Genomic DNA, 142,676 nt, shown 5'->3' on the forward strand with positions numbered 1-142,676 from the left:
CACTGAGTGTGGCAGGATTAGGCTGGTCTTCAGCTGCACTGGCACCCGAGCTGGGTGGGGGTTTCTTTGAGGAAAGGGAAAAGAAATACAGTAATAAAGGGCCTTCTCTCGGACCCCTGGGCACTGAAGATCAGCAGCTCTATTCAATTTCTGTCTTACCTAGCGAAACACGCGGCTGCCCTGCAGTAATCAGGTCCCCAGCTCCCCCAAAGGTGAGGGCAGCAGGAGTGCAGGTTGCACAGGGTCCAGGCAGACTCGTGCTGAGAAGGGTGGTGTGTGAGGAGCCAGGGCCATTTCATTGCACCTCCAGCCCCAGCTCTGCAAATCTCTGGGCTGCCTTTGGTTTCAGAGCATCCTCGGAGCTGCTGCCCATCCGCATGGCTCCACGCCTGGCCAGTTTGGTGCTGGACCCCCCTGAATGGCCTCCGTGGGGCTGAACTCCAGGCTGGCTTTTGCAGGGGGTGGCATAGCCTGGGAGCTGCCCCGGGTGCACAGAGCCACGGCCCCAAGCAGGAGGCAGCTGGCCTGACTGCAGTGCTGGCACTGCCGGGACTCTCCCCAGACCTTTCCTGGGGATCAGCAGCCTGCTGGAGAGCCCTGTGGTGCAGTGGCCAGGCAGGAGCTGGACCTGTTCCCTCCGTGGCCGAATGATTGAGTATGGTGGAGCGTTAGCTCCTGTCACGCTGCCTGGGTATATGGGTGCAATATACTCACACGGAGCGAAGCTGGGTAGCAATTACAGCTCCTTTTATCTCCTCTGCCCGAAGGAACAGAAAGAAAAGCAACTTTCTGTTCTGGGCTTTGGTGCTCTTTAATTTTGTGCAGCACTTTATTACTGTGGTGAAGGTGCTCCTTAAAATCCCTCAGGAGACAGATGAAGGCTCTCAACCCCACCAGCCGGGTGAGCTCCCTCTCCCCGGACAAGGCAGCAGCAAGCAGGGAGGTGTTCGGGTCCCCCTCCCGACGCAGGGCAGCGGGCACCCCGGCCCAGGTGTCCCCGACCCACCGTGGCCGTTCCCAAGCAGCCGGGGGCACGCAGCAGGGAGGTTGCTCACTGGGGAAAAGGCTTTCTTTGTCCTGGCGTGGGCAGGAGCTGCCGGAGAAGTCCAGCTCCCTCGGGGCTGCCCGGGCTTTGTCTGCTGCCGCCGTGGGAGGCTGCTGCCCTGTTTGTGCCCCGGGTGGAAAAACAAAGGCTGGTCCTTGGCCAGAGGCAGCTCCACCTCTCCCAGATGCTGCGGCTGGCTGCTTAGAGCTGCCTGTATTTAGGACCAGCCACTTGCCTGCTTGCCTGTTTGATTCCTGAGCAGCAGGCGACGACGCGCCTGCTGTGATAGTTCAAGTTGTGTTTGTTTCTGCCTTTCTTCCAGCTGAGAGATTCACTCCATGAACTTTTCATCCTCTTCTCCTGGGGAAGGAGAGGCCGTGGCTGGTGCGGCAGTCGGTGGCGAGGGGTGTGTTTGGTGGCTGCTTGAGAACAGCTGCCCCCGAGCTGCCTTCCCATCAGAGCCTGGCTGCTGGGGGTACCGTGGGGGGGTACCTTGGGGAGGTACCTTGGGGAGGGTACCTGCTGGGGGGCACCTGCTGCTCACGCACGGCCGGGAGGAGCGGGGCTGGAGGCTGATTAGCATTCTTGTCCCTTCCCTGCTAATAGATGGGGCTCGGGGAAGCACAGAGCCCGCACCTGCCGTTTCATTACACTTTGTTAAGCACCCTGTAACTATGACCGATGGCGCTTCCCTGGGCTGCTGCTGCTGTGTGTGTCTCAGCCGTATTTTTGCTGCGCTGGCAGCACAGAGCCGAGGAAAGGACAAGTGTAGTTGTGTAGAGACATTGACTCGGGCTCCTTAAGTAATACCAGGGGAACTGCAGCAAGAAAAGCAACAGCTTTGTAGGGAAATCCGGAGGCGGAGAAAACATCTCCTGACAAAGCCATCGTGGCACAGCTCGCTGAGCACCTAATGAAGCCTGGCTTCGTGCTCGGGCACCTCGCCCTGCTGATGTGCTCCTGCCCGCCCCATGCCATACCTGCCAGACCTCCTGGCCCGTCCCCATCCGAACACCCACCATCAGAAACGCGAGGTGACCGCATGCACACCCTTCCTTAGCTTTCCTCCCGTAACAACCAGAACCGTGTCTTGCCCCAGGGCACGTTGTGAATCCAGCTCCTCGTGCCATGGTGCATCCATGGCATCCCCTGCCCGGGGGACAAGGACCGTCCATCGGTGGACATGTGCCCGTCCATCCCCAGGGAGCCAGAGCCCCCCTGTTAGAGAGCAAGTCCCAGCGTTGCTGCCATTGCGAGAGGGAAGCTGCTAACATGGCACTGGATGCTGTGGGAGCAGGCTGTGCTTCTAAGTTCAGACCCGCTGAATTTGGGCAGTCTCTTCCCACGATACTGGTTAGATGGGGGGTGGATGCCCCATGTCCCATGGACGGTCACCTACTGGACGTAGTGCAGAGGATGTGCTGTCCTGGTTGTCTCGGGGACTTTGCTGCCTCACAGTGAAGACAGCGAAGCACCTGGTAACTCTTTGCACGCCAACACTTCTGGTACAAGAGGAAACAGATGGTGGTTTGCATTCACACAAGATGAGAGGAGAGAAGCCTCTTCTGGCACTTAAAGTGTGAGCTAGGAGAGCAGCAGAATTTTTTATCTTCAAAGAAAATCTTCCCCAAATATGTTCATGTTCTGGCAACAAATTAAAAAAAAATATATCAAATCTTGGCTGTACTTATTGGTGCATCAGCCTTTGCCCTTGTGGAACTGAGCTGCAAAAGTAGCAAGAAAGGAAGAGCAGTCGCCTTCCTGGGGTAACTAAATACTTTGCCCACCCTCACCCCCAAGCCCCCTCATACCTTTCCAAGAGTATCACAGTCCCTGCAGAGCTCCCAGAGCTGGCACCAGCCGACCAGCAGCACTCCAGTGGCCATGTAAACCTCCCTTTACCCCGAGGGCAGGTGGGGAGATCCCAACGCTCGGCCTTTCCAGCGGCACTGAGCGGTGGGTGCCGGGCCAGTGCCCACACGGCTCCAGCTGCACAGCCTCGTGCCTGCCAGTGCCAGGGCAGGGACGGCTCCCAGGCCACAGAGTGGCTCTCTGGTTTCTCCAGTGTCAAAGGGAACTGTGAGGGGACACATTGTGAAGGGAACACGTTGCTGTTTTATTTTCTGAGCAGCATCCTGCAGCCCCAAAGGATAAGATCAGGAATCTAGTGTGAGAATCATCAAGTCCTCTCTTTGCAATAAATCAGCATCTCTTTGCATTTGTAACTTATCTTATCAGCTTAATGCAATCCTTATCCAAAAACCACTAATCCAAGTCCTCTAGAGAGACGTGTCTGATTAGATTAATTAATCTGTTTGCACCAGAGATTTTCCTAAGACTTGAACTTCCTTGGGGCAAACTCCTCTCTGTACCCTGAGCTGTTTTGTCTGAGCTGGGGGAAAAAGGAGGAGAAGGGGCAAAGGCATTGCCGAGGTGGAAAAAAGGGCTGGTGCTGCAACTGCTCCAGTCGAACCAGGAGGGGGAACACTGCAGTAGAAGGGATTTCAGAAGCAGGAGCGCTGCCCAGGGATGCTGTGAGCCCCCCAGCTCTCCCAGCACCAGTGCTGAGCACTCCTGCGGCCACGGCTTGCCTGCCCATCGGAGCCGTGCCGCGCTCCAGCAGTGCCTCATGTCATCTGAAGCCTGCAGCAGCCACACAGTGCTGGGTGTCTCGGCGCCTGCCTGCCTCTGGCTTGGCTTGTCTGCTCGCGGGGCTCTAGCGGGATCTGCTTGCTGGTGCTTTTCTGAATTGCCCCATGTACGTGTATTACACAGATTTTGGTGAGTAGGTTTGCCCCATCAACCTGATCTCACCTCAGCAGAGCGCTCTGTGCACTAAAACGTGACGGAACCAAAATGCTGATGCTTTAGCTGTCAGGCAGGGTAGGCACACCTATTTTTAGTCATTATCTTCACAGCTGCCGAGATAAAAGCTTTGGAAAATTAATTGTTTTTGCTCAAATATTGCTTAATTACACTGTTATTATTGTGTTGGTCCGTGAGGAGCAGGCGAGGAGCTGGGTGGATGGGGCAGGAGGGCAGCCTGCGCCCCAGGGCCGTCCCAGGGACCGTCCTCAGCGAGGGCACCGCTGCACGCCTGGCTGCTGCTGCTTGGCAGAGCCTGAGCAAACGAGCGTGCTCGGGTGCAGGCACGGGGCATATGCCAGGCAGATCTTGAGGACAGCAACACATCGCTGAACACCGTCCCCGGGGCTAAGCCAACCCTCTGGAGAGGGCTTAAAAATATCTTTAACGTTTGTATTCAGATAGGCTCTTGCTGCCCCTTCTCACATACAGCAAGAGAGGTGATTTAAAATTTATCAGCAAGTGTCAAGATAACCTATGCAATTCAGAATCAAAGTGCAAAGACCAGCACAAAATGACAGCTGCAGCATCCATGGAGTCACATGTTTTATACAAGTAAGTACATGAAAATTGCAGTGTGCTTTTCTGCTATTCAGGCTGAAGGGCTCCTTTAACACAGACCATCTCCTGATATCAGAGTGAATGATTTCTTTCATTATTCCTGGTTATGAAGCCTATTTTCATGTTATTTGTCATTTGTGAAGCAATTTAGTTTAAAGATGGCTTGAAGCTTTTGTACTGAGCAATCAGGGAGAAAGTAGGGAAGGAATAACTAAGGGGAAGATTGGGATTCTTCATCTGCTCTTGCATAACCAAACGCAGAGGAGCTGCCCCATTGCAGGGCAGGGATCTGTTCCCTGGCAATTAGATTACGTGAGCACTCCAGGGCTCAACTGATTTGCCTCAACATGGGCGTGAGGGAGAGGGGGCTTGGCTGCGTGGGTTTCAGCTCGCTGAGAACTAACAGCACCTCTGGGACATACAGGGGAATTTAAGTGACTTTGGAGCCAGCAACTTTCTGCAACTCACAAATTTGGACTTAAGAACCAATCAATTGTGCAGTTGTTTTCATACCACGAGAAATGGAGTATGGATCTGCTGGAGGAATTTTAGAGGGACTTTTTATCCTCCCATCTGTGGCTGGGCTGCTATTCCTCACGCTGAAAAGCCAGCCATAAGAGCGTCCTGAAAACCAAACTCTGCGCTGCTGCAGGGCTGATATATTGCTCACCGAGGAGTAATACCATGGCACCAGCTAGGAGGGAAACAGGGGGCAGAATCAATTCTCCAGCAAGTGTTGTTTGATTTTGTCATAAAAAACTAATATTCTATATTTAAAAACGTAGCTGCTCAGCCTTGAGATGAAAGCTGTGGCACTGACATGCCACGGAGGGCACCTGCAGCCAGGGAGCACCAGGCCACCCCGTCCCAGGGGGCAGGGGGGTGCAAGGGGCACTGCACGCAGGGGCCTGGGGGTGCCATCGGGAACACCGAGGGGAGCAGGGGCCACGTGCTGGGAAGAGCGAGCTGCCTTCGCTGCCAGAGATCGGCATCTCCCCGTGCCTCAGCGCGCTGTGTCGCAGGCAGGGAGAGGCTGAGGGACCCCACATGGCCGCCGCTTGGTGGGTCACTGCAGCAGGGTCCTGGCTCTGCCCATGAAGCCTCAGCAGCTGTGGCAGCTGTTAGCCACTTCCATCTTTGCCAGCCTTTCTGGAGGTGCCACCGATGCCTCCGATATCAGGGGCTTGTCCTGTGCTTGGGGAGAATGCCGCTTGCCCCGGGGAGCTGCAGGCACTTTCCAGGCAACACAAGCAGCGTGCTCTAAATACAGAGGTAAGAACTGTATAGCTTCCAGGAGGATATTTTTATTGGCCGCTCACAGAGAAATGGTATTGCAAGTCTAAAATAGCTACTGATGTAAAAGCAAATATAGGAAATGTGCCTGCAGAAGCGCCCTCCCGGTGGAAACACAGATCCCATCTGCTCCAGCACCAAAAGTGTTTGAGAAGACTTTTAGTCCAGTTTCAAGGATTTTGTTCTGCCTCTTCGTACTTTGTGTTTTCTGACTGAAGCCAGACAGGACGACGTGTGCAGGGATTTATCCCACCCCTGCAGTCCCTGCTTGCTGTCCAGGTCCTGCAGGGGCTGGGACAGATGTGGTGTAGGCAAGGACAGAAAATGAGCTTTGTCCCATGCCACTGGGCCCCTGCTTTTTATTTGGGATATAAAACTGATTTTCGCAGTGAACACACAAGCCCTGTTCCTGGGTTGCTGCTCCCAGCTGCAGCAGCTCCGTCGGTCCTGCCAGCGCCCCACTGCTGGTACCAGGCTGCACCTTGGTGCTGGCCCTGCAGGGATGAGACCCATGAGGAGCCACAGGGAATGCAGAGCTGCTGGGGCAGGGCTGGGGCTGCTGCTGCTGCCTCTCCCCTGCTCTGCCTGCACCCACGGGTGGAGAAATGCCTTTGCTCCGTCCCTTGGCTCCCTGCGCTGCTATCGCACCTCCCAGTCCCGCTGCTGTCCCTCCCGATCCCCACATGAAACATTTGCTGAGAGCAACATAAACACAGAGGTCCCCTTAGAAATGTGCTTTATCAAGCTCACCCTTCTCCCAGCAAATCTGCAATTAATTCTGTGCTGATTAGAAGTCACTGCTAATGAAAGAAGCTGGTGGAGGTGGGCTGGGGCTCAGCAGGTAATAACCGTGCTGGAGCACTTGAGAATTAATTGTAAAGGCAGCAGAAAGGTAAAAAAGCCGCAGTAAGCGTAACAAGACAGAAAAGCAAAGCGCCAGCTCCCCAGTGCTGCCCTGGCCTCCCTGCTGTCATGTCCCATCCTTGGAGCTCAGCAGGGCTCAGTGGCACAGCATGGCACGGCACGGCATGGCACGGCCGCTTGGTACGGCACGGCATGGCACAGCATGGCACAGCACAGCACAGCACATGGCTTCCTGGGCACACAGCCCTGCATCCAGGCACCCTGTGGGGAGCCCAGCAGAGCACGTCCCTGGGCCTGGCCTGGAGCGCCGCCTCTCCATGAGTTTTCCAGACCCTGCAGCGTGGGCAGGAGAGCCCCTGCCCCAGGGCTGTGCGAGGCTGGGGACACAGAGGCGATCTGCACGCTGGCACCGCTCCTGCTTGCAGCCGTGGAGGGGTGCTCGGACCTCAGAGCTCCTCCTGCAAGACACGTGTGTCTAGTGGCTGTCTTCACGATCAGGTCCTTAAATTTACATCAGTCTAGAGACAAGAGGAAAGCCTATCCTGTGACCGAAAATTAAAGATACTGCTTCCTGATCATCATAAAATTAACTTCTAAAATAAGATACTTAATTAAATGTATCCATTCTTCTGACACTGCTCAAAAGAGTTAAGTCCAGAACTGATGCAGGAGATACTGTGGGATAATGCATTCATGGGGATGGTTATCTTCCTCATAACGGCATTATGAAAGTACCAAAAGTAATTGCATTATATTTATGTCAATTCTCTTATTTAACTTGGCTGCAAATGAAGTATTCTGTATTGAACTGCAACCCATTTTAATTTACAAAACCAGCCCTGCTTTGCTCAGTAGTATTGCCACTAATGAAAAATGACTCAAAGGAACAGATCTTTTCCATATGAATGCTCGTATAGACCCCAAACAGACAGACACGGTAGATGGAACAGCTTCCAAGTGCTGAGGCAATCTATGGGCTGAGGGAAAAAGATGCACTGAGCTTTGTGTGCTAAACATTGGGACCTGCAGGGTCTGAAGGGCCCCCCTTCCCCGCCAGGCCCCTCGCCTGGGGCTGGGGCTGGAGGAGCCCCGCACGCCGCTGCAGGGCCCCGCTGGCCTCCCGGGACCCATGGGTGGTGGGGGCTCCCCTGCTGCAGGTGGCAGCCAGCACACGTGGGGACACGGCGTGTCCTGGGACCCCCACGGGTTGTGGCTGGCACCCCACACACATCCAGGAGGAGCGGGGCTGCTGTGCCGGCCCATCTCGTGACAGCGAGCGGCGCCGCGGTGGGTCTGCCGCAGCAGCACTAATCCAGCCTGATGTTTCTGCACGCAGAAGCATTCCTGAGTGTGCTCAAACATGGTAATTTATTATTATTTATTTACAAGAGACAGAAAGTCTTCTGACCTTTGGGTCCCTGCTGGGCTGGCTGTGGAGCTGCTGCTCTAATAGCTTCTTGCACATCCAAGGAGCGCAGGCAGCACCTCTCCTGCCCGTCCCACTGTGGGATCCCTCCGGCATGTGGGGGCTGCCATGCCCGCAGGAGGCTGCATTTGCACGGCCGAGAGGAGCACTTAAGAGCAGGCAGTGCTGCCACGGGCAGCTGGCTCTCCGGCCCGTGGGCAGGGCGCGCTCCCCCGGGCCAGGCAGCCTCTGCCTGCTCCTCCCTGCCCTCCTCCTAAGTGCTCCGTCTCATCCCCGGGTCCCCAGGGCCTGGGCTCAGCCGCCTCTGTCAGCAGGTCCCCGCGCGTCCCAATCAATCTTACAGCCAGGCACTTTGCATAATATCTGACGGAGAGCAAATGGCCCTGCTTACAATGCAGGCTCTCCCTCTGCGATGAGCCTCTCCAGCACCTTAAATAACTCCCTCCCGTGCAGCTCCGCGCTTCAGTGCTGCATCAATCAGCCCCCCCCCCTCCGCCAGAGGCTGCAGATGCGGGTGCATGTCCCCGGCAGCTCCCTGCAGACACCGTGCCCTTTCCTCCTCCTCCTCCCCTGTCTTTGTGTGCCCTGCAGATTCCCGACACCTCAGCACTGCCATGCCCAGTGCCTTCAGTCTGGCTGGGAGCCTGGGGCAGCACACAGCGTGGGGGTGTTGGAGATGGGGCAAAAGGCTCTTTACTCTTTAAAATGTCAGAAAAGCTTTTTGCAGATAGCCAGAGGGACGTCAACACAAAGCCCCCAGGAACAGCGGGTGACCAGTGCTGTGTGAGCTTCCTAAACCCTGCCTAGCCCCACACACCGGGCTCTCAGCTCCTTGGCAAAGGCAGCACGGCCCCAGCCTGCTCAGGGCCCTTCTCACCCAATTGCTGTTGCAGGTGCAGGAGCCTGGGTGCTTATTAAGCACAATCTGAAGGCCACCAGTCACAGGTAGATGCAGAGATACCCGGATTCTCATTGTCAGTGACAGCATTAATGTTGCATGATTTACAGCCTCCTGAGCGCCTGCTATTCTGGCAGCAAAGTAGCAGCTCCAGACGCATCTTGGGTGCTTTAGATCTGTCCTTGAGGGCGTAATAGAGCTATTGAGAGGGCAGAAACATTGACTGATTTGTATTGATTCATTTGGCAGACAGTCTCTGTGGTTGTACAGCAGGGGGCAGCTGGACGAGGGGCCTGGTGTCTGCCATGCAGCGCCTGGCAGCTGGCCCTGAGCAGCAGGGTGCGGGTGGTGCTGCTCCGGCACCCGGCACAGAGGGGTCGTGCAGCAGGGCTCGTGCTCTCCTGCAAGCTGCCGGTGTCCCCAGGCACAGGCAGAGCACAGCTCCCTCAGCTCCCACTGCAGCAAGTGGGCGCCTCTCCCAGGGGGCAGCTGGGGCAGCTTTGCTGGCCTCCTCCCTCCTGCCCACCTTCTTGGTGGAGCATTTCCCACGGCAGCTGGGAGGACGGAGCCCAGTCCCTCGCCACATTAACAGCATCTCGCCAGTGGCAATGCCAGTGGCAGTGGAAGCCTCCTTCCTGCATGGTGCCGCCGGCCCTGGCACTGCCACGGCGGCCAGGACGTGTGTGCAGGGGCGTGTGTGTGTGCACGCACACTTAGCCCGAGTGGAGGAGAACGGCAACTTCCTTCTCCCCTTGGGCCAGCCCCAGTTTGACGTCCCCCGTTCTTGTGCTCCTCCAGCTGCCTGCGCTCTGGAGACACTCGGATGAATAGCGATGAGGAGAGGAAAGAGATGTCCACAACAATTCAGCCTGTTCAATAAGCTGTAGCAGAGAGACACCGAAATCCATCATCTCAGAAAGCCATCTCTATTTTAAAGCTTGCAGTGTCTTCAGGCACCAAAGCCCGTGGGACACTGCACATCCTGGGAAGCAAGGGTGAAGGCTTTCAGGCGGAAAATTCATGCAAATCCGACCAGCAAGAAGGCAGCGGGTGACAGGAAAGCCCTTCAGACCAGCCCGACCTCACTCACACGTGGCACACAGACATCCTGCAGCGGGGCTGGCATCCAGGGCAGCACTGCAGGGGCTCCGGCACTGCCTCCTGCAGCTGGGGGTGCTGGGGCAGCGATAACCCCACTGCCCCACAGCACGCTTCAGGGCCGTGGCAGCTTTGTTTAGAAATGCTCGGGGGACATCGCTGAAGACGCTGTCAAAGCAGCAGGTTTTGTCCATTCACAAGTGCAGGGACTGTGCGACTCAGGGACACCGCCTGGGCAGGGCAATGAGAAATCCTGCGGCGAACCCCGGCCAAGCTGACAGCACGTGTGGGTGGTGAGATCTTTCCCAGGATGCCAAAAAGCAGCAGCAGGTCTCACCACTGCAAGCTCATGTGGACATCCAGGGGCATCTCTGTAGGAGGGGCAGGGGGGCTGCTGCCATCACACCCAGAGAGCCCCCTTCACAACCGCTGCCTTGTAGTCCCCCAGGCTGCCCAGCTTGTCCCCTCTCCCCTCCTGTGTGCCTGTCACACAAGCCAATCCCTGATTTAAACGGCGTTTGAGCCAAGGCTTCTGCCATCCTGGAGGCTCCCTCCAGCCAGGGCTTCTCAGGGAGATTAATGGCTGGGCTCTGTTCATTAGGTGTCCCTCCTGTGAACCCTGACAGCCGATCCATCCCCATTTTAATGGCATGCTTTCCATTGTTCCAGCCAGACATCCAAGGCAATTATGGATAAGCCTCGGGTGCGCGGGCTGGAAGGGGCAGTGCTGGAGGAGAGGGAAAGTTGTGAACATATTTTCTGCCAGCACGACTGACTGAATGACTAATGCCCTGCACATCCTCTGCTCCCACCAAACAGCCCTAATAACCCAGCCGTATGCAAAGCCGCGGCCGCTGCAGGCAGCGCAGAGGTGGTGTAATGGGGTCCCACAGGGCTGGGGAGCAGCAGCCCTGCTGCCGGCAGGGGCAGGCAGCAGGACCAGCGCCTCCTCCCCAGGTGTTTGAAGGCACAGGGGCCAGCGCTGAGCACCCCCTGGTCCCAGCAGACCATGTCCTGCCCCCAGCACAGGCCAGCCAAGAGCTGACAGGAGAGGGACTCGGCTGGGCTGGGGGATCCTGCGCTCCTCTTGTGTGCCGCATGGCCCAGCTGCCCTGACAGGGTGCTGCCCCAGCTGGGTGCTGTCCCAGTGGGGTGCTGCCCTGGCTGGGTGCTGCCCCGGCTGCAGTGTGAGGGGATGAGGGGTGGCAGAGCACCGCCAGCACCCGGCCTGCCCACCCAGGGGAGCCCCCCTGCTCCCCCTGTCCCGCAGCTCCGCTCCCCTGCGCCCCTGCGCGCACCACGGCAGCTCCTGGCAGCAGCACCCGGAGCCGTAATTGAATTCACACTCTCGGATTTAACTTGTTATCCTGTCAAGATTTTGGCATTTTGAATGATTCACAATTGCTTCAATTATAAGAATTGGGGTGTTTAGACAATTCCGCCCATCCTGCTTTCACCCTTTCCCCATGTCTGGCTTCTGAGGTTGTCAGGCGTGAAATTCCTTCGCACCCCAGGCCCCCAGCTGTGAGCAGGCTTTTTTTCCAGCTGCTCAGCTCACCCCTCCGTGGACGTGTCTTTCCTGGGCACATTTTCGTGGCCCCCACAAGGTCCCTCCCAGGCACAGTGCAGCGTGCCGCTGGGTGCCTCCGGCCCCTGCGATGCATCTCGCTTCCTGTCCTGAAATGGGTAAAATTTACTTAAGGCGGCATCCATTCCGTAAGTGCCCTGCAGACTTGCAAGGAAATTAATAGCTCTGTTTCCTGCTTTTGTGGTGCAGAATTGTAATTCTTCACGGCGCTGTAAAGAGCTGCTGAGAGTGGTGCAGGGAGGGATAAACAGGAGCAAGCCCTGCAAAGGGAAATTTAGACCTGACCTCAAGAAAACATTTGTTTATCACAGCAGGACCAGCTAGAGTAACAAACGGCTTTCCGCAGGCAGGTGCATGGGCCGTGTCCGGGGGGCAGGCAGCAAACGAAGCTGCCCAGATGATCCTGCACAGGGCCAGGGCACCCTGCCCGAGCCCCCCCCAGCTCCTGCCCCCGCTCCCACCCCCAGGGCTGAAGGGAACGTGGTGCCCACTGTGGGGTGGGTGGCCCCCAGCAGCAGCACCCGCAGCCTCCTGGCCCCAGGGGAGCCCCCTTGCTTCTCCCCAGAGCGCTCCAGGATCTTCCCCAGCTCGTGGCCACAGACCCTGCGACCGTCAGCAAAGTCCTTCTGGCACCACCTCGCTCCGTGGTTGTGTCACCCAAATCACCATGCTGGTGCTGATGCGTTTTTAAATGCCCAGGATCAACTTTAGATTATTAAAAAAAAAAAAAAAAAAAAAAAAGGTAGAGCATTTGGGAGAACACATCTTTGAGACAACTGCAATTCCCTGAGAAAAAGGATACCCATTTACCCATTCCATAATGAACAATGCCCCAGCTCTGGGCCTGGCTCTTTGCTGCTCTCTGACCACCAGCCCTGCAGCTCCTGCTTGTTGCAGTTGGCCACCTCTGGACTTGAACTGTCCTGGAAGAGAATCTCCCTAACGCCCCCAGAAGTGCTGCGGCTGTGGCCTATCAGCCACGGCCACTGCCTTGTAGTGCTGCCCCAGGGCCAGGTGCTGTGGCCACCCCATCAGCCCTCAGCTGTGGAAAACTTGCCCAGATGGAAATTAAATATGACCTCTGAATCGAGTTTTAATGCTCAAGTCGTTTGTTTGGTTTTCTTCCTTCTTTTGCATGCCACCACTCCATTTTTCTGCTCTGAAAACACAAAACAACATCACAACACTCAGACTGCACTCTAACATTTATCAGTTATGCAAAATTTGTAACAGGAACACAATATTCATCATATAGCACACAGTAAATATTGTAAATATTTCCTATTTTGAGTTTCATGACAAAGTGTGCATCAAGATATATTATGCAAGGTTAAATCCAATTAGGTCTGAGTCAACATCAGCATTAAAAACTCAACTTCTGCTTTTCCTACCTTGTTTTGATTTTCAATCCATAACGTTACTGTTGAGCTAGGGTTGAAGAGATTGCTTTTGACACCTGTGGCCCCCCATGCTTCATGCAGACACTTCTGATATATTTCCTAAACGTGCGGGTACGTCAGTGCCCAGAACCCCCCAGCATCTCTTTAACAGCACACGCTGCAGTCGTACGTGGAACAGACTCGTTAGCTGTCCGCAGGTGTTGGCTTAGTTTCAAAAAGCCCGGCTCCTTGACACAAACAATTAAACACAAAAAAAATAATATACATTTTGGTATTTACTTCCAGCAGAAACCTCATCAAAGCAAACAGCCACTCTTGGGGTCTGTTTGGGAGCCTGGTGCTGCCCCCAGGCTCGCAGCGATGGGCAGGGCAGGCAGGGAAGAGTGGCTCTTCCTCAGGGGCTCTGCGAGGAGAACCCGGCCCCAGGCCTTGCCTGAGTGCCTGCAATAAGAGGCCTCATTTCTCTGCTGTCCTCTGCCCCCGTCTTTTCCACAAACCAGCTCCTCCCTCGCCTGGCCACCTGCTCCCGCTGTGCCGAGCACACTGTGCAGCAGCCTTGTGCTGCGGCAGCTGCGGGACATGGGGCCAGGGCTGTGCCCGTGGGGCTGCTGCTGCCCCGTGGGGCTGCTGCTGTCCTGTGGGGTGCCGCTGCCCCGTGGGGCTGCCGGGAGCCCTGGCCGGGGCTGTGGCAGCAGCCCACAGCACGTGGCACGCGGCACGCAGCGGCAGGGCGCTCCTCGCGTGCTGTTTGCTAAGGCGCAGCTTTGGAGCGCCGGGGAAGGCATGCCGCTGCGAGCACCAAGGACAAATATGTACAATGCAGAGGCAGAGCGTGGCATTTCGTTTGTGAGGAATCATGCATTAACTATTAGCTGTATACACACCGTCTCTGCAGAGTTCACTTCAAAGAGTCACGCTCAAGAGATTTGCTCGGAGGCTGTGTGGCCTGTTGGCTTGTGTATAATGTAAGAATCTCTTACATCCTTATAAATATTTCACTTGCTCCCTCATTCTCAGCCCCTTTTCCAAAGCAATACAGCATTAAACCTGCTTGTTGCCTTGCCCACTCTGCCCCAGGGGGGCTCATCATCCGCACGTGGGTCGGCACGCTGCGCGGGAGCTCTCCCAGGCGTGCTGCCCCTGATGCCCCCGGACCCGTCCCAGGCCTTGGAGGATCTCTGCCTTGTGCTGCATGCCAGAGGGTCCCTCCTTCCAGCCCAGCGGCGGCAGGCAGCGCCTCCTGCCCAGGATCCCCCCGGGGTGCCCCCAGCAGCTCCCCATCGCGCCCCGCCAGGCATGGGGGCAGCGGGAGCGGGGGCAGCAGTCACTGCTGGAGCGGGCTCTGCCTGCCTGTGCTCAGCACACACATGGCCACGTGTGCAGCCCCCGCAATGCTGCAGGTCTTGGAAATGCTGCTCGGGCAGGGCAGCACAGAGCGAAACAGCACCCGACCTCGGTGCCTGCATTTATCTGTGCGCCTCTGGGGCTGGCAGGGAGAAGCAGAGATCTTTCTCCAGCACCAAACAAGTTATCAGATTACATACGACTAATTTGCTTTGAGGTACCTACAGCTATCCGGCTCCATAACCCTTCTCTGTACCCAGCAGAAATACATTTATACCTGTGTATATTCCTTTTTGTTCTAGTAGCCAGGCTGCTATTACCCTGGAGGGTTTCCAAATGCCAGTCTGCTCAGGACAACACTTACACACATCTGCTCAACTGACAGTTAATGTTCTGCAGATTTTTTTTTAAACTGTAACTATAAATGTGTCACAGCATTGTTTTTTTCCCAGCCCCATTCAGGAGCACATTGCCTGCAACATGCACAATGCAGCAGCACTTGGTTCTGCAGCCTGTTGTGTGCTCGTGTGTGCAAGGAGGGGGCCTCCTGAACAAGTGTCACTCCTGACTCCCGCTGCCAGCAGCAGGCAGGAGGGCAGCGCTGGCAGGGCAGCTCTTTGGTGAGCTGAGCCGCAGCAGCTGGAATTCATCACATGTGATGCATCTTGCCTGAGGCTTTGGACTTTGCTCTGTGGCTGTATTTCCCCATTAACCCGATGTTCTGAATGCTCTGTGTCTAGGCTAGGGATTTGTAGGTGGTGGTTGCCTAACTATTCAGAAATCATGCTCTAATTTCTCCCTTGTGGTGCCACCTTTGTGCAGCAAGGCGGGGGCTCCCTGGGTGCCTGCCCTGTGAGCACACAAGGTGCCCCATCCTGATGGGGTCCTGGGGACCACTGGCACCAGGCATGCCCTGGGGGAACAGGGGCACCAAGGAGGGATGATCATAGATGCTGGAGTGCTTTGGATGAGCATTTGTGCTGCTCATCTCATGACCTTCCTCAGATATTTCAATTATCAGCACAAGCATCTGAATATTAGCACTGCAGCTCATTACACTGAAGGGAAGGGAAGCCAGATGGCAATAATTTGCAGCTCCTGTTCCACAAGCAGTGCCTGGCTTTCCCGATGACGAGCTTCCCCACAACCCTGCCGTGTCCAAGGGAAGGGCTGGCCACCCGCCCTCAACCACCAGGAGCTGCAGGCGGCACCCCAAGGCCCCTTCGTTGCCAAGCCTCCAGTGAAAGCCTGCACCACCAGCCCTCTGCCACACCTCTGCTGGAGGTGGCTCCGTGCTGGTCACGCCGCTCACCACAAAGCGCCCCCAGCAGCGCAGCCCAGAGGCACCAGGGCTACCACGGTTCCCAGAGGGGGTCTCGAGGCTGCCTCGTTTCCTGCTCCTTCAGGGCAATGCCCACGAGTCTGTCCGCCTTTGGCCATTTCATTTGCATGGCAGGAAGCACCAGGGTGACGTAGTGGAGGTGGAGAAATGGCCCTGTCCGCTTTTTGGCAGCACCAGGCACTTCTCTGCAGTCTATTATCTAGAGGCTTATTCAGTCCAGTTTGTTTCCCCCGCTAATGAGCCCAGAAATGTGTTTAACTGCAAAGAGCTTTCTCAGAATTAGCCAGGAAGGGTCCCGAGGTCAATGGATGCTTTCCTCCCGAGGTCACGTTTTGATGGAGTCATTTGCTCTCGCTCTGCCGTTGCCCAGGCACCTCGGCTGGAGGGAGCTGGGGGCTGCCAACACAGCAGGGAGTGGGGGCAGCAGGGACAGGGCAGAGCAACGAGCAGGGGCAGGGGCAGCACGCCCCCCTGGACTGCTTTGGATCCCTCCTGTGTCTGTGAGCAGCGGCAGGTGGGATGCTCTCACCTCGCGCTGACAGCAGAGCTGAGGCTGGTGCAGTACGTCCTGCTTCACTAAGGAATAACAGCAGCTCAGAAACCGATTTCTCCAATCACAAAGGAAAGCCTTCACCTAGAGAATATTAGCTCAGGCCCCCTGATGTAAGTGTGGTCGTTGAAATCCATCTCAACTCTTTAATAGAAAAGGTAAAAATTCCTCTGCCATTCATCTCCGGTATTTATATAACTAACCGCAGAGCTAAGGCACAGGCTGAGTACTGATCTCAAACAAATACTTATTCAAGACTAGAGATTTAATCATTACTTTTGAAAACACAGTTGTTATTTTTCTTATTATATTCTAGAGAGAGAGGCAGAGGCTTTAGAGCTGCTTTTTCAGAGACTGGGATCTGCTGCGGGTGTGCTCCAGTGACGTGCCCAGCGCAGACGGCTGTGCTCGCGCACCCTGACCACGCAGCCCTGCAGGAAAGCCACATCAAATCACTCCTCCCCTCGTGAGATGCTCTCAGCCAGCGGAGAGCAGAAGACGAAAATGAGAGGCAAAAGGCATCAGAGGTGAGTTTGCCACTCAGAAGGCAAAGCCCTAAGAGCTGCCCAGGAAGGCGTTGTGTCCCCCACAGCAGGTCACTGGGGCTCATCAGGAGCACTTCTGGCCCTGTGAATGCTGGCGAGGGGGCAGTGGCTCACTCCTAGCGAGCAGCCCTGCACGCCTGCTCTTGTGCAGCTTGAGGCGCCATCCCCCAGCGGGGCTGCCGGGCTCCAACACCACCGGGGCCTGGGGGCCACCGCTGCCACCGGCACACTCCCTCCTCGTGCACCGTCAAAGCAATAGGGCACCATAGCAGCTTATATTAATTAGGCCTTAAATCGTACCACAGCACAGACAGGAGTGCAGTTTGTTTGTTTTTAAACAGGGCACATGTCACAGTAAATGCCAGCAGTCCCAAGGCTTGGAATAATAAATGTGCAAATAGCAATTAACAGTTGCGTCTTCTGCTCACATGCAAAGGACATAATTAGCTGGTTCCATCTGCTAATTATACCTGCCATGGTTCAGATATTCATAGGGGGAAGGTGAGCTTGTGCAAGCAAAACTCTTGTCATCCAAACATTTAGATCCAGGAAAGCCTGTCTCTTCTCTCTCGGCTGCTGCTTGAAGGCTGCGTGTGCCTGCAAGGTGCACAGTGCAGCAGCTGCCCTTCCCCTGCTGCTCTGCCCCCCGCAGCCCAGCTCTGCAACACGCCCCTGCTGGGTGCTCCCCGGAGCCACCTACACCAGGCTGCAGGAGCCGGAGCACGAATCGTGCCTCCAGGTGAGGTTTGCTGGTCGGGCTCTTGCCCCAGCCCAGAGCCTCCTGGCTGCCCCACAGTGAGCGCACAGCCCCACAGGCGCCCGTCCCGGCTGGATGCGGCCGCTCTGTGAGGAGCCCCATGGCCCTGGGGCCCAGAGGCTGCCCAGCAGGGGCCCCAGGGCACCCGGTCCTTAGATTAAACCTGCGCTATAAACACGTTTAATGGATTCGCTGTTAACTTTATTTTACTTCCCCAAGCTGGAGGGCTCTTGCTGTGCAGAGGAGCTGTAAACTTTAGTGCAGGCAGTGGTGGTTTTTACACCTGATTCGACTGCCCCAGTGCGTGCACACTCCCAAAGGCCAGCTGTGCTTTCCTTGCCCGCCACGAAGTGCTCCTTGCCACAGCACACAAGCAGCAGCCCCGCGCCAGCCCCCCGCCGACCACCCCGCACCACCCTGGCACCGCCTCGCCCCCACCCAAACACGGCCCCCACTGCTGGGCCCCCACGGAGTGACCCGAAATCGGAGCGTGGAGGGCGAGGAACCAAGTCCTGGCTCGGCAGGCACATCCCCATATGCTAATTTCAAACAGACTTTCAGGATGTGCTCTCGTGGATCTAAGCAAGCAACAGAATCTTAACTATCAGAGCTCCTCGCTGCCTGATAAAATATGGATAAAGGAGCCATCACTTTATAACAGCAGGAAGAAAAATAATTGCCAAGGTTGGCTCTCATTTGAATATTGTTTAAAATCCTTGTAGCATGGAGATGACTGTTGCAGTTTCACTCTCCTTGTGTGAATAATTCCGCTGTGTGAGATTTCTGCTCAGTGCGGCGGGACCAAAAGGTAACGAGGGGTGCTCGCTAATTGCCCCACATAGACCAAAGTGATTCACGTGCTCCAGCCAGGGGCAGCCCCACGCGTGCAGCTCCCACCCACTGACGGCAGCGATGTTGGGAGCACCTGCAGGAACTGCTGTGAGCCACAAAAGAAATGAGCCAAGGGAAGAGGAGCTGAATCTTGGCAGAATTTGTTTTGGTGTTCACGTGCTTTTTCCTTTTTTTTTTTTTTCCTTTTTGAAATGAGCTGGTGCAGAGGCTCGCAAGGACAGTAAAGTGACACTGACTAATTGAATTCTGAACTAGCAGGAGCAATGCAAATATCTGACAAATTGATTTAATTGCATTCACGTACAATAAAGCTGAGATCTAAAAGGTCAGCTAGAAAATGGAAAGGGTCCCTGGAGTGCTAACAGGAGGAAGCTGACTTTAATACACATTCATCACATTTTATCATCTAATTAGTTCACACAATGCCAGACTGATAGACAGAGGCCTAAACAAAAGTATTGATTGATTATTAGCCACATATCTATCATATTGCCTTCAGCCGGCTGTCAGAGCGTGCTGGCAACTTCTGCTCGGTGTATCAGCAGAATGGGGGGGAGTGTGATAAATAGTTTTTCCATAGCAGAATTTAGACTCTGGAAAGTGTTTTACACAGACACTGAATGATAAAGATCCCGGCAAAAGCTCTCCAGCAAGACCGCGATCAAAGCCCAGCCAGCCTTGCCCGCGCTGAGAATATTTATGACCCTGCGGGCGCCCGGCTCCACTCCGCAGTGGCCACCGAGTGCCGGAGCCGCCACGCACGGCGTCGCCCCCGAGCCACGGGCACAGCTCCTTCCCTGCTGCGATAAAGCACGGTGACTTTAAACGTGCCAAAGGAGGCCTCCTTGCAACCCCCCAGTGCCTGCCTTTAATTGCTGTGCACAGTGCCAACACTCCTGCTCAGCGGCCGAGACGCGTCTCCTCTGAGAAGTAAATCTTGGGGCTCTCTTGCCTCTGTGTGCAGAAAATTGCAAGCACAGCACAAGCAGCCATGCAAAACCTGGCACCTGGCTGCTCCCGCTCCTGCAGGAAGGAGTGGGCCTGTGGCACACGGGCAGTGGGCTTGTGGCACACGGACAGCCCGGCTGCACCCGGCTGCTTACCCTGAACTGCAGCGCTTCGCCCTGAGCACACCCACAGTGTGCCAACAAAACCCTGCGAGACCCATGCCCCTTGCACGTGCTGGTGCTGGTCAGGAGCGTTTCACCTCTCCTGCGCAGCTTTTCCACCCCCATCCACAGGAGGGGAGCCCCCAGCAGCTCGGCACCTCCAGGCCGTGAGGCTGCACGCCACTCACCTTGGCTGCATCCCTGCCCAGCCCGTCCTTGGCAAATGCATTAGCCACGCTCCTTGGAAAGGCTCGGTGTGCGTTTAGTATTGATTTGTAAGACAGAAAATATTATGACCTGTAATTTCATTAGGCACGGGGCGGCAGCGGCTCCCCACTGGGCAGCTGCAGGGTGCGGAGCCGGCCGGGGCCGATCTCCATCCACACGGCGGAGCTGGTGGCGGGCAGGGAGCGCCCGGAGCCACAGGTCACGTTAATAACATGCAGCAGGGGTTCCTGGCACTGAGGGGAGAGACTAATTAATGGCATCTGGCTCCTTGCAATTTTACTGAATTTGCCACTTCCCAGCTTGTATTTGAATGTGCCCGGAGCAGGCAGTGCCTGCACGGCTGAAAGGAATCCCTTTTAAAGGGGGCAAACAGAGCGTTTAAAAAAGCAATGCAACGAGCACAGACAGAACAACATTTTGTAATAACTGCCATAAGGTTACACGCTTGTCTTTTGCCACACATCTACATCTGCATTTATTTGCATTATTTTGTCAGAGCATATGGAATGGGACCTCACTAAAGGGGCTTGTTTTTCCTTTTCCTCAGGCTTTATTCATTTGTATTCTGGATTATCTAATCATTTGAGCCTTAAATATCTGGAGTTAGATGTTTGACTATCGCCTAGTTTGGGAGAATTAAACAGCTTCTGGTAAGACTGACGTGTTCAGCAGCTGCCAGAATAACATCAGCGAAGAAAGTGAAGAAAGTGTCTTCACTGTTTTATAATTGTTAAAAAAAAAAATAAAAATGAGTAGAGTTAGTAACTGGAATGAAAGCATTTAATTGGTGCACAGAGTGTACTGAATCTATTTGTTAATTAGGCTGCAGATCGGGCCTTAGAAACAATCCTGTGCTCAGCCAGAATACTCAGTCAGGACTCGAGGCTAGAGCCAGTGCACCCGGGCTCAGAGCATTCCCGAGCTTTCCCCCCGGCAGTCGCAGCGCAGGGAGAAGCCCCCCGCAGAGCCCTCCCCGGGATCCTCAGCAGCACAGGGCCGGGAGCACCCCGCAGCTCAGCCCCTGCTCAGCGCCCTGCTGCCCGCACGCTGCTTTGTGCGAGGGCTGCCCCGCTGGGCGCTCTGCACAGCAGCCCCTGCCCAGGGCCCTGCCACGTGCGGAGGCAGCAGCACGCAGCAGCACGTCCCCCACGTGCATTTCTTCGTTACTCTTGAGGAGCTGTAGGAGGGCTCAGGCGGGGAGGGAGGGAAAAGGGGAAGGGTCCCCAGCGCAGAGATGTGCATACCTGCATGCGGGGCTGGGTCTGCAGCCCGCGTCAGCCTCGGGTGAGCCTGTGACTTAGGGAAGGTTCCTTGCATTCTGGTGTTTAGCCCAACTCTAATTATCTCTCCGAACAGACTACCACAGCTAATTTATTTTGAACAAAGCTAGAAATAAAAGGATAATCAGGTTATCCCAAATGACAGCTGCAACATCTGTATTTTCTGGTACACTGGGCACATTTGATGTACTGAATATTGTAATGAGGCTGAAAAACTTGTCAATGATATTTCTTTTGTCCCTTTCTCAAAGGAGCAATGGTTAGCTCTCCAAAAGAATATTAATCGCTGCAAAGTGTGGGAAACAGCATTTTTCTGCAACAATATTTATTATTTGCTTCTGACATGCTGCCCAGACCCCCCCCCGGCAGCCCCCATCTCGTGCCCATGGGAATGCTGCAGCTGCCGCAGTGCCCAGGAGCCTTCGCGTCCCTGCAGCCCACGGAGCTGCCCACCAGAGACCTTCGCTGGGCTGCCAGCAGCCCCTGGGCACGATCTCTGCTCCCCTGACCCTGCACCCTTCGGTCCTTCGCAGGCCAGCCCTGGGCAGGGGAGGCCGATGGGCTCCGACTCCGCTTCGGGGTCACCCAAGGACACCAGTGCCCCCCCCCCCCCCGCCAGGCAGGAGCCCCCCGGTCCACAGCCCCAGCCCAGCGCCAAGAAGGACGCGCTCAGAGGGCTCCTGGGTCTCACAGGGATTTCGGAACGGCCCCGGGACAGCGAAGCCTGCAAAACAGTTATGGTTTTCTGTTTACACTCATTTTTGCTTTCAGCTTTTCAGCTCTGCTTATTCTGCAGGGGGATTATGTGCTGTTCACCATCAGGTTTTCGCTTCAGTATTTAGACTTCTTTTTTGGCGATAAACCCATTTTCTACTCTCTTTCAAGGAAAGCCGCAGCCAGTACAGAGCTGCTGCTACCAGGTTTGTGCTGGAGTCAGGTCAGGTCTCCTCCGATCCGAGGTGAGCACCCTCACGCGAGGACACGGCAGCTCTGCTGACTTTAAGGGTGGATCTTCTTCCCTAAAGCCTGATAAAACCAAGGGGAGAGCTCCCTACAAAATGTTTCTATTGTAGTTTTTCTCTTCCCCAAAATTGTTGTTGCTTAGATCAATTTTTTTAGCACAGGCTTGACTGAGTCTCCTATTAAGACTGGAACCACCATGAGAGTAAGTCTATACCTGGAAATATTTATAGCCACAAAAGGCAAGCTGTGGTCTTCACAGACAGCCTCCTACCCCAAATCCCCCCCCCCCCCCCCAGCATACTCCAGCAGCTGGAGCACAAGGCAGCAAGGCCACCAGCTCAAACACGATGCTGCAAGGAAGACCCGAGCACAGTACAACCCTTCACCCTCTCCCTTCCCAAAGACAGAAGCAGGCAGCCGAAGGGAGCTGCAGAGCTCCCTTCCTTTTATCCTAATTAATGGTTATTGCTTTCCCCCGCGTGCCCAGCCGCAGCTCCTTGCCCTCGCTCTAAACTAAAAGCAGTTTGGTAACAGGATCCCCAGCTCCCGCATGGCAGCACTGTTCTGGGAACTGCTCTTCCCCCGGGAGGGAAAGCTTCCTCAGAGGTTAATATTTTATAGCTATTAAAAACGCTCTGTGCCTTCCCTCTGCTCCCTGCAGCAGTGGCAGCCGGCAACGCGCCCTCGCTGGGGGCACCGACGAGGCCCTTGTCCTTCTCGCCCTTGCCTGGCCAAACTGGGAGCGGGCTCAGAAAACAGCCCGTAATTTGCTAGTTTTCATTTAAATCGGGCTTTGTGCTGCTTTGATGAAGGAACATATTAAAGGCAGCGTGGCTGACATTTTTAAAATAAATTCCAAGATGAATTCCATGCATATCCTGCATTAATGTGTAAGGTGGAGATAGAGGCTGGGGTGAGTTGAAGCAGAAAGTATACTGTAAATTGAAGCTTGGCATTGAATATAAATGGCAAAGGTTGCTGACTGCCAATAACAGTAAATCAGGTTCAAACACCACTAGGCGATAAGGCTACGAGATGAATTGCATTTCGGCTGCAGTTTGGGGAGTCTCTCAGGGCCCGGCAGAGGAGGCAGTCGTTCACCCACCACAGCTGCTCCTCTCTCAGCCTGCAGCATGGCACGGGCTGCCTGGCACGGGAAGGGGCCGCAGCGATGCCCGAAGGCTGTGGCGGTGCTGGGGACGGGGCAGTGCCCGGGGGACATGGCAGTGCCTGGGCCGGCCCCCAGGATGGCAGCAGCGGGGCTGGCACCGAGCTGCTCCCCCTGCCCTGCAGCACAGAGCGAGCCGAGCCCCGAGCCCTGCCTGGCTCCAGACCCCCCGCTGCAGCTGGAGGCCTCCAAGTTGTTTATGTTAGGCACTGGCTAATTTGCTTGGGAGATAATGAAGATAATTAATATTTCCTTTATGCCTGAAATATAACTGTGCTGTCACAGGGATTCCTATAGTGCTGCAGGGGAATGTCCAGGGAATTTTCCTTATGGGTTAGCAGCCGACTCCTGGAGGGAGCGCGTGGCTCTTGCAGAGCTCTGCCACCAAGGCATTCCCCTGGAGCATCCAAAAATCACACACAAAACTCCATCTGCTGCCTGTGCCGGTGTTCCCACAGCAAGCAAGCGTGCCCTTGCTAGGCTCAACCCTTTCTAGGGTGGAAGCCTGGCATTAGAAAAGGAATTCCTCAGCTCCCTTCACCAAGCAAGGAGACAGCTCCACGGTGCAGGCACCGGGCACCCTCGGGCTGCAGATCTGTCAGCTCAGTGCCTGCTGCAGCTTCCTGAGGACCAGCAATGAGGCTGGCAGCAGAAAGACTGCAATTTGGGGGCCTGGATGAAAGTTTGTGAGTGAGGGACTCTCCGGATGGCTGGAGCTTTGCAGTGGGATCGCACAGACATTCTTCTTACAACGCGCACATCAAATGCACTAGGAGACTTCAAAGCTCTGCAGCTGAGCTTTATGAGGACAAAAACTCCAGCAGAGTGAGCACTGCAAAAGAGAAAGCTCAGAACCTGCTGGATATAGGGGAATGGAAATGAAGGGGGCTGTGGGCATCTCACCTGCCCAGGTGTCTGGGCACACAGGGGGATGTGAGGGGCCAGAGGAGCGGCTGGGCAGTGGCCCTCCCACCCCTCCCCTCGCTGCTGCCAGCTCTGCCCCACTGCAGCACACGGGGAGGTGTTCACAGCGCTGGTTTACAGCGGCTGCTGCCTCATGCCATGGCAGGGTCTGTAAGCACCTCTCCCGGGACACACCGCGCACGCAGGGAGGAGCTGCCCAGGAAGGTGCAGGCGTTGAGGAGTTTCCGAGGCTTTTGGTCTCCAGGCCAGCACACGTAGGGGAGGGTAATTTGTATAAGCAGCATGAGGTGAGTGGGGAGAAGAAAGAAGATGACCACAGAGAGACAGTTTGAGAAATGAGAAGACGGACCCGAATGTTTTTATAATGAAGAAGGAACCTGCGCTAAATTGTTTTCGATTAATCTGCAGCTAACTGAGCTCATTAAATTGAAATTATTTCATACAGGGCCACGAGAGAGCGCCTGAGAAAAGTTCTTCTGGAGAGCAAGGAGGTATTAAAACCCTGCATTGCTGGCAAAGTTTGGCCTCACACCCACCCCAGCAGGAGAGAGGGGGGTGAGATGGCTGCCAGCCCCTGCCCAGCCCTCTGCCCTGCAACGCCCCGGGTGGGCTCCCACTGCATGCCCCTCGCCACCACTGCTGGGCTGGGGCTGGTGGCACTGGGGCTGGTGGCGTTGGTGGCGCTGGGCGCTGTGCCGAGGAGCCGAAGCAGCTGCGGGTGGGCGCCTGTTCAGGACTTGTCCCGAGCGGTTCCTGCAGCCCGGGGAAGGGCCGTGATGGGCGGCAGTGAGGCAGGACGACAGCTCTTGCTACCAGGCCTCGGGATCTGAGCGGGCTCCAAGTTCTCTGTGGAAAACCAGCCAGGCTGGGGTGCTGCATGCAACACTTGGCTGCAGCACCGTCCTCAAAGACAAAGCAGCTTCAAGGTTACACAGGCAGAAATCTGCCTGGCTTACTGTAAGTACTAATCCCATGTCTGCTGCTCAGGAGCAAGCCCTGGTTTTGTAAAAGTATCCCCCAAATCACCACCGTCTGCGCCCTCTTCCCTGGCCAGGTTTTGCCTTGACAGCAGCCTGGCTCCTCTGACCTAGAGGATTATTCCACATTTGTGCTGGGATGTGAGAAAAAACAGGACTGATCAGGCCTGGTGGGAACAACAGAAGGCAAATCCCAGCTGTCTTCCTAACATGTCCCTAATAATTAAAACCTTTTAACATGATAATTTTGCAAACTGATTTATCTCAAATGGGTCTGACAACCAGTCTGCACATCGAAATTAATCCTCCCAGCCCCAGCCTGCGGGGATACCAAGTCAGGGGCTCTCACCCCAGCCAGGCTGAGTCCTGTCCCCTTGGTTTGTCAGCGCCTCCCAGGAGGGCACAGCAGGCGCGAGTGGTGCACGTGTGGGATTTGGGATCCATGGGGCCAAGCAGCCCCGGGGGGGCAGAAAGCAGCAGGGGGTGGGCAGCTCTGAGCCCGCAGCCAGCGGGGGCTCCCTTGTGGGAAACGATGAGCATTCACCAAGGCTCCTTGGAAGTGCCATTGCCTCTGCTCCTTGAGGATCAATTTCCACTCTTATCAGCACAGTAATGCTCTCTGCGAGGCAATATGATTTTCTTCTATGTAAACAGCAATAACTTCAGAATTACTCAGGAAAGACAGAGACCTCAAGAGATGTTTAAATTACTGGCTATCTCATTAATCAAACACAAATGCAAGACTAGCAAAGGCTCTAGTTGCTGAGCTAGAAAATGCTTAAATTCATTTATCGAGACAGCAGGGAAATCCAGAGTCCTGCCAAAGCCTGGGGGGTCCACGAGCCGGGAGGTGACTGCTGATGGGCAGCTGTTTTTGCTGGTTTACGGAGGCTCCCAAGCCTGCGCTGGCCCAGGTGCGAGTTTTCTGTGTAGCTTTGCACCGGCCTCGTCCTGGGCTGGGCTTGGCCCCTGAGGCCCAACACCCTGGGGACCAGTTTGGGTTTTCTGCTGGAACCAGCAGGAGCGCCACATGACGGAGCTGGGCTGAGCCCCAGCCGAGCCGCGCTGCATGCAGATGGGACAAGAGCCACGAGAGCTGTAGCAAGGCTGTGCCGTCTATCCTCCTGGGTTGCCATGCCAACAAAGAGGAGACAAGAACCGATTTAATTTGCAGAATCACCCTCTTGACACAAAATCCAAGCAGCTTGTGAGGAGTAGGGTGAAAGATGTCAAGGGAGCAGAGAGGGATTCTCTGTGCTGCTCTGCATCCAGTATATGGCTGTGTTTTGTTTCTCAGGGAGGTCTCCAACACCTCTGCTGCAGAGCTGGAGACACATGAGCCAGCTACGAGCCCAAGGGAAGGTCTCCCAGCTTGTCTTTGGAAAGCGCCTGGGAACCCACTGGAAATCTCAGCACAAAACACATCAGGAGCTGAGCTTTGCTATAGCACGGCTACATCACAGGCAGGAAGCGATACCCAAGGTGTGGAAGTGTCTTCAGCTCAGATTTTCCTTTCTTCTTCCTCAGAAAGACCTGTGTAGTGGGGAGAGGGGCATGGGCTTTCCTTTGCACAGTTTTGCTCTGGCCAGCTGTGGCTGCCTGCGTACTGCTTGCTCTAGCCCAGTCCTGCGCTTTCTCTGGCACCTGTCGATAGACCTTTCCTCTGTGTCACTGCAAAATCCAAAGGCTTTGTTCTGAATTGTCAGTGAGGATGAAGGTATAAAAAAAAAGAATTATTTCCTCAAACGTCCTGTGGCAATGCTCAGTTTTTGTCTGCAGTAGCTCTGCTCCACCCTTCCTCTCCTCCTCTGTTTGTGCATTCGGCCATCCCGAGCATCCTGCTCTAACCCAGACTGGAAACTCATTAAAGAGACCCTGTGATGAGACGTGTGTCCAATGTGCCCTGGAAGGGGCCGAGGTCCTGCTTGTGGATCTTCCATGCAGGTCTGATGGGTGTTGTTAACGAGAGTCATGGTGGGCGCAGTGCCCTGAGCAGCACAGCATTTAATTCTGTGTTCCTGCTTAAGATGCTGATGCAAAATCCGAAGAAATATAGATTGCTCTTGGAAGGGTTTTTGGAGCTTTCACAGTCATCTCAAGCACCTAGGTTCACAGGATCTGGTCAGATTATCTCAGCATTGGACTGTCATCATCACCAATCGATATCCCGAATTACCTCTTCATACAGAAGATGCTTTGCTAATTTTCATGGATCCCCTGTGTTTCATGCCCTTGGTGTCCTGTCATGCACTGCTAGTTTTAGTCCACAAGCTACAGCACAATATGCTTATGAGTAATAGCATCTTATTGGAGTGTAAAGATCTTCCTATTTCACTGATTTATCCTGCATTTAAACTAATTCAAAATTCACTTACTTCAAAAAGTACTGGAAGCAAAATGCTCTCTGTAAATAGCCTAGCTTTTTCTAAACTGATATCGCTGAAAGGGAAGATGGAATAACTTGCACTATCTATTTTCTCTTGAAGGTAGCATCGCTGTATTATTTTGACTGTTTTCCATAACGAGAGCCATAGCTGATTCTTTGCTTTAAAAGAGGCTTATGGAGTGGCAAGGACTGTTCGACCTTTATATCTGAGCCTGTAGGAACCCCGTGCAGATTAATCTGAAGTTTGCTTAAGTAGCCAGGTCGGCAGTCACTTTGTTTTCAGTTCACTGCATAGTGGATTTCTGAATCACAGAGTGCCAGACATCCAAACCCAGGCAGTCCCCTCTCAATCGTGTTGGTGGGGGGGGGTCGCTTTCCCTTTCTGCTTACATTTCAGATACTCTTTCAAGTTTATGAGCTGCCACTTCCCAAACCACAGAAGGAAAATGGAGCCTGGCCAGGACTGGTGACATTGCTCAGCTGTGACACAAGGCTGCAAAGCTAGAAATGTGGAAATGGAGGAGATAAGTCAAGGGAAGGCAGGCGCCAGAGCCGGTCACCAGGGCAGTTCCTGAGATCCAGAGGGCAGGGATGAGGAGAGCAGGGAGGAAAATCCTCACAGTAGAAGGGTCACAGTGATGCTGGCACGAGCATCACCAGTTTCCTCCTCTGCCCTTTCCCCTGTAGCCAGAGCCTTTCCTTCTTAGCCACTGTCTCCAGTCTGGCCCAGCCCAGGAGCACCCCAAACGCAGCCTGGAGATTTGGGGGCCCCAGAAATTGGGCTGGTGCTGCAGCAAGAGCGCCCTGTCCTGGCTAAGTGACACAAGCGCACAAAAGGTGCTCACCTGGCACACTGCAGGGCTTTTCTGTGCTCAGACGAAGGCAAATGTTTTACATGAGCCAACTCTACCTAGAAATCACACCTACGGCTGGACTAAATTGCAGGCTGGATACGTGTACTGTATTCCAGCACAGCAGAGGACAGGCTCAGATTGCAAAATTTATCGGAGAGGGTTGCATGCACCTTGGTGAATGGGTGATAACACCCGTTCTGTTTCCTGGCCCTTTTCTGATTCCCTTGACGCTGTGGCATGCCGGAGCAGGGCTGCTCCACCCTGTGCAGCAGCGGGATGTAAGCTGCTGCGGCGAGGGAATACTTTCAGAGGCAGGAGCCCTGACCACCAGCGGGCTCTGAGGCTTTACTGTGAGCTAAACTGCCCCCAGAGCTTTTGTTCCCTGCCTGCTTTCTCTCTCATGTTGCCTCTATCAAAGGCTCAGGTGTTCTCTGAGACCTCCGCTGGGAGGTGCCGCAGTTGCCCCCCTCTGAGGGATGCTGGGGGGCTGCATCCCCCCTCCAGCCTCGGCTCTCCCTGGGCCCGCAGCAGAGGGGCCGGGTGGCAGCAGGCGGCTGTGCCTCGCAGCGAGCTCCCGGCGGCTCTCGGGCTGTGCCTGCGGTGCTGCTGGCCGGGTCCCGAGCCCACATGGCAGCGAGCTGGTAGCCAGGTAATGCTGGAACAGCCAGGCTCATAAAATTTAACACCTCAACGATATTTCTAACAGGAGGAAACAAGAACTTCTCCTTTCTGATGGAGAAGAAATGACTTCAGACCTCGCTAAATGTCATCCCAGGCTACATTAACTGCTGTCTTGCTCAGAGGCTGCTGTCTAGCTGGCCACTTAAGGCTCGGAGCATAGTTCATTTCCCCGCTTGAAATTCAGGTATTGTTTGTGTCACAGTGGGTTAGGGATACATCAGCAGAGGTTTCTTTTCTAGACGATAGAGGATACCTGAACCGAGGAAGGCAGCCATGGTATCGAAACCTGGTAAGTGAATAGTCATAATCATCCATCAATCCTATTTCAATCCCAAGGAAGATCATTCAAAATCCTAAAAGAGTCCCTGAGCAGTCAAGAGAGCAGAGCCCCATGTAGGAGGTGGCATGGGTGTTTCTGAAGAATAAATCTTAGCACACTGGGTACCTCGTTACCAGGCAGAGAGTGATAAATTAGGCAGCTCACGGAAGAGCTACAGAAATGATGAGGGAGGTGGAGGATCTATCTAATGAGAACAGATTAAATTACTGAAGTTGGCAGGGTTTGACTGAGTGGCAGGTGAGGAGGGGAGGAGGAACTGTGCGGGAGGAAGGAACGCCTGAGTAAGAGCAGGGATGGTTTCCAGGGATCCACGCTGGGCATTGCTGCTGCCAGCGGAGGGAAGGAGATCGCGGGCTGGTCCTGGGAAGCCTTGTGGCTGCATCCCTGTAACACCTGATGCCCATTCAGCGGGGGCAACTCCGTGCCCTGGCAGTAGTCTAAAAGCCCTCCCGGAGAGCACCCAGCTGCTGCCAGGGCTGTGGCACGCGGTGATGGGCAGCACGAGCCGTGAGGAGGCCGCTGCAGCCGTCCCTCACTGTGAGATGAAGGACGTCGGGCGTTGAGCCTCGTCCAGGCAATGCCGGCATCGGGAAGGCTGAGAGGGGAGGATTGCACAGCCTGGCAGGAAGCAGAGGAGCTTTGAAGTAGAAATCTTTTATAGCCTGGGGCAGCTGTGAGCACACTGTGCAATGGCTCGGTAGCGGCCACTGAGCATGCACACGCTTCCAGCACAGTGCTTAAACCCCCGCCTCCCTCATCCTTCCCAGCCGCTCTGTAGCCATGGGCAGCCCAACACCCCGACTACGAACGTGGGCAGGAGCCGCCCGGTTCCCCAGCACACTGCACAGGCCCAGGCCAGTACCGAGGGTGCGGATCCTCGACTGAGGCTGTCCCACGCCAGTGTCCTGGAAACGAGATGTGCTCACAGAGCAGGGAAACGCAGGTCTGCTCTGCTCTGCGCCTCCACTGGCACCAAATGCCCTCTCTCTGCTGCTCTGTTTTGATCTGCGGCTCATTAGGAATGAATAAATTATGATTTTTAAAGAATTGGATATGAAGCAAATCTTCTTGGTTTATGGTTGAGGCCTTCTGTGCTAGCAGCTAAGCAGGCGTTTGCTGCCCAGTCACCATCCAGCCGGGTGGGTCCCTCTGCGGTGCCTTCCCTCCTCTCAGCAGCATCTGCAGCCCCTCGCCTCGTGGCTGTGCAGACCAGGGCAGCCAAGCAAAAGTCTCTCCGGGGCTGCTGCTCGTTGCTTGTGCTTGGGTAACACTCGTTCACAGGCATGGAGGGGTCCTCTGCCAGGCAAAGCCTTGCCCAGTGGAGTGAAGTTCTGCAAAGGCGCTGGTGGAGCGGGGGCGAGTTGCAGGTGCCAAAGCAGAGGCAGGTCCTGGGGCTGGCAGCACGGCTGGCCAGCAGAAGTTCTTCCACAGAGCGGGGCTGAAGCGGGTGAGGTGAGGCTGCCAGTGCTCCGTGGGCCAGGCCTCAGCGTGCAGCGGACGGGGAGAGGCCCTCAGCTGGCAGAGCTCTGGGCTGGGGCCCTGGGGGTGACGCATCCCTCTGGACACCGCTGCGGAGGCTGGGCTGGCCGCTTCATCTCCAGGCAGCCTCTCGGATTGCTATGGAAACAGTCCCATGACGAGAACCTCAGAGAGCAGCGTGAGCCAAGCTACCCGAGGTAGATCGGGGAGGCTGGCACGACTGTGCTGATTCGGTGGCATCTTGCCATGGACAATCAGCTCCGGGTGTGCGCCAGGGGTGCCCTGCATGGGGAGGACGGTGCAGCACCGTGGCCCAGCACATGCCTCGGGCAGCCCAGCCGCCTGGCCAGGGCGCTTTTCTCCTGGAGCAGGCTGCAGCTGGTGAAGGGCATTTTAGAAAGCGCAAAGTACGTTGGCAAAACACTTCTGATCCAGCCTCCTGATGCAATGCTGGCAGCAGGCTGCGCTGCAGATGAGCCACAACCAAGGCCCTGGGCTCCGTGCTGTTTGTGCCACCGCTCCCAGCCTGGGGCTCGTCCTGGCGATGCAGCAGCCAGAGGCTCTTCCAGCACCAGGTGAGTGGAGCATCAGCAGCGTTGGTCGAGGTGCTCAGATGTCAAGGGGGAGATGCCAGGCAGTCTCCTGGCTGTCCTGCTGATCGTGTCCTTGGCCGGCTGACTGCGTGACATGGCTCAGAGCGAGGTGACTGCAGTCAGCAGCGTGCGCTCCACGTCAGCCGCAGGCTGTGCTCATCCTGGCAGCTTGCTGCTCAGCCCCAGGTGCCCTGCAGGCAGCACTGTGTCCCGACCGCCAGGACCAGCTCTTGTGTGAGGCATCACCGGCCTCTGCGAGCCTCCAGCCCTGAGCATTGGGATGAGAGCGCATCACAGCTGGGGTCAAAGCTGCTCGGTGACAACAGGCAAACCTCTTGCTCCCTTCCTTCCTTGGTTTTCCTTTCTCTAGATGAGTGATTATGTACTCGGACACCTTGCAATCTGAGATGACTTCTTTGCCACTGCTGCCTTTCCCTTTCCTACCATCACTGCTACGTTGGCACAGGTTGGAGACAGCCAGTTGACACTTGTGTTCAGTGTGGCTTTGCCATGTTGTCCTGTCGTGTGATCAGCAAAGGGCTTCCTTTGCAAACCCTGGCACTAATTCTGCAAAAACCGAGATTAGAGCAATAGATTATCTCCTGATAATGTGCAGATAATGCCACTCACCTACTTACTCTGAGTAAGTACCTGACAGATGGGATGGGTCCCACGATGCCCTTCCTAAATGGACAACAGCCTGCTCCTGTGCTTGCCAGGGAGACCAAGGGCAACTGAGAGGCGACCTGGGAGCTTCAGCCCCGAGCAATAGCCGGGGCTTGTGGGACGAGAAGGGGCTGCTCAGGAGCAGTGGGAGGTCTGAGCCTCTGGCCATGGCAGAGGAGGACTTTGACGTGCACCTTGCAGCTCACGGCATTGGGCTGTGTCTCCAGGGGGCTCTGCCAGCACTTGGCACATGCTTTTCCTCCAAACTGCGGCACTGGTGACGCAGGTGGCAGAGGCCCCAGGGCTGGGCATGCTGCAAGCCCGGTGTCCGCAGCTGCCGTGTTTCTCCATCCCTGCCTCCTGCACACCAGCTCTCCGCCGAAGAGAAGCAAGGCCGGCTCTGCTCACATGCTGCACAGATCCAGGCAGCCAGCGGGCTGCTCGGTGGAGACGAGCAAGGGCAGACTTGTAGGAAAAGCAAGGGGGAGGAGTGGAGAGCCCCACCACTGCATGCCCAGGAAGGATTGGAGGGAGTGGATAAGCAATTCAGGTATTTAGCAATGGAAGGAAAACTCCTGGCTTCAGTCTTTTCACAGCTGTTTCCGAAGGGCAGGTTTATCAAAACAGCTACAGCAGAAACTAAAACGGACAGAAGCCCCTGCTTCCCCCAGCTGTTTGCCACCACCCGTCCGATCACACATACAGGCAGGGCCTGGGGGGTTTACGATCTTTGGCCCTACAGAGTGTACAGAAAGAGGCTTTAAGGGCTGGTGGGACCTTGAAGGGACATCTAGTTCCTTCCTGTGCACGTGTCACCTGTGACTGTCCCTTGTCTAACCTCTTCTCTTGCCTCCTGCCAGCATACACCTCTCAGACAAAATGGCTCTCCCTCTGGCTTCAGCCTTTTCAGAACTATTCACTGTATAAATCACAGGCCACGTATTCACTGCACATACACTTTTCCAAGTCTGAGAGAGCTCCAGCGTGTTCCCTTTTTTATAGCAGCTGTAATGATGCATCAGTAAAACGGGGGATTTGGTTTCCGAGCACCTTGCTCAGAGATGCTGTTCTTCCACCTTTTGTTAACTGTAGGTGGCAAAGGTGGATGTAGGTTCCTAGGATCTACAGTTTAGACCACAGGAGCAAGTGCTAAATGCTGTCAGAACAGGCATTTAGTCTAAACCTGAAGCTGTCTCCATGAATGGAAAAATGCTTTGACATTGTGGAATGCCACCGAAAAACATCTTGAGTGCCTTCTTGGACTAGAGTTTAAATGACATTGCATTTTTACTGTTTATTTTCTATTCAGTATATATTTACAGACTTCATTCATTCCCTGAGGGAGGTAAAGCTCCGTATGAATTAATCTACCTCATTTCAAGGTGTTCCACTGCTTCTGCTGACAGGTAAATAATGAAGAAAAATCATGGAAGTTTTGAGGTGTTCTGAAAAATATATTTCTAGGAATTATTATATTGAAAAAATGTTTGCAAAAGCCTGGAAGTAAAGGTGATAATCTGTAAAAGCTTACTCATTAACAGAAGCGGTAACTGGGATAGCAGCGTGTAGAGATTCACAGGCCAGAGACTTTCCTGCAGGAACCACATCCCCAGTTTATAGCTTGGTCCAGCAGGATCATTTCCTTTAAAGTTCTTCCAGCCTCAGAATGAAGTATTCCAAGGCAGGTAATTGCCATATCCCTTCACAAATTATAACAAAAGTAAATTACCGTCCTTGTTAAAAATGCACGCTTCTCACTTCACTCAGATGTGTCTACATCCAGCATCCCATCAACAAGCCTTGTTAAGCCTTTATCTGATAGATTAAAGAGCCCTTTCTTGTCAGAGGTCTTCTTCTCGGCTTGTGAATCACAACAGGAGCGTAGAACTGGAAGGGACAGCTTGGGCCATCAAATCCCATTTCCCTGCAATTGCTGGCAACCATGTTATAAAGTCCATTTCAAACTCAATCTTAAAACTAATTGCATGTCTTGCCCCCAATACTCCTCTCAGGAATCTGTTCCAGAACAACATTTCTCCCACAGTTAGAAACTATTTAATTTCCAGCCAAAATGTATTTGTGCCAATTCATACCTATTTGTTTTTGTGCCAGCACCGCCTGTTATCTGAGGCCATTTTCCTCCTTCCTCGGTGTTCATCTGCTTGTGCACTGCACTCAGACAGCAGGCATATGCTCCCCAGCCTTCCTTTCACGTGGCTAAGTGTGCCCAGGTCCCTCGCACAGGTTCTTCGGTCTGGAGGTTGTCCCTGGGGTCTGGCTCTCCCCTATCCCACTCCCAATTTATCTTCCTGGAGAAGAAGTGATGAGAATGGTAGACAATTCCACACTAACCACCAGCCAGACCTCACCCTTTCCTGCCTCGGAGTGCTCCTCAAAACTCCCTGCTTCCCCTTCACGAGCCAGGCATCAGCCTTGCATGGTACCCACCAGGCGCGAGTCCCTTGTGCTGACAGCAGACACAGCAACACCTCCAAAGGGGCTTCCCAGTCTATTATGTGGGGAAAAAACGCTCTGCTTAGAGTCTTGCCTTTAGTACGTGCAGAGTCAAGCCCTCCCAGCTGGCACAGGGAAGCGTTCCCAGCTGCCTGCCAGGACTTCTTGCCACACGTCCCCACAACCCAGAGCTCAGCATGAGTCCCAGCACCGCTCAGCCTCTGGAGGTGAATGCCACAGGCAGGTCCCGCAGGCTGGGGCAGCCACGAGTCACACAAAGCCTGTCGGGGGGGCTGAAAGGAAACCACACCTGAGCAGAGGCTGCTCCATGGCCGCCCACCAGATTCCTCCACCTGCCTCCAAAACAACCAGTCTCGATCCCTGCCATAATATGGGGAGGGAACTAGGTGGATGCTGACCTGTCCTGGCAACTCCCAGGTGGGGCCAACAGCAGCAGCTGGACTGGATGCTTCTGAATGCTTGGGAAACACTCCTGCGGCTAACGAATGTGAATGGAAGTGTGCAGGTATACAGTGTAAATACATGAGCCTTTAAAAACAGAACTGTCAAATAAAGTGTTACACTCCATCAGCTCCTATTGCATCCACTCGCCAAACACCAGCAGACGCTTGGATAACACTCAGATCTGCTCATGGATGCGTTTGACATCCATGCTGGAGAAATACACATTTTATGATGAATAAAAAGAGCCAGAGCCCAGGCAGCAGGTATTTAAGGCTAAACCACTTGTTTTAGAGGGCTTTACATTCTGGTTGTAAAATTTCCTCTGGGCTGGAAGCTGGTGCCCAAGAAGAAATATTCTTTCTGTTACGTATGATTTGCCTGCAAATCCTATTAGTCTTCTGCGCAGCACATCACAGGAGAAGAGACGCTAGGATGTCAGACCAGGGCATATTGCTAAGCACTGTGTTTTAGATGTGTGCTTGGTATAAGAAAGACCAAAGCACTGTGACTTCATTAAATGGTGTCTGTTTTGAGGTTCATCTTATATTTTTGGAATTGAAAAGGGTTTTTGTTGTTGCTTTTTTTTTTTTTTTTTTAGGAGAAGAAGGGAAAGAGGGAAGGGAAACACTCTTGCATAGTGATAATAGGTCACCCCACTGAACTGGTTTGTTATCTACTGTTAGCCAATGTTGTTTGGTGTGTTTTTCACACAGATGTGTTGTCATAAAGGAAAGTCCTGAATCTGCAGGGCTAATGGCATTAGCATGAATTGGCAAGCTTGAGAGCAGCCTTACTGACTTCACTAGATGCTCGGTGGATTCTCCAATTCCAAACAAATGTATCTCCTGTATGAGGAGGATTCCTCTCAGGGTAGATCTATATTTATAACAGCCATGTGACATATAGAACATACAGATGAGCTGAAGAGAGCAGCAGAGTGAACCCGTGCTGCCCAGGGCTTCCTGAGAACACGAGCCTGTCCCCAGCGCTGCAGCACATGCTCCCCTGCCCAGCAACCCAAGCTGCAGTTACTCTGGGTTCTCACTTCAGGTTCACGTCTGATCATTAAATTCACAGGAACCTTTCCGTGGGCTCTGCCTGTCCCAGGTGGGGACCGTGTGCCTCCCCACTTGGCTCCACGGAGCTCGGGGGCAGCCCAGGGCACCAGCCACTGGCTGCCTGGCAGTACGAGGGGAGGAGGCTGGGAGGGGGGGATGTGAGACTTTGCTGCTGCCAGCTCAGGTTAGTCCCTTAACATTCACATTACTGTAATGCAGTTGAAAAGGAATCCACTAGTTACAGGAAATGATTTACAGGACACAAGACGCTGCATTTCAGAGGTCTCATGTGTACCATAAAAAATATATTATAAAGGAATAATCTCTATCGGAACTGGAACTGCACAGAGAGAACACATGTCCAGCTGAGAGCAGCATTGAGCTTTTGTTCATTATGGGGAAAGTCTGCTCTTCATCTTATTTGATGAATATTTTTCCCAGCACTCAGTATCTAGTTAATATTGGCACTCAATATTTTTTTTCAAATGTTGCTTTTGCCATGAGATCAAGCACAGCTGAGACTCCAATGGTGTGTTGCTCTGAGGTGTTCCCTGCTGAGCTTCACAAAGCAACAGCAAGATTTGGAGCAAACCCTGGACTTCCCCTGCAAAATCCAGGCCACAGCTCATCAGCTGGGGAAGCACAAGGGAGTTCAGCCAGCTCTAGCCCAGCCTGCCTGTGCCCAGAGCTCCCCTGCACGGCGGGACGCACGGCTCTGCAGATCCCCACGTGGATATGGGTGGAGAAGGGTCACTGCCTCCAAGCATGCCTTCTGCTCGCTGGCAGGATGAGGTACCCAGAACTCACAGCCACATGAGGCTAGAAATGTACCCTGCTGGAGTCTGCAGTTCCCTAACACTTGCTCAGAAGCCCAGCTGTGGCCCTCGTGTAGGAGGGTTAACATGCAGCATCTCCACAGCTTTTGTCGCCCAGATCAGGTGCTGGCTCTGCTGGTAATCTGCAGCATCCAGATGGTGCTGGTGCTTTGGGGACAGCGTGTGCAAGGGGTTACATTTCTGCTCGTTCACCTGTGAGGGCTTTAGCAAATGACCGGGTACGTCCATTGACCTCTGTACCATGGCAATACCAGCACTGCCCTGCGGAGAGGGGCCGAGATGGTCCACACATCAAGAGCTGCAAGGTGCCCAATGCCCTAGTGCAATACCTGTGAGGGAGACACCCAGAAGACCCCAGAATGAGGGGCAGGAGGGGGCTGAAAGACATTAATGCATTTCTTCCCCTCACAAAATCCTTGCTGAAGCCAAAGCTGAGAACTGGAGGTGGGAAGTGCTGAAATGCTCAGCTGGGAAGAGACGGTGGCAGATCCGGAAAAGCTGTGAGGAGGGAGGCTCTGTCGGGCCCATCCTGTGCCACCAAGACTGGGGACACCTGGCTGAGCGCTGCGGCCAGCCTCGCCGGGCGATGCAGCTCCTGGCACCTAAACCGTGGGTCCTTCGTGTTCCCCAGGGCCCTCGGCTCTGCTGCACCCGCACACCAGCTGCTGCCTGCCCCTTGCCGTGGGCTCTCACCTCCCCTCGCCTCTCCCCGGGTGCCAGCAGCCGTCCCCGCGGAGCCCCCGCGCTCTGCCCGGAGGGACGGGGCCCGGGGACGCGGCCAGCTGCGAGGGGCTGTGCGGGAGAGGCGCTTCCCGGAGGAGCCGTGGGGGAGCCGGGAGACTCGGGCAGGGGCCGTGGGCTGGGGGCACCGGGCCGAGGGGCTGCCACTACGGAGTGCGTTTTGGGGGGCCCGCTGGGATGCACGCAGGGGCCAGGGGCTGCGGCGTGGCTCTGCCGAGGCCAAGGGGGCCGCGCACAGCAGCGCTGCCTCCCGGCCGGCGGCACGCACCCCCCGCGGGGCCGGGGGCGCAGGCACGCGGCGGGGGCTCCGGGGGATGCCGGCCGCCAGCCGGGGAGGGGGGGAACCCACCGAGCTGCCCGAGGCGGCGCCCCCGGTGCCGAGCGGCCGCTGCCCCCCCCCACCCGGCTCGGCGGGGCCGGGCGCGCTCCCGGCGCGGCGGCGGGGCCGGGGGCGGGCCGTCCCCTCCCCTCCCGGCGCGGGAGCGCGCATCTCGCCGCCCACCCGGCACAAAGTTTCGCGGCCGCAACTCGGCGGCAACAGTGCGGGGCCGGCGGCGGCGCGCGGCCGCGCTGAGTCCCGGCGCCCCGGTGCCCGGCGGGGGCCGGCGGCGAGCGTGCCATGCGGGGCTCCCCCCCCGCGGCGGCGGCGGCGGGGCGGGAGGGCGGCGGCGCCCCATGCGGCCGGGGCGGCCGGGCGGCGGCTGACACCATGTGCGCCCGGTGCCCGGGGCGAGGAGCGGGGAGCAGCCATGTCCCCCCCCGCCCAGCCGGGGGTGCCGGGCGGGCGCGGCTCTAAGGTGCCCCCGGCGCGGAAGCTGCTCTGCATGTGCAGCCTCTCGCTCTGCCTCACCTACCTGTGCTACAGCCTCATGGGGGGCGCCGGCCCGGCCGCCCTGCGCTCCCCGGCCGCGCTGCCCGGCACGGCGGCCCCCGCGGCCCCGCGCTCCCCGGCCGCGCCGCCCGGCTCGGCGGCCCCGCGCTCCGCCGGCAGCCCTCCGGCCGGCACCGGAGCCCCCGCCGCCTCCGCCGCCCCGACGCGAGCCGCCAACGGCAGCCGGGAAGCGGCGGCGGCGGGCGCCTGGCCGCGGACGCCGCTGGCCCCCGGGGAGGCGATCGCGGCGCAGAGCGGAGCCTTCGAGAGGGACCCGCAGGAGTCCAGCACCACGGACGAGGAGCTGAGCCGGGCCGGCAGCCCGGGCAGCCGCGGCGGCGGCGGCAGCACCACGCCGGACTACGGCGAGAAGCGGCTGCCGCAAGCCCTCATCATCGGGGTGAAGAAGGGCGGCACGCGGGCGCTGCTGGAGGCCATCCGCGCGCACCCCGACGTGCGCGCCGTGGGCACCGAGCCGCACTTCTTCGACAGGAACTACGAGAAGGGGCTCGAGTGGTACAGGTGAGGGCCGGGACGGGAGGTCCCGGGGCCCCCGAGGGTCCCGGCGGGCGAGGGGCGCGCGGCTGCAGCTCCCTCGGTGCGGGGCCGTGGCCGAGGGGCAGGAGCCGCGGGAGGTGTCGCGGCCCTGCCCGGGGGCACAGCGCAGCGCCCGGTGCTGGGCACGCCGGAACGGGTCCGGAGCTGCCGAAAGGAAGAGGAGCGGGAGCTGTGCCGGCGGCTGCTGCGGGTGCTGAAGTGGACGGGGATGCCCGCTTTGGTGCGCGCTGCATACTGCACCTCGCAAATGAGATGTACTCTTTATTCAACAAGTTCCACGTCAGAAAGTTGTTTTCCGTTGACAAGGTTTAATTCTATTCGTGAAAAAACCTCTGAATGTTGATAGCGTAACGTTTTTAGGGAATCTTAAAAGTTCTGACTACTAGAAAACCCTGAACTGCAGTAAGGAAGCGTTAATTGCCTTGGCAGGTTTAGCAAATCAATGAATTGTGAGGGCTCGGGGTTTTGTTGCTTGTGTTTTGGTTTTCTTTTCCCCCCCTGGCTTTTTTTTTTTTTTTCCTTTTTTTTCTTTTTAGTCTTAAGCTAAAAAGAATGTAGCATGTTAGTGTAGCTTGCGAATTACCGTGGTTCTCCAGTTTATGGTCAAAAGAAACCCATACTAATTTCTTTCCAAGAAGCAGTCTGTGGTTAAGCAGATGAAGTTCTGCATCTTTGCTGCATGTGTGTTCTGAAAATCAAGAAGGAATTATACCAGGGCTGCAAGTTGGTTACTGCATGGGTTACCTGGATGCTCTTCATTAGTGTACACAGTTTTCATGAGAACTGCATGCAAATCTGAGGAACTCTAGGCAACTTCTTACAGAAATTGTGGAAGCCAAGTCCTCATAATACTTGGTGTAGCATCCACTTGGCTTTGTTAAAATGCTGAGGGATTTTCTTGAGGGACTTCAGTAAAGTGGAGATCAGCACTCTGAAAGTATGTTAGTTTCTGAGAGTGTTTTTAGTATTCTGTACCAACATGGGGAAAGAATAAAAGGTTGACTAACGTCATTTTATTTATATTAATACAGTAATTTCAGACGTGGTCTTTTTTCTTTTTACTGTTTGTTTTTCTGCAGGAAAGCTTTGCCTTGAAAAATACGTGTAGAAAATTTGCTGGAAGAGGCTAGAGACTTGCATATAGATGGGTTTGGTTTTATTCAAAATCGGTAGAAGAAGATCAAGCACAGAATATGGCAAGCAGCTGCTTTTTCATCTTTAAAATCGTGCTACAAGAAAAGGGCTAGAGTGTGGGTGCAACTCCTCTCCTGGAGTATACGGTGCACACATGTTTTCGCTTACAGAAAGCATTGAAATTTTTCATCTCTGCAGTAGCTCTATGGTCTGCTTAGCTGATTTCCAGTGCTAGTGATGTGCTGCTCTGGTAGAGAGGTGTAAGATGAAAAGAGTGGGTCAGAGCTGGTTTGCGAGCTTCCTCGGCAGGGCTGGAGGATGGATTCTCTGGTCAGGGGATAAATAAATGACTTGGCTGCTTTAATTGTCACTGTGGCCCTGAGCATTTGCCCTGATTATTTAACCCGATCCCATCTTCACAGACAGCATTGTTTTCCATTCTCCTTGTAAAAGTTTTTCAGCCTTGCTGGAACAAGGTAGCAGGTGACGGTGTCACCGGCCCTCAGGAGCCACAGGCTGCCTTCGCCTTGTGCTGTGCTAGTGGGTCGCGTTGTGGCAGATCAGGAGGCTGCCCTGCTCCATGCTGTACAGAGCTGCAGAGCATGGGGGGGGGATCGCCACCCACATTCGCAAGAATTTCTTCCTGACCCTCTCTGATATTAACTGGGTGCACTAAGAAGGCTGACTGCTTGCAGCTGTGTACCAGGTAGAGTAACTGGAGACTTTTCCTTTCAATGGAAATGCCTATTATTTAAAAAAAAAAAAAAAAAGACAGCTATTGAAGTGTTTATACCAGCATCTCCTTACAGTGACTTTTATCAATTGTTTACATTACACATTTAACACTTCCTTTTATGAACTATAAGCTGTTAGTTTTTAATATGGTTGAGTTTCATTTTTCATGTGTAATGAAATAAGGAAATATCCGTCTCAGTGTTCCTTGCTTTCTCATTCACTTCTGAGAATGGCTTTGGGTAGTCCAGCAGGGTTGGGAAGAGAGGCTTATCATTTAGTCCAACCGCTGTTAATACAGCTAAGGGCTGGTCTTGCAGCAACTTCCTCACCTTAGTTTTTCCATGTGTGAAATGGAGATGGTACCTAAAGGCTACCAGTTTTGTTGTGTGTGTCCAACATATATGTTTTTTTTCTGCCTTGAGGTTAGTCAACCGTAAGCACTGTGTCCAGGATCTGTCTCGGGACAGTGTTCAGAGGCTGAAGTTAGTGCAAAATACAGCTTTCTGTGTGTTGGATGGTGCGGTGTTGGGAAGCCTGTTACACCAGCTCTCTGCAGTCTGTTCTGTTTTCCTGGTAACCTTTAGGAAAAGCTGTGCTGTTTGTCATTGCTTTAACTCTGCAGTCAAAGTTTATGTAGAAATTACAGAACCGAAGTCTTCCTACACATGTACTGTTGCAAACTGAGTTCAAGGCTTGTTTCGGTTGTTTTGTGCTATGCTGCCAGCATTGTTTGTGTGACTCCAATTTGTGACTCTATGCACCTTAATGTTTGTCTGTCTGAAGCACGAGCTCAGTGATTGAACTTTCTTTAAGCTGCACCTAATACCTGATGTGCATTAACTTTTGTTGATAACTTCCTAATTGTTTTTTTTTTTTTCCTAATGTAGATTTTAATTTGACTACTATTAAATTAACTTGACTGCTATTAAAGGTAGAAGGTAGAAGGGTAGGTGGAAGTGACTTTTAACCATTTCTTTTGTTAACAGTGTGGCATTACTTATATCTGGTGTATGTATTCCTTGCATATCTTCAGTTCTCTTTCAAGTCTGGGACCCCGTTAGCTGGCAGTAAGTACCACCTTGGGCAATGGAGGCTGACACTGTCCCTATGACACACCACAAGTCTGTCCCACTGTGGACATGTCAGGTTCTGGCAAGTTTATCTGCCTTTCCTTGGGAAGTCACTGGTGACTACCACGCTCTCCTTCCTTCTAAAGCACAGGATGTGCCGTTGTTCCCTGTCAAACTGCAGTTGGTTTTAGTCAGTGCCTGCGTGTCTGTGTGCCCCCAGCACGCCCAGGGCTGTGCCCGCTGCCCCTTCAGCCTGGGCACCGGGCAAGCCCTTGGTGCTTGCGTGGGGAAAGTGCTCCCCAGCGCGATGTTCCTGCCTCCATGGGCACCTCCCACGCTGTGAGCTCTGCCCTGAGCTGTCCTGCGGTTGGAAACGAATTGAGAGACTTGTCTGAGAGTGCAGTAAGGGCACCAGAACAAGGGGGAAGCTCTTAGAGGCCTCTGAGCAGTAAAGGAAGTTAGCTTACACCTACAAATGCTCATTACCAACTGAAGCAGCATCCAGGATATGCCCGAGTTCCTTGCCTGGCCAAGAAAAAACTGCAAATGAGCACAAGAGGATTTTGTGGATAAAGGGAACTGCCAGCTGCCCACGGTGTCTGACCCTCGGACAGATTTGTCACCTTGTAGTGCTGGAAGCCTCAGTTTGGTGTGTGCTGAGACAGCTTGGAGAGGCAGCGTAAGGGAGGGCAGGACCTGGAGGCTGCAGCAGAGCCCCGCTGGTCAGCGTGGTCCTGGGCAGCTTTAACTGGAGGGAAGCAGGAGGTGATCCTGGTCCTGCTGGCTTCGCACAGCCCTGCCCTCTGCCAGCTGTGTGAGCCCTGGGATCGCTTTACACCTGCAGTCTGGAGGTGTCAGGGAACACGGGGCTGAGGCTCGCAGTGCATGGGGAGGGAGAAGTAGCCTGAACAGACGGTGCTTAGCTGGGTTGCTCTGCTTGTGTGAATGACCAAAAGAGAAGATCTTAGCACTTTCAGCATGTCCCAGGCTCACTGAAAAGGACAGTCCAGGACTCAGACCACCAGCTCCGTCAGCCTGCAGGCTCAGGAATGGGAGATGGTTCAATTCCTTCCGTTTGCATTTTGAAGGCTATCTGGACATCCAATGTTTAGCAGAAAATTGAGGATTCATAACAGTCAATTTTGTAGTTTCAACAAAAATATGATGTCCATAAAGCAAAGAGAATGTCTGATAGTGGTTAACTTACATTTGGAGTTCTGAGGTTCACTGATTTGAAGGTTATTCCAAAACCTCACCTCAGGAGTTAAATTCTTTGTGTACATGCACGTTGCTCTGCTCGTTGCCTCCCTCTCAGTGGAGCCTTCCCCAAGAAGCTGCGGCAAAGTCTCTGTAATTAGACCACGTTCCTGTTACTCTGCCCCAGGCTTCCACATGCTAAGCAGTTATACGGGGTGTAGCTTTATGCGTGGAGTAGTCCCATTGCAGCCACTGCAGGGAGCAGTCACCATGACAAGCAATGAAATGGTTTGCATGTCTAATGCTATTTTCACTGCCTGTCTGTTTTGTATGGTGTTTTTTTTTTTTTTTTTCCCAAGAATAAACGTGTTCTTGAGCCAGCAGTTTCAAGAAGCAGCTGGCTGTGGCTGGGGAGCCAACGCTCTGTCATGTCCCTGTGGACATTAAACTCATCTGTATTTGGGAAGCTGCTGTCATGCATGGTTATCCCTGTAACAGGCTCCGCTCCTCCCGGGGCGCTGCCTGCGGTCTCATCTCCCTCCTGCTGTCATCTGGAGGCCGGTGTGGCACAGCCTTCTCTGTGGAGGCTGTACAGGAGCTGATCCTGCTGCAGAGTGCTGTGCCCTCGCCGCCACAGCTGCCGGCAGAAATGGCACTGGAAGCGCCCAAGGATGTGCGATGAGACCCCCTTCCAACATCCCTTAGCAGCTGTTGGACAGCAGTAGCTCGGGGCCGTTTTGGCCGTGGCCTCATGCAGTGTAAGCCTTGCTGTGAGATGTAATTGTGTTGCTGGGTAATACTCATGCCACTCTGATCCGTTCAGGATATTCAGAAAATCAAACCGCTTCCATCAGTGCTGCCATTCTGCGCTGATGGGCACTCCAGGAACACCTACAGTGGCAGGATAGATTGGGGTTTGCTTCTAATGACGGGCACCACTGCAGATGCCTGGCAGCTGCTGTGTTTCTCAGTAAAAGGCCTTCCTGGTGTACTGTGCCCTCTGCACTTCTGGTAACTTAGGGAAAGTGTATCGATTTTTTTTTTTAACTTTTTTTTTTTTCTGTCTGGGACCTGCTGTGAGTTGGCTTTTGCTGAAATGTAGTGACTCAGCTGCCCTCCCACCTCTGGGGATCCAATATATTGAGATTTATCAGGGTTGAAGACTGCACCAGTATTTCCATGTAACATAGCTCTTTCAGTACTTTGTCCATTTCACATCTGCTAAACCCTGGCAGAGCCGGCACCCGGCTCTCAGCAGAGCTGATGGTGCTGTCCTCACTTGTGGGCTGGCAGCTGTGAGAAGAGGGCCAGGCTGCCCGTTACTCTGTCCCTGCAGTTCACCCTTCTGGAGGCTGGAGAGAGGCCGGCATCATTGGCTTGGATTTTCTTCTGCACCCAGAGCTACCAGGGTGAACCCACCGTGTGCCAGCACCCGGCCTCTGCCCCTTCCCTGTGCCAGGGGAGCCCGCTCGCCACCCGTGTTTGTCAGCAGTTTCTCCAAGCTTTTCTGCTCTGTTTCAGATCTAGGGATGGGATGCGGAAATAAATCAGGCCTCTTTGCAGTGTTTTATCACCTGATGATGGCTAACCACAGGCTACTTGATTGTAGCCATGGGAATGGCAGCAGCTTTCAGCACCCAGCCTCGCCACGCTGCGCTCGCTCCTTCTCGCAAAGAGCTCGAGATAAGTGTGAGGGACAACGCGCTGGCAGGGGACAGCTGCCGGCTGGCTGCTCCTGCCTCCTGCTGCAAGGTGTCCTGCTGCAAGGTGCTCGCCTGCAGCCGGGCGCCTGCCGCAGCCTGCCCGCCCTGCTCGGAGCCTGCAGCTCGGGGGCAGCCTGGAGGCTGGGGGCTGTGTTCCCCCGCCGCTCGCTCCTGTTCCTTCGTGGTGGGCAGGGACCCTGCGGCTGGGGCAGCTCGGCACTTCCCAGGGCAGGGACGCCAAGGCTCAGAAGGCCTGGAGGGAAACCAAGGCTCAGAAAAACAGCCGAGCCAGGCAGAGGTGAGGCTTGCGATGGCTCTTGGAGCATTCCTCAGGGCACAGGGGGAACCACAGCGTGTCTCCAGGCCTGAAATAATCTTACTATTGCACTGTGCCTTCAAGATGTAGGGTTTCTCTAGGATTTTGCTCAATAACCCACTTACGTAAATGCCACAGTACTTTGCCTCTAATAGTTTAAATATTATTTGTAGTGTCAAAGTTGGTGAGCTTCACTCAGTGTGTGAAGGCAGTATCACTCAAGCACGTAGATACTACAGAAAATCCAAAAATAGGCCTTGGGGAAAAACAGCTGCCTTGGAAAAGAGAAAGGCAAAGAGTCAGCTGGTTGCATTCATGGCTTTAAATGATGAGTCTGACCCCCGCTTTGCTTTTTTTTTTTTTTTTTTTGATTTAGAGAGGCTTGTTCTGTTCTGTTAGAAGCACAGACTAGTGGTGAAGGAACAACAGGTTCTCAGAGAAAGTTATGGACAAAGCCTTTGATTTTCAAAGTGCAAATTCCAGTACAAATTGGTGACACCTTGTGTTGAGAGAGGTTTGAATCTTTTGCTTTTCATGGATTTCTCTTACCTCGTGTTGTCATGGGGACTTCTTTTCCCTGAGTTATTATATCATGCACTTCAGCAGAAATTTTATTGCTTTGGGGGCTGGAGAGGCTCATGTGGGACGTTTCTCACTGCTCATGGTGTAATACACAGAGGTAATTTCTTTCAAATGATTTTTGCTTGAAGTAGTTTCAATGAATTGAGAAGGGTAAGAGTGTGAATGAATGGCTGAAATGTTAGTGCTGAGTTCAGGTGAAGAACGTACACTATCAAACTTTCCAGAGCATTAAGTGTGGATATTATAATTTCACCGTGGTATGTAAGTAGGCAGCAGTCCATTTTACCCTTTAATTCACATTTTTAAAAGTATTATTTAGGGTTTGAAGTGGTTTAAATTGGTTCCCAGTCCCTTTTTAAAAGTTGAAAACAAAACCCTAAATTATAAGAGTCTTTTCAATCTCAGAGAGGAATTACTGTTTAGATCAGCCGCACAGGCTCACCCGCAGCAGAGCGTGGTGACTCGGTGACGCAGTGACTCTGCTGCTTTTGCTCCTGGGGTACGGAGGCAGAAAGCCCTGGGCAGGATCTGCCCCATGGGTTTCTCAGCCAGGTGGGGGTGAAGCCAGCCACAAGAGAGGTGTTGTGGGAATTACTCCTTGGATCTCTGCTTTAACAATAATTGTGTGTGGGGGCCTCCTTCCCTCGGACTTCAGGGGGCTGATGGCGCGGTGGCTTCAGTGTGCAAGGGCAGCGTGGCACCGACGGCATCCCAGCGCTCCCAGAGTATCAGGACCTGCCCCAGCGAACTGAAGCACGGCACAGTGTCTTGGAGTGAGCAGAAGGGAGGCGGAGGGGCCAGGGGGACAGCATGGGGCTTTGGTCCCTGGTGCTTTGGTCTGGGACCCTGGTGTGTGGGGGTGCCTGGGGGCTGCGGCTGCTGCCGACACTCTCCCGCCTGCTTGCTTGTTTGGGTAGCTGCTGTTCCCAAGCTGAGCGAGGGTATTCAAAAGGCAAGTATCTGAAGGCTGTGGAAAGGATTCATATTTATGGGGAAAAATACCTATTTTTTTCAAATTTCCCATTTCCATCCCCAGAGTCAACATACCAATTTAGTAAATGTTGCAAGGCACACTATTTTCCCCCTTGTCATATTATACATCCAAGCATCAAGGATGGATCATAAACTTGCTCTTTATGGCTTTAACATTTCAATTGCTAGTCACATTTTATGTAAATGAAGGTATTTACCTTGACAAGCTCTCCTGTGAAGTACAGTACTTCTTTAAAGAATTTATTTGGCAATATAAACAGGCCAAACGCTGAGGGTGGATGCAAAATTCACAATTGATTTCACAGCTATGTAACATAGGATCCTCCCAAAATATCCCCGAGTCTGTCTGGTCCAATCTCGTCAGTACCTTGGAGAAACTGAGGAAGGGAGGCCTGGGGGAAGAGGAAATAGTAGGGGGACGTCAGTTAAAGCCATGAACCTCCTAAACAGCACTGACTTTGGGTAAAAATAACTCTATCTGCCAGACTTTATTTTGTATTACGGAGATTGCTGTAGCACATCTCGAGCTTAAAATCTGATTTCCATTCCCTCCAGAGCCAGTCTGGAGTGGACTCGGCCCCTTCCTTTATTAGCGGGCAATCATTTTGGTTCCAAGTAGAGCAGCGATGCTCTGGTAGCCTGAGTTCAGAGCTCTCCTTTGTTTTAGAACATAGATGCTTTCATCTTGCATGGAGATGGGTACAGTAATATAATATACTTTCTATTAGTGTTCATCCACATCTGCAAATAACTTTATTTCAGCCTCAGCTCTGCCCTTTCTGTATTTGTTCTTGATGGACATTCATATAATTAAGCTGAGCAGGCGAGCACGCTCACGGAAAGCAAACGTCAGAGTCAGAAGCGTGTGTTAAATTCGCATTTGGATTCAGCAGCTGACAGCACAAGCTGCGATCACCCAGTCAAGGAAAAGACAAAAACATACGATCTGTGTAATGCCAGCTACGAGGAGGCAATAGCTCCGAAAGGAGTCAGGGCTCAGTGATGTGCCGTCAGCTCCCCTGGGCTGCTCGGCTGTCACCCCCACATTCAGGGCCTCCTCCTGAGAGCTCGCGTCGGGGAGGTGCCTCCTGGCTGGCCTGGGGCTACAGGGGCCGCCTCATCAGGGCAAGTTACTAATTATGATTTCCTTAGCTCCAGTCCCACCTGTTTAAACACGTGCCAGGCCTTTCACATCCAGAGTGATGACTCATGAACTGCTGGTGGCTGACCGTGGGTCCTGAAGTCGTTGCTGCCAGAGGTCTTTATGTGGCCTTTGTTTCATCCCTGCTTGGTCTTCCCCCAGGGGTCGCGGGCATCACCTGCGCTGTCAGCGCTACCAGCTGGTTTCTTGGCTGCTGATCCGAACCACGTTAATCCCAGCTCCTCAGCCGCTGGGGGGTTCCGGGGAGCAGCGTGGGGCTCTGCCATGGGCACCCTGCCACGGTCTGTGCCATCCCCACCGCAGCCCGGGTCTGGTCCCTTGCCGTGGCCGCTGCGTGTGCCGCTCTGCCCATCCGCTGCTCCGTGCCCGCTGCATGCGAGCCGGCGTGGGAGGAGGGAACGCTGCTGTGCTGCTGGGTGTGCTACACATGCCTAGATCAAGAACAATAAAAGTTCCTTACTCGGCTCCAAATCCTCCAGAAACCCCCCAAAAAATCAAAGCACAGTAGAAAAATGCCTGAGGCAATAACTTCCTTGGTAAACTAACGCAGCTAGCTGAAAATTTCTAAGACCCGGCAGCTCGTAATGCAATTTCCTATGCAAAAAGGGTTTATCTCTGTCTAAATATTATTCTGCATCGTTACTCATTGTAGGAAAGCTATTGCTCTCCTAGGTTAACTGATTGAACTTTGGAAATAAAGCGGCAAGCTTATCATACTGACAGTAGCTTGACTTTTATTGCTCCTAAATTGTGGTGATATTGTTAGATGTGAGTAAATGCACACTCGATTAGAAAATATTAAAGTTCTATACTACTTTAGAATTAAAAAGATTAAAAGAGGCATTCCTGCAATCTAGTCCACCATGAAATTGGAGTCTACTCAGTATGGAAAATGCATAATACAAATAGCCTAACAATTAATGACAAAGGAAGACTGGGATGGATTTAAGGCTCAAACTACTCTGGATTTCTTGAGGCTGGAATGGCAGCAGGGGAAATGTGTTATTAGATCATTACAGTCTTTTCTGCTAGAGCCACTGCTGGTAAAGTTACATCAAGGTGCTTTATTATTACCCCATTCCCACATGATATTCTCAAACACTCTCATCTTGAGATGTGGTCGTCTCTGCAGGAGATCATCCACGTCTCTGCCATGGACTGGGTAATTTGGAAAATTTGAACAGAAATTCTTCAGCCATTTTTTTTGATACAGTCAATGGAGAGAAAATGTTTTCTCATTGCAAGAGTGCTCAAGGAGCTCACTTATTAATGTTTAAGTTTAAACCTGCTGAATGCCATCAGGGTAATGTGTTCAGGAGCCAGGATTTCTGCTGGCCAGGGCTCCTGCGGGGCACCTCAGCGTGCCACAGCAGATGCACGTCTGCTGCCTGGCTCAAGGTTCTTGCCCAGGGTTGCCGACAAGGTGCTTTGCAGTGTGGCTCTGCTAGTGCCCCCCATTAACTTTTGCTAATTCTTGGAGCACGTCACAGGCTGGCAAGTGAATGTATTTCTTTCTGCATCCAGAGGGCAGCGGTTTGGAATGCTGGGGGTAGGGAAGGGGCTGAGTGGCTCTGCAGAGGAGGTTCAGCTCAGTGGCTTTGTTCCCGAACAAGATGCAGGATGGCTCAGGAGGCTCCCACAGCAGGAGTGGCTCCAAGGAGTCCTGCAGCTGCCATTCGGTGCTCACGGGCGCTGGGGAGCACGGGACAAGCCAGGGCACTCTGCAAAGAAGTAGAGGCACAGCAGGTTAGTTTGCTGATCCTTTGGGATGCAGATTTGTGGCCTGCAGTTGCAATGATGCCATATGAGTGCTGTGTGGCCCTCCGGAACATAAATTGCATTTCTAGCCCAGTCTTCCTCCTAGAGTACTCCCTTGCACTTTGTGTAACAGTCATTTGGTATGTTGGTGCTTAAATGTACAGCTCAGAATATGTAGTTCCTTCTTCATTAACAGGATTTATATCCTTCGTGTTTCTTGCTGGATGACTTAGTGTTGTACTGAAGAACACGTACGCTGCCTTAATTAAAATGCGAACCCCCTACATTAATATATATGTTGCTACTGAAAATTAAGGTTTGCTGAAAACAGCGAGTTTAAAAGCGTGTGGCAGGTTCAGCCGACTACGTGTGGATTTGGAAGTGATTTGGGAAGAGCAGCTCCAGCCCAGCCATGGACGGGCAGCGGCACCAGCCCGCAGTGCTCGCTCTCAGCATGTTATGTTTTATGAAGGGGGTACAAAGTGGCTTAATGAACCAGAGGATTTCTTCCATAATATTAATTCAAAAAAAAAAAAAAAAGGTAAAAGCAAACATTGCAGACTTCCTCTCTCCAAGCGCTGTGCATGCATCGCCTGTGGCAGTGTTATCAGTTATGAAGATATTTTGCATTCAAGGATTTGCAGTTTCCAGGTCTATGAATATTCAGACCCCAATTCGCCCTTTCTGTCTGTGCACTGTACCTATCCTTTCTTTTCCTTCTCTCCATTTTTTTTCCAGCAGATTCAATTAGTTCTATTTGCTGCTTTAGCAATAAAACAATTCCCTCTGTGGCATTAAAATGAGTTTGTTTCATTATTTCATTTGGCTTCTTGTTATATGTTGAAGGAAGGGAGGAGGCTCTACTCCCAGCCTGCCCCCTCTGCTGGGAGAGGGCTGCCAAGTGATGAGGACACTGGATATACTTGGGGCAGCATTAAGAATTAATGAAGGGCATTTGCTAGTGCAGATCCTCATTGACACAGCCGGTCTCGAAGCTACAGGTAAAATTTGATCAGTCAAAGATGACTTTGGCACCCAAGTCGCCTAGGTGGCCTTGAAAATGCTGGCCTTTTGAAACTGTTGATAGAGTCTTTTATGATGGTTCCTAAGCACTCAGAGCCCTTCATTAGCTGTTGGTAATGAAAGGCAGAAACTATACCCACATTTATTTTAGCTTAGACACAAGTTAATTTGAGCTGAAACATCAATGTATTGAATTAAGCACCAGTTTATAGAGCTGGCATTTGGCAGTGGCTGGATATGTGGTGTTCAGGGCGTTGGAGCTTGGTCAAGGACAGTAGTTGCATTTTCACCCAAAAATGCACAACGTGGCATAAAGAAAGCATGCAAGTGTTGTGAGAGTTGGAATAGCAGTGATTATGTGGGCTGAGCTCATAAATAATTATACAGAATGCTAGAATTCTCTTAGCAATCTGCTCTTGGAGTGCCCTTTCAGGGGTCTGTGCTGGTGTCAGGTAGCTGTGTAGTGCTAACAGACCTATAAATCATCTTTGTTTCACACTGTGCTATACACAAATCATATTAGTTACAACACTGAAGAGCATCTAAGTAGAGAAAAGAGAAAGGCAAGGTAGAAAGAGGAAACCAGATTTAAATCTAATTGCTTTTTCATGTGCATTTTGCTGCTGTTTGGCTGGAACACAATGGCATGCTGCAGGAAGGGAGATTAGGCCCTGCACGGAGGAGGCTGGCAGACTCGCAGAGCGTTCCCCATCGCCTCCATCCAGATTGTTAACAGCAGACGCTGGTATTAAAGATGGATGAAAGGCGACGTGGCTTTGTGTATTCAATTTTTTTTTAAAATGACTTTTCCTCTTCTTTCTGTGACTAGGGTAGTTTAAAACAGTTGCACTGGTTCCAATTCCTTTTTCATTATGAGATTAAATCTAGAACCAAATGAGAATTTCCAGGCCCGTGGAGGGCTGAGAAGAGCTGCGTGAGCGGGGAGCTGTACCAGCGCCGGGAGCTTTGGAGAGAGGTTTGTGCTTGTCCTCCCCCAAGGCTCGTGTCTCACCACGGAGAAGGTCTGCACCATTCTTGAGCAGGACACGAGGTGACTAATTGTGCCCACCACCGCCAGCAGTACCTGCGGAATCAAAGGGCAGCACTGGCGGCTCTTGGGCAGGTCGCGGGGAAATCTCTCTGCTGTAGGTTTTCGCTGATATGATAGGTTATTAACAGCAAGTCTGAATGGAATGAAGTAAAGGAGCTTAAAAAGGAAATATGTCTATTTGGGGTAGAAAACCTTTTTAAAAGGAAGAAAAATTAGACAGTACAGCAGGGTAACCAGGACTGCACAGTTAAGTAATTAATCACACAGGTTGTAACTTGGAAAGGAAATAAATGCGATAAAAGCATTTGTCTGAGTAGATTACACACAAATTAGGAAAAAAAAAAAGGAGGGGTCATCACTGACTTGGGAATTGTGCTCTTTAGAAATCTTCAATCATTCTCACAATCAATTCTGCATTTCCTTAATAGCAGTGTGAAACATGGCTCGCTCTGCATTGTCTTAGATTAACCACTAACTGCAAACCATACATTAAATGAAGTATTGAATATTTGTCTCTCAACAATACACTTGGAAATTGTTTATTTCCCTACTAGGTCTTCTGCAATGCATTTAGGTACTGTAACCTAAATTGTAAAATACATACTTGCAATATCTGCACTCGATATCCTCCCAGTGCCTTGCTCTGACAGCAGCTGCACAGAGGACCCACAATTACAGGGAGTTTTTTTTCTTGTAAACTGATTGTTTGTTTCTGGAGACAATTACGCTGACTTTATTATACAACCTGTGTTTCTCTGCAACAAACAATCTGCTTTATGGGTTTTCTTAGTAAAATACCAAGTCGGTATGCTCGCTAATATGATTCAATTGTATTGTGTTATCTGACCTTTAAGGAACTTGCAATCTATAATAACATGGTTCTACAGCAGATCCACTAGTAAAAAGCCTCGGCTTCTGGGAATTCAGTCTGCAAACAAGTGGAGCCCGGGTCTCAAAGGAGCAGTAAGGCGTTTCAGCCCCTTGCCTGCTGGCCGTTCTGGGGTGGCCCTGGCATTCCTGGGGGATGCGTGTGCGGGACAAGGCTGGCTGTGGGAGTCAGCCTCCCCCATCCCTCGCCCTAGTGCAGGGACACGGGGGTCTGGCTGCGGGTGGGCCGAGCCGTGCTGAGGGGGCAGCTTGCGGGCAGTCGCCAAGCCCTGGTCTGCCACGACGCCCGTGTGCGGCGCTTGGCAGCAGAGCGGACCGGGCTGCGCTGCTGTGCTCGTGTACGGCGGCACGGAAATGATTAACGCCGGTAATCATCCCCATCCGCCTACCACCCCCGTCTGTTCGCTTCGCTTTGGGCGCCCTGCCACATGTGGAGGCGCTGGCCAGCTCCGGCATGGACCGGCAGCCCGTGCACAGCCCCTCACCGTGCCGGTGGCACGGGGTCCTACCACCGCTGGCTTGCAGCGTCTCCAAACGGTGCTTGTCGTGGCAAGAGGGCAGCGATCAGCTGGGACCCGGTCTCCTCGGGAAGGGCCTCGCCACCACCAGCCTCGTTTGGAGGCCCACATGGGCTCCCCCAGCCCCATCCTCCTGGCCGTGGGTAGGCACCGCGCTGGGGGGGCTCCGTGCCGCCACCACCTCCTGCAGCAGCTGTCCCCATCTGGCTCCGTTTGGATGCATTTCCAGTCCGCTGATCGCCTCCAAGGGTCCTGATTGCTTCTGCCTGACCCCTGTCTGTGACAGCCACATTTCTCTTAAGATGCATTTGAGTGATTTTGTTTGGATAAGTGAGAGATGCGGGATGTTCAGCTGTCTAGACCCAGGAAATTGGCAAGAAGCTGGGAAATGTTAGCAGAGAAATACCTCAGAAGTTTTTAATGATTACCTTCTCAGAAGCTGGAGGACAATCTGTGCCTAACTCTAGGTGTTGTTTTTTTGAGAAAGTTTCCTCAGTGCTCTGCATGGACTTTTAGCAGAGATCTTTGTGAAACAACTTTTCCACTGAGGAACATGAGATCAGAAAAGCATTCCCTTTAATGCTCGAGTGTGCGTGAACTTGCAGGATATTATTTGAGGCTCTGCTAACCTTGTTAAAGGTCACCTTTTGATCCCATCAAATACCCTCTTTACCTGGAGATAAGATTTAGAAATGAAAGACGAAAAAGAAAGAGCTTAAGGAAGAAGGAGAACCTGGCAGCTCGCTGAGCACACCCGCTCCGGGCTTACAGCAGGGGAGAGATTAAAGGCAGTGCTCGCGCAGCTGGGGGACCCGCGGGTGCGAGAGGAGCCGGCAGGGCTGGGCAGCGCCCGTGCCCGGCTCCGCTCCTGTCCCCGCGGCCTCCCCGTGCACCGCCGCAGGGTGGGCGTGCTCTGTGAGCAGCCAGCTCCGGACCAAGGTCACGGCCGAGGTCAATAAATAATACATGACAATTAATCTTAGAAACCTGCTGTTTGGGGGAGAAAGGAGAGGACACTGCGGCGCTCGCAGCCCCAGCTTTCCAGGCTGGTGCTTTGGCTCTGCATCAGCCCAGGCGAGTCAATGAAGAAGAAGGCTGTGCCGGGATGCTGTGTGCCGGGGGCGAGCCGCTCGGCACACCTGGCACGCTGCTGGGGCTTCTCCTGCTGCCCGCCCGCGGGGCGCTGGGCTTGTCGCCCTGCCGCTCTTCCATGCCGTTTGCAGCAACTGTTTGTCTTTTACAATCAATTCCCATCTGAGATGTTTTAAAATGTATAGCTGTCTCCTTGAGACTACGGTATTCAGCAGGTGGTAACACTCAAAGCTTTTTTTTTTTTTAAATCTGTAGTAAGAATTTACAAAGGAAACCTTGACTTTTAGATTGATTTTTAAATAAGCATATATTTAGCTGTTAGTGCTTGAAGTACATATTGGATTATATTCTTCTGCAAACAGAATATTCTAATTGATCTTGCTAATAAATAATGAAAGCCAGCCCTGCTACGTATAATTCAAGGTTATGCTGCATTTGTACCAGCTGCACTGGGGAGTTTTTTTAGCGCTTAAAAGATTATTTCTTTAAAAAAGCGGAAAAAAACAGCGTAGATGTGGGGAGGAAGGCTAAACGCTGAGCTTTTCTCTAGAATTTCCTTTTGTTATTTTCTAAAATGTAATTAGCAAGTGTCACCATTTGAGACCCTCATATACATATGAAACTAAACTTGAAAGCCATTTCTTCTCCCCAGTAGCTGCCCTCCTCAGAAGCAGCAGTGGGCAGGGGAGCACGGCTCAGCCCCCCACTTCCCGTGGCTGCCGGCCGTCATGGCTGGCTGTTTTGATGCGAGGAGGCCTGACCCTCCGTGTTCGTGGTGCCACGGCGTTGTTTACAAATAATAATGGAAAGTCTGCAGAAATCATCACGGCGAGGGCGCTGCTCGTTACCGGAATGTGAGATCGTCTGGAGAATCAATTTTAATGTTCAGCCTCGTATCGATCGGCGCAGTGATGGGTCACTTGACGGTGGCAGGAGCAGCTTCAAGGAGCACCTGCCCTGGGACACCCCAAGGGTGCGAAGTGGCCGTGGGGCCGGCACAGCAGCCAGCGCCTGCACCGAGCTCCAGACCCGGCCCCAGCCCCAGCACAGCACCGGGGGCCGTGGGAGCGGGGCCGCCCCAGCGCTGCCCTCCTCGCTGCCCTCCTCACCCTCCTTGCTGCGTGGCCGGGGCCATGCAGCCCCAGGGCCACTGCCCAAGGGACAGTGCTCAGGTAGGCCTGGAGCCGGGCACAGCCGCAGCTCTGACGCTGGTGCAGAACAGACGTGTCGTAAGCTTGGGCCCTGCTGCAGACATTCTCTGGCAGGTCTGGAAGGCTCCCTGCGTGTTGGCTCACCAGGCCCCAGCAAACGGCCAGTGGCAGAAAGGCCAGGCAGAGCCTCGTGGCTTGGGGGAGCTGGGTTATTACAGTTTGCAAATGTTGTACAGATTCTCAGCTTGTAGAGCAGGCATTAATCACACAGTGACATTGCAATTACCATACAGGATAGGGCATTTATTTGGCATTTAACATGTAATTAGGGGAAATAACTATTTCTTCCCCGTGCTATGAAAGCGCAAATTGCAAATGGCCAGGTTTGACCTGGTGAGCGTATGCACCTCGGCCGCAGTGGCTTTGCCACAGGGCAAAGAGGTTTTTTGTCCAGCTAAGGTGAAATGTGCTATTAAAGCTGACATTCGCAGCAGTCACCCGCACTGTACAAAATCCTCCCACCTGCCAGCGTGACAGCCGTGACCACGGCAGCACGGAGAGCATGGCACCGCACGAGCCGTCACTGTGGGGCTGGGTCACTGCGCCTGGTATCCTGCTCCGGGCCGTGGCTGCGGGCAGATGCCCTGGGGAGGGCAGGACAGGGCAGGGCGAGCATGCCCGGTGTTTTTTCCTCATAATCTCCAAACATCCTCAGCTGAAGGATTGGGACAGTGACCAGCTAGGGACCCAGTGCAGGGCTGTGAGCAGCTGCGTGGCTTTTATCGTTTGCTTCCTGCTGGCTGTTGGAGGAGGGAGGGAGGGAGGGATCTCTGGGGACAGGGCAGCCGTCCCAGCCTGGTGGCTGGGCAGGGCTGGAGGGATGGCGTGGCGCAGAAGGCTGCATCCATTTCCTCTCCTTTGAGACCAGCTCTTAATTTCTGAGCAATATCCTGCACACCCTGTGGCTGGAGCCTGCAGCTCCACCCTCTGCTGGGGACAGGGCAGCAGTCGGTGGCTGTGCATGGTTGCTGCCGGCCCCTTGCTGCCATCCTGCTGCCCACTGCAAGAAGCCATTCTTTCCTAGAACCAAGAATGGTGCTTGAGGATCAGCTAGCGCGAGTCTCCAGGAGAGAGGAGACGCTGCTATCACCCTGCTTTTTAAGGCAGCTGCAGCAACATCATCAGCCAGCAAAGGCAGCGTAATATTAAGGAGCTGCTGACAGCTCATGGGAAAGTCACTTAAAAAATTATTTAGGTGCATGTCTGTGATTTTTTTCTATTTCTCCTCCTTGCTCCATACCACAGAGAACACCACCTGGAAAGCAGGTGCCTGGCTGGAAGGAATTGTAGGTGTCAGTGCAGCGAGGACGGGGACACAGACATGTCCAAGTGGCACGGAGCAGCCAGGACCCACATGCCATCTCCTACCTCCGCAAGGCTGCCCAATGCCCAGAGCACACCACGTGCTGGGAATTGTCTGATGTGCGGCCTGGGGGCCCCATTGGCTGCTCAGGCTGGGTGCACAAGGCAGGAACAGAGGCATGGGCACACTGGGGGAATCAAGAGAAGACTACAGATGAGACCAGGGTGAGACAGGGGACTGCCGCTGGTGGCTGCTGATCAGCAAAACTCCTCCTTGTGATTTTGCCATATATTTGTTCCAGGAAGTCATGATGAATATGGATGCAAGTGTGCACGGAGCTAGGATGGGTAATTAGAGAAGAGCCCTGGGAGGGGGAACTCCTGGGCTGTAATCGCACCCCGGGGAGGAGCTGCTCCTGTGGGTCCCGTGAGATCGCCCAGGTTGCGTGCGCTGCCTCTGCGCTGCCACGTCGTGGGACCCAGAGCTACCGACTTCCCTCTTCAGGATCTAATTGTACCTGCCTTGCAGGCATGTTGTACAAGGCTGAGTTAATTAACGCTCATAAAGCCACTCTACATCCTTGGAGAAGAGCAAAGTATCATAGCTGCTGTTATGATTTGCTAGGCAATGCAATTAGTTTAATATCAGAAAGTTCCCAGACAGACAGCCCTTTCCCCAGCTACCGCGCTGTCAACGTCTGCCTGCTGCTGCGCGCACGCTTACGGACAGCCGGCTCGCGCTGTCTAGCAGCGAGGAGACAGCCACAGCCCGCGTCTGCTCCTCGCGACCACCTCTTCCCCCCGGCCCTGTTCCTGGCTCCTGAATCATCCCCAGTTGTCACCCTCCTGTCCCATTAAGGGCCTGATGTCATCGTGACCTGTGGCTCTGGTCTCAGCAGCCACCAGTGATCTCACGAACAGTTGCGGAATGGAAGCCATCCCTTTTAACCTCAGCTGTTTACCTTAATGTGAGCTCTGGGGATTCCAGTCCTTCTTCTCCAACTGCAGCGGGATGTGGATGACAGCCTTGTGCCAGTCGGAACTATCAGGAGCCCACGTTGTTGATGTGAACACGAACTAGTCCCTGCTCCCATGACAGTCTCCCTTTTACACACTGCCTCTTGCCAGCAGACATGTGGGACGAGCTCTGTCTCAGGCTAGCTCCTTGCAGGGCTGCCCTGCTCCCATGTCCCCAAAACAGGACAATCAGGGTGTACCGTGCAGATCAAAGGGCAGGCGTTCCCTCACAGCCACTCTGGCATCCTCTTGAGTGCAGGGAAAGCTGCAGGAGGTGCCATGTGGGGACCACGCTTGTTGCCATAAAACCACAGCTGGTTACGAGACTGCAAACCAGTGTGCATCCTGCCTCTGCAGAAGCGCAGTCCGGTTTTGGGAGCGTTTAGAGCCGTCTGTCACACAGGAAGGGTCCCGCTCCTGCCTTGCTGGTGAGCGAAGCAGCTCGCGGCGCTGCTCCTCAGCACTGCAGCCCAGCCACTCGGGCTTACAGGCTGAGACAGGCCAGGGGTGCACAGTCAGCCGTGTGTGGATGTATGCAGATACATGCGTGTGTCCGTGTGTGTATTTGGTAGGTTAGGAACTCGAGGACCATCTGCTCCACCTTTTGGGGAAGCCAGAAGCGACGTGTGACGTATGCTGAGGCTGTGGGTCACAACTGACCGGAGGCTCGGAGGTTCCCTTCCACAGGAGATGCTTTGCGCCGTGCTTGTTCGCTGCCCGTTGGGGCTCTGTGGGGCTGGTGTTGGGGCTGCAGAGCCGTCGCCCTGCGGCAGCCACCGTCAGTGCACCCACGTCCCTGCCGGGGAGTGGCTCCTGCGGCTTGCCCCCTTCCAGCTGAGCCTGAAGCAGCGCGTTCCTGCTCCCCTGCGGCTGCTCGGGGACGCGTGCCGGGCCTGCTCCTTTGCACCCCGTGTCTTCACAGACCGATCCGCTGTTAGCAGATCTTTTTTCCCCACAGCACGTGAGAACTGGGGCCTATTGTCCTCCGCTCTACCTTGCAGCAGATGAAGACGTCAGGGAGCTGACTAGCTGTTTGAGGGATCTGCCATTACCTTTTTCTCCTCCAATTCTCAAAATCATTTCATAGGGATCCAATTTTCTCTTTCATATTCACTCTTGCAAACAGATTTGAAAAACTCTTTGTTAGTTGAAATAGTCTCTGAAATGTGCTGCTGTATTTCTTTTTGCTATTCTAATTAGCCTTTTAACTCAGTGCTGCTTGTATTTATAGATGGCTAATCCTCCCTCTTCAGTCCTCCTCCTCCTCCATAGCAGAACATTTCCACTGTTTAAAAGCCTTTTGCTCTTTCCTGTTTTCTGTTTCCAGGTTCCTTTGCTATTGCTGTTTAAACACTCCAGCTCTTGACTGAGCTCCCTGATCAGACGCAGGGTCTCCTTTGCTGCGGCACCTTTCCTTGAGTGAGATTCAGCTCCAGGCTGGCACAAGGCTTTGAGCAGCTGCCTCGCTTCTCTCCTTCAAGATTATTTCAGGACTGCCTATTTTAGCTGTTCAGCTCCTGCAGAAATGGGCAACCCAGGGTGGGCATGAAGGCAGAGCTGATTTCCTTGCCACCTTTCTAACTGTGTTAATGGGGACACGGAGCCACTGAGGTAATCCTCCTGCGTGTTCTCGGTAGCACAGCCTCACGTCCTGCAGCTCCCCGTCGCTGTGCAAGCCAGAGCAACATTTTGTTCTGAACATCTTGGACTCCTCCACTCTGAGCAGCTTTTGCATTTGTGCAAAGGAATCAATGTAACCAGATCTGTGTCCTGTCCTTCATCCTAATTAATCGCCATAGTATGAAATACGTTTTTACTTTTTGATGCTTTTGCATACTTAGGAGCTCGGACAAATTGATTTGCTGTAGTTTTTCCATAAGCCCTTTAGCTAAATGCTGGCGAGTGTGTTGCGGTTTCCCGGAGGTGTAAGCATGCACTTATCCCACCAAAGCTGCTGGGAGAGTACCCCATAAGAACCTTTTTGTCGTGTGCCTCTAACCCTTGACTTAGGAACATTTCCCCCGTTAATGCTTTATCTCTGCATTTATGAAGCTTAAGATAACTCTCAGAGCTCTTCTGGTGCAATGCCAAATTCTAGCATAAAATATCAAAATGTCTTGTATGGTGCAAAGCTTTATCTGCAGGCTGGAGATGTAGGGCTTTCCTTTTATGTGGCCCTGCTGCCAGAGCTTTTCATAGCATGGTTTCAAAGAGCAAATATGCAGGGGATCTGCTGGCTTAGCGCAATTCCTAAATGCAGATAAGGCTTACAGCCCTCATTGCAGGTAGGAAGATTCCAGTGACAGTTAAATGTGTTCGATTGTGCAAATCTCTGGCTGTGGCAAGGAGAGATGGGGAGCACAGACAGATGGTCTGGCACAGAACGCACACTGGGAGCCTGCTGCAGCGCGCTCTCTAAAAGGCATCCTGACTGCCTCGTGGCAAAGTCCTTTAATGACGTGAAGGTGAGCGTAACGGGAGTCCTGGCTCCCGGGCACACGGCACGTTGGGTCCTGCCTTCATTCTTCGTGGGTTCCGCGAGTCCCGCAGCGTGCCCTGTTCCTCTGGGGTGGACTCGAACGGTCTCAAGTGTGTGTTAACCCCGCGAGCATGCATACTGACAGTGCTGGGCTGAGAACCGTCTCTGTTCAGGGAGACCCTCCCTGCTGGTGGGGGGCAGCGGCACAGCCCAGCAGCAGGTGTGAGGGGCGATCAGAGCACGTGTGCTGGTCACGCTGCCCCCGGTCTGCCCACGGGGCTGTGTCGCCCATCGCAGGGCACTGCTCCACGTTCAGGGGCTGGTGATGAGCGGCTGCGGCACGCCAGGCTCCTGCTGGGGACAGGGGAGGGCAGGAATGAGGAGTGCTTACGTACAGGGCAGTGCTGAGTGCGGGGCAGGGGGTTGTACTGGCTGGGGGCTCCGACGAGGAGCAGGGGAACCAGGACTTTCATCCTAAGAGCACTTTTATAAATGCGCATATCTGTTACCAGCGAGTTATTGGCTCCACATGAAATATTAGTCCTTGTCAAGATATATCTTTCCTGAGTGTAAACTGCATATTTTGATGCTTTGTTTCTTTATTCAATCTCCCTGCTCCCAAAAATTCATCTCTATTTTATCACTTGCTCAATTCTCTTCATGTTTGTCTGGGGTTCGTGAGATAGCCGGAGCATTAATTCTCTGCTGTGGGAATCTCACAGAGCCACAGCTGGGGAGAGGGGCTCACGGTGTCACCGCTCACAGGCCTCCCTGCCCACATCAGGGCCTGCACAGGAGGATCTCGGCAAGAAGAAACAGATGTAGGTGGGTGGCTGCTTCCCAGGGATCCTCAGGTTGTTCCAGGAGCAGTGCTGGGAGGCTCAAACATGGGCTTGGCCAGATGCACAGAGCCCAGCTCACACCAACGCACCGCTGCTGTGCCGAGGTGGCCTGCACAGCTTTGCTGCTTTCCATTTGCTTCTCATCAGCCACGAGCAAAGGACGAGGACCCAGAGATTTAGCCTGAATGGGCACAGAAACCTAGGCGGTGTCAGCATCTCTTTCCCTGCTGCCACACAGCTGCCCCTGCTCAGAAACGTTTGCAGACGGGCGGCAGGCACTGGCAGGGACATTGCCTGTCCTGCCCACGCCAGGAGCTGAGCGCTCACGCTGCGGAGGGCTCCCCATGTGCCGGCCGGCAATTCCCCGCTCCCCGTGGGAGAGAGGGTCTGAGCGTGTCAGCTCTCTCAGAGACCTCGGGAAAGGTTTGGGAACAAAAAACAACTTTATTCCATTGAACACTGGCTTATAGGATAGGAAAAAGTTTAAAATTATAAAGCAAGAAAGCCCACTAAGATCATATCGAGCTACCAGGATTAGCCTCCGCTATAGCAGGAGTCCTCAGCTTCACCGCCTCGCTGTGGTTGTGATGCCCCCAGCCTCCTTCACCTGGCCTCCATCAGGTCTGCCATCTCAGTGCCTTGCAGCTGGTTTGGGAGTGTCACACAGACCAGGAGGAGACAGGATAAACCTTCCCTCCCCGTCTTCTCTGGGTTCGGGTGCTCCCAGCCCTTCCCCAGCCTCTCCACGTTCGCGTTTTGATCGTTTCGCTGAATTGGCATTCCCTCAGATGGTGTTTCCTGCTCACGGCCTCCTTAAGACCTTGCAGTAAAACTTTACACATCATTTATCATGAGATGTATTAATAGTACAAACAATCTCTCAGCCTCCTTTTAACCCAGCATGCCCACCGTGTGGTCTACACGTGACGCTTAACAGCACAGATGACAGACTAGGCAGCGAGAGGATGTTTTCTAATTTACTTTTCCCACCCCATTATTTTAGGGGCATTCTACCAACAGTCTGATCTGAAAAGACCTGTAAGATGTTTGTAGTATGCAAGGGGTTAAAGATTTTGTGTCGTTATACACAGACCAAGAAGATTTCTGTCTGTTTCCCAGTCCAGTCTGTATTTTTTAAGCATCATAAATCTGCCTTCTCGCTGCTAAAGCCAGCAAGAAATCACGCCTCACTGTGTCAGTCTCCAGTCAGTCTCTTGTCCTGATTTAAGCAAAACCATGCAACTGGTTGCTACTGTACGCGAATGCAGAAGTAAATGCCTCATCTGCTATGCTGTCGGTGGTTCTGCAATCATTAATCTAATGAAACTGATAATAACTCTTGGGGATGTGGTTCTGGGTGAAATCTCAACTCAACCAGAGACATGCTGTGCAGCCCATACTTTCAGGAAGTGATTTGTCAGCTGCAGGATGGAGGCACCTGCAACGAGTGAGACGACTCCTGGAAAAACTAGGTGCTGCTGGTTGTGTGGGAGCAAACTGGGAAAGGCTTGCTGAAGGAGCTGCGTGTGCAGCACTGAAACTACGGATAACGTGCAGCTCCAGGGACAGGAAGGTAAAGCGTGGCATTTGCAAGAGCATTTAAAGAACCTGCAGTCTCACTGTCAAAACATCACGTGCATCTCGGTGCCGTGCCCTGCAGTGAGCCCAGGGCCCCTGCGTATCTGCACCCTTCCACCAGGGCAAGGTGTCCGTGCTTCTGGCAGTCTCAGTGAGAGAGGCCAGGGGAAATGTACATGTAAGTGCTCATCTTCATTCTCGCTCTCAAAGAATTGAGAAAGAGCAACCAGCAGAGATTTCTGCTGACAAGGAAGCTGCTTTCATCACGTTGCTCACACGGAAAGATCTGTTGGTGTCTGAGGACCATGCGCACAGCTTTCCACAGCGGCACCTGCCTGCTGCTCAGCCAGAGATGTATTTCCATGTTAGGAGTGTCTGAGAGCAATGGGGGCCAGCAACAGCCCGAGTTGCCAGGGTGTAACCCCAAGAACACAGAGCCACAGCCAGGAGGCCACACGGTGCTGAACATGATATCATTTTGTCTTCTTAATGGTTGGAGGCTTTTACAAGAACATGCCGTTTTTGTCTGCACTCCAACAAGAGGAAGAAGGATGCTTATAATCCGGTACTGGAGAAATTGGCTCGGGATCAGCGATGTGTGCCAGCCCCCTTACTCTCCCAGAATCTTCAGCAGAAATGCCTGGGAATGCTTCTTAGCTATTCTTGTGCTTCCCTACCACCTGCCCCCAATTCCTCCCCCCCCCAAAAAAAAAGAAAAAAAAAAAATGCAGTTGCTAAGTCAAAGCTGGAACAGTTCGCAAACTGAAGTTGCTTTTGATGAATGTTCAGATTTTAAAGGTATTGGGGTAAAAGTTTCATTGTTGACAGAACACCTTTCAGCTGCTCTAGTGAATAGGTCTGAAAATGATGGTCAAAATTTGCAGGTTTAGGTACTTCAGATGTAGAATGTGAAAAAGACCAAACCAGTAGGGCTGAAATCTGGCACGGCTGCGTTTCTATAGACCCCAAACAATTCGCTGAGAGCTGGTTACATTTTCCAGGATGCTGGTTTTTCTCAACATGGGAAGAACTTTTATGTTCCAAAATCTCTTCAAGAGATGAACACCGCTCCTTGTTGGAACCAGGCCTTCCTTCCAGACAGCCTCTGAGAAGCAGCAGTACAAGCTGGGCAGGCTCCGAAATAGAAAGAGAAGGAACTGATTTGAAGCCAGCCAGTCCCACGTATCGGGAGGCCACATGCTCCCCGGCACAGACCCAGCCAGGAGCGTTGCCCATGGAGACCTTCCCAGACGGCAGTCGCAGTTGCAGAGAGCCAGGCTGGAAATACACCTAGCGATTGAAAGAGCCTGGAAATTTACACCGAGAGCTCTTGTTGACAAGAGCTTTACAGCTGAGGAGCCGACCAAACGCCTCTGCCCCTGGAGACCTGCAGCCGCCTGGGCCGTGCCTGAGGCAGAGGGGACGGGCACCGACGTCCAGCCTCAGGGGTGCTGAGACCCCATGGAGATGGGCGAGCTGCCCCGCGCCATGTCCTGGCTGGCACCCGGCACTGCACGCTGCCTGCGCCACCCGCCGGACCCACAGCCAGGCTCTGCCAAGCGGGGGGCTTGGGGGCTGCCAGCACGCAGCACCCGTGCACTAGGGAAATTCACGCTCCCTTGTTGTACGCGAATCCCTCCCGTCTCTGCTCTGGCTTGTAGAAGGGCACGGTGACCAGGGCCGGTGTGGGGCTGGCCTGGGACCTGCCTGGCTGCTGGCTGCCGCCTTGGAGGGGCCTCCTGGGTTTGCTGCCGGTTATTCTGCAGGTTTTACACACTTCGGAGGGGGCAGAGGGAGGGAAGTTTATGGCTGCATTTATGAGGAGCATGAGATTATCTGCATATGCGGAAAAATTCACAGAGGCTGTATAAAGAAGAGAAAGTACCATCCTTTGGCAAACAGAGCGAATTGGTATTAGTCTGCAGTCAAAGAGGATCTTAAATTATTGTTGTCTTTTTTGTGTTGCTGTACAGTAGTTTAAAGATAAAAGCCATCTGGGAAGAGTTCAGATAAGTAGCGGGGGGAGCCAGGCAAGCTTAGATAGACTGACTGCAGTGTGCCAAAATGAACCTGTTGGCTGCGAGCATTTCTGCTTTGCTTCACTGGGTTCGCACTGATAAAGCTGCAGTACCCCAGGGCAGGGTCGGGTGCTTCAGCCTCTTCCTCCATGGCCTGTCTCTTGCCCCAGTGCCTGCCTCTGCACATCCTGCTGACTGCAGCTGCCTGTTGGAAACACCTGCTCATTACACCGTGCTGGCTGTAAATTCACTTTCTTTGCTTATCACTTCCCTTTCCTCAAAATAAGAGCTGCAAGCACTGATCAGAGAGGGCTGACAGCTCATCTCTGTCTCGCTGTTTCCTGGGTCATCTTCTCCATCAGTGACACCAGTAGGATGAGGTGTCCGCTGCCGCTGCCTAGGGCTGAGGCACGTGAGTGGGCACACACTGAGCCCCCTTGGGCTGCCCCTCCATAGGCATGCATGGGGAAGGGGGCCGGGCAGTGCAGCCCTTGCAGAGGCTGCTGCTGGGGATCGGTGCTCCTGGCACGCCGGCGAGCTCCATGGCGCTGTGTAATCTAGTCTGCAGAAGATAAACATGTGAACAAGCTTTGTGGAGTCAGACAAGGATAAGCACTGGCAAAGTCTGGGATGTTTTTTCAAATGATAATGGGTCTATTTAATAAAATGCTAAACGCAACACTCCGGCACAGCTGAAAGTCACAGCCAGCCAAGGCTGTGTGGCCACCCCAGCGACGGCGCTGCCCAGACAGGCCGGTCATGGGCCCCAGCTGACTGCGGTGGCTTCTGGCTGGCCACAGCACTGGTGCAGCAGCCGGGAAGTTTGCCTTAGTGCTGCCTCACCCGGCGTGCGTGCTGGCAGCCACTGCTCAGCAAAAGCCTACCTTCTCCCACCCTCATTTTAGCAAGGAGCTGGCTCTCGCAGATACTTTGCATGCAGAAAGCCCAAGTGCCACAGGGCAGATAGTGCAAGGATTTGTCCTGGTGCCAGCCACTACACACACAGCACCACCAGGGACGCCAGACCTGTGCCGGTCTTGCTGGGACTCAGTCATTGCCTTGGGACTTGCAGTGCTGGAGCAGAAGCTTAAATCAGGCAGGACAGGCGCAGGGCGAGAGAGTCTTTGAGAAACTATATTACTGATTCCCCAACGGCTTCAAAATCTGTCTTTGTTTGGTGCTGCTTTTTTGAATTGCTTGCATTTACGCAGCAGCTTGAGGGGAATGATAAGACTCATGAATATGTAAATTATTCTTGAAGGGTAGGAGGGGGCTTTGCTGTGACCCAGGATGTTTTCCTGAACCGTTTACATCCCGGCTTTCTTCCAGCCATGTGCAGAAGCAATGCGTGGATCGTGTCCAACAGCCCCCAGAGCAGCGCCTGGCCCCAGCGCTCAGCGGCTCTGGGGGAGCAGCACGGTGCTGGAGGAGAGGCCGAGGGACAGCCGAGCCGCTTCCCTCCCCAGGGGCAAGCAGGGGCTGAAGGGCAGTGCCTGGATTTGCTCTGTGAGGGCAGCTAGTGCTGACCTGGCTGGGGAAAGGCACCTGGTCTCCCAGCCAGCCCTGTGGGGCCGTAATGCACCTTGTGGTCTGCGGAGAGAGGCACGTTGCGTTCAGCACGCGTCCCCAGCAGCAGCACAGCCTGGCATCACGCTGCCTGCCCAATGCAAATGAAGTGGCTTTCCAATTTCTCGGCACTGAGCACTCCGCTCCGTACTAATCTGCCTGCTAGATTGAAGCTAAGCTTCCTGTGCTCCTCGCTGACGTTCGTGCTCCCTTGGGCGGCGTGGGGCTGGGAGAAGAGCCCGAGGCTGCTGTGGGCACACGGGAGCCCCAGTACTGCTGGGGCTCAGCCCCATGCCGCAGCCCCGTGCCAATGGGACCTCGTGCATCCAGGGAACCCCTGGTGCTGGCCTGGCCTGGTGGTGCCCCAGTGCCATCACTGGGGCTCAGCACCCCAGCCCCCCGAGCCCTGCAGTGCCGTGCTGCAGCCCAGCCCAGCAGGGACTGTCACCAGCACCCAGCACCGTGCTCAGATGGGTGCTTGCTGGCTGGGAGGTGCCCCTGGATGCGGCTGCAGGCTGCTCTGCATACATCCGCTGGTTATTGATCGCTCTAAAAATCTTTAAAGATTAACTTCTGGGAACAAATATAACATCTTTATGGAGCGCCGGGAACAAACTGCTTTAGCATTCGGGTGGCTGCTCTGTTGCACAGAGACATCTGTTTGCAACAGGACGCTCAGAGCAAATGATCTGTCAGTGTTCGAGGGGACACGTCCTACAAGCGGCTGCCTCCCCTGCGATGGCAGGTAGAGGTAACCTTGCCATGTATTGCAGCTGCACAAGTCGCACGCCAAGACAGTGTTAGTGACACTTGTTACTACACCGAGTTCCTGGCATTTTCTGTAAAATCAGACAGTGTCTTCTCTGCTTTCAACCTCCAGCATCGAGAGAGGTAGGGCACAGCCTTCTGGATGCATGGAGGGAATAGCTGGCAGAAGCTGAGTAAGTCCCAGCCCTTTGGATTAATTTCCTTGCCACAGTTGTGAAGGGCTTTTTCAGTTTGCATGGTTGCGGAGCACACCTGGACACGGAGAGCTCTAGCTCTCCCCTGTACTGGCACTGCAGCTGAGGGTGGCCAGGTTTCCATGATTAAAGGAAGTCTGGGAGTAACACTGGACGTATTTTGTAACCTTGAAAAAAGCACAAGCTGCATGGTGGCGTGTAGCAAGCAGGCCCTGCACAGTGTGGTCGGAAATGCTGCAGGTGCCACACGTGGGGAAGAGAAGCGGTACTACAGCAAGCTGAGAAATGCGAGGTCAGTAGCGAGGGTTCACTGTGTCTCCTGGTGTCTCCTAAGGGGAGGTCAGTGCAGGCACAGCAGAGCTCCTGAACTCTTTACTGTGAGTCCAAATTTCTGGAAAAGCTGCTGTTAAAGTAGAATTTACGACTTGTGGTAATTGTGTTCCTTCACCTTGCAGTTTTTTCTCTTTCAGAGGCTGGCTGAAGCCCAGCACTCTTGCTCGCAGCTGCTGTGCAGGAGCAGGCCTGTGGTGCGGAACTGCGGGATGCTCCAGGTAGCTGTCAGGCAGACGCAGCTTGGCTGGAACCAGTCCTTTCTGCCTCACCTTCTGTGAGCCTCTGCTCCTAGGCAAGGCTGCAGCTGCAGCTCCTCCATGGAATTGCAAATATGCCTGTTTCTGCCCTGAAATGCTAACAAATATGCGAAGAGCGATTAAAGCTGTTAAACTGTGTTTGTTCTGGAGCACTGGTGATTCCTAGGACCCACCGCAGCCACTGGCAGTGTGCTCCTGGCCAGCCCCTTCTGCAGCGTGGTCCTTGAGGGTGCTGTGCACATTCCTGTGGAGATCTGGAGTCTTGCAGGGGGTGCAAGCGCCCGTGCTCAGTTACAGAAAGATTTGTCGTGCCCAGCGTGGGCAGACCTGGCAGCCCCCCACGGGGCGGGCTTGGTGAAGGGGCCAGCAGTGGCCGCTCCTGCCCACCTGGGGAGCCGGCGTGGCAAAGGCACGTGCACAGCGACCACAGGCAGCACAGAAGCACCTGGAGAGCAGACGCTCTCACAAATGAGGGAAAACACCCGTGAGTACATTGCTGCCTTGCCATGAAAACCATGAATGAACGAGCCTTTACTCAGAACAGTGAATCATCGTTAGAAAGCACTTAGTGATTGATACCAGGAAGAGCAAGTCATGTCTTGGGTCGTCCTGTCCATCTCATGAGCCAGCATTGTGTGCTCCCGCTGGGACGTTTGCCAGGGATCTCTGATCTGGAGCCGTGGAGTTTCCCCCTTTCCCTAGGATGACAATTCTCTGATTAACACGGTCTGCTGCCAGAAAACTTTCTCAGATATTCAGTCTGTGTTTTCTGTATGTTAATTTCTTGCCATTACAGCACCCTGATTAATTACTCTGTTTATGCCTCTAGAATATTTGCAGGCTGTTGCCATTGATGCCGGAACACTTTACAGAAGAGGAATGTCTGTAGATCTGTAATTGCTTAATAAACTGCTGATAGAAGTCAAGAATACTCGCTATTACCCTGGGTTTCGTAGGACCAGTAGATGTCTTTGTAGTCTGCAAAAGATTCAGATATGCCCCAGATTATGATCACCTCTTGGCCAGACTGGGCTAATTCAAGCCTTTTGATCACTCTTGTAGCTCTTTTCCACAGCTGGTTAGCTCTGCTGCCGGTTCTTGGGCAGAATGATGTCTGTAATGACTCACACCATAGATTCCTTCTCCCAGGGAACTTTGCTTCAGAAGCACAATCCAGAAATGGGGCAGGGTTTCTGTGTGGCTTTGCTGACTTGCAAGTAAGCCTAAACGAATCAGTGAGAAGATGTTTAGCAGCAAGTGGATGGGCATCCAGACTCCTTGGCCCCGCTTTCCCAAGCAGGTGTGCGTTTTGCACTTCTCCCCTGTCCGACGAGCCCATTAGGTCTCTCTCCCCAGGGATGGCTGCTGCTCTAGCTCCTGGGCACTCAGCAGTGCCTCCCCCGCAGGCACCCAGTACCGCGCACCCCACGCGGGGCTGAGGCCCAGCCCTGTGCGCGTTTCCCAGAATGTCCCACTTGTCCTCACAGAATCGTTGTTGTCAGATTCCCTGCACACCCTGTGAAGCAGATGCGTGATGCTGGCACCTGACAGCCGCGATGTCGGTGTTGTTTAGTGTTTCTGTACGGGCATTTCCTTGGCAGAGGGAGCTCGCAGGGGCAGAAGCTGCCTCAGCTGACACTTGCATAGCCTCGAAATGAAAAGATGCTCAGGAAGGTCTTCGGACTCCCCTGCAACTCGGCCTTCTGAAGTGCGAATGAAAAGGACTCATTAATGTTTAGCTTAATTTCTGTTTATCAGAGAAAAGGAAGCTTTTGTCAGGCATCAAAGCTGGGATTTAGGACACAAAGCAAACTGCTTTGCTGTGGACTTCTGAGGAACCAGAGGAAGAAAAGCAGTTGTTTGAAATTCCCAACTAAACTGGTAAATCCAAAACCTGCAATTTGTGTTTAGCCGAACAGAAGAGGCCAAATAAATTACCTGTCTGCTGCAAGTCCCTCTGAAGTGTGGAGCTCAGTTCAGATCTGAAAGTGGCGGGCCCAGAGCATGAAGACAGAGCTGCCGCCAGGAGCAGGCACTGGGGTGGGCGCAGGCTGGGGTGCACACGGCGGGGGCACACAGCAGCCCCGCTCTCCGCAGCAGCTTGCAGTGGGTGGCATCAGAAAAGCCGCAGCAGAGCAAAGCAACTGCAAGGAAAAATGTAAAATAAACGTGTGGCCTGGAGTCCGGATGTGCAGTTTATTTTAAAACCTAATAACTCCAGATAATTGATAGTGGAGTGCAGTATTTTCAACGTGTTGGATTACGAGCGTCTGTCGCTCACAAGAAGCTGTAACCTTGAGCTATGAGACATTATTGGCAGTATTTAACACAAATCTGTTTTCCATCATTGTCAAATCCCACTTCAATATGCACCACAGGAAGAAAGTCGAATACTAAATTGATTTCTTTAATGGGAAGTGTTCTTCAGGAGATACCAACCTGTGTGAAGATGCATTAATAGGATTACAGTGGAACCTTTTTATTTTGTTTTATTTTTTATGGAGATTTTTAATGGAGATTTTCTGCCCTAATATGCCTGTGATGCACTGCTTCACTGCACACGCTGCAAGGCAAGCCCGCCTTTAGGAGACTGCGTTCCTCTGGAGATGGAGCTCACGAGCTTGGGACCGTTTCTGTGATGAGTTTGATAAGCCATCACTGAAGGGAGTAATGCCTGGGGAACAGCAGCGTCTGCCACGTGCCAAGGAACTGCTCAGCAGACCACGCAGACCAGGGTAACGCGTTGCGTCCAGCTGTGCCTGGGAGCATCGTGTCCGCCTGCTGTGCTCACAGAGCTCTGCGTGGAGCTGCGTGGCACAGCCTGCCCGAGGGCCGGCCAGACACGGAGCGCTGTGGAAGCAGGGGAGGAAGATGACGGCGCAGAGCAGTGCGTGGCCGGGGAGACAGAAGCTCCGAGCAGCCCCCCAGGCCTGGCCCAGGCTGGCGCGGTCACCGCGGAGCAGAGCAGAGAGCTCTGTGGTCCTGACTCCCACTCCCTGTCAGTGCAAGTTAGCTATGAAAATCCGATCAGCCTGGAAATAGCACAGGTTTTGGTTACGTCCAAGCTGTGCTCGGTCTGGGGCAGCCCACAGCTCCGGGGGTCATGGAAATAAATGGCATTGGCCATTGAGCCTGAACAGATATGACGGTGAGGCTGGGTGTGAAGTGCAGGCAGATCGTTTGTGGCATGTGGGAGGAGGAATGTTTGCTTTCTCCAGGAGTACAGGAGTACCGTAGGTGATAAGGTAATTACCTTCTCCAGTGTAAGCTAATTGACAGAGAGCTAATTGACTTCCAAAAAGGTGATGTTTCCTTTCCCTGAGCTTCTCTCTACTGCTCTCCTGGGAGCAGGCAGCAAATCTGGGGCTCAGATGGGAATCCTGGTCCAGTGCAGCTTCAAGACCCACCAGCTGCATCAGCAAGGATCCACCAGGAAGGGTGCCTAAGTACATGCTGAAGGGCTTGTGTGGGTCTAACACCTGAAACATTAACACTTCCGTGTCAAAAACCAGGGCTACTGTAGAGTGGTTTACAAATTTGGCTTGCAAAGCTGAACCTTTTCTTACAGTATGTGAAGGATTTATGTCTGTAAATAGGAGGTGTGTGGGAGGCACACTGGGTGCCTGGGTGCTCTGCACACCCAAGGGCTCATTCCTGCCGCAGGCCATGTCCTGGCAGCTGAGGAGCACCCCCGGAGGCTGCACTGAAGGGGCACCAGGCCTGAAGGGACACGGGACCTGAGGGACATGGGGCAGCAGCGCCAGGCAGAGCCGCCTCACTGCCCATGGGTGCCAGGCCCAACACGGACACATCTGCCAGGGCTGTTGCTCTCCCGAAATCAGTGGCGCTGATCGGGTCAAGAAGGGTCCCAGCACTCAGGGCCTGCCGGGCACCCCTCACACCAGCTGAGGAAGAGGGAGGTGGCAGCTCTGCACCGCAGCAGAGGGCAGGGGAGGAAGTGGGGCCCAAGGAGAGGCTCTTCTGAAGCTGAACACACTTCTTTGTGGGCACTCTCACTGCATGCCTCCTTCAGCACCTGCCAGCTGCCAGGCTGTTTGCTCTGTAATCAGACGTGGAGATATACGGAGATATGCAAACAAATGCAGGACCATATTTCCCCCGCTGTGAGATGAGATTTCTAAAACTTCACCCCCATATCAAAATGGTTTACTGCTCCTTTGGGGTGGCGTGTATCCGCCTGTGTGTCTGGAAGTCAGGAGGTTGATGCACAACCCCTTTGGCATGCCCAGACCCTACAGCTATGCCAGGCACAGCTGCACCATTTCACAGGCTCAGGATTACGGTTTAACCCCACAGGAGATGTGATGGATATAGTAAGCACATACACTGAGATTCAGAAAGCTGAGCACAGCATTTCTGATAACAGTAACACACAACAATTTTTAGATGTACAGGAAAGCACTGAACTTTCCCAAAGGTGGTACCATCTCTGGAGATAATCTAGAGAAAGGTATTGCGTTGTGTGTTGTCCCAGGTTTGATTTACAAAGAAGAGAAGTAGCTGTGGAGTTTGGTTCTGGTGCCTTGGCGTGCAGCAGGGCCAGCACTGCTGCAGACCCCACTCGCCTGCCTTGGCCTCTCCAACCCCCGTGAGCTGGTTCCTGCCCCCAGTGTGGGCTGTGCCCAGCAAACAAGAAGCGCGAGCAGTTCCCTCCTGCCCCGGCATCGCCTCCCAGGCTGTCCCTGAGCACAGCAGTCAGTGATGCTGTTGCCATGCCAACTCCTCCAGTCTGCTCTCCCTCTCCAGGAGCCCTCCTGGAGCTCTGCCACCTCCCAGGTATGTGGGATCATGTTGAGCCCTGCCCCAGGCATGCACCTTTGCCTTTGGCTGGCAGGACTCATCCTGCTGCAGGGATGGAGCAGGGGACACACGCCAGGTGCTCCCACCACTTTTCTGCAGCTGCCCCACTGCTCCTGCACTACTGGAGCACGAACAGGCCCCAGCCAGGTAGAAACAAGTTGCTGGTACGGTGGATAAGAGAATCAAAGCAGTAGCTGGGGCAGATTACGGCTTTGTTTCTTCTCAGGTAGGAAGAGGGGTACTTGCTGAACAAGCATGAGGTTGCCCAGGGCAGCCACCACCACCATCCATCACCACTGGCCCCCAGGCACTCCCAGACTGGAGAAGCCATCTAGTCTGAGATACGTCTGCACAGGGCAGCGCTGCTGAGCGTCCTCACAGTGCCTGGCAGCCAAGCAGATCAGAGCCGGCAGAGCCTGCTGTGCCCTAGCTCTGTCGTGTTCAAGAAAGTTGTCACAGTGCCTCCATCAAACACTGAGAGCCTCAGAGTGACACAGCACAAAACCTGGGATTTGGGAAAACACCAACTCATGGCTCATCAGGGAGCTGCGGTCCTCCAGCACTGCAGTGCTTGTGCTGCTGGTGGGACCAGGCATCTCAGGAGACACTCAGCAGTGGGGTCAGTCACTGCCCGGGGCTGCTGGGGGTTTGGGAAAGGGCCCCTGCCCCACTGGGTCTCAAGGGGCCTGGCCTGCCCATAGGTGTGCTCCGACAGGCTGTGGCTCACCAGTCCCTCACTATCCCAAGCCCAGCACCACCAGGCTGCTGGGTTGGCAAGGCTGCAGGTTCACACTGGGCATTCCTACCCTGAGCTAGCAAAGGCACCTTATCTGTACAGAAGTGCATTTTCAACTGGTCAGATAACACAGAAACATCTAATGGGATTACCTGTGATGCCATAAGTGTTAAATGTGCAGGCAGCTTTGTCCCATGCTGAGCACAGCAACAAAAGGGCACTGCTGCCAAGAGTCCTCTGTGGCAAAGCCTCTCAGAGGGCAGGGAATCAAACAGAAATAATGGCCTTTCTGGAAGGGCTGGGGCCAGTGTCAAGGTTTATCTTCCCTGGCAATGAGAACAAGTTCCACTGGGAGGCTGGCGAATTCCCAGCAGAAGCTGCATGGGAAGCGTGGTGCAGATAAGCAATGTCAGCAGGGCAAGCGCAGAGCTGCTCTGGCCCTGTAGGGCCGAGGATGTCCCCTTTCCGTGGAGCAGCAGTGACATTTGGGTAATTTGGCTTTGGAAAAAATGCCCTCATTGCTAAGCAGGAGCACTCGCTCTGTGTTCTCAACACGGAAGTTGGGTACTTCAAATATTCAGCAGTGCCCCGAGGCCCCAGGAACAGGCTGGCTTGAAGTGCATCACCTGCCAAACAAAATTGATTCAGACTCTGTCTTATCTGAAATAGCACCAGCCCCGACCAAGTTCAAGAAAGACACTCCACTTAACAAGCACAATTAGGGCTGTGTGTCTGTGATACAGCGGTAGGAAAGAAGCTTAACCAAGGTGATTAATTTTCTTGTATCACTGCGTGCTATGGCTGGGCTGAACGTCTACCTCTGGCACAGGACAAGCTGACCCCAACCATGTTTTGTTGTAACCCCAATTTGCTGGAAACTTTCAGGGAACTTTTAAGTACTTTTAAGAAGGGAAATGTTTCCTCTACAGAAGTTTGAGACCCATGAGAATGTGGCTCCAGCTTTCGGGTGGGCAGGGCGGGCATTGAATCAGGTGGGGTGGGGGTCTGCGGGTGGGGCAGGGGTCTGGCTGCACTGCTTTGTGGAGGCAGCAGGAGCCAGCGGGACATGGTGCCACCCTTCTGCAGTGGCTCCGAGGTGTCTGCATCGTGCAGGGGCAGCGATGGGCATGCGTGCCCACGGGCACGTTGTGGTGCTTTCTCGGTTTGAATGAAGCCACTCACTGTACAGAATTAATTTTCTGCTGAGGCCGTGGTTTTCCTTCCATGCAGCTTCAGGACTTGTGCTCCTTCCCCTTGTTCTCCCCTGGCACAGTGAGCCGAGCCCTCTCCAAGGTGCAGAAATGCACCTCATCTCTCCAGTGCTGAGCCCTCCTTCTCTTGGCAAATGCAGGAGATTTTATTGGCTGTTTGCTAACGGAGTTAGGAATTAACTTGATTATTTTGCATAGTAATTGGCCGCATGTGTGGTGAAGAGATCAAAATGCAGAGGAACTGGAATGAAGAGGTTTAGTGAGGCAGAGCATTTGTGGAAGCTAAACTGTGTTTAAGTGCCTCAAAGTCAGGGTCCTCATCCTGTGGCTGCCTGTGGGATGCGCTCCGTTTGCTCCTGGGGCTGGGCGCTCGGCGGGCGGGCGCTTGGCCCTGCTGCCAGGCAGACAGCGCCCCGCAGGGCTGCCAGCACGGCACTGGTGGCACGCGTTCAACGTGCCGTTTGGTATCCACCGCAGACAATGGCAGGCGGAAGCTTTCACTCCCACGGCGCCATACGGGAAGGATTCTGTCATCATGCCATGACAGGGAGAGGAATTTAAATGTTAAAAGGCAGGTTTTCTCTGAACTGCATTCAAAATACCCACCTAAGAATAGTGTCTGTCTTCAGAGGGGTGACTGGTTTCCATCCTCCCTCTTTCACACATTTATAGCACCCCTATTTCTCCCTCTGACTCTTCCAAATCTGCAGCTTTTTACCAGATGCTGTGATGGGACCGTGATCGATGCATGCAGTGATTTGGTGTAATTTACACCCAGGAGTCAGACTGAGAGCACAGTTCTTATCCCTCAGCCTAAATCTACAGCCCACTTGCATGAAAGCAGAAGGCCCAGATTTATTAACCTGCTCCTTCCCCTTGTTTATAGCAGGCCCTCTGCTTTGACTATTACACCTGGGTGTATTAGCTTTTATCAGATAATAAACCTGGCTCAGTGAAGGTAGACTTCGTGTCAAACACACTGTAATATTCTCAAAACACAGCCTCAGCAGTGTGCATCCTAATGCCAAACGTACAGATTTTGGGATTACGTGGCAGAGCCCGTAATGTTCTGTCAGTCAGGATGCAGCAAATCCTCTAAGTGCAGGCACAGGTAAGCTTTTGTTCAGAGCATCACAATGGCAGGGAGGTTTCTCCTGTGTTTACTTTCCATTGCAGACATTTACATTTGGACCAATGAGCTGAGAATGTTTTCTTGATGATTATAAGTGTAGCGTTAGTATGCAGATGAAAATGCAAATCGGCCTAGATAAGGCTTCCTGGATGGCACTGGAAGTCAAGGATTTAATCTAGCATGATCTTGGACATAGTTTAAGCTCCTCAAAAACAAGAACACATAACCTGATGCAAAGATTTCATCTCAATAAACCTCACTGTCAACAAATTCCAGGAGCCTTTGTTTGCTTTAGCAATTGGTTCGGGCAGATGTGAGGTCTGTGAGGCGTCTGATGCTCACCTTCACCAGGCTTCCTGCCGGGGCGGCTCCACTGGGCGTCCTGCTTGTGTCCCCAGGCCAGGCTGGGATGTCTGTGTGACACTGCCATTTGTGTGGCACTGCCGTTTGTGTGGCACTGCCAGGTCTGGCCCCTGCCCCACGTCCTTGCTGTGGTCGGGGCTGTGCCGCCTCCACCCCGTGCCCCTGCAGCCTGCTCTGAAGCGGGTCAGCCCCAACCTCTGCCGGCTCTGCCAGACCACCATCACGACGGCCGCATCCTCTCCCAGCTGAGCCAGCTCGCCTGGTGCCTGCGTTTCAGAGCCCTCGGGCAGCATCTCCTGTCTGCTGGCTTGTGGGAAGCCCCCTCTGTGCCCTCAGGTCCCTCCCAGGACCCCAGCCAGGCGCCTGGATGGTTACTCCGAGGCACGCGGGGGTTTTGACCTGGCCGAATGAACTGCTTGGCCGCAACCTTCTGAGTTTTAATATTTCATGATAAGACACTAATTGCTGTCTCTGTGCCAGGCACTGGCATTTCTTCAGCCAACTCCTGCCGTCCTCCCTGCCTGTATTGATAGAGGCCAAAGCAGCACAGGAGATGAACAGGTCCCAGATTTTGATCAGAGCTTGCACTGGCTCATATTGCCAGGTCCAAGTCTCCAAAACCAACGAGAATTCAGAAGCTGGGAAGTCCATGATCTGAAGGCACCCAGGCCAGATCCCCAGTCATGCAGCACCTGGAATCCCGGGGTGAGAGAGCCACAGCCAAGCAGGGGCAGAGTGGCTGTCCTCCTCCTCACCGCCACTCAAAGGCTTCTCGTCAGGCTGTGGTGGGGCAATGCTCTGGTCTCCTTTCTAAGGGAACCATCGGGATGGTGTGCGAGGACGCTCTGCATCCACACCTGGAGGTGACATGTCCCGTGCAGCAGCTTCGAGGCCCTCGGTGCAGTCAGGCTGCTGTTCTCAGGGCAGCAGGGAGAGCGGCAGGCTGAGAGGGAGAGCCTCGGGTGCAGAGCAGCCGTAGACCGGCCTCCTTGATGAGTGAGCACTTAATTAGCCTCTGTTGAAGGCCCAGTCCACGGGAGCTGTATGTAGGAACTGTAGGGACAAGAAAACCTCTTAAACAAGAACAAGCAAGGAGGCTCTGGGCTTCCCAGACCTTCCTTCCAGAGCTGGAAAGCCTTCACACCTGAGCACGAGCCAAGAAATGCTGGCAGCACCAGGCAGCTGAGCACAGCCCTCACTGCTCCATCCTTGCGCATAAATTACCTACAGGCTCTGAGCTAAACAAAGGGACCTGAAATAATTCTGCATTTTAATAAAGTCAGCATTCGTGCCTCTGTTGTCCTTATAGAAAGAGAATTTGCATTTCTTCTTGCCAGCTTACTCTGCACAGCCTGCTGCCACTGGAGATCAGCTGCACACTCCTGCACTCCCCACCATGGAGCGAGTTACATTTTATTTCTTAATCACTGTAACAGCAGAAATGCAGAGCCCATGAATACATCAAAAGCCCTTCAATGGGCATGTTTCTTTAAAACGTGAAAGTCCCCAGAGCAGCTCTGCTGGTGGCTATGTGTCCCCCCTCTCCTCCCGGCTGCTCTCCCACCATACTCAAAGCGGCCGACAGACTCGCAACCAATTTGATCAGGAACCAAAGGCAGAAGAACTGGCACTTCCACTTCTGTTCTGTGTTTCTGTAAAATGCATAAAGAAAAAAACTGCAGCTTCTCCCTCCCAAAGGAGCAGCATCCCCTGGCTCAGAGCTGTGCCTCTGGCGACCAGCATGTGAGCCCATGAGCCACAGGAGGGCTGCGTTCCTCCTGGGACAGTCCCTTCTCACCTAACATTTTGTTCTGTTCAGTCCTCTGCAATTTTGGCACAGATTCAGCCCCGCAACAAGCTGATTCCACTGCTGCAAATGCAGAGATCTTGCCAGTGGCAGCAACGTCCCTAGCATGGAGACCCATCATTGTTGTCTCCCAGGACCAGACCGGGAATCCAGAGTGGTGCACAGTGGCAGAAGTCACCCGTGGTGACAGCCTGCAGTTGTCCTGCGTAACTCCGTGCTGCATGCCAGCCCTTTCTGTCAAGCAGTACCAGTGAACAAGTAGTTTCTGTGACTTTTCATTACTTGTACTGTGCCACAGCAGCTTGTTATGTTGGACACAAGGGCCATGTGTGGTCTGTCCAGTCTTAAGGATTCTGCCTCAAGATGTGAGACAAGGGCACAACCATGTCTTGACAAAGGCTCTCTGGGGCTGCATGGTGGCAAGGGGTGCCCTGCATGCTCCTGGGGTGACTCCCTCCTTGTCACGGCCTGCTAGGAGTCCTATCCAGCCGCCTGAGCTGCTGTGGTGCCGCAGCACACTGGCATCCTCGGCAGGGCAGGCAGCGGGGCTGAGTTTCCCCACTCTGCCGCATTGCTGCCACTGCAGGGCCACCCCAGTGTCTCCCAAAGCAGGGGAAAGCCGTGACTGTAGCTTTCAGCATGTTCAATTACTGTCAGTTAATGATGATTAATTTACAATTAAGGGCCTCTAAAGGGTAGTGTGTGTGTTAAATAAATATTGATCTTTCATTTGTGGCCACAGATATATTACCCCCGTTACAGGAAATTCAGCAGTGGCAGGAGCACAGCAGCCTCTGCTCACAGCCCTGCTGTGAGCAAAAAGAGCTGCCTGGGAGCACCTCCAAGTTAATTGTGTTTTGTCAGGAGATTCTGGGGATTGCCAGGTGCATACAGGGCTCCGTGCTCGGACTTGCCCCAGCCAGCAGCTCTGGTTGCGCAGGGCTGGGTTAGTCATCTCGTTTGTAGCACTTCAGTATGGCTCCCAATTGCTTGGTCCTGTTTCCACTTGCAGAAAACTTGTGAGCGCTGGGGGGTGCTGGGAGCTGGTGATTTTCCTCTTGAGCAGTCCCTAATTGGCCTTGCAAAATAAACAAGCCATCCAGTGCCTGCTAAGTTTCACTGGCAGCCAGGCTGCCTAGCAGACTGGTCCTGGGCCGGAGTGCGGTGGAACTGGGGGCTTCTGCGAGGCCGCGGGCAGCGCAGCCGAGGGGGCCAGGGCTGGCCAGCCCCCCCAGGAGATGTTTCAGGGCATGCCTGCAGCACGCTCACCCTGTGACTCTGCCGTCTGGCAGGGAGATGCTCAGCTTTCTCCAGAACATGCAGCTAGCTAGCCGGCACGTAGAAAATTCCAGCAGCAGCACCTGGATTGAGCGGAGCCCCAGGAGCAACATCCCCTCGGCAAGCGTGTGGCTGCGCTGCAGGCCTGCAAGGTGCCAGAGGGGAGGAACGCGTGGCACCATGCACAGCACAGCCCCGTCGGGACTGGGAGGAGACAGGGCAGGGAGCGGCCACGGCCTGCGGGGACACGGCCGGCACGCGGCGGTGATGAAGGGCGCTGGGGCTGGGACCACGCGCAGCTGCGGTATGGGGCCTGGGCCAGGTCTTTACCAGGGCAACACTGCTGGGGGCCGTGCTCTGCACGCCTGCTTGGAACGGCACCCAAAGGCCTTATTACCAGCTGTGTCCCACTGCCGAGGGTCTTTAGGAGAAGATCAATTACTCCCTGACTTGTTTTCGTAGAACAGAAGCAATGAATTCAGCCTATCTTGAAAGAGCCCCAAAACATCGTTAAATAACCCAGAGAGCAGATTGTCCAGTACCCCAGGGTGCACATCTGGCTGTCTTCTCACAAGAAGTGCCTGAGCTGAGAATGTTTTCTCTGGCAAAAGGCAGCGCCTGGCTGAGCCATGTGCTCTTTAGCACCTACTTGCTCTTCTCCCTGCGGGCTGTTCTGGATGTGGCTCAGAGTATCTCAGGTCAGATATTTTGGTTTCCCTGAATATGCAGTGTGTTTTTCAACCTGACTTTGGCTTTTCTCTGGAGTCTTTCTGGCTGGCAGTCCCACCATGGCCACACACACATAGCATGGTGCAGCCAGCAGGAGGGGGGATGCACTCAGCATCCTCTGCAAAGGCACTGCTGCCCTGCCGGGGAGACCTGGCCCGACGCCTGTCCCAGCCTTGGTGGAGGCTGATGAAGCTGGCCGTGGCTGTCAGCCAGCCAGAGCCCTGACTGCAAAGCTGCCCGTCGACGCACCCCAGGGAATGGGGGGTCCAGACACACAGCCTTGGCCCAGTGAGCCCCAAGGTCTCCCGTCTCCTACATCACTGCCCCTGCTCTGTCTCCCGTGCCCAGCAGATCCTCCCTGCAGGCATTCCCAGGCAGCAGCTCCTCCATGGCCCTGGCCTTCTCGGCCTTTCTCTGTGGGAGCACCACAGCTGGCCAAGCCGTGCAGCTCGTTGTTTCAGGCCTTGAAGCTCAAGAACTGCCACCAGTTCCAAATGCTGTCATTTTCTTGTCTGGTCATACATGTCTATGAAGTTTTCTTTATGCTGCTGTTTTCTGACATCTTTCTGACTTTTCTGTGTATAATGAGCACATTCTCCGAGACATATTTTTCTAAAAATCTTTTATCTGTTAGTTGTTAGCTTCATGGCTCTCCACATTTTCCAATTTCATGAGTATTTTTAACTTGCGCCTTTGAAGTATTTGTGACTTCTTTGTTGGTCTAGCAATGGATATCAGTGTGCTAACAATATTCACATCAAAATCCATCTAAGCTCCTCAAGAGTCCTTCACGCAGCGTATTGCAGGGCCCGTCTCAGGCCAGCACCAGTGACAGCACGTCTAGGAAGAGACCGGTGAGCCAGTGCGGGGCCCTGTACACAGGCACGTGGAGACGCTGGCCCTGGGGCTGCCGCCCGCCTGGCCCCGTGGGCAGCAGCTGCTGGAGTGTGGCTGGCACCCAGCGTCCCCCGTGGCGGCAGGAGCAGCCCCCACCGGGTGCAACCACAGTCAGCTGCGGGAGGGAAGGGGGGCCGAGCACTGCTGCTGCGGTGCTGCACTGGGAGAGAGCAGGGGAACAGCACTAGCAGTGGTAGAGTGCAAAGACCAGGGATTGGCAATGACTGGGAACATTTGCAAGAAATAGGGTCATCTCCTTTCTATTATTTTTCTCCAGAGACGCAGATTTTTTGCAGTTCCTGCCATATCATACATTGCTGCATCCCTTAGGATGGCCGCAGGGATACAGATGCAAATCCACGTGGAAGCACACATTCAGAGGTTTGGGGACATCAGGGATCGATGTCCACAGTAACGACATTTTGTTTTGCTTTAAGTTTCTTCTTATTTCTCAACACCCAGTACTCAGGAGTCTCGAAAAAGTATCTAAACAATTTGCAATCCATTCCAGATAATTGAAGGCCACTTCAACATGCACCACAGCCAGCAAGTCCTGAATGCTGGAGCTCAGCAGGGATTTCCATAGCAGTACAGCACCCTTCTTTCACGTCTGTGATTCTTTCCCACACATGGATGATGCAGGATACAGGAGGAGAGACCTATCCCACCCTACCTTCCCACATCCCAGGCAGCTACTGCATGAGCTCTGCTCTTTCTTGCCAGCACATTCCTCACCACCATCCCCTTGCCAGGAACTAGTCTCCCTTCTCTTCTGCATTGCATTTCTTGGAAGCAGGCACACGAGAAGAATATTGTCTCTGGCTTTCTCTTTTATTTGAGGCATGTATTTAAAACGGATGCTTTTGTTCCAAGTGAATGAGTTGATTCATTCAGAAGTGCAGTTTCTGTTTTTGAATCAGCAGAGCTGTTTATGCTCATGGTGTCCATAAAACTGTTATTTTAGTCCTGACACTGATGCTTATGAATAAAATTTAGATCTCATTCAGAAGTACATTAGCTGTAGCTATTTGGCTTCTTGTTAACACATTAATTTTTATTGAGAAGACTACACTGCCAAGCAGTTCCTTCTCCATCTTACAGCAAACTAAGTACCTCAAAAGTACAGACTTCAGCGCAACAAAATTACAGCACGTGCCTCCCTCTCTGGTACCCACTGAACCTAAAGATTCGCTTTGCGGCTGCTTTTGCTCTGCTGCCGGATCACGATGGGAACTTCCCAGTTATGCTGCGTTAACAGGAGAGGCTGGAGCAGATGCGCCATTGATCAGGAAGAGGCTTTCAAGGGTCCGCTCGAGCCGCCAGTAAGCTGGCACGGCTCTGCTTACCCAGGAGGGGCCGGATGCTGGTGTGCTGGAGCCAATTAGCTATCCCGTGTATTTATTGCACTTTTTTGCTTGAAGCAAGCTGTTAAATGTCAAAAATACTTTAGCATTTTAGCAGAAAGATAATTTTTAATAGATTCCACCTACAAAAAGGAGCTGACTGGCAGAATATTAAACTCGGGAAGATTTATTTTTAATCCGTGCCTCCAAACAGCTTGAGATAACCATTTCTGCATTGCTCCTGGCTGATTAATGCTGCTGTCCCTCGCCTGTCCTCCTCACTTGGTTCTGTGGCAGCTGTGGCCTCTCACATCCTATTAACCTTGTCTGCAGAAGGGACACCTGGCCAAACCAAAGAATTAGCTCTTGTAATTAAGAATGTAAACACCACACACTGCCTGCTAACATCCACGTGTCTTGTCCCTGCCTTCTCCTGGTGCTTGTTAGGGTAGACCACCTCCAGCTGGGTTTTTCTCAGCATTAACTTTCCACACACGAGCTTTCAATAGTTTTTAAATAAACAGACTTATAAAACAAACAAACAATCAAAAATAAGTGGGGGTTTGGTTCTTCAAAGACTGGGATCAGTATTTTGTGAGGGCTGGTTGCCCCTAGCTGTACCTCAGGAGAGGGTGCCATCAGTTAGTGGCGTTTGCTGGGACAATGTGGTAATCTTGTACTCTTAGAGGAGACAGTTAACGTATGTGACTTGTCTGATACCAGAACAGCAATGCTTCTATCGATAATGCCAGAGTTTATGACCTGGATCTGTAACCTGACAGCACAGCACAAGGCTGGTGGGCCAAGTGTTTCCACAGCGAAGTCAGCTGAGGTGGCACAGAGATGTGCTCGTGGTGCCTCTGATTCTTAGTTTGATTCTTAGTTAAGTAGTATTAGTCTGTTCTCAGTATCAGGAGTAGCTTCCTGGTGCTGGGTAGAAGAGTTAAGTCACTATTCATAATACAATAGCTTCTGAAAATTAAGGTGACTTTATTTTTTTTTCCTCAATAATATAATGAGTTATTTTGAGTGATGCCAGATTTAATGGCTAAATCAATATGTGTGTTTAGTGTTAGGCTTTATTTTAGCACTAAGTGACACGAGATAAGCAGACTTAGAGTGTTAATTGGCTTGTGTTTAGCATTTACACTAATCAGAGTGTGCAGTGCTGCCCAGGGCTCTTCAGCACTAGTAATTCTGTTTATCCAAACTAGGAGTTGTTTACTCTATTGACTGGAGTGGAATCAGTCTGTTTTTTCACCTACTTGAATGTTATACGGCGTGTGTTAATTCCAGACAGAATCCTGGCTAAACCTGAGCTGTACTGCACGTGGTGCGTATGGGGAAGAAATGGCTAAACAAGCCCTGAAGAAAACAAAACATTAACGTGTACCTGAACTGACAAAGCACGTATGTGTATTGCAAGTAAATGGTATTTATTTTCTCTTCATGGCTGGCATATTTCTCTGCCTTCATTTCAAAGGCATGCAAAAGGTAAGATGAGCCTGGGCTCCCCTTTCTAACTCACTGCCTCCTACAATTAAGACAGAGCTCCGCATCGTCCTGTTTATCAGGTGAATCCACAGATGCAGTCAACTTCCCGTCACCAGGGTCAGAGCACTCTGTTTTCATGAACCAGAAACAGGAGCTGGGCTTTATCAGGTAACACTCTAGAGCCCAGCTCTGCTGTGCTGCCCTAGGAGGGCTCCTGCAGCTCAGGGGGTCTCTCTCAGGCATGGGTTGTCTGGCTGCAGGTTCGTGTGATGCAGCAGAAGGTGCTCCTGTGGCTGCTGCAGAGCTGCCTGGCCCAGGGTCGTGTCTGCCTTGTGATGCTGAGAGCAGGTGCTGGGGAAGAGCCCGCTGGAGCATCCCGGGAGCATGGCCATGGCCAGCCTGTGTGCACGCAGCCTGGCTGCTGTCGCAGGCTGTTTGGAGAGGGGCAGCCTTACCAACGTTTTGTTCCTGTCACCTGGCTCTTTTTTAATGCAGTTGCTTTTGGATCATTTAATTTTTATCTAAACATTTGCTTCACAGCTGAGGTCTTGGACAGCACAGCTCTGGCTTCCTGGAGCACTGCTAAGCCCCTGAAAAAGAGCCATCTCTTGGAAATGCTGACAACCCTGACCACAGCTGGAAGCTGCCTCCTGAGCCCTTCCCAGGGTCCTTCCTTGCTGCAGACCCAGCGTGCCTCTGTTTCTGAATACCTCGCAGCAGGGTGGATGTGATTTATAGACAGCGGTGGCATGTGCAGAACCTGCAGTGCTCTTCCCCCAGCAAAGATACTTTTTACCAGGAAGGTCAGATGCACCACAGACGATTCATTCTCCTTGTTGCTCTAAGCTGTGCTGAGAGGCAGAACAAGATGAAATCGCTTTTATTTTGCAAAGTGCTATTTTATCGATTTCTGCCAAACGAGCTCTAACCTGGTTGCAGTGCCCCTCCAGTGCCGCTCGCCCGGGAGGGTCTGCGCACGCCTGCGCGGTGGCAGGGCAGGAGGGAAAGCCCGGAGTCACCGTTATCTCGAGCTGCAGCAGCGTTTTGACAGTTCTCGAGATGGACATTAAATCGCTTCTGCGAGGGAGAGTGAAGGGATGTCACTCAGGCTCAGGGAAGCTCTGCTGTACCAATTACACTGACTGTGTGATCCGAGTCAGAATGAGAATCATAAATCTTGATTATTCTCTGTCTCAACTGATTTGAACCAAATGCCTTGGACAGGGATATAGTTCACATCTCGCTGAAAACTGCAAAAAACTGATTAAATGTACAAACTGATATAAATAGCACTCTATCTGCGTTAATGCCCAAACTGTCACTGCCTGGGGAGAAGATACTATGTGGACTGGGCTTTCTGTCCTGGCCTAGAACAGCTTCCTGGGTATTTTTGGAGGCAGCTTTCTCCCTACTTCCATTTATTTTGGTACTTTGTTCCTGCAATGCTGGCTGTTATTATGATGCTGTCAATTACAGATGGCATCTCTGATTCTGATTGCACTTTGCTTACAATTAAGCATCCTATAGAAAAATGGAAATGCTGGGTCATTAACATAAAGTAATAATAAGGTAAACCATTCAATTATGTAGGAAAAAAACATTTTGAATAATAAGGATATTGTATGCCTAAAAGACATTCAGATGCCAGTGTATTACCATTTTTGCATACATAATAAATGAACTTAAACCCCAAAATAATCAACACAAGCAAATAATAAATAGCTGTGCACTCAGCCACAGCCTGGCTGGTGTTGTTTTTATCTGGGTCAGAAGAGCAGCTCCTGGATGAGAACAGAGAAGTCCCGGGTCTGTGCAGTCTTTGGCAGCCCTTCTGAGGAAGGCTCAGTCCCCGCGGGCTCTCCCCTTGCTGCCCCAGGGGGATGCGTGGCACCTGGTGCCCAGAGGGATGGGGCACTGGCGCTCCTCACTGCATGGTGGGGTCAGGGTGGGGGTGGCAGGGCTCTGGATGTGGTGAGTGTGTGCTCTGCAGAGCCATGCAGGTTAATGAGTGGAACATCATGTTTGTTTTGGAGCAGGGGAGAGGTTAATGCCAAAGGGAAGGTCTGGCCACTCGGTGTTGAAGTGGAAGGGTCTGGGACTGGCTCTGTTTCTTCCAGTGTCTGCTGTCACCTGGGTCACCCCACTGCAAGAGCCTGTCATCCTCTCGAACCAACCAGTGCGTTCAGCACCAGTAGGTCTGCACTGACCAATCTTGTCTAAAACTAGAAATAAAACAAGTAATTGCACAGACTTAGATGCTTCTGCCCGCCTGCCTTTGAACAGCCAGATGCTCCTATGACAGCGTTTACCAGCTTTTTTGTGTCAAAACCTTTCTGTATCAGTGGAGTGGGAGTCCTTGTTACCACGTGTCTCATCAGCAATGCAAGAGCTCAGAAGCAGGATGTATACAATTACTTTTGTTATTCAACCTCTTCTGCAGATATCGCTCCTATGTTGTCCTTACATAACAATTCCCATCCTTTTAGTTGTTGATGACTCTCCTATTACTCTGGCACCGTGTTAGGATAACATCCAGATATATCTGAAGAGTGGAATTTATTTACTGTTTTTTTTCCTTTTTTTTTTTTTCTTCCTGAAAAGCTTTTAGCATGATATAGCAGCAGTGCTTGCACTTAGGCAGCCATTATTTTCAGGATTTTTTTTCCTGTTAGAAGTAAATTTTCTGGAAGATGAAACAGGACTCCTCAAAGTGTGTAAATTCATACTTGCTACATCTTAATGTTCTACTTCCATGATCTTTCTTCTCAGGAAAGGCCCATCTCAGGGAAATGGGAATGGTCTAAATTACTCAGTTTAGTCGCATCAATATTCAGAGTGGCTTGGACTGTGCCTATAGCTCACTTCCTCAGCTGTGTGATTTTCTTTTTATTTATTTATTTATTTAACCATATCAAACAGGCTTTTTCAGGAACTGTAGTCTGCACAAAGCATCTGAAACTCTCCTTCAAGCCCAAGTGTGAAACTTCATCACACAGATGCCTCTGTTGACATTGCTGCACAGAGTCCTCAAGGCAGGCATGCTTCCTTCCCTGTTTCGCTGCTTTCCTTCCCAGCCATGGGGTTTACAGCAAGTCATGGACATCCAGGCCTTTTCCCTTCTTCACGTGGCAGTGGACGAGGTAGCATGTGAGGGACTTGTATCCGTACACTGGAGGGAAGCCTGGATCTGACAGAGAAAGCAGCGAGCCAGACTCAGAACAGCAGACGGCCTTGACTTGAAATTCCGCAGTCAAGAGTTACAGCACTCACCACCCCTGTCCATGTTTCTATGTTCATAGCACATGTGCTAGAGAAGGCATTCAGACTGGTGTTTCTTTGCTATGGCTGTGATTTATACAGTGATTAAATCTGTTAGACAACACTGGGATATTCCCAGCAAATAGTAGTACAGCACATCTGTAGAGAACAGTAGTGAAATTAAGTCAAAACAATTTTGACTGCAGTAGTGTTCAAAATACGCATTTCAGGGATTTTCACTACTTGTTTCATTCCTGAGTGGTGACCAGTAGTAAGTCATACATTAAAGCTGGAGAGATCACGCCAAATTCATCCTTGGTAAAACAATGTCATGCTGAATATGCATCTTCATCCACAGAACTGAGACTGCTGTGCAGAGTCGAAGCTGGGTGATGCTGAGGGCTGTGGTTCTGCGAGTCACCTGCCAGGAGCTTACAGGGTTTCAGGGCCTCATCACAGGTGAGTTGCTGGTCCAAGCCAGGTGGGTCCTGCAGTTAGCAGACCCCTAGCCTTTTGCCGTGGCTGCTGGTGAGGTCAGTAGCTAAGGGCACTCTCCTTTAGGAAGGCAATGAAATCATGGCGACACTATCTGAAACTTTCTAATTTCTGTGTGAGCTGTGCTGTCAGATGGGCAAGGGATTTCAGCACAAGGTAACAGACATATTCCCAAGGAGACCCACTTGAGGAAAGAACAGAAGAAAGCAAGATTTGGCATTAAGATCATAATTTCAGATTACATTGTGCTCACATCAACAATCTATATACATGAGAGCCTTTGGGGAACACAAGGCAGTAATAGCTATCCAAGCCAGCCTGAACAGTGAGGGTTATTTTTAATTGCAACTGAATGGATCTAACCTTGTGATGTCTGTTCACAAAGCGTTGCTGGATTAATATGGGTTCCATGGTTGCTTCTGCTAAAAGACTTTAATGGATCAGCTTAGTTCTCTGCTCCGTGATTATAGCATTCTTACCCGCCTATCATGCATGAGCCAGATGGTCCCAGTGAAATCAGAGTATATTTATATTTTTGTCTGCTACTCAGCCAGCTGCCCACTGATTTTGTTGCATAGTGGTAGGAGGAGAGGAGCCTTCCTGGGTGAAGTTCACACACCTCTTCCCATAGGCGCGACGTCTCCCTCTGCTTCCTGAAGCGTGTCAGAGGAAACAGGAGAGCCTTCTTTCCCAGGGCTGCCTGGAAGGGTTGCCTGCCCGCCTGGAGGGCAGCCACGCTCTCTGCGGCAGAAGCAAAATGCTGTCTCCTGGCATGGATTCAGCCACTTCCCAGTGTGCACAGGGATATCTTCAGTTCTATCGGTGATGAGAGCCATTAAGAAGGTACAAGTACTAAAGAGATCCTGAACGATGCCTATAAAACCTCTGAATCCCTGACAGAATCAATAGTGGACTCTCAGGAGTAACTTCTTATCCAGGCCAACTCAAGCACATGCCAATGAGCTGTTAAAGATTTTGCATTTTGTGGAGACACAGAATCTGTTTCTTTGCAATTGTTGGACTCTAACTGGGCTCGATGGTGAACAATGGCATTAGAAACAGACTGTGCTCCCAAGGCATCTTCCCCGCTTCTGGGAGCGTGGCTGGGATGATGCTGGCAGCGCCCTTCCTCCAGGCGCCTGCCCTACCCGCCCCGTCCTTCAGGGCAGTGGTTGTGCTGAGGCACGGCCCCTGCTGGGGGCACGGGGTGCTGTGCCTGGCCCCCTGGGGTGCGGGTCCCGGTGGCACCTGGGGGCTGCTCCCCGGCCAGGAGACAGGAGCTGTGGTGCCCTGCTGCGAGCAGCGATCTCGGGCCGGGCTCAGGGCCCTGTACCCTGCTGCGTGTGTTTGCTTCCTTTTTGATAACTTCGCTATTGACACAATTTCAGATTTGGCATTTCAGTTACCGTAGCAACTCGATACTTCCATTCTCTGATCAGATCAGCCTGCAGTTAGTCAACACGGCGCTAGCACCTCCGTCGTTATGGCAACGCAGGCCCGCTCCGCACCGCTCCGCCGGCACCCCAGGGAGGCGAGCGCGGCCGGACGGGCAGCGGGCAGCGGGTGCTCCCGGCCCCGGGGCTGCTCGCTGGCCTGGCTGCGGCTGAAGCCGGAGGTGCCGCCACTCTGCTGCCTGCCCTGGGCTCCTGAGAACCCAGGAGATGTTGGGGAGAAGCTTGGCGGGGAAGGCGGCGGGCACGGAGCCAGTGTCCTTGCACCTGGAAGTGCAAGTAAGTCTGCTTGGGTGCTCTCAGACTGCCACTCCTGAGAACATTTGGCACAGGCACCAAATGGCTTGACAAACTTTGGGACAAACAAAATCTTCTTGTCTTGGAAAGGGAAAAAAACAGTCCCAAGCATCCTTTAATTTAAGGGCATTAAATCCTGCAAGAGCAGAGCAGCCAGACACGGGGATGGGGCATTCCCCCCCTCCAGCCACAGCCAGGCAGGGTCACACCAGCTTCCACGCCGTGAAGCTGCTCCACGAGCCTCCCAGGGGCGTTTTGTTTCCCTTTAGCTCCAGTCTGAACTGGCACACGCTTTTCTGAAAGTGCCTTGCAATTTGTTTAATGTTTTTTTATTAAAACACATGTGCAAGCCATTTGAATCAGAGCAGTATGAATCTATTAGGCAGCGACAGATGCAAGTTTTGTGTCTCTTATTAGAAGGGATTGGATTCTGAGGTTTAGTGATGTGCAAAGGATTGGACTTTGGAGAGATTAAAATTATTTTCAGTGTTAAGCACAGTATTTCTAAGCTAATGCACTCAGTCTTGAATATAGATTCACAGACCAAAAAGATTATAAAACATTAAACCTATGTAAATTCAGCTGTAAATTTATGTTTGAACAAATTCAACACGAGATTTGACTTGGGGGCTTACAGCAAATAGGTTCTGCTTTTAATGCGTATAGCAGCCTTCGGTTGCAATGCTGTTCTCCCCTTGAAAGTCCCACGCCTGCTGAATTACTGGCAGGTCACAGTTGACAGCTCAACCAATTATACCAGAATGTGTTAATAATAAAATGGAAAATGACTTTATGTTTGTCTTTTCTGAAGACAAAAGCAGATGTTTGCTCCACACTGAGGAGCTGCAGAGACGAGCTCCATGTGCAGGTGTCACTGTTGCAGCCTGTGGCCATTGCCTCATTCAGATAGCAGTTGTGCAGATCAATGTCCTTCTCAGTGGTCCTCTGAGCCCTGGGAGTTGCTGTGAACTTTTTTTCTCTCGTTGCGAACGTGAAAATACAGTTAACAAAGACTCCTTTTGAGTGGGATTGCAGGAAACCTGCAACATCGTGAACAAGCTGCCTACACAGAGATAAATGACAGCTGTGACTGAAGGAATAAACAAGATAATCTGGATTTAAATAAACCACAAGGGGATTTTGGCAACATGCAAATTCACAAATTTATAAAATGTATCCTTTGAAAATAAAGAGCTTGTCTGAAGCCAGCAGTTAAGAACAATTACTACAGCACATTTTTCCAGTGAGGGCTGAGAGCTGGCTTTTGCCACCAACCAGAGGGGAGAGGGAAGAAAGGGTTCTTACTGCCCACACCGCACAGCAGTTGAAGGGCATTTTTATGCACAGAGCAAACAGCTGGCAGAGGTGATGGCAGAGTCCCCTTCCTGACTGCAGAGCCGCAGGAGCATTCAGGGTGGTGGTGGGGACACAGAGCAGCCTTGCCCTCCCTTAGTATCCTAGCCACAGCACTGGGGAATGAATGTGAGAGGAGAGAAATATCAAAAGCCCAAGCAAGCACCCAATAATACATATTTGATCGTCTGCCGGGAGGACCAGGTAATTCCTGGATCCAAGCCCAGGAATGGTAATAAAAGTTTCATCTTGACATTGCGCATCACCGAGATGCTGCTACCTACAGGCATGATGAAGGGCTGGATGCTCCCCCCCGAACCTGAGTGACGGCTTCACTGCTGCTGGATGGCGGTAGAGCACCTTCCGAAGGGACATGGCTCATTGTCATTGCCTGGCTTCTTCAGGCAGGTAACGGTGGAGGTGGAAAAGGGCCGGGGAGGTGAGCAGAGACCAGTGGCAGAGCTGAGGGCAGACACTGTCCCTTAGGCTGCTCTGCCTTGGTGTGCCAGGTGTGGTCAGCAGCTGCTTCTTCATTAACTGGCCTGGCTTTGAAAGTAAAAAAACAGTGCAAGAAGAGCCAAAGACCACTCAAGAGGCCATACAGTCCTTCCCAGGAGCAAAGCATTGCGAAGAGCTCTGCAGCAGCAGCTAAGGAGAGCAATCCAGGGCCTCGCATGCTGCCCAAGCGAGTGGTTGGTCACGGTTCTGTGTGTGTGCAGTTAGGGCAGAGCTCGTGGCAGCAGCTCTGTGAAGGTTTTCTGTTCTGAGGACCCGCTGCAGTGCCAGGGGCTTGACATTCAACAGCCCTGTTATTTTCAGTAACGCCTGCCAGACGGTGCCATGCCATGTTCTGTGCTGCACCCCTGCCAGCAGCTCTCACATGCAGCAGGATGTGTGTGGGACGCGTTGGCTCCTCGGGCTGACATGCTCCAGCTCCTTCACAGCTGCATTTGCACTGTGGGTGCCCAGCAAGGCAGCCAGTATGCCTGCCCAGGAAAGGCAGCACCTAGGAAATAACTCTGAAAGGAGGCAGAGGTTGGGAGAAAGCATTTCTGCGCGTGAGTCCCAAAGCTGCAGTAGTCTGGTGCTCTGTAGGGCCAGGAGTCTCAGGGAAGGATGCTTCTCACTGCACACTGCAGTTTCCTATGTTATCCTTAAAACTGCATGGCAAAAGCTGAATCTGCTTTTCTTCCTCTTTTCCTTGATCGCTACTACCCTGCTGTCTCTCCTTAGTACCAACCTATCTACCCATTTGTCTTTATTGTGTACGGAATTAAACACAGACCTTAAATGCGACAACACTTTCAGATTATTAGCTCTGCAATTTCTTGGCTGCTGTTTATTGTGATAACATCATCTGAAGGGGCTGTTGTAATTAATAGTTTGTATGTGGTTCTTTCAGAACCCCCTGGTGTGCTGGTTTTATACTTGAACATCAGCCACTATAACTTGCTTCCAGTATATTGTCTGAAGTGTCCCCACTGCAAAGAAAAAGCTTAGAAGCCTTTTTTTTTTTTTTTTTTGGTGTGTGTGTGTTTTGCAACAGTTTATTGAAACCATAATTTAAAACAAAAGCTAAGTAAGTATAATATTAAAGTCTCCCCCTTGACCCCGGAACAGAGGGGAGCAAAATCCTTGTTTACAGAACTGCCTATGAAGGGGCTATTGCCACTGCACCTCAGTGCCTGGAAGGAGAGGGAAACTCCACTCCTGGCTGACTCCCAGCCTTGTCAGCCGTCGGGATGCACAGGAGTGAGTGTGGGTGAAGGACGGCAGCAGTACTTCCTCTGAATTCAGATTAATTTTCATCTCTTTTAAAGCAATGTCATCTAAGAACCCACAAATCACAGTCACAATCCATAATACAAAGCAATCAAAAGCTTGTGCAAGCACTAAGTCCCTAATGCCTTACGCCATAGCCTGGCCATCCCAGGGGCTGCAAATGCTCGTGGTGTTGGAGCAAATGCAGTGCAGCTGCTGTCAGCAGCCCCCTGCAGCCTGATGGTACAGCATCAACACAAGGTGCAGGGGCCCAGGCAGCCCTCATTTCTCTGAGCTGTTAGTTTCAGCATCCACAGGCATTTGCAGAACAGCGTCTTGTCAGATAGGAGACAAGATACAAAGATATATTACTGTAAAACAACAGTCTAGTGGCTGTGGCCAGACCGATTCACGCTGCAGCAGAGGTGCCAAGTAGTTGCGAGCAACGTGAACCAGCCCCAGGAGCCCCCCCGGGGGCTGTGTAGCCCCACAAGCTCCGTGCTGCAGAGCAGATGTGCTGGTGCTGTGCCCACCAGGGTGTGCAGGGCAGCTCTCTGCCCATGCCGTGCAGAGGGTCAGACCAGACAATGGCAAGGGTCCCCTGGAGCCCTATTGTCTGCGCATCCATCGCTGGTAGACCAATAGAGCTTTTAGCATCTCATAATCACCACATTTTGACATTTGACAGCCTGCTGCTTGCTGCCAGGGTGTCTGACTCAGAGGAGCATACACCAGCCAATTTTGCCTGGGCTGGTCCCTCCTTATGCTCAGACAATTGCGTAGGAAAACAGCTTATCCTGTCCGAGAAAGCATAAACAAGTGTGCCATGCTTCTGCGCGGGTGTCAAGGTAATTGAACACCACGGGGTAATGGTGTTTGCTGCTTGCCTGGCAGTCCATCACCATTTGCAAGGTAAGAAGACTTGCACACTGCTACTTCTCCGATTACTGACTGGTGTCAAAGCCGGGGGACCTGGCAGGAAAGCTCCCAGCCATCACCCAGGCTGCGGTGCCACTGTCCCCAGGGGCTGACAGTTCAGCTGCCCCCCAATCACCTGAGGTGCTCTGTGTGTAGCACAGGCCAGCAAGCAGCAGGGTGAGAAGTGGGCTGTAGTTAAACTGTCATTGTATCAGTTAAAAAGGAATTGTATAGAGATTGCTAGCTATAAATGATGATAAAATAACTATTTTGTAGAGCAAGGAACAGAAGAGTAACACATTGATTTTGGTAATTAATGGTTCAATAGAAATCTGTTCTGGGAACGCCCTGGGCAAAGTCACAGGGTTGGAAGAGCCTTTATTCCCTGGTTCGTTTCTCACTCCTCCGCCCTGCTTGCCGAGGCTGCTCACGGCTCCTGGCACAGCCACAGCCACCCAGTCCTGCATGGTTTGGCTGCCTCGGCTCCTTGCAGGCTCCTTGCAGGCTCCTTGCAGGCCAGTTAGCCCACGCTGCATTCCCGAGAGAACTGCCTAAGGGGTTCCTCCATTTGCCTCAGTTGCCCAAGGGCCAACAGGGACTGCCCACAGCACTGCGGTGACATGGAGCTGTGCTGTGCAGTGCCGGAGAAAATGACCGCATTCACCTGTTCTCCTGACACCAGTGCTGCCGGTGCCCAAGACCTCAAGCGGGCCCAGCACTTGCCCTGCCTTTGGCCCTGTCCAGCAGCAGCAGTGTGCAGAGTGACGGGCACAGGTTGCTGCTACAGGAACAAGGGATGAAGATGAGTGGAAATCTTTCTTATTTGGGCTAGCCTATTGACTGTGGTGGTGTCCAGAACTTCCTGTTGCCTTCATCAGTTCAATTACTGAATTACAAGTGCTTCAATTTTCAGCAATAGATAAGAAATATTTAAGTAGCCAAAGCAAATATTTGCCTTATCTTACAACCCAAGAAAACTACACAGAAGGATAAAAATAGAATATCTATGGTATTATACGTGCAACTGACAGTTTCACACCTGCGTGAGCATTTCTTCTTGTCTGAGGATCAGGACTGATGCAAAACTTGACATGAGGCCATAGTAAAGTGCAGGCACTTCAGACATCAAGGTGAACAACCTTGCTGCAGGATCTGTGCACAACAGGCATCGAGCAGCTCTGTGTTAGCTCAGCACTGCTCGCCCAACTCCCCCCGTTAGACAGAAGCAGCCTGCATTCCTGGGCACCATGGGGCCTCCAGCAGCACCCTCAGATTAAAGAGCACAGAGCAGCTCCTCAGCCACCCCCGTAAGAGCGAGGCTGGGTCAGACATGGGCAGGAGCACTGGCCACCGCCGCTCGCCGTGCTGCATCAGCTGGTGCCTCACCAGCATCGCTCGCTGGCAGCGGAGCAGTGCTGCGGAGGGCGGTAATGACGGAAAGCAACGAGGTCCCTGCAGCTGAATGCCTTTGGGGAGAAGTCCTGACCTGCAGGGTGACTCTGGTAATAGGGAAATGGAGCCATTGCTCATAGGTGCTTGCTGGCGTGCTCTTCAGTGCTGTTCTCTGAGCAGATTTTAGGATGGCCCAGCTTGCCGTGTCAGCTGCTGGCTCAGGCTTGGGCTCAAGCTCTGCGGGCGTGTGCAGTGCCACTGCTGAGCTTGGGTGCCCCATGAGCACAGCCTTCATCCTCGCAGGAGGAGGATCACTGCCTCTGCAGCCAGGCCCAGTGAGAGCGGCCGCACAGAACGGTGCTGCCCATGGCTTCAGCTCTGCAGGTGGGCCCCCTGCTTGTGCAGCAGTCAGCCCCTGCCCATGCCGTGGGCCTTGGTGTGATGTGCACAGCTGTAAAAGACGCTCCCTTCCTACAGGGCTGCTTAGGTGCTGGATCCTCCACAGGAAAGCCCCTCTGTGATTCTGCAGCATCTACAGTCCCCTACCACTTGCTTCCCTCTCGATCTGTTCAGGCTTTTCTTAAAGGAAAAATACCTCAAGATGCATTGTTCTTGACTAATCCCTACTTCTAGCAAACCGCTGCTTCTCAGGCAAGGCAGGGGCGAAGCACAGAACCCCTCTGGGCAGGCTGGCAGCAGTCAGGGCTGCAGACACAGGCAGCTCCGTGCCGGGCACCGCGGCAGAAGGGACGAGCTGCTGGCAGCCCCAGAACCTCCTCCTGTCCTGTCAGGAGACTCCCACTGCCTCCTGCAGCACCTCACACAACAAGCCCAGTTGGATGGATTACACCAGCTGTAAATACACAAATAATGGAGAGGTTTGAAGCGACCAGTAGCATTTAGCAGTCACAAATACAAGGCACAGTGACAGGCAAATTTAGCTGGGCCTCGTCTGACAGACACTTCTGCTTACAGTCTTCAGCTGTGTTATTCCATGAAATGACTGCTTCCGAGTGCTCTGCTGTTTGACGTCAGCATTGCTGCGGTCGCTGGTGCCCAAGTTGCTCTCACAGAACCATTTCCAGCCATTCACTTTGTTTCCTCAGCATATGTTTGAACTAAAAATAGTGAGAATGCGAAGGGAAAATCCTTCAAGGCCCGGAGCACCTCCCTCCATTCCATTGCCACAGACCCTGCTGAATGCCACAGGCGCTGCAGGGTTGCGCAGCCCAGGGCAGGAGCAGGCTGAATCCCCCCATCCTGCTGCGTCTCCGGCCCAGCAGCCCCACAAGGCAGTGGGCACGTAGGACAAATTAGCAAACAAAAGGTTAAACAAACTATACTTCATGTGGGTGTGCATATGCACAAGTATTTGAAAAGATTTAGATAAAAATATTGTTAGAACGCACTTAGAAAGCAGTCAATACTGTGCCTGTAAAGCCTTTAAACACACACACTGCAGTATCAAATGCTCACACAGCACAGCAAGCGCTCCCAGACATGGGTGTAGGTGCGGGTGCTGTGGCTGCTGCCCCATCACCTGGTGCTGTACCCAAGCCCCATGCGCTCGGTGCAGAGGGTGCTGTGCCACGATCTGCGGGGTGCTGTGCCAGGCTGCCCTGTGGGATGGGGCTCGGCCGCCGGGAGCCCCCGCTGCTCACTGCTGCAGCACGCCCCGTGGGCCGCCCTCACTGCCGCTCTGCCACCAGCTACCTTGGCACCCGGCAGCTCGTGAGGCTCAAAAGAGGCTATAGTGCACTTGCAGGGGACATCTCTTAATACCTTCCGGCTTGCTATGATAATCTTCAACTGGGGGCAGTTGGGACAAGCATTTACCTCTTCATTTTCTTAGATATAAATGCTATCTCGCTGGATTTTCATTTTACAATATGGTAATATGCTATCCAGGAAAGTCTTGCTACATGCTAATTTATCCAGTAGGCAAATTCCTTTTGGCTAATAAAAGTGCTTGCACAGGAAGCTCAAAACCCAGCAGCAATTAATTATTGACAGAGCATGTGAATTAGAGATAAAAGAAAAGTCATTCTTTCTCACACACAAGATAGTAAATAAATTTAATTATTGTACTAGAAGCAGGGGATCTTACTCTGTATTAAGTTTTATTAGCTGAGACATTTAAAAGCATGTCATCATAACAAAAAGGTCTTGTGTAATCCTAACTGCACCACTCCGGTACAAGGCTCTGAAGTGAATAGACTTAATTGAGCAAATGGAAGCAGATGGCTTGCTGAACAGACAGGTATTGTACAGGTTTATTGTCAATTAACTTTTGTCTACATTTGCCTATGGCGAATTGACTGTATAATGTGTTACCAAGGCTAATTTAACACTTCAGGTGCCCACTGTGTCTGGGGGCTGAGGAGAAACAAAACCACAAGTGCTTTGGTCCCTGGGGCCTGCAGTGTCCCTCCTCCTGAATGTCCTGCCCATACCTGCACAGGGCAGGAGGGGACCCCAGGTGTCTGCCCATGCCTGGCCGCTGCTTAACCGCTCCTCCCTGTGCTTCTGTGCAGGAACGTGATGCCCAAGACCCTGGATGGGCAGATCACCATGGAGAAGACCCCCAGCTATTTCGTGACCAACGAGGCACCTCGGCGCATTCACTCCATGGCCAAGGACACGAAGCTGATTGTGGTGGTGAGGAACCCGGTCACCCGCGCCATCTCGGACTACACGCAGACGCTCTCCAAGAAGCCAGAGATCCCCACCTTTGAGGTGCTGGCCTTCAAGAACCGGACCCTGGGGCTGATCGATGCCTCCTGGAGTGCCATCCGCATTGGCATCTATGCACTGCACCTGGAGAACTGGCTCCAATATTTCCCTCTGTCCCAGATCCTCTTTGTCAGTGGCGAGAGGCTCATCACTGACCCAGCTGGGGAGATGGCCAAGGTCCAGGATTTTTTAGGCCTCAAGAGGATTGTGACAGAGAAACACTTTTATTTTAATAAAACCAAGGGGTTCCCCTGTCTAAAGAAGCCAGAGGACAGTAGTGCTCCCCGGTGCTTGGGCAAGTCCAAGGGTCGAACTCACCCCAAAATAGACCCTGACGTCATCCACAGACTGCGGAAGTTTTACAAACCATTCAATGTCATGTTTTACCAAATGACAGGCCAAGATTTCAAGTGGGAGCAGGAAGAAAGTGATAAGTAGAACCAAGAAATCAGGAGAAAAGCTCTTCTGTTTTGAGATGTGAATCATCATTAGAGACCCAAAACTCACCCAGGGCTAAAGGCTCAGTCTCATAAGCGCAAGAGTTTTGCGTGGTTAAGGTTGCAGCCAGAGGTGAACAGCATTTCCAGGTCTGAAACGTCAGTGACACATCACCTCCAGGTTGCATTTAGGCCTGGGCTCTCCCCTCCTGGGGGATCAGGGAGTGGGTGGGAGGAGGAGAAGGTGGAGAGAGCAAAGCTCCTTGAGGTGATGGGATGCTTCATGTCCACGTTCTGCTGCTGGCGTGTTCCTTGTGGCCAGGCAGGCGGGACCAGCACGTCCCGCTGCCACTTGCTGAGCATGAAGGTGGTACATAAAATCCAGCAGCAACAAGACAAACCAATAGATTCAATTTCTCCTGCCCTGGCTTAAGGTTTTGGTCAAGCAGCAGCATGAGATCTGGTAAATTCAGGATGTGCATTCACATGCACACTGGTATTTGTGTGGGGAAGGAATAAAGCCAGTTATGCTGCAAAGGAACTATGTACGGAAACTTCATTTGCACCAGATGTTCCAATTACTTGTTGCACTAAAACTAGTATTTACCAAGTGCCACAAAATCCTGGGCCCGATTCTCCTCTCACTGATGGCTGTAACTCCACTGGCAGAAGAGACTTGTTCTGATTTATGGGGATGCTCAGTAAGATCAGAATCGGGGCCTTCTCCCTGCCCCTGTTCTTCTCTGCCAAACCACATCCTGAGGTCATTCACAGAGCACCTGCTGGCTAGGCTGTGGGCGCTGTGTGGTGTCCCGGCCAGTGGTTTGGTGCTCCCAGTGGGATCCCAGGCTGTCACTGCAGGGCACAGGTGCTGGGGACGGCTTTGTCATCACAGCACAGGTCTGGCCATCGGGGCCCAGGGACTGCGGTACTTTTGCACCTTGCACATCAGATCCCTGCTGCTTGCTGCTGACAATGGGGTTTGCATAATCCTGAAGCAGCCTTCATCTCTACTTCAGAATCTGTTACAAAAAAGCAATTAATTCCCAGGGTGATCACTGCTCTGAACAACATATGTGTGTTTTCTAATGGAAATGACCAAGTCATATGCTCAACCAAATTTGCAAGTCCTGGTAGCAACTATAAAATAAACCCGTATCACAAGTGAATCCTCCAGCAATGTGATGCAAGCTGCATGCTGGGAACAGTGGAGAGCAAGACAACAGCACTTCGAAGCAGCCACTGTTTTCCGTGTCCATTATTGAGAGAAAAAAAAAAACAGAGAGGGAACAAAAAAACTGCAGAGCTACCATTGTGGAAGTGTTCCCTTTGTATGGGTGATTACTAAGGCCACTCAAATATTGCTAGCTACTCTCTTTTTACAAGTGGCCTTAGGACAAGCGTGGCTGTTGTGCATCTCCCACTGCCTCACAGATGCCAGGTCCCTGGCTGTTCGGAAGCAGCAGAGATGCAGTATGAGGTTGCTTTAGGAGGACCAAGACTCAATTTTGGTAAAGGTGGGGAGAAAACCCTATTGATCCAACCAACCAAATGAAATTATTGTTACATTAGGTAATGAGCTGAACCTGCTTTGGGTTTCACGTTCTGTCACGTGGTTCATTGCACTATAAAGTGGTGCTGGTGCCTTGGACTGAGTGAAGAAAGAGTTGAATTCGTTTTGAAAATTTACACCATGGCCTGTTCTGGAGGGGCATCACAAAACTCCCTGCTAAATTGATATCAGTTCCTATCACCCCAATTAGATTTAAAAACAGTTCCTGACATAACTTTTTTTTTTTACAGATCCTCAAATCCCCAGATTGTTACATGAAAATTGGAAGTATATAATAGGAATAACTTTACGGTATTTCACATGTATTAAGATGCCATGTCATCTCCTAAGTGAAAGCTGCTGTAACACGATTTGCTGCAAGCTGACCGGTGAATTCAGCTGGAGGACTAGGGCTTTATTTTGAGGCCCAGCAGCCAGAAATTTCCCCTCTTCCTGCTGCGCTGCAACCTTGAAGCCAGGGCGGGTGCAGGCTGATGGCGTGAGTGGAGTCTTTCAGCAGCTCTCGTGGCCCAGCATCCAGCTGGGCTGGCGGTCCTCGCTGCTGCTGGAGGCTGCTGCGCACCGTGGTCCCGCTCACTGCATCGGCTGTACGGGTTGGTGGCTGTTCGTAACCGTGGCTGCTAGTGGCTAATGGCACAGCACCGCGCATCTGCCCCGTGGCCAAAGCTTGGACTCTCTCAGCCCCATCTGCAGCTTCATCTGGAGCAAGGTCTCTGAGTGAGGTCTTTTTGAGTTTGTGCGAGCCCCTGGGAACACTGAACCCAACCCACCAGGTTTCCTGCACACCCCGGCCCTTGGCATTGTGCCGTGGCCCTGGGGCAGCTCAGACTGGCTTCTTTCAGGAACAGGCTTCTGGCCCAATTGCCACCGAGCTGCCATCACACCTCTCATCATGCCTGTTGCTGGAGGGAAAGGAGATCTGAAAATGTGTGTTTGCCTGAGAATTATGACCCAATGAAGCACCCAGTTAGGGAATTCATCTGGCTTGTGGCTGGGCCTGCGAGGAGCTTCCATTTTGCACTCGGATGAAGGACAATCACCCCCATCACTTGGTGAGTTTTCCAGAGCTGCGAGAAGCCCCAGCACAGGGCACAGCTGAGCTCTGTGCCCTTTCCCTGACACAGCGAGGGCTCACCAAGGGGAGTGGGGCAGGGAGCAGGTGGTGTTGCAATGAACATGCCCCACCACACGTTCCTGCCCCTGTTCTGGATCCTCATTCTTTTTGCCATATATGCAGAGGTTTATTTTTTATATCGCTGCAATCTCAATCTTGAGCAGAGATGCTAAACAGCCAGGAGCAGCCCCACTCCCTGCATGTGAGCAGCTGGGATTACAAGTGGCGCAGGGAGGGCTCCCTGGGGTGTGGGGTTTTGTTCTGTTTTCTGAGACATAACCCCACCTGTGGCCCTTGTCTGCCACGTGAGGGGCTGTGTCTGCATTGCTAATGCAGCACTTTGACAGAGGAATTATTTTCTATCTGGCCAGAGAGTGGCCTGCCAAAAGAGAGAGTCGGGTTAATAATACTTCCTTTTTTTTTTTTTTTTTTTCAACTATTCAAATGTCAGCATTATAATACACAGGAAATTGAATTTTGTATTTGATTTCAATTAGCAAAGCATAAATTATATTTAATTTTATACACAGACTGGGTGATTCATTGTTCTGGAAAAGCTGGTACTTTATGGTTCAGAGACTGAAAATGGAGAGTTAGTCTTTTCTGAAACCCCACTGCTGTGCTGTCATCTCGTCCCAAATACGTCTCTGTCTGTCTGTGTCATTCTGTACCTGAACAATATGAACATCTTGAACCTCACACTTGAACCCACAACTCTAAACAATAAAACGTTGTAGCAGCTGCATTTCTCTGCTCCGTCCCTCCTTGGCCCCGCAGCAGCACAAGCCCAGCGTGGGTGGCAGAGCCCAGGGGGATGCCAGCCATGACCCCACCCCTGGGGATGTGGATCCCCGATGCCAAACAGGCCATGGGAAAGGCACCATGGGGCGTTAGGGTCAGGCCAGGCACGGTGCCAGCCACTGCTCTCACTGCCGCAGGAGACACCTGGGAGGGGAGATGGCCCCAAAGTGCGCAGCCTCAGCTGGGGACAGCAGGACGTGTCCTGTGAGGGGTAAGGGGAGGGCAGCCCTACTCGCTGGCCTCGCAGCTCAGGGTTCATTGCCAAGGTCACAAGGAACAGATGCCCCAGCAGTGCCTGTGAAGTTCTGCTCGCCACTGCTTAAGGATAAATCAGTTTATAATAAAGGCAGAGAGAGGGCTGGCTGCCAGGCAAATAAATTAGGGGGAAAATTTTTTTTATCTTATTTTGTGTGCACAATTTCCTGTTAGCTTGCAAAAAGCTATTTGACAGCATGGTCTTATTGTGTCATCTGATAAAACCACTGAAAAACTTTTATCAACAAAATTAGGAAGTAGTGAACTATAAAATTGCTAATTATTTTCTAGTAAATTTACTTTTAAATAACTTTAGACACCAATTACAGGCACCATTAAGCACCATTAACACTGGGTATATTTACCAAACAACGATGGAATACTTATTATTCAAATCAAGATCATTTTGGTGCAGATTTTGATGTTTGGAAGCCAGTCCCATCTTACCAGATGTCTAAAAAGCCATCAGTAGATCAATTACACCTGAAGTGTAGCCAGATTCCTAATATCTGAATTGTGGGTCCATAAAACCCACCCCTCGAAACAAACACCTGCTTGCCCACGGGCGGCAATCCCGAGCAGGCGGCTCCACGCCTCGGCACGGGCCCAGGAGCCACCTGCTGCTCCTCTCCACAAGCCCCGAGAAGGTGAGCCCAGACCTTCACTTCCCTGAGGGAGAGGCTCGTGGGAGACCTACATAGCTCTGCAAAGTGTTTGGACGCTCCCTGCCACCTTCCTTGGGCACGTGCTGCAAAACAGCCTGCTGCAGGGTGCGCTGCGTGCCGGCATCCCCGCGCCCCAAAGCCTGCACCGGACGGGCTCTGCACTGGGCTGAGTGCAGGCGTGCCTCTTAATTGGACGTTGCCAGGAGGCTGTCAGAAAGCTGGCTGCAAAGCTGCTACCTGATCCCACTTTCCTGCTGTTATCTTTGACATCCTCATTATTTATTAACTGCCCTGTACCCAACAGGCTGCCACTGATGCAGAGATGCTCTTATTATGCAGGTTCGATATTCTGCCTGCCTTCCAAGGTCACATCCTCCAGGATGTCTTGCAAACCAGATTGAAGAGGTACCAGCAAAGATGCAACATGTTCTGTATATGTCGGTGCCAGGTTTCAAACAGAGCCCTTTGAATAAGGATAACATACAAGATGATGATATAAGACCCTGTTGCTTACTGCTTTACTCTATCCTGTGTGTAGCACTGAGGTTTCTGCACTTACATCAGCAACCAGACAAAATCAGAGCATCAGGCAAGCACTCCACCCTTTAGCTCTCACATACTGGAACAGAGCTTTTCTCTAATAACCGAGCCTGGGAAGAGAGCAATGCAAGGGTTATTTTGATAGCCAGGTTGCAAGCCAGAAATGACCTGTTATAACTTTGCTGGCATGAATAAACTGCTTTTTCCAGCCCCCTGCCCTGTGCCGCTGCCTGCTTGGCATGGCTGCCAGGTGCCTGTAACCTCCGCACCTGTGCAGCACAGCAGGTCTGGCATGAAGGCATCCCGGCACCCTGTGCCAACTGGGTTCACTCCCTGCTTCTTCCAGGCAGACACATTGAAGTAAACTGATGTTCGCACTTCCACAGCTTTCACAGTGCTTTCTGCTTGCTTTTTTTTCCCCTTTTTGCTGACCTCCGAAACTACTATCCCCCTATGAGATACTCACTGAAAAAAAAAAAAAAAAATCTGATTAGAAAATTCTTGCTGCCTTTTAAGAAGCTCTTCCAACTTCAGGTAACCTGAGAATCACTTCACTGTTGCTTTAAAACACTAACAGGAATATTTGTGTAGTGTTAGTTGCAACACAAGGTCTACTAGCCAAATAGATACGAGCATTTCCCACAGGCATTCCCATAGGCACCTTGTACAGAGCTAGAGACTGCCAGATCAGAAGGCTTTTCCGTATAAAGGTTTACATACAAATTAACAGAAATTTCTGCTATAACCTGGTGATGCACTAGGATGGTGGAGGAGAAAGATACTGGGCCATTGTAGCACAGCACAGCTATAGCAAAATGCAAATGTGACTGCAGGCTCACCCTGGGACAAGGTTTTCATCAGAGACGAAGACTTTGCAGATGGGCTTCTGGCACCAGCAAACCTTTGGTGTGAACGTTTGGCCACCAAGCAAACTGAATTCAAAGAGCAGCAGTTGCAAGCAAGGATGCAGTTACGCCCTCTGAGGGAACAGGCAGCCTTTTCACGAAGAACCCCCCGACAACCACTGCCCCTGGGCTGGGCCCGGCAGCAGGGCTGGAGGGGGTGCCACGCACCACTCCCAAGGACCAGGAGCTGAAGAGAACACAGATCCTGCAACACAACGCTTTGTGACTGAAGTCATTATGTGCAGAGAGATGTATGGGAGTGTGAAGGACAGAATTAATATAGTAAGTAATCCTCTCCCTTTAGCAATAGCTTTCTGCATGAGATAATGGTTTAATGTCCAACTTTTTCTAGCATACTAGAATACACATTTCCTCATAACAAACACTTATATGATATGCAGCTATTTATGTTTCAAGGCAAAAAGCATGGAGTGTAATGGACTCCACTCTGACTATTTGTCCATAAAGAAATTTCACTGCTTCATGGGAAACAAGGAAAAACATTTTACTTAGAGACGTGTTTTTTTTTTTTTTTTTTTTTTCTATTAAATCCATTCTTTGCCATTCTCCTTGGTTCTGCATGAGAAGGGACGTCTGCAGGACTCTCGAGCCTCTTCTGCATGTGGGGTTTCTGTGCTTCCCAGGACATTGCAGTCAGCCTGGAGGTCCCAACCCAATCCTGAGGCCAGCCAGTGAGCCGTGCTCTGCCAGCATGGTGGGTTTTTCTGATGGAGGGTTTTCCTGACAGTGGGTTTTCCTGACACTTCCAAAGCAGGGATATGGTATTAGCTTCCAGGAAACAATTACAGGAGCTGTCATATTGCTGCTATATGCAGTTACATCCATTTCAGATTTACAGCTGTCCCAGAGCATAATGAATCCTATAACACTAAGCCACAACAGGCGTTACAAGCTGTGTGTGAGGCCCCAAGGTGGTGTTGGAGTGCTCCTGGGCCCTGGGCCGAGGCAGCCGCAGACGCTCCCTCGGGTCAGTGCATCCTGGGTCCTGGGGGCTCCTTGATTCCAGCCCCCTGGGGCCCTGCACGAGGCTGGCAGGGCTACAGACCATGACAACAACCCTGCTGCACCCCCAATTGGGAAGCTCTCAGCTCTGCTACTCACTTTTCCTCCCACCAGATTAATATCCAGAGTAGCAGGGGACAGAGATTTGTACTTTATGGGGACTTGTCTCCATGGGTGTTGCTTTCCATACTGCTGTAAGGCAGATCCTACAAATATCAACGTCGTACAGAAGAAATGCGCTTTTCTGTGGTAACACACTGCTCAAAAGCACTGATCCAGACAACAAGAGAGATGTCTGTGTAATGAAGGCAAGCAACACATCTGGCAATTTTCCACCCAACGGACAGAGATAAACAGTTATAAATATACCCCATTAATAAGGTAAGCATCCTTCAAAGCCCGTCTGCAGGGCTCGTGGGGCCAGCCACGCAGCGAGCACGCAGGGGCTCTGGCTGGGCGCCCCAGCAGCAGGTAGCACAGAGCAGTCAGGCCTGCCTCCCGGCACTGGCAGAGGCAAAGCCATGCACAGCAGGGGCAGCAGGAGTCATTTCCCAGAGGATACAAGGCGCTGCAAAGCCGTACACGTGCGGGGCTGCACCTCCAGGGTGGTTCTGATGGCCCCGCGAGGGCTTCAGCTCAGCTCTGCGGCCCCGCTGCCCGTGGAAGCTGCCGGCCTGGTCCCAGTGGGGGACAGTGCTGGCTGTGACCGTCCCTGCCCGTGTCCAACACCATCCCCAGCCGGGCCAGGCCCTCCCTGAGGACTGTGCTCAGCCCCCGGCCTCGTGGCACTTCCAGGACCTTGCACGGTCCAGGCAGCAGGGGCTTGACTCTGGTTTAATGAGGAAAAGCTAATGGGTGAATTTCACTTTTATTTCAGAAATCTATCCTCAGAATAAGTTGCAGCTAATGAAAGGAGCAAGGAATATGCAGGTCACTGAGGGTGACCATGCTCCCCTCTTGAAAGATTTTGTCTGAGCAGAATAAGCAGCTAAGAGCAAGTCCTCTGAGACATTCATTTTTTTCAGGGAATCTTTCCATTCATACGATCGCAGAATTACAGAATCATAGAATCACAGAATCATAGAACCATAGAATAGTTTGGGTTGGAAGGAACTTTAAAGATCATCTAATTTCACCCCCCTGCTACGAGGGGGTCACTGTCCACTGGACCAGCTTGCTCAAAGCCCCATCCAGCCTGGCCTTACCAGGTTCACGTGACAATTCCTTTGATGCTGGTCCCTCTGAGAAATACCAAGAGTCATACCAAATAATGGACTCACGACTCCATGCTCATGGTGCTCCAGTGGTCGCTGTTGGAGCACGGGTCTTCTGGAGATATAGATTTATGTGCTTGTGCAGAGGATGCCTTTGGAAGTGGTGCACTGCTTTCTCCCCTTCCTCCTCTGCCCAACTGCATCTTTCTTTCCTCAGCTCCTTAAGTTCCCGGTCTGATTGCAGCTGTCAAATCCTTTCTGCTAGAGCTTTTTTCTTCCTGTTTTTGAAGCTGTCTCTTCCATCCACTCTTCTCGGCTGTACCCAGGTGATAGCAAATGCTCCTGCTGCGGGGCTTTACTGTTTTGTGCTCTGGAAAGCCCCATCAGTCATTTTGGTAGTGCTCTCAGGTGATATCTGCAGTTCTCTTTGGATTCTCTGGGCAAGCATTGAACAGTCTGGGTCCAGACAGACCCGTGTGCAATGGAAGTGTCAGCTGGTAGCCCAGCAGAGATGGAGCAGGAGGAAGAGGCTGCATGGCTGGAAGGCCGTGGAGAGAAGCAGTGCCCCAGGGTGGTGCTCACACACAGCTGTGTTTGAGTGCACTGCCACCATGGATACACACCCTTATCTCATCTCACATTAAGGTCTGCTTTATCTCTGATAAATCACAGAGCAGCCCAAGCAGGTGTGATTCGGGGCTGATTTTCATTTTAGATGTGAGTGCACTTCACACGTGTACTTTAGGAGAAGCAGGTTGTGCACTAGCTTCTAAAGCTTCCTGGAGAAGGACGTGTCTGGCACCCCTGTGACCTTTGCATGCAGCTACCACTCCGGTGAGACAGGGAGAGGACAGAGGTGGTGCTCGCAGCCCGTGGTGCCCGGCTTCTGTTTTCCTGGCCATTTACACTACGGGTTTCTTCCAGGTCACAAACAAAACGCTATTGGCACATCTCAGGATCACAGGCACATCTCTGCTGCTGAAGCCTTTGCGGTACCACTGAGGAATCCTGCTCTGCCTCTGGGGACAGCTGCTTGGATTTAGCCCACACAGCACCTACAGTTTCTTTCATATTCACATTCTTGTTAAGTGTTTAATAAGTTTGTGTAACTTTTTGTTAAGCAGCAAGCAAATGTTTTCCAGGGGAAGCTAATTCAAGCACATCCTCCTTGTGTAGGTTTGATGTTATGGAACAGTGAGTCTGTTGAATTAATTAGCATACTGCACTTCACTTACTCAGCTAATCTGCATATTTTGCTCCTCAGCTGAGGGAAGCCTCCAGGTGCTGCTGGATGCTCGCTGCAGTCACAGCTCCAGCCCTGAGGCAGGTGGGCATGCACACACATGGCAGGTGTGTCACCAGCTGCCCCATGCCCATGGGCTCTGCAGGTGCCCTGGGCTGCCTGACCCCCTTTTTGATTCAAACCTTGGTAAGTGGGACCGCTGAGAAGCAGCAATGCATTCTGCCAGAATTTGTGTTTGTTTGCTCCCCATCCTTGGGCCCAAACCAGGGGCTGCCCAGCAACTGGACAATGCCCCCTCCACCTTGCCTGCAGTGGGGAAGAAAGAGCAGAGCTGCCCCATAGCTCCCTCCTAGGGTGTGCTCAGAGGAAAACGCGCACACACACACACACATGCTGCTGGGATCCTGGCATTTTTTCATCTTGGCACAAAATTCTCCTAGAGATGATTATTTGAAAGATGAGTCACCAAATACAATAGCAAAGACACATCCTTGACTTACTGGCAGAGAAGAGAGATGTGACCAGCATTAAGTCTCCATGCAATGTCTCCATCACACAGTGTCTGGCGTTTATTCTAAACAGCTCTCAGTCTTCAGCAGAATTGTTTTTTCACATGAGAAATCCAGCTACTTTTCCATCTGAAATGTTCCTTAATGAAAGGAAAAGCAGTCTGTTTGTGCATGGATGCAAAAATCATTATATTTTAGCTCTCTGTACAGCATACTGCTGCATGCTTGTACAAACACACATGCACACATGGAGATGCACATTCGCCTCTGCATTGAGGTAATGCTCTGAGATGGGGCATAAATGCAGCTGCCTTCTGGGGGCAGGTGGGTTACTCCATTTTTTGGAATTCCCTCTGTCATTCAATTTCCCCTGACACTTTAACAGAGGAGTCAAACGTGGGCTCTGTGCCCCCTCTGTGGGCACAGCCCCCTGTGGCCAGGGCCAGGCGCGATGTGCAGCACCCACTTGGCAGCACTGGCGCCGTGTGGGACGGGTTGGGTGCAGCATGGGTGAGCCTCCCTGCCCGGCTGGCTACCAGGCCCGGCCGTGCCGTGTGCCCTCTGGCCTGCTGTCCCCAGCAGCCATCCGACCAGGCCACCCAGCATCCTGCAGAGCAGCTGCTCCCGGAGCTGCCAGCCTTTCCAAGGAGAGCACCGGGCAGTCTGTCCCTGTCGCTGCCTTAAAATCCCCACACCTTGCCCAGGAAGCAGGTGGCTGGCTGAAGGGCTCTGCTCTTGGACCTAGGAGCCAAACAGCAAGCTGCCAGGGCTGGGCCAGTGTCTCTGTCAAGGGTCTGGCTGGGAGTGAGCCTTGTCATAGCACAAGGGGATGTAAGGCAAGGAAGAGCCTGTTGTGCATTCTCTAGCCCCAGGGCACGGGTGTGGGGTGTGTGTGTGTGTGTGTGCAGTGCTTGGCTCAGACTCTTTGCAGACAGCAGCTGTGGTAAAGGCACAGCACTCTCCAGGCAGTGGTGTTTCTGTACTGCTCCTGGAAACCTGCGAGTGCCATGGAGAGGTACTGCTGTCTTCTAGCCTATTCCGATTCGACAGTATGCTCTGACCTTGATGATGTTGGTTTAAATAGGATATGAAATGCAAATATAGCCTAAGCTGAACAATTCTGGCACCCAGCAGAGAGACTGAAGGGTGGAACGCTTCCCAGAAGGGTCAGCAAGAGCAGGAAAAATTATATAGAGCAAATAAACAGAATAAAAGGCTTCTCTATTATCCTGGTGCACAGGGCTGCAGCTCCAACGGACTGCAGGAGCCTGTATTGCTCTGGGCTTACACTCAGGGACAAACTGCTGATCAGGAAAAAAAGAAGGGGCTAAGGGCAAGGAGACAAGTTGCTTCTAAATTCCTGTAAGCCAGGAGGATGTCACCCTCCTGCCCTTGTCACCCTGTCCTGCCCTTCAGCTGCTCCTACATCCTCCGTCACCCCCCCGCACAGCCAGGGCAGCCGCCCCGGCAGCTTCCCTGGGATCTGGGGCCAGACCTTAGGAGAAGGTTTAATGTGCTGCAGGCTGCAGAGGGTGAATTGCTCCCTGCCCTGTAGCTAAGACACCCGGCAGGGCAGGGCTGCCTCCATCTAACCAGCCTCCCCATGTTTTGGAGAAGCTGCTGTCACCAGCCTTGTCTGAAGCTGAATGCCACAAGCCTCGGACACCACGAGACACTTGAACACACCAAGTTTAACAGGTATAAATGCCTATTTTCAAATTAAGGTGGGATCTGTATATTGTCAGTAATTTTCTACAGAAGCCATCCAGACAGTTAACCCTGGTTTCACACCTGCTGGGGGAGCAGCTCACTGGTGGGCCAAGGGGGTCAGAGCCGGGCTCGTTCAGACCCTGCAGTGCTGCAGGGACCTTGCTGCAGGCTCCCGCACGGCACCAGGGACACCGGACGGACCTGTGGAGGGTGTTGCCAGCCAGGGTGTGTTTGTCTCCCTTCTCCTTCATGCTTTTAAGGAGCCCCTACTCCTGTCTGTGCTGCAAGCAACTCAGAGATTAAATTCAGCTCAGACTAGGACAAAGTTCCCACCCTGGGGAGATGCCAGCACCGTGGGGGCAGCCCCGTGCCTCCCGGGGAGAGGCCGGCAGTGCGCAAGGGTTGGGTCCGTGGAGCAGCCTCACTTAGGCATCTGCAGAGCCATCGTGACTTTATTAAAAATTTAGAACAAAAATTACAACATTCACCCAGGAAGAATCGCTTTCCTACCAATTACAGTTAATGGGGTAAAATTAATGTACCAATTAATATGGCTGCTTCTAAACTCAGTCTAATATGTTAAATACTGTTCCTGCCTCTGTAAATGCAGCAAAATAAAGTGATGATCAGGATGGGAGCTAATAAAGTTTTGCTTCTCTGTACTTAAAGTATTTGGCATCACTGACTTAAGGCACAGGAAAAAGGAGATTATTTAACATTTTAAGGTTTGTAAGACCCATAAATCATTTCATACATGTCATATTTGTTGAAAAGGATAGAATACATTCAATTTTACAGTATATTAAACTTCATCTAATTTGAACGTAAGAACAGACCAGCAAAATAAATGACCAATTTCTGAAGCAGAAATTACCATTTGGCTGCTGCCATTATGAAGCTGCTGGTATTTTATCATGTTCTTAACATAATATTGCTTGTCTATTGATGCATAGTTATAGTGCTAGTCCAAATTGGAAGGCGGTGAAAGAGGACAGTGCAGAGGTTTTTTTAATAGGCATCATTTGTCAGATGTTATTTCAGAGGTCTTTGCACTGATGATAATATGCAGATTAAAGCAGAAGTAAATAGGAAAAAAAAAAAAGAGAGAGAGAGAGAGAGAGAGAGGGAGAGAAAGAGAGAGAGAGAGAAAGAAAAGCAGAAAGGGAATGAGAATTTCGGTATGTTCTGGCTGCAGCAGACGAGAGGAAGGCAGGTGGACCGGGCCCCAGCGGGTACAGATAACAGTAATTAATCTGGGTTGAAGGGTTTCTTCTGAAACCCCCATAGTGTTTGACAAAAGGATGCATCCTCCTCTGAATGTCAATGCTGCTGAGGACCACGGGGACAGGCGGCAGCAGTGGTTCGGCCCCAGCTCCCTGCCCTGTGGGTCCCTCCTCCTGCCCCACGTGCTCCGCCTGCAGGAGCCACAAATCTGAGCACAAATAAAAATTATGTTTAGTTTGCAAAACAGGAGGAAGGTATCTCCATCCTCTAGAGTTCATTGTTCTGCTAGACTTGGTATTATAGTGGCAATATATTAAGGCGAAGAAAAATCAGCTGGCCGCGTTGCATCCAGAATGACAATGGAAAGCCACAGAACACAAACGAGGTGCGGCTGGCTGGAGGAGATCTCTGCGGGGGGCTCCGAGGCAGCTGGCGTGGCCAGGAAGGGTGCTGACAAGGAAGGAGTCCCCATGGAGCAGGGCCACGGCCCCTGGAGCAAACAAATCCCTCTTACGAGAGCGCAGTGTTGCCGGGAAGAGGGGCTGGCAGCCAGGCTCCTGCATCACATCCACCTGCTGCTTCACAGCCACGGCAGGCTCCTCTGGCAGCAGCTCCTGTGGCAGCAGCAGGGCAGCACCCAGGGCAGGGGAGCTGCCTGTGTGGGATCAGAGGCACCCGCTGTGCCCTGGGGTGGCTGCCAGGCCGAAGGGAAATTCGGGATGCGTGTGGGCAGCAGCACTGCTGCCACCGAGCAACCTGCACGGATGTTCCACGCCGACACTTAACAAGAACAACTCAGATCCTGTGTCTGCTTAAACCAAATGAATTGCTTGAATATTAGAGCTGAAATTGTGCTCCATGACTGCAAATCTGTGCAGGGATATATTGTGCTATAACATAGATTTCAATTACTTTCCAACCTTCAGCGCGATGATGCAACATTACACTCCACTGTCAGAGTTTGCCAGCATGCCCTTACTTTTATTTCTCCTGTTAAATATGGTCTTTGTTGCGCTTCATTGATCTCTGAGCATATTCTGCTGTTTACAACTTTGATAATCTTTGTGTAATCTTCAGGGGTAATTGAATTCCGACAAACATAGCTGAATTTTAAACACCACACGGATTTAAGTACATTGAAAAGCTATGATGTGAAAGTCAAGCCTGAAGAAAGGAAGAAGCGATTGCTCTCAGCTCTTTCCTGAAAATCTGGGGGTAAGACAGTCCCTGAGCCTGGGGAAGACATGAACACGCTCGGAGAATGCAGCTGGGTGTGGCACCAGACCTGTCCCAGAGTTTAATCCCAGGCAGGAAATACCATTGCATTTAATGATTTTTGTGTATGCAAACACCAAAAGCTTCTGCACTCATGCGAAGTTCCAGGGAATTCCACTGGGTCTCACTCTCTACTAGTACAGGGTAGTCAAGAGCTATCAATCTTTGGTTTAATACCTAGGGAATTGCCCTTGTACAGATAAATTATTGTTTTTATGGGCATATTTTGTGAATTAGACAAGGGGGAAAATGTTACATTTGGCTTTCAATGTAAAAGTTTTTTTTTTTTTTTTTTTTTTTTTTTTTTTTTTTTTTAGAGCCCTAGGGGCACATGCACAATGCTTTCATAATCATTATTGTTATTTATTACTTGCCGAGAACCACGAACGTGCCAAGCACCGCGCAGGCACTGTGCAACATGGCCACAGGCCACCACTGCTCCCGGGCAGGCGCCGTGCTCCGATGGATGCTGGACACCGACCAAACCTTGTCCTCGCTGGGACGTGAGCACCACGGCCCCTGCACCCGCAGCAAAGGGGTCCTTCCTTCTCCCTCTGCTGACCCCAGAGCTGCTCCAGTTGGTTATGCCTTCCCTTTTGGTGGATGAAAAAACAGATGTCTTGCTTGAGGACATCGGATTTTTGATGCATTTCATACAAAATTTAATTTCCCAAACCATCCTCATTCAGGATGCAAGGGGATTGCATGAGTACGGTATAAATTAGTATGCTAGAGGAGCTTCTCCTGGAAGGGGGATAAGCTCATCCAGACGAGAAGGAGCCTCCAAAAACCTCAGTGCTGGAAGGGAAAACCTGCTTCTGTTCCTCTGCTTGTGCTGGAGCTGTGTCTCCCGTTTATTGCAGCGGCAGCACGCAGCAGCCTCTGCACAGCAAAGATTTCCTGCCGAAGGGTCTGAGGTGTGTAGAAGGGTCCCTGCACAATCGAAAGAAAAGGAATTAAAGGGCTGTCTGGCTAGAGAAAAGGGATATTGAATCTAATCAGAGCTGGTGTAATTTGGAAATCCAATTGCACTTGTCCCTCAACAAGGGCAGCACAGGGGGAGGGGTGTCTTGGCCCCAGGGGGCCCCGACCTGCAGGGCCAGAAGGAGCCCTAGGACAGGGACACGTTCCCAAAGTGGCAGCAGGGCAGGAGCTGCACACAGGACAGGCAGTGTGCAGGGCAGAGCAGCTCTCCGTCACCTCCACCTGCAGCTTGAGGGCTGCAGAGGGACGAGGGGGCTGTCCCCGCACGGCTCAGCCCTCTGCTGGGCAGCTGCAACGAGCCCCCTGCGCCAGAGTGCACCGCAGCATTCCTGCAGCTCCCTCCTTGGAGTTCTTCCAGCAGAGACTGCACTCCGATTACAATTGATTCAAATGTTTCTGCTAGGATTTTTAATTTGGACTCAGATACCTCCTCATACCTCGCTTGCCCTGAGTCATTACGCTGATATTTTACCAGCAGCCAGACAGATTTAAGGTCTTTGATGGACTCTGCAGATGTGCCTGTGTCTCCTGCCACATGGCACCAGCCCTGCCCTTTGTTGAAAGGTTCCTGTAAACTACTCACAGCCATTCCTTGCACATTTCCCAAAGGACAAGAAGCTCAGGGGGCTCATCAGTATTTCAGATTCCAAATGTACATTACTTTGTATCCAGCCTTTGACCATAATGCAATACCCACAAGTCTGACTGCAGCAGAGTACACCATGTGGGCTCTTCTCCGGTGCGTGTGGCAGGGTGCTGGTCCATGCTTGCAGAGCACACTACAAAGCCTCAGTGAAGAAGCTGCTCACCCAGCAGCTCCCCCTCTCACCAGCTTGCAGGGAACCAGGAGTCGAGTGAGCAGGAGAAGTGTGCAGGAGGGCACATGGTGCAAGCAGCCTGAACCCTGCAGACAGACAAGAAAATAAGGGCAGAGAAATGGAGAACAAGACTCAGGCTGGGACGTGTCTCCTGCAGGGCTGGGGAACCTGCAAGCCCCCAGGGGTGGGGAACAGCTGCTGGCTCAGGGTCAGCCCTGTCCTTACAGAGAGCCCCGAGCAGGCGGCCCAGCAGCACGGCTCAGCTGCTGTCTCCCCACCTGGGGCTTCACAGGGCTGCTCTGAAGCTGGGTGCTGAGCATCTCGCTGGCACACTGCAGCAGGAGAGCTGGAGCAGAGCCACTCCGAGCCATTATCCCTCCAACACGTGCTGTATTTGCTGAATTAAAGAGCAGAATTATAATGAGACTTGACGTTAAATTCCATAAAAAGTCAAGCTAATCAGTGACCGAACCTGTAATTGATTCTTTTGCTAGTTCAATACTTAATGCTACATGTTAAGCAATAGGATTTTACAATTTGCTAGCACTTCACTTACAGAGAATTAAGCAATAAAAATCCATTCTGAGCACAAACAGCAAGGAGGGAGCCACATTCACTAATAAGTGAACGAGCCAATAAAGTAGCTCAACACTCACATTGATCTCTTGTTTTTCGAAGTATCTACCCCATATGATACATGAAGCCTCTTTAACAAATGTAGGCATGGCTGGAACCCCATCACCACCACCCAGGTCACACTGAGACAAGAAGTGCCACTAACAAAGCCTGAGCAGCACAAGTGCCCCTGCAGGTGCAGGAGGCCTGGGGGTGTAGACTGCACAGCAGCACAGGGAGCAGCGGGAAGCCCTGGGGGTGCCCAGACCCCAGTGCCACAGGGCTCATCCAGAGGAGCCAGCCCCACAGAGATGCTGGTCAACAAGCAAGTGCAGCCTGGCATCAGAACTTAGTTAAAATAAAAAGATTTTTTCCTCTTTTGGTCTTCTATTGGTTTTCAGCAAAAAATCTTTGTCTCAGAGCAGCAAGGTGCTTCTGCAAAATGATTAACCTGTAGCAGTAGCGGGAAAATCAGCAGCAGTGGATCTCATGGATGCCCATGAAATAAACGTACTCATTCCCCAGCTTGTGGGTTGATCCCAGCAGGAAAAACCCTTCTGTGTCATGAGCTGCCACTTCCAGAGCATCAGTATCAGCATGGGGAGATGTGCACAGCCACATCACCATCCACTCTGTATAAACTGACAGCATTTTGTAGATCTCTAAGAAGGTTTATTTCTCCTCCCGGAGAAGTGGCTAACGGAGCTTTCCTCCATGTGAGGCCAGTGCCTGAGAACACACAGAGACATCCGACCGGCCCCTGTGACCACAGCCCTGGTGCTTCCCAGGCTCTGTGGGGCACTGACTCGTTCCCAGCTGCAGCTCCAGCAGGCGTTTGGGGCAGGGCTGTCGAGCAGGGTGCCCCCAGTTCCCCATACACCAGAACAGTGATCCCCTCAACTCCTAGTCCCCTCAGCACCTCGACCCAGCAGCCCCCCTCCAGAAGCAGCAGGGGTGCAGCTGCAGCAGAGCACTCCCTCACGCCACCCGGTCTGGCTGCAGCATCTCCTCCTTAGGTCCTCCTTCCAAAACCGCCTCTGCTAGGCCCTTGGCAGGAGAGACATGCTTCAGCAATACAATTATTATTGTAACGGGAATGCCTGCGCTCCCGCTCTCCATGGGGGTTAGGCATCCTGCTGCGATGATTCAGGGAATCTGTCGAGGCACATTTTATGAATTCCACTGAAGTTGTGGAATTGCAGCATTAGGCGAATACCTCAATGGTTGTCAAGTCAGCCACGTGCTGTCAGAGCTGCTTTACATTGCCCAGACCAGGGACAGCAGATACTCATAAATAGCAGTCATTTTCTCCCCTCTTTTCAGCACTAATGCTGCACTGACAGCATCTCACCCAAAGCCTACAGCAACACATGCTGCAGACCCACATTCATTTTTCTGGGCTTTTTGAAGGTACATTCAAGTGGCTGCAGAGATGTTGCAAAGGTGCCTCCAAAGCCACTTTAGAAACACCCAGAGTCTGGATGGCTGTGGAGCCAGCAAACCCTTCACAACACAGAACCAAGCCATCCTGCTCATCACACACAAAGTTGTCTTTTGAGGAAGAGTATGCTGAGCAATGAGAGATTGAATAGGACCAAACCTACCCCTGCTCTCCAAGCTCATGCAGCCAAGCCCAGGGCACAGGCACACCACACTGCAAAGAGCTGTTGCATGAAGCCTAAGATGAGCACACGGCACTGTAAGATACTGCTGCTGGAATGAAGTGTTGAAAAATAGCAAGAAAACAAATCTATAGTCCTAGAAAGAGTTTCCAAATTAAAACTTGAAGTAGTAGTAAATCTCAGTTTAAATAACGCAGATTAACATTGCTGTGAGATGTGGCAGAGCAAATTGAATTGTGCTGAGCTGGAGTAGAAAGAAGAAATAAAACCCCATCAGGAGGCAACGGGCAGGCTGGGTGAGCTTGTGCTCAGCAGCAGCACATGAGAGCAGCAGAATCCCACGGGCCAGCATCATCACTGCCTGAGAGTCTACAGACAGCGTGGGTCAGCCCTGGAGATCATATCTTCAGAACATACCTGGCTAATGAATTTGTGTCTGACAGATCTAAGTGTTAGACAATTTGTACAGTACGAGAAAGCATCTGAGTACTTGTCACTCTAAAGGCATACAGGAGTGCTGTGACCACGCATCTGGCAGGCCCCACATCTATTACAAGCACATCCATCACTTTCTGCAGGCAAGCTGTGTAAATAGCTGAGGCACACAAGCAACGTGCTGCTGTCACCACAGAGCATGCAGTGAGGACATGCAGTCCCAACACCCCATACATATTCTCTCCCCTTCACAGCCCTGGTCCAGTTGTGCTTGGGCTGGCTAGCAGGTGGCTGGAGAGGCAGAAAACAATAACATTGGTTGAAAGGTGTGTACACCTCTATACCCAGTTGCACTCTCACAGTGCAACTGAGACACAGTGTGTGTCTCACAGGGATGCGGAGAGTGCAACTGGGTATAGAGGTGTACACACAGATGGGAGGGAAAGAAATCACCACCTGTGCAAGCAAAGACAGGAAATCTAGGAAGCAGATGAGATCTAGGAAGCAGACAAAGGGTATAGGATAGCAGAACATATCCTCATAGGGTTCAAGAAAAGGAGATTACAGACTTTTGGTGACAAGAACTCCAGCGATGGCAGGTCTTATTTCCAGTGGCACAGCAAATGTACATACATGATTTGTGTGCACCTCCTCCACACATCCAGCAGTTACTTTTGTCAGTACTCAGAACCATTATGCTCATTTATCACACCCAGATAAGTGCGTGCAATCAGTTACTAGCTGAGGCTGTCACAGAAATAGTGATAATTTTTACAATATCCCATGCCTGAAAAATTCACTTCCATGAAACGTTGGAAGAGGTAGAAGCAAAGCGCCTAGCCCCATTGCTTGTTTCTATTCAGGTTTGGAGTCAAGGGGAAATAAATTAGTGTTTTGGAAAATAAGGAGACTAACAAGGACCTTGATATTTAGAAAGGATGAACAGAAGATCTGCCCTTAGGGGAGTCAGAGATATTTTATAAACTACTGGGGAGTAACCACAGTCTCAAGGGAAAAATAATAGGAAAATCTAGGGGGGGACCCATAAAGATTTAACAGGTGGGGATAAGTCCAGTTCACACGGAGCAATAGAAAATAGGTCTTGTCAAGCAGTCCCTACCTCCTTCTGCAGAGATCACAAGTTTGGCTGATTAAGGCAATTACATTGATGTAACAGACTTCCGCGAGTTGTTTGGCTCCGTATCACGTGCCATTCCAATCGAAATACCGTGCTCTGCAAGAGCCCGCACTGAACAGATGCAGCAGCGGCCGAATCTCCTGTCGGTGAGGAATCCCCACCAGGGTGCTGCTCCCCAGGGCGCTGCTGGGGCCGGCGGCTGCAGCAGGCGTGGGGCAAGAGGCAGCAGGGCCCGGGCACACACAGCTCCTCCAGAAGCTGCGCCTGCCGGGCAGCAGCCTGACAAAGCACCTGGGACACGGTGACAAGCAGCATGGCAGCAGGTCCCAGCGTGAGGTGGTGGCCAGGCAGGCTGGTGTGCAAACAGAGGCACCGTCACCAGCAGAGGAGGATTTCCCCCTGCAGCTCTGGGGGGACTCCGCAGGATACCACAGCTGTTCTCCTGTGCTGCCCTGAGATGTGAAAGCTGCAGAGAGGGAACGAGAGACAAAGAATATAGATGAAAAGCTCAGGAGAACACCTGCTACTGAAAAGCCTGGATCAGACTGGCCCCAGGCAGCAAATGGCAGCAGGAGCCCTGGAAGTCAGCTATTGACCTCAGGTCCATTCCAGGGGGCATCTGAAGAGATTCAGCACTGCTTCTGTACCCTCATTTTCTGCCCGGGCTGAGAGCAAGAGCACACCTCCCCTGGCACAGGCACCAGGAGCAGCAGCAATGCACATCTATGCCCAGATGCGGGGATCTGGGAGGCCTGAAATGGGATTTGCAGGGCAGCAGGTATGCCCCCCGCCCTCAGCTCCTGCCAGGGTCAGAGCTCACTGGGTGTTTGGTACCACACCCCAGCCCCAAATGCAGTCAGTGCTCCTTCAGGGGCACTCCCCCACAACACCGAACACCTGATCAGCAAGGTTTCTGCTACAGACGAGTCTTCAACCATGAAATTATATGACTCTGCCTTGACCTCTGATTTTCTACAGTTAATATCTCCTGCAGAATATATACTGCAGCTCAGGGCCATTTCTCTGACTCAGCCAACAAGAAATGCAGTCTCAAAACATGCCTACACTAATTCACTGGGATGCCTTTCTCAAATACCTTTCCCCTCTCTCAGCACCAAGACCAGAAACAGGCTTGCTCTGGCAAGGGCAGCAGCAAAGCTCCCCTGGGGCTGACACCTCTTGACAGAGACCAGATTCCCCTTGCCCCATCCACATGCTGGGTTGACCCCAGCAGCCCAACCAGGCAGAGATGCTGTTAAAGCCTATGCCTGATTCTCTGAGGACAGTGGCAGTGACCCCTCAGGGCCCCTGCTGTCCATGAGAATGGGGCATGGCCTACAGAAGTGGGCCAAGAACTCCGGCGGACGGGTGGCTGCCTGGCGGAGTCCTGCTCCACCTGAGATCCCCAGGAAGCAGAGCCCTGCAGCCCTCTGGAGACCAGAGCTGTACGGAGCTCCGCAGCCCCTGCCCTGAGCACCCGACAGCAGCAGCTTTTGGCCATTGCCTTCTGCTGACTACCAGCAGAAAGACCTCAGCTGCTGGAGGCAGCAGGCAAGCAGGGCACCCACTGCCCAGGGCACCAGCTGCTCCCCAGAGCAAACCTTCCCACCCTGAGCCAAGCAACTGCAGCCAACACAATCCGAGTGCCGCAGGACAGCTGAAAGCATTGCCCTAGGCTCCTGGAGGAAAGGGGAAAAAAATCTCACTTTTCTCACACTCTTAAGATTGCTCTAACAATCAAGATGCATCTGATCTGCCAGGAGGCTGATAGAGAGGGGATGCTGGTGTCATTATCAAGTTAATTAGAAAAACTTAAATGGAGCTTTAAACATTTTTATAATACATTTGCGGGCCTTTTTGGCAGGATTATTGCATCTTTTGGGTTTCCATTTCCCATTAAAGCATTCTCAGTAGTGCATATATAAAAGCCATGTGATCTTGGCTCCTTGCTGCCTTTTTTTTTAAAAGACTTTTTTTTTTTTTTTTTTTGTAAGATTTATTAAATATTGTAATCAGTTAAGTTCTGGCAGCTTAAACATTTTCTTTAATAGCCTTGTTAAATGTGGATTAGATTTAAAATGCCTGCCTCTGAACTCTTGAGCAGCAGTATTTATATGCAGTGTTAAAAAAAAATTAAAAGCTTTACAAAGTAGTAATTACTCCTCTGCCGTAGGAGGAAAGAGACTGACTTTCTAAGTTATTTTAAGGTAAGTTTTCCTGCCTCACCATTCTTGGGCCACACTACACACAGACGCTCTTTTCTTCCCAGTGCATCCTCATTTCAGAGTGTGCAAAGCATCAATTGCAGAGCCCACACCACTTACGTAATATCAGTTTTTGCTCTGTTTTGGAGCAAGGCAAGCAAGCTGCACAGTCCAGTGCCACCAACAGCAATCAGAGGTAGCTGGTAGCACCGCTCTCAGTGTGTACCACGAGCAGGACCCCCACCCCATGCCAGGGAAGGACCCATGGCAGCACACCCTCAGCACCCACCTGGAGAACAAACCCCAGCACCATTAGCCTCCAGAACGGGCAGGGCACAACCCTCAGCAGCACCCGGCCCTGGCCCCTTCCCTTTGTGAGCTGCCCAGCAGCTGCAGCCCCTGAGCCCTGCCAGGCAGCAGCTGTGGCCCCTCTGGAGCTGCTCCCCTGCCGGACAAGCGGCCTCTGCCTCCAGTAAGGCAAGCAGAAGTGGCAAGGCCAGGCTGGACACTTCGATTATGCTGTTATTGACATTTATAAAAGCATTTGTTGTATCTAAATGATGCACAGCCTGATTGTCATCACCTTTTTTTTTTTTTTTTGCCATGCTTGCAGGTAGGGGAGCACTTCACTACTGCACAGAGACATGATCTGGTGATGGTCTGGTGTTACTTTAAGCCGAGGAAAACTTCCAGACAGCAGAAGCAGGGGGGTAGTTCCCTTCCCAGTTGCCCCTCTCTGTCTCCTGTGCAGCAGCGTCACGCTGCCCCAGGGTCCCAGCCAGCTGTGGCTCCCACCCTCTGCACCACAGGCAGCTGCCTCCCAGCCCAGAGGGGGTTTTGCTGAAAACGAGGCCAGCACAAGAGGTTGCCGCACAAGGCCAAGCACCAGATCCACGCTCACTGTGCCTGCAGCCTCTTTCAGGGCTGTGGATAAGTGCTTCTGCACCTCTGCTTCCCTGTGCCAACCACAAGCACTGCTCAGCCCTGAAGGCTGAGCGGTGCTGGGGGCCGGCAGCCCCGGCCCAGCCCTCCTGCCCCGCTCTGCACGGGCAGGCACAAGGCTTCCCACCAGCAGCCCTAGCTGGCCATGGAGCAGCTGCGGCAGGAGGCAGCATCCATCCACACCTCGCTGAGTGTTGGCAGCTGTGGTGTCAGCTCTGCAGTTGGTCCTGTTTGTTAACAAACGTGTTAATGAGCTGTAAAGGGCAGGGAGGGCGAGCAGCGATGTACAAAACGTGCAGACACCAGTCGAGGCTGGCAGTAGCAGAGCAGCCCCACGGGGGTGAGCACAGCCTCCCCGGGACAGCACCCTTCAGCCCTGGCCAGGAGGCAGCGCTTCTCCCTGCAGCTGCTTGGCTGGACGGCCCCGAGGGCCATGGAGCTGCCAGGCTTGTGCGCAGCATCCTGCGCTGCTGGAATAAAGTTACCAGCCACGTGCTTTGCAGAGCGGTCGGGTTCAGGGACTGTGTCCACCTGCACAGGGCTATTGCAGCCCTGCCTGGGTGGCACCATTACTCCTCAGTTCGTGTTGTGGAAAGTACCAGTTTTGCGGAATATTTTTGAGGAATGGAAGGTACCTTTGGGAACCTTAACTGTTTTTGTTTTTTTTTTTTTTGCCTTTGAATGTAAGTCAATTTTCTTGGAGTGATTACTCTATCTCTAGAGGGTATTGTAGGAATAGATGACAACTAGAGAGGGACAAGAATAATACCAAGGGTTAAAAAAAAAATCAAATAAGGACAGACAGAAAAACAATGTAAAAAGAATGAATAAATAATGAATGGTCTTGAAAAGACAGTCTGGGAGCTCCTCTTATCCCATTCACATAACGAAGAGGAAACATGATTTTGAATTAAAAGGTGGAATAAAAGGGTGATAAAAGGGAATTACTTTTCTTATGTGAGCTGTAACAAGTGGGTAGGTCTCAGCACTGCACAAGGTCCCAGTGCAAAGCCCAGGTGTGCTCCATGGGGCTGCTCTGCATTGCCCAAAATGTGCAGAGTGCTTCCCCACCTAGGGGCTGTTGGGGGAGAACAAGGGAACCTCACGTGGCTTCTGTCCAGCCTCCGAACTGGTTTGACTTTCACCTTGTGTAGGCAATATGCTGCTGGCTGCCTTGGCAGGTGGGATTGCTTGTCTGTAAAGCACAGCGGCACGCACCAGCCATTGTGCTGTGGTTTCCCTGTTAGACACAGCAGGGAGCAGAGCAGGGCAGGGAAGCAAGGCACAGCAGACTCTGGCACATCAGCAATCGCCTCTTTTTGGGCTGCTTATCCAAAAGCATTGTGTTAGTGTTGTGTCTCTGCCCTGATCACCTGCACAATCCTGTAGAGGCATCTGAACAAGCTGCACTATGCAGCCAGAGAGCTCTAAGCTTGGGGACACCAGGACAGTGTCCCCTGTAAGGAAAGAAACCTTCCTGTGTGGAGAAGGGAACTGCAACAACCGAGGCTGGTATATTTGTGGGGGTCCACTCGCACGTGTTCAGGCCTGTCCAACACAGGCATTGATGTCAGGAGACAAAACTAATTCCAGCAGTATTCTGCGTATCCTTTGACCATGCAGCAGGTGCTCCCACCTGGTCTGCAGGCCCAGGACATAGTGAAGGGCGTCTGGGGACCTGACTCAGGTCCTCCATCATGGCAGAGAGGTGCTTAACCTTGTCTGCTTCTGGAGTGGCTGACATTTCTTTTTCTTTCACGTTGAGCTCATTTATGGCCCCCTTTCTGCAGGAAAGGCATCCATCCTGAACCAGAGAGAAACCTGTACTCGGGTTTTTAGGGCTGTGATCTCTGCAGCCAGAAGCCAGGGAAGGGTGTTCTGCAGGTGCCGCAGCGTGTAGATGCTGTGTTCCCAGCCCAGGTGCCAGTTTCTATCCTCTGGATCTGCTGGTGGCACCCGCAGGGACTGTCACTGAGTCACAGATAAAACACAGGAATAAATAGATTTAAAATGTGCTCAAGCAGAAAGAGGTCTGTGAGCACATTTTTCCTGTCTCACAGCTGGGAGCTGGCTACTGGGGACGCAACTTCAGGGAGAAAGAAACTCTTCAGTACTGAACTACAGAATTAAGATTTCCTCCTTTTAAAATTCATAAACCAACATAGACGGTGAGTTAAAAAATAAGGTTCCCCTATTTACATATATCACTGAAACAACCACAGGGCTCGTTATGAATTATTTAGCATAATGCACTTTCACATCGGCCCTGCTTGCTCAGTGGCCTCCTCTCAATTAGGCGTTTATGGCAGAGGGGTCAGCAATAACAGGTCACTTAAAATGTAAATAAAGGTGGCAGTGGGAGATATAGTGGAGCATTTATTTATTCCATTCTATTACTGCAAAAGTGTGTTTATGAAGACCAGTTCCTAGCACGTTTCCTTGTCGTGAAGAAAGCTGGTTGGCAAACTGAGCATTAAACATAACGCAGCAGGAGCAGGAGCACTGGATTTGGGCTGGGGGTGCAAAGCCACTGCCACCAGCACAGCACAGCTCTGCCTCGGCCCCAGGGGCACATGCCGAGCCCCGCCATGGTGCAGGGGTCCTGAGTCGGGGACCTCAGCCCAGCCCAGCACCAGGCCCCCCCCATTGCCTTCGGGGCCCTGTGGGAAGCAGGGGGCAGCTCTGCAGCTCCGAGTCCAGCTGGCACCTTTCTGTCCGGGCAAGCTCTTACTACAGGGAGCCATGCAGGCACAAGAAAACAGCTGGGAGATGGTCTTCAAATTAAGTATTTTCTGGCAAAGAAATGAAGTGAAACTTCTCACAGATTGAGTCTGGTTTTGACAATTCATTTGCCTTTAAAAAGGACAGTATTCTAGGCAGAAGTTTTGAGGGGGTGTCCATCTGAAGCAACTTAATGTTCTTAAAAAGTACATTCAGTGAGGAAACTTTGTTCTTTATTCTGGACCAAATTAAGCACTTTGACCACGTAGAAAGGTTAGCCTTTGAGTTTTTTACAGTGCTTTTTCTTTGCTGAAGTTTTTGAACAGTTCTTTAATGCCAAGCCAATGTTCCTGGGCTTTTTGAGCTGCAAGCAAACAGAAAAATCAGCTGCTTGCACTGCTCCTCTGGAACACTCCCAGCCAGCAGCCAGCCCTCTTTTCCTCTGCTTTCTATATGGCAGCCTCCATCCTTGGCCTATTGATCTTTGTTAGAGCAGTTCCTCAGTTCTGCATCCACCGAAGTGTGGCTTCCAGCTCCACTTAGACTGCCCCAATGCTAACAGCACCATCACTGAATGTGCAGGAGGCCAGGCTCGCAACAACAGGGCTGGCAGGAGGAGCCCCGGGCCTCGTCTTCCCACTGGGCAGGAATCACTCCTGTCCGCCTGCAACATTCCACAAATTCATTTACCATGAGTGGGATAAAATGCATCAGAAATCAAGCTGCTGCCCAACAGAGCTACTTGTTAGCAGGCAGTAATCCCCTGGGATTGTCTACGGTGTGAAGGGAAGCAGAGCAGAGAGGTACGAGGTTTCCCTGCCGGTCCACCACGCATCTTTACAAGTGCATTTCTGGCTCCATTTGCCCCTGGGGAGGATGCAGCTGGCTCAGCTTCTTTTTGCTTTGCCTTTGCATAAGGAAGGTTCTGAATTACAAATTGTGTAGGGAAGGACAGCTTCATGAGCTGTGCTGAGGTGTTTCTTCCCTGAGAAAGCAAAGGGGTCCTTGCCAGGGCCAGGCCCTGAGCACTAGGAAATGGGGCAGAGCCCGGGCAGCCCCGGGACCCTGCCACCCCCTGGTCGCCCCCCAGGAGGTGTCCGGAGGGGTCAGGGGAGCCCCTGAGCCTGTAGCACAGTGGCCAGCTCCAGCCTGCCCTTGGATACCGAGCCCCTTCCCAGCTCCTGCTGGGGCCATCCCAGGGGACGTGGCTATGCCCTGCGCAGCCCCAGCTGCCAGCACTGTCTCTGGACTCAGACACAGTTTTTCCCACGAGCTGCTATTAGCCCTGTATGGGATGGTGGTAATAACAAACCATTAATAGGAATCTGTTTGAGTGCCACTGTGTGGCAAGATCGTAAATTAATGGCCGTTTCATTTATTGTCATTTTATCCATAACAAGATGCTGATTTTCCCCCTGGGATAGCAAAATCGGTCTGTAAGAACCATAAATCCTCACTGTGGTACCAGGCTGGAGGAAGGTGTTGGATTAACGGGCTAATGACACAGATGTGAAGGCTTTTAAATTGTGCTGCTGCTACACGGAGCAGGCAGGCACAGGGAGGAACAGGGCCATGTGAACCATCCCCATCCCCAGCACTGGCCACATTTCAAAGGTTAACAGCTAGTCATTTCAGATGCCAGACCAGAAAGATCTAGATTTCTCCCCTTGGTATGCTCCCACTGGCTTGTATTTTGTGCCCATGAAAAATCAGTTTTTAAGGGCAAACCTGTCAGACCAAAATGGCCCAGGATGTCTAACTGACCTCCAGTACCACCAGCAGTGTCATGCGTAGATGCTGCCTAGTCTGCCCACAGCATCAGCAGTTCAGGGCCAGCCAGGAGGGAGAATTGATTACTCCTGCTCCCTTCACCTGAAGCTTAAAACAAAAATATATTCTGGAAATTTACAGGGTCCTTTGAGCTGAAATGTTTCCTTGTGCTACGTGTTCCCTACAGTTCCCAGGACTATCAGACAAGAACCTTTAATTTTAATGTGAGGGCAAGTATAAATTCAAAACTACTACTACCAAATAATAAAAATTAACAAAAGTTTTTCACAATTAATTGGTCTTTAAATGGAAAAAGAGCTAGGCAGAGCTCTCAGAATGAGAGCGAACCTCTCCATCCTGCTGCAGAAGTAGTGGCAGCACTGGAAAGAAAGGTGCCTGCAGGCACCTCCCGTGGCAGCACAAGAGCGCTTGCCAGGACAGACCTGGGTGGTGAGAAAGGCTCCAGCTCGTGCTGCTCTGAGAGCTCAGCTGCCTCACTCACACCGGGGTGTTGGCATCTTCTCACACCCTTCGAGAGCTTTAACCACCTGCCTGAGGTTTGTCAGAGAGATTCCTCTTCCTCTGTTCCACTCCTAAGCCCACTCTCCCTTTGTTTTTCACATGCACAAAGCATGCAGAGTAGGCTGAGTTGCTTCACCTTGTGCAAGGCAGGAAATCTCGTGAGGGCAGGCTGGACAGAAAGCCTCTACCTGCCCAGAACTGCTTGGAGGCACCTTGGCATCCTGCAAGAGAGGAGTGTGATGTGTAGGAAGCCCAGGAGAGCCCTGGCTGTTCCTGGGGAGCACCTCTGCAGACCTGCGCCTCCTGCTGCACCATGTCAACTGAGGAGTCTGCAAAGGGCTCACAGCTTTCACTTTTTCTCTCCTTGCATAATTCAGCAGAGATTTCATTTTAAATGTTGCTATTTTCTCACTCAGATGAGAGAAATATTAACTGGCCAAACTTTGCTGTTGCTGTCACCGTCCTTTTCACAGCACGATTGCCATTGGGGGATTTATAGCCCTTCCTGCACCTGGGTTATTTGAGTTCTGCTTTGCTGCAGGGCCAGGGCAACAATAAATTTCCTTCTCCTCTGGAACATGCGCTAACCTCTCATTTTCTAATAAAGCGTTAAACCTTGAAGCAAGCCGCACTGGCTGTGGTGCTTGAGTTTCAGCCGAGCTGATGAGCCACTTGCCGCTGGCTGGAGCACACCTTTCTGGGCCAGCACCGCCCTCCCAGCACAGCAATGATTAGTTCTAATTCCCTGTCCAAGGAGAGCCCCATACCCAGGTGGCAGCTGCCCCTGTCCCCATCCCTCAGCTGGGCTGCTGGGGAGGCTCAGGCTGGCAAGGTAGAGAAAACCAGGCCGAGTGCCGAGGCATTCCTGCTCAGCAAGGGGCTCACTTTGTCCAGCTCACCAGGGCAGGGGAACCAAAAGCAAGCTGAGTAAAACAGAGGGTGTGAAGCAGCTCATAGAGCTGCATGCTCCCCCCGGCACATCCCTGTGCAGCCCCGTCGCCTGCACCAGCCCACACTCCTGTGGCATGCAGTGGCTGCAAGATGTGGGCAGGCTGCACTGCAAGAGCCACTAGCAGCACAGCGTCCATCATCAGAACAGGGTTTGCCATGCTAAAAGGGGTCCCAGGTGGCAGTCTGCAGCCGCTCATGCCATCCACAGACCCTCCTTGCTCAGTACAGTGTTTTAGAAGAGGTTAACAGTGCGTAAAGGGTGGGTGGATGGATGGAGGGATATTGCATCTGTTGCTCATCTCATTACAGTAAAAGAGGTGGACACAGTGCTAGGCTTTCACCAGCTGAGCTGTTAGGTGAATTACAGCAAGGTTCTGCATTGTGGTAATATGATTTTTTCAATATATTCTGTTTGGATTGGCAGGTTGGTCTCACTCTTTCTCAACTGACTGATAAAGCACTAGACAGAGGATTAGTCCTCTTGGAAGCTAAAGAAAGAGGTAATTTGGGTTGTTTATAGCCTGCAGGGGTAGAATCAAAATGTACAATACTGAGAGAGTCAAATTTTTACAGCATACGGCACAGCTATAACTCAGAGCAAGTATCAAACATTACAGTCCTGTGAAATGCATTCCCGTGACAAAAGGCTGGAAAGGCAGGAAGAATGAGAGGAATTAATCTGTTCTTGGGACAAATATTGTAATGAAGACAGGAAATGCCAAACAAAAAAGTAACCCTTGCCTGGACCAGTGTTAGCATTAGGCTGTTTGGTCCAGAACTTCAGAGCTGTGCAGGAAACAGAGGAGACATTGGGGAGTCCGCTGCTGGTTACATGTAGCAGCAGCCCAAATCTGACCTTGGCTTTTCTGCATTAAAAGAATAACAGCTTTCCTTTAACTGGGTTTTGCAGGATTTTCATGGCTATTAAATCTAATTGCTGAGATATAGTTATAAAATTATAATTTTAACCATGCAATTTAGATGGAGTAACTGGTCGTCTATTTCTGTGATTATCCCTGATTATTAAATGAACAGCTGCCTCCAAATATGTTTGCAACAAACTAATTCAATCAGTGCATGTGCCTGAATATTCATGCCCCTGATTTGCAGTACAGAGTTTTAAGACTTTTTCATTGTGGCTTTAAAAGTTAATTTATCTTGACAATTTATATAAATACACTTACATCAGCTTTGGTTAGTGCTCCAGACTTTAGCATTATGTTTGGCAGCAAGCAAAGGTGTTCCAGTGCCTGCTTTGACTCCCGCTCACTGCAGAACAATTTCACTGGAGATAGACATTGGTGTTTGTGTTGATTTCAGGCTTCTCCCATGTCTTGTTTGCTGGTTTGACAACCCTTCTCCATGCAGCGCTAACAGAATGTGACACTCTACAGTCTGTTTGTTTTAGCTTTTCCAGTAAATTTTGCAACCATGTCAAGCAGCCAGGAAATAACCTGCCCTCCCAAATGCTGAAATATGGATCGGACTGGCCTAGGTGGCAGCCGGAGAGCAGCTTGTCTGTCCTGCCTGGCTGCAGCTGAGCTGAGGAACAGCACACAGACCGGCCTTCAGCCCTCATTTGGTCAGGAATGACATTTCCCCCTGCACCTCTCCATCCCCTCACAGGAGATGCCCCCTCCCCAGTCTCCACGCAGGGGCATGGCAGAGGGCTGGGAGCATCCCTGTGGAGCAGGAGAGGTTTCCAGCAGGCAGCGCATGTGGGGCAGCTGTGCAGTGCAGCCAGGCTTTGTCCAGCCGAGCTGAACAATCCCCTCCCAGCCAAACTTGCAGGCTCAGGCTGCACCCCAGAGCCACAGCACCTGCTCGGACCACAGCCCCTCTCCTGCACATGGTCCCATACACGTTTTGTGGAGTTGGAGACCCTCTGGGAGAGTGGTCTATATAAGCCGCCTTGCAGCACATGAGGGCTGCTTCTCAGTCCCCTTGCTGACAGCACAACCTCCGCAGCCCATCCGTGGAGCCACCAGCAGCCCCAGCCCCAGGGCTCTGGAGCTCCAAGGGTTATGGCTGCTGCAGAGCTGCAGTGCCCCCTCCTCCCTGCCACAAGCTGGGCAGCAGCACCCGGCAGCAGCACGCAGCCACCACACCGCTCCTGCCAGCGCCAGCCCTCCAGCTACAGCCACGGCACCATGTGCACTGCTGGCACCCACCTCCACGCAGATGTCTTCACACCACATCAGGAATTGATCAAATGCAGCAGGGTGTGTGCCAGCACCTTCACACAGCATCTTTCCGGCCCTAGCAGCTGCTTGTGTTCCCAGCAGCATGGCAGAGCACGGCCTGCAGCACAGCTGTGCAGGAGTCTGTCTCTCCGTCCGGTGAACACCCACTTTCCCCAGCATAGTCCACAATAACATTAAATGTTTTGCTGGCTCTTAAACTTCTGCATACTGTTCAGAGTAAGCTGTGATTTTACTGATTGGTAGAACATTTTTAATAATATTCATAGCATGATACAGTTTATTTAAAATACGGGTTAATGCCAGGAACAGTTATTTCACCCAGTGCTGCTCACACTGTGGTGCACCACTTTACTCTGGGGTCTCCCAGCCTCCATGCAGTGTGCAGCCTCCAGAGCCTGAAAGAAACCTCAGGAATTTGGGAAAGTGCTGGGATTTGCATAGTTACTGGAGAGAAACAGCTGCCGCTCAGGAAAGAGGCACAGCTCCCAGGATGCACTCCTGAGGCACCTATTAGGCAAATGCTTGCAGCCGCAGTGCCTCGGTTCTCCAGGCAATTCCTCTGGCCTCCCCCACAAGCACATGTGCAGCCGCTGGGCTGGAACAGGCAAGCACCAGCCCGGAAAGTTGAGCAGTTTGGGGCAGTGACTTGTGCGACCTCTGACTGCAATGTCTTCCCCATGTCCTCATAGACTCATCCCTTGGCAAGCAATCACCACGAAAATAATAATAATAATAATAATAATAATAATAATAATAATAATAATAATAATAATAATAATAATAATAATAATAATAAAGATATTTTAAAAGCTTTTATTAAAGATCCAAGAAAAAAAAAAGAGAGAGAGAGAAAAATCTTTTAAAGTATTTGAAATGTAAAGCAGGGCTTTCATTTTAACGGCATCCCTTATTCCTTTTGTCTTTTTCTATAGAGAGGTTTCACAAGAAAATACACAGTTTGACAGACGTTCAGATGATATTAAAGAAGGCATAATCTGATTGTGTGGGAAAAGAAACAGTTTAATTGAGCCGGGCTAGCGCTGTTTGACCCCGACCTGCTGCTTTGTAGAAGCCAGCAGACGAAGGCAGGTGGTTATGCAAAGACCGATGGTGCTGCGCTGCAGCTGCATCCTCTGCCAGAGAGGTACAAAACCACCACAGCCCTCCCCACACTTCCCAAACTCGGTTGAGGCTGGGTGCTCCAGGATGCTTCCCGCTGCTCTCCTTTTGCCCACAGGTCTGCAGAACACCCCCTGCCTGTGGCGCTGGGCCAGTTCCCACTGACCACCAGCAGCTTGTGTTCCCAGTGGACACCCCTCCTCTGGCTCCGAGGGGTGTCCCCACAGTGTCCCATGGTTGCAGCAGAGTTTTTCACATTTTTCCAAGGGGGGGAAGGTACTTCCAGCTTCCCCACTGAAGCCTGCAGCAGCACGAACCCTTGTCCCCTCCACAGCCACGGTTCTGCAGAAGGCCTGCCACCAGGCCCAGGTCAGGGTGCTGCGGTGCGCTGGGATGTGTCCCTTGAGAAGGGCAGACAGGGGCAGGGGCTGGCAGTGCTTCCCCAAGTCTGAGCTGATGTCCAGCATGCAGGAAGATCACCAACCACTGAGCAACATGGCGCAGTTGTCTGCTGAAGTCAGATACGGAAATACAGACACATGAGGTTGCAAAAGGACTGTGATGCTTTGCAGAAAAAGCAGCACAAGAGGAGGGCAGCAGCAGGCATGTGGGGTGGGCTCTGCCAGCTGGACCCCCCTACTCCGTGCTGAGAAATCAGCTGTTGTCACATCCAGTGCTGGGCACAGCTACACTGCTGATACAGGCAGTGAGGTTACACTGCTCACAAGGCTCAGATTGCAATGGGCCTGGGAAAGGAACAAAGAGACAGGTGACTACAGATTTTGTCAGCCCCTTCCCAAAGATTTCCCGGTCTGCTGGACGCTGCTTTCCCCATGAACCACCTAAGGCATTTTCCAAAGAACTGCAGGGGAACTTGTCCCTGCCTCCAGCCATCTCTAGGAGAAGCCAGTCGGCAGGGACAGGGATTGCTGAGCATCTCCGACCGCCTGTAGCCACCTCCCTGCTGGTGGCAGGGGAGACACATCCCCATGCAGCAGTGCCTAAGTGTGCCATGGGAGGGCAGGGACATGGGAGCTGGAGGTGCACAAACAAGCACCAAGAAGTGTTATTGCTTTTCTAACAAGAAGCAATAGATTAAAAAGCTAGTTAAAAATTCATCCAAGAGAGGCAGAGTTTCCCAAGCATATCAGAGTTAATATTTATAAAGGGGATTGTTGCTCAGTCTCAATTATCCTAAAAGCTGGGTACAACTGATGCATTGAAGAAACCACGAATATAGGCATGTCAAGGGAAAACCATTCCCTGTGACCACTAACAAAATGCAATCAGATCTGCAACATGTGGAGCCAATTGATTTTCAACAAGTTATACAATGTAAACAAACGATTGATTCTTGGGCTCCTTTTATTTCTGAGCAAGCAGTCAGAAATCTCTCTGACTACTTTAAGCAGGTAAAGCTGGTGGTAAACAAGGGCTACAGAGGGGCAGCATGCAGTCCTTCCATCAACCTGCAAGCAGCAGGAGCTTTGATTTTATTTTTTTTTTCCCAGCCCCTTAAGCAGCCACTAAATAATCAACAATTCCTCAAGTAAGCAACTCCCTGCTCATATGAAATCTTTCTGTTGCCAGTGGTCATGTCAGACCAGATTCTGCCTTCGGTCAGAGTCAGGAGGTTTTTATTGCTTTTGCATTTTGTCTGTTCTGATGTCTCCAGCCTTCCTCTGATTTACACGAGACAGATGAGACAGGAATATCTCAAAGAGCTTTATCACTTCTCTCTGTCAGCGGCTGCTGCTAAGTCAACAGTGCGGTGGTGTGTGTCTGGACCGGAGAGCACAGAGGTTGCTCAAATCGTTCTCCGCTCCCGGTGAAACCAATAAGCCATACTCCACTGCCTCGCCTCGGCTCCCCAGCCGTGCCCTGTGGTTATGTCAAATTAAATCTCACCCCCTCACCAGCAGCCTTCCAATACTGAAGCAAAGCCTCTGCCCCCCAGGGAGGGCACGGGGGGGCACAGGCCTGGCAGGAGGCGGTGGGGAGCTGCAGGGGGCTGCAGCTGCCGGCCCAGTGGAGCCACGGGGAGCCGCGGCCCACAGGGCGCTGCCCATCGTCTGCCTGCAGCCACCTCCCTCCAGCACGGCTGTAGGGGTCCGAGCCCACCGGCGCTTCTGCCCGTGGGAGCTGTTTGCGTGGAAGTGAATGTGCTCTTCTGGGGGCGAGGAGGTTTCTCACACCCTGTCCAGGTGAGCGCACACCTCTGCCTCAGCCACCCCTTTGTGCCACGGCATGCCTGCCTAACACAAGAACTGCACTCTTGGCACGGGCTGATCTGGGACAGGCACCACTGAACTGCTGCCCATCACACCTAGGGGCACCCAAGCGTCTCACCTGACACTCTGCTCTGTGCAGCGCCTCTGGTTTTGCTCAAGAGACTCATTGCCACAAAGGTACCCGGAGACAATGAGGATTGCTCCATCCTTCTCACATAGTGCTGCACACCTCTTACAAACTGGAAACAGCCACGTGTTGCACCTCATATTTTATTTACCCATCACTCTACTCCTCCTTTCTTCCCCTTACTTACATTTACCCATCCTCACCGGCCCAGCAGCAGAGGGGTGTTTCAGCGACAGGCACCAATGCCTGGGCAGAGCACACCCCACATGCAGCCTGCTCGACTGCTGCTCTCCCGCCCTTTGGAGCACCTGCCTGCTGCACTGTTGAGATTATGGACTAAATATCAGAGAAAAAATTGTATTTACATAAACTGTGGTAATTATTGCAACAATAGCAATAAAAATACATCTCCAGAGTGCCACGAGCTGCATGTTCACACTCATTTGGGATGGGACCGACCACTGCTGGTGGCCTCTGCAAAGGGACTGCTGTGACTCAGGCTGCCAGCTTGGGGAGGGGAGGCGAGGCGAGGCTTATCCCTGCCCTGTCCAAGAAAATCAGGGCCCACTCCCTGACCAGTGGAGATACTCAAGCAGCTATGGGTGACTCTTGCCATCAAGCAGGAGCTAGAGTGGTGTTTTTCTCATTCCATACTGCTCCGTGCTGTGTTTCTGTTTTCCAAGAGCCTCACTCTGCTCTGCCCTTGTTCTCACTGGTGCTCTCGCAGAGCTGCAGCCACCCAGCACCCCGACCAGGCTGAGGACTCCCAGCTCTGCTCTGGGCTGCCCAGCTGGGGCGTGCAGTCCCCCAGGAGCCAGCCCCCAGCTCCTGGCACAGCCCAACCACCCAGCCCGTCAAGCCCCTGGAGAGCACATCCTCCCCAGGAAAACAGCCTCCTGTCTCCAGGGGCCTCAGCATGGGGCACTTCTGGAATGAGCGGCTCCAGAGCTGCAGGGCGCTGTAAACAGCCAAGAGCCCGAGCCAGAGCCTGCCCGCCTGCCGCCGCCCCCGGCAGTGTTTACGGTGGCACATATGCTGTGCAGTGGGTTTGTAGTGCCTGCGGCGTGTCGCACTGTTGTCAGGCTCAATGCCCGTTCTTGGTGCCAAAGTCTGGCACGATTCCTTGCAAGTGGGCACAAATTCATCCTAAAACACAAACAAAGGAGGAGGTAGCGCAGTCATCGCTTGTGTGGGCACCGAGAGATTCCTGCATAGGGAGGGACTACACCAGGGCCAGGAGAATTTCTGTTTAAAATTAAAATGGTCTTTTTAAAGCAGATTAAAACTCATTATGAAAGCAACCATGAACAGCTGTGATCTCACAGCAAAGATTTTCCTGGCTCTTATAGAAATTGCCCTGTTCACTTTATAATACCAGAATAATTCTACCTCTTTATTTCAAGCTTGCACTATATTTATATTTTATATAATTTTGACAGATCTCAACTGCGAATTGCAAGCTGTTTTTTTTCTGCATATGTATTAATTGCATGTGTGTCCGGCGCTAACCCTTATTGCCATGTAATTTGTACAACGTAATTAACCATATACAAACCATAATACATTGCATTTGGAAGAGTTACATCTAGTTAATTTAATTGACTAATAACATGTTTTCATTTAGCAGCACGTACTGTATTTCCAGTGATTGAATTAATGTCATGTTAACGGCTGCCTTTTGCAACAACATTTGGCATAAATTGCATTAAAAATTGATGTTCGTACAAATGTATTTTGAATACAGCTCAGCATGTGGTCTGGGAAAACACTCCTGTTGTTTATTAAATCAGCTCAGTTCACAAGTGTACTCAGAGGAGCATCGCTGCTGCCCTGCACCCTTTGCTGGCAGGTCTGGAGGAGCCACAGCTGCGTTTCTCCTGCCCCTGCCCCAGCCCCAGCCAGCCTCCTGATGCCTCCCCTAGCTGCAGGACCAAAGACTTTTCATGCTAGCTGGCTTGCACTGCCCGAGGTTACAGCTTCCCTGCATGGGCTCCTGAAACAGGTTTTAAAAGGATTTTGTGTTGAGAGGGAGTGCAGCAGGAAAGCTCCGGGCGCCCACTGGGAAAGAGGCAGACCTGGAGACACAATTAGCTGTGTCCCTCTGTAAACCCCACACCGCTGTGACTGTCTAGCCTGTCCACCTTCCTCCCTCAGCGTCCACGAGAGCAGAATGAAAACATGCTCTGCAGCTGCCTCCTTCCCCTCTGTCTTTATTTGCACGTGGTCCCAAGGGCAGCGATCGATGCTGTCACTGCAGCCAGGCGCCTGGCACTCACTCTCACCTAATGCTGGAAACAAAACGGGCTGCACAGAACGGGCCTCCTGCTGCCCAGCCTGTGATTTTGAGAGGCAAGAGGAAACCAAGCATCTGCAAGCCTCAGCCTGCAGCCAGAGCCATGGGCCAGCTGCATTTGAGTCTCCCGTCACCACCAAGGTGCAAGAGCTCAAAGCTTTCTCTTATGCTGAGGGTGGCTTCAGAAGTTGTTGCACCATGGACAGCAGGTGAAGAGCGCAATTAGAGGGAAGGCTTGGAAGATCAGATCTGTTGCGCTTAAGTTAAACCTCCAGCAGGGGCTGCAGTGTCTTTGCAGGCTGGCTTGCTTAGTTTACACATCTATCATCAGTTTCTAGCTTTAATTTAAGCCAAAAGCAAAAATATGGAAATACAGGGACAGAGGAGGTGTTAGTGGCATCACAGAGCAGCCCAGACCACAGCCTTCTGGAGCCCGCCGGGAGGGAGCACTGCCCAGCAGGCAGGGGGATGAGCCCACCACAGCATCACCCGGGCACCCAGCAGGAGCAGGGGAGAGCAGTGCCCTGCGGGGGGGGCACAGCCACCCCCAACACCCTCATGTGTCCTGTGCTGGACGAGCAGCCCTAGATCCTCAGCCCCAGCATGTCATGGAGGGGCAGAGCCTGCACCGTGCTCGGCTGCCCCCCCACAGGCACCGCCTGGCAGGGCTCTGGGCAGACAACTCCTGTGCACATTTCAAATGCACTTAAATAAATAACCAGCTCCTCGGGCTGGAGCCGGGCTGCACAGAGGACAGTAAGCCACAGCTCCTGGAGCTGCCTGGGCTCCCTGTCAGTGCTGGGGGCTCCGCACGTGTTTGGAGGTGCACACGAGGGCTCTGCTGGGCAGCACAGGGACTACGGCTGCAGGTGGCTCCCAGCTCTTGTGCACGCACAGGTGGTTGCATGCAGTCATGCACGTACAGGCACAAACACGCAGGCACGCACATGCTTTTTTCCTCACAGTGGTTCAGAAGTCTTTTTTCTTTGTGGTGAATAAATAACAAGAGCTGGGTTTTGATTATGCATGGCAAAGATGCTGCTTTGAGAGCTGCCTGTGATCCCAAGGAGCCTGCTCGTTCTGCCTCTGTTGTACATCAGTACTAGTGAGGAAAAAAAATGGCTTATGAAATTCAAGGTGCAGAGCAGAGACTGTCAAGGCAAATGGTGAGCCCACACTGACTTTTTCCGTTCTGTGCTTAAATCCATGCAGGACACCCTGTGCTTTCTTATTTATGGGCTGTGTCTTCCATAATTCCTCTGCACAGGTCCTTTCTCAGAGAACATGCCAGACAGGGAATGGCAGGAGAGGGGGCACGAATACAAAGCCAGGGACCAGTTCAGATACACCATCTCTGGGCATCTCTCTGTCCTTCCCTCTCCCCTCTGTACTGAACCATTCGCAATGCACAAATCTGAAATGTAAGCACAGAAGTACCCTGCTGGTGCAACCTTCTCCTTAGGTCGTTACCTGTTACTTATTACTTCTGCCTTGCGTGGGCAGAGCCTGTTTGCAAGTGGCAGCATTAGTGCCGCAGCACATGTGCCACTGTGACATACGGACAAGGAGAGCCCTTCCTCTTCTTTCCCAGGAGCAGCAGCCTCCTTCTCCCTTTGCCTGGTGCTGCCACCCCATGCTGGGTGATAATGGGTGTTCATGCATCTCAGCATGTTCTTTCTTCACTGATCATCACTGTGCATTCATCAACAGATGTGGGCATAATTACATCAGCCCAGCAAAGAGGATAATGTCAACAGCTGGGAACCTGGCCAAGGGAAAGGGCTGCCCCGAGCATCTTAAGAGTCAAAGAAGGGACCCTGAATCAGAGCTAATAAGTTTCTTGCCTTTACTGTGCTGCCAAAGGACAAGAAACAAGACCTTGGGACGACAATCAGGAGATTCCAGAGGAACCCAGCAAGCTCAAGGGGTGAGCATCCAGGAGCACGATTCTGAAGTGCCCTGGCCTTGAGGTCTGCAACTGCCTCCAGATGGAGCCTCTCCACCTTCTGCTTAGACAAATCCCATGTTCCTGATTTTATTTCAGCTGTGGCATGTTCCTCTCCCGAGTACCTTTCCAAGTGCAGTCCTTTTGACCAAGTCTCATCGCACTTTGGAAGCACTGGCTCTCCATATGTCATGTTTGTCACTTTTTAGGTACAGGAACAGATGAGCTATGTCCTTTGTCTCTTCAGCAATATACAACTCCATCTTTAAGAAATAATATAGAAGAAACAATTAAGAAACACTTCTTGCAAAGCCTTGATGTTTCTAGATTCAGTAGCAAAAGCACTACCTGCTTGCCTACATCATGTTTATAAGGACCGCAGCTCCACTATTGATTATGATTTTTTAACAATTTGAAATCAATTAAAGTGATTAAAGCAAAATCAATTAAAGCTCTGTGGGAAGACCTGCACATATTTAGGAGATAATGCAGAACACTTCTCACATGGCCAAAGCAAATCACCTTCCCATGGAAGATGGATCTGAGTTTGAATAACAAAGCAAACACACCAGGATGTCAGGGTTCATCTCACAGCTAAGCTCAGAGCTGGTGGCTGAAATTCACAGATCAACACATCACACTTCCACTGAACAATTCAGGAATCTCTGCAAGATGTGTCCACTGGCCAGCAGCCCTGAAGGTGTAAAATTTTCTTAATTTAAAGCAACAGCTAAAATAAGATTTATTTGAGAGAACTTTATCTAACTTCTGAGTGAGTGAACTAAACACCTAAAGGTCACTTTTTAAAATGGGTTCAAATAGAGTAAGTAGTGTAGAACCCGTGAATGGCATTTTTATTTTAAAGGAGCACCTCTTGTTTCCTTTCAGATCTATGAACAAATGTAGTGCTCCTAAACAGAGCCTAAAAGCACTGGATATAAGCACGCCAGGCAACATGCAAGATTCCCAGCAGCTCCGCTGAGGCACCCACGTCCCAGGGGGCAGCCGCACCAGCCTGGTCACCTCTGTGCTCCCCTGCTGCCTCTTCCCTCTGCCTGCCCCGATGCAGAAAAAAATGAATGTCTCTTCTCTCTCTAAAATGGGTGTTTTACTCTAGTGAATAAAACAATTCTATAGAAAATTGTAGAACTTTCCTACAAGGAAAACCTGCAATGGCATGTTCTTACCCCCCCTTTACATTTACCTCTTCTTTGTTCCACATGGGAGGACAAAATGGAAAGACAAAGCCACTGGACAGTGGTTCCCAGTACTGGCTGCGTGCTCCTACTATGACCCAGGCTCAGCCTGCAGCACTTGGTGCTAGTTTTAATCCCTGTATGGGACTCCATCCCAGGCAGCCGAGAAAGGAAAGCGAGGGCTGTCCCAGACACGCGTTGCTTTCCCCACCTTTGCCCAGGACTTGATGCAGTGGAGCAGGGGAGCAGGTGGCTGTGCACAGCGCCCTAACTCCTCATGCTGCTGAGCTCCTCCCCAGCCCCTGGGCACAGGGAAGGGGGAACGCAGAGAGCTCAGTGGGCATTCACTAAATCCAACAGAAAATTTTCCCCTGATTCCCCTCAATAGATCCCAAATCACAATTTTATTAGCTCTATACCCAGTGGTGCATTCTGTTCCTGCTGGGAAAGAGGGGCAAGGGAAAAAAAGACAGGAAAATTGTTAGTTGTAGTGGCATTTGTCTGGGAGCCTGGAAAAACAGGAAAACAATGCACAGTACCTTTGTGCTGATGACAGCCTGATATCTTGCCTACTCATAGACATTTTCTATGCCTTCACAAAAACGTATCTTCACCATCCATGTAAGCACCATTCATGTGTTGCAGCAAAATCTGAGGGGCTGTAAAAGACACAAGTGACTTGTGAACTGGGAACATTTCACAGTTCTGTGGGGAAGAAAGTTCCCCTTCTTTGGCTTGCTATGTTCTTTGCAGGTTAGGCTTAATTTTCCATCTTTCATCCAGTTGTTGCTTATTGGCTCCATGGGTGAATGTTCCTGCACACAATTTGTACTATGGCAAGGGGAGGTACAGGAGTTTGGTTAATACTACCAACTTCACCAGCTTTAATCTCATGGCAACCACGACCTATGGGAGAGTAACAGACAACTGCCTCTAGCGCATGTTCAACTCAGCACAGCCTAACTGCTCATGCTGCTGTAACACAGTTTGCACACAGTGTGGGAAGGAGCACTGTCCTACAGATTACATTTGAATCATCAGAGACGTGGTGTGAAAGGCAATGCCAACCCACAAGGCAAACAGCGCAGCAGAGAGCAGCTTTTGCCCCAGTGGGAAGAACTGCTAGAAAGCACACCTCGGGCAAAGGGGGAACCAGGGAATCAGCAGTCAGCAAGGAGGCAGGGTGTGGGCTCATGCCACTAGCCAAGAACACTGCTTCTGAGGAGTTCTTGGCACAGTGCAGAGCCAACCTCTGCAGATTTCAAAGGCAAATCAGCAATTCTACTTCCATCTGAGAATCAGCACAAACAGGATTGACAGCCCCAACTCGCTGGAATGTGCCTTGCTTGTCCCCAGCGTGTCATTGCAATCAGCATCCCAACTGAAATCTCTGGGAAACAAAAGCGTATCCAGAGAAAGACTTAAATCACAGAACCATACAGCAATTAAAAGTCATGTTCATAACAGAGTCATTTGTGCCGATTCTCATATTCTTTACATTGGAGCAGCACGTAATAACCATTTCAATTAAATTACGTTTCTCCAAGGTGCATTAACCGCTTTTATCCATCCGATTAATTGGACCCCTCTCTACTGCATTGAACAGAATTACATCACTCCAGAGGGAAAGCAGACAGTTAATAAAAAGTGTTGTTGTGGTACTAATGCAGGAACACTTTGCTATCAAGCACGTACATTTACATGCACGTTTATTACGAATTGTCTACTCAAGCACAGATGCATGGTTTTACCTACACACACGTAGTTAAGCACACCTAGCAGGCAAACACATATCCGTTCTTGGAAAGGATGAATTGCTGCAGGCTTGCATGTTTTGCAGCATCAACAACTCCAGAAGAAGTCCTTCAAGTCCAGTGCTATCATCCAATTTTCTTTGCTTCCTGGGACTTTAGTCCCTTGCCCCGCAACTCCCAGGCAGCTCTGCACGGGGTAACAAAGCCCTTGCACTGACTGGAGCCAACAAACGGGCATTCCATCACACACACCAAGCACTGCTGCCTTTGTGTGGCTGGATGTCTTGTCCCTGTGCTCTGCTAATTACCACTGTGTGACAGGGCAACTTGCCAGTTGCCTGGACGTCACACCAGTGGGCTCTGATCCTGCTGCTTCCCCTCCTCCTTGGGTACAGAGCCTGGCAGTTCTGCTGAAAGCAAAGGCTTCAGTGAAGGAAATTGCACAGGGCCCAATTTGTGCAGAAAGAGCTGACCTGCTGCCATGACCTGGGGGTGAGATTTTATTTACTTGAGAGGGATGAATGCTTCCATGCAAATTCTTCAGGCACTCAGTTCTTCAGATTCTTCTCGACAAGAAATGAAGAGTGATGCTTCCCATGCAGCAAAGGAGACATCGGTGATGAGCAGCAGCAGTAGAAGGGCAGCATATATGTAAAATATGGTGAAAGGGACATCTCAATGTGTGCATGGTGGTCACAGTGCATTTGCAGTCAGCACACAGACACCACGGCTGCTGTGCATGGGATGGAGCCCCAAGGTATGTTCCCAACAACAGCTAAGAAACAGCTAAGAAAAGATCTTAAAAAAATTTGCTTGCTGGCTCTGGGGCTTTGTGAATAGGGTTCTCATGGTTCAATGAGCCCTGCCACTTTGTCACGATTCCAGTTTCTCTATGGGAGCAGTTACCTTGACACCTCTTGGGAATTAAATTATCTTTTGATGTAAGACTGCATACAGGAGAGCTGCCAAATGCACCTAGATGAGTATAGCCCACGTGAACTCCGGGGAGTTGAGCTAGAATATGGTAAGACTAGGTAGGCATTGGAACCTTACCCTCTTCACCAAACCAGACATATATTGAAAGGAGCAGGAATGGAAGAGAGACAAATGTGCCAAAGAGGGAGAGGTCTTTTGCAGGATCCTGCCTGATCATCCTTGGGTCTGTGCTGGAGGGAAGGTGCTGGGATGGCAGAGAGGCACACATGTTTGTATTTCTAAATGCAAGCATCCATGTTGTAGGAAGGGCAGCTATCTCATTCATTCTCTCCCCAGGCACAGATAATATAGCCTCAGGAGCATGCAGTTATCAAAATGTTATAAATTGTTACCTTTTAAATAGTGTGGTAATTTGCTAGTCCATTACAGGAGGAGTTCTAGGATACAAGGAGCACGCTATGAAAAATTATGCCTTCTGAGTCACTACTGACCTCTGCAGCTGAGGTGCTCTCGGAACTGCTCCATTATGTCAGAGTACCCTGAGCAATTAGCCATCCGTCAGAGCTCATCAATGTGTCATGGTGCTACAGAAGACACCACACATTCCTGACAGTTCCCTTACTGGAAGCATTTGCTGCATAGGTGCCATTCGCAATCATGTTGGTGTAACCTGCTGCCACCAGCAGAATGCTCCCAGCAGGAAAAACCTCAGTTGCTCTCTGTAGCCACCTCTCCTTCTGTAATTAAGGTATTTTCATAGACCTCACAAGCAAACTAACCCAGTTAATTTTAGTCCAGTGGTTCCAATTTAAGAATTCTGCAAAACTGGAAATAAATGAAATCCTTTTTTTTTTTTTTTTTTTTTTTTTTTTTTTTTTTTAACAATCACTGCCTTTTTTTTTTTTTTTTTTCCTGATAGTGCTGCTGCTGAGCACTGTCCATGCATAAGCCCACTGCTTGCCCTGGCATGGCAGCACTGATGCTTCCCAATAGGACCCATTCCTTTGTGGACAGAATGGAGAGAGCCACGCTGCCTGTCTGGCACATTTCTGACAGATGTTCAGGTCTCTTCTTTTCATGACAGTCCTCCAGCTCTATTACAAAGAGTCTCATTATTTCTGAGATTCCCAAATCCTACTTTATCTGTGTCAAGTCTTTCTGTATGGTCCGAATGGTCATACAAAGCCTCCACACGTTTCACAGACCACCCCGTTTTGTGCCATCAAAGGCTGTTTTTTGTAACTATGCCTCCAGGCAAGATCCTCATAACGGTGAGATACGGCCAGCAAGGCTGTTTATCAGCCCACTATTTTCTTGCAGTTTGGGGAAGGAGGTAGCTCCAGGTCTATTCAGCTCACAACAGGAGAATTACATGTTACATTGTTTTTGTGCAAAGCAAAGGAATATTTCTCCTAACCCATGTTTTAATTTCTGCACATAAATCCCTCCAAACTTAAACCTCCCATTTATTTTACGAGCTTAGATACTTCCTCGTGAGTCGCAGGTGAAATCCATGTCCTGGCATCCACATAAAAGCAATGCAGAAGGAACATGTCCCAGCTATATAAGGTATCATTCCTGGAGACAAATCTGTCTTTGCTGGGGAGGAAATCCTCAAGGCTCATACACACCTGCTACGAATTTCTCTCAAAACACATACATTTCAGGACACAAACAAACATGTAAATACATGACGTGCTATTACTTTCTGGTCAGGAAGCAACAGACAACTTACAGTTCCTGAAAAACTTGCACCCAACTTCCTTGCAAGCCACTTATTAAACACACATAAAACATCCAGCACCTGGGGAAGAGTTAGCACCCTAGAAACATGCACAGTGCACTATGATAACATCACACACAAAACACGCATGCTGGTGCCACTCTGATCTAGCAAACCACTGCAGAATGACAACGCTTCGGAAGCTACCACTGTAATGCAGGAGCTGCTGGGCCAGGAGGTGAAAAGAGGAGCACTGGTGTGGATGGCAGAGCCTCACCACAGGGCCCACAACTACTCCCCATCCTCTGGGAGCACCCAGAGCTGCCTGCTGTCTGTCCAAGAGAAGTATCCAAAGGTTTCAGCCACAGGGTGACTGGTGCAGTGCTTGTTGGCGTGGGACAGCGTGAAGCAGAGGGCAGGTCTTCCCTAGTTTGTTTCCTCCACATACATATTTCTCAGAGGAAACACTATCAGGGAGCTCTGTGGGATCGTGAATATGAATTGCTTTGACCTCACTTAGTCTGATATGGTGGAGTATTAAATCTCTATTTTTCAAGCATTAAGCCTGTGTAATAGAAGGATGCTGCGAGCAATTTGCAATAAGATGAAGGGATATTACTGTC

At 52.0% G+C, this 142,676-nt stretch overlaps 1 protein-coding gene across 1 annotated transcript; it reads left to right on the forward strand.

The window, feature by feature from the left end:
• Positions 1 to 38,379: 38,379 nt before the first annotated feature.
• Positions 38,380 to 97,753, forward strand: HS3ST4 (heparan sulfate-glucosamine 3-sulfotransferase 4; the record flags this gene model as incomplete). Its single annotated transcript, XM_084296308.1, has 2 exons — positions 38,380 to 39,023; positions 97,117 to 97,753. The coding sequence occupies 2 exons, from the start codon at positions 38,380 to 38,382 to the stop codon at positions 97,751 to 97,753; spliced, it is 1,281 nt and encodes a 426-aa protein (XP_084152434.1).
• Between the last annotated feature and the right edge of the window lie 44,923 nt (positions 97,754 to 142,676).

Source organism: Netta rufina, assembly GCF_964035555.1.
Source record: "Netta rufina genome assembly, chromosome: 15".
Lineage (NCBI taxonomy): Eukaryota > Metazoa > Chordata > Aves > Anseriformes > Anatidae > Netta > Netta rufina.